This window comes from Euprymna scolopes, chromosome 30, assembly GCF_053919585.1.
Source record: "Euprymna scolopes isolate OS-2025 chromosome 30, ASM5391958v1, whole genome shotgun sequence".
In the NCBI taxonomy this organism is placed as follows: Eukaryota; Metazoa; Mollusca; class Cephalopoda; order Sepiida; family Sepiolidae; genus Euprymna; species Euprymna scolopes.
This window is the reverse complement of record NC_136511.1, coordinates 45,961,641-46,090,957: the sequence shown is the minus strand read 5'-3', so window position 1 is coordinate 46,090,957 and position 129,317 is coordinate 45,961,641. Positions and strand designations below refer to the sequence as shown.

Sequence of the window (129,317 nt, the reverse complement as noted above, 5' to 3'; positions counted from 1 at the left end):
ATAGGCCACTCAAGGATAAGGGTTAAAAAGTGTACAGCAGTTAAAAGGACAATATAGTAATCGATAGTAATGGAAGTTCGGTAAATTTGTTAACTTAAATGGAACAGCTCATCAGAAACTTGTTCACGTTGGACTTAAAGACAACCATATTATAGACAGCTGGAAAGCAGGAAAACGGAAGACAATTCCACAGGCGTGCAGTTCTAAGAAAGAAGCTTTGATCATGGAATCTACGTTTAGGTTTAGGCACAGATAAAGAGTGGGGGGAATTATTGATAGTGTTTTCAGCTAGACGAGTGTTTCTTGTGAAAGTTTGGCAAGGGGGGGGGCATAGATTGAAGCTCTGTCGAACACTTTCCATGAAAATAACGATAAAGCAGAGACAAACTCGCAACATCTCTTCTGTAAGATAGATGTTGCAGCGAAAATAAAAGGACATCTCCCACCAGGCCACAAAGTCTATTTTGAACCATATCAAGTCCGGACAAGTCTTTTCTAGCAGCTCCTGCCCATATGTGGCAACAGTATTCCATCCTTGGACGTATCAGGGCTTCTTTCTTAGAACTGCTCGCCTGTGGAACTTTTCCGTTTACCTGCTTTCCAGCTGACTACAATCTGATTGTCTTCAAGTTCAACGTGAACAAGTTCTTGATGAACCGTCCTCCTATGTAATCCAAGTTACAAAATTCCCACTAATGTTTACTACACTATAATCACAATGACTAATGTATACCTATTAACCCTTATCCTCGAGTGGCCTCTGGACCTTGATAAGTGGTGACCTCCATGTAAAAAAAATAAATAAAATAACGTTCATCAACAAGACGAAGACAAAAGCATATTACCCTGCGGTTGACGACAAAGGCTTACATAACAATACAAAGACATTTATTTCCAGCTGGTGATGGGAATGATGAGAATCTGATCATTTTTTTTACATTTTGTCTTCTCGAGACCCATTCACTTCCTGAAGGAGCTCAGGCTAACTCTCTCTCCTCTCTCAACTGCCAACTCTGACTGATTTCGAACCCTAACATAAGTGTATAGATTGATACTATATTTCTTTGTGATGTCAGAACATGGCCAAACATGTGAATAGGATTATTGCATATGCTTCCAACACAAAGAACATTCCTTAATTTCCATTGTCTTATTCTACCTGCTCTGACCTAACTTTGTTGTATAGTTATTTCTATTATGGACAAGTCACTACATTCCTGGAATCGCATCTAAATAGCAATATGTATTCATTTTAACTTTTCATCACAAAGTTCGATTCCAGCATTCTCCTTTAATAATAATTATATTTAACCGTAATTAATCCATTTCTCTAATTATCGGGAGCTGTTCCCTTCAATATACAACAACACTCCTCTCCGAATATTTTGTCTACAGATTTGAAACGATATATAGGGTATTTAGATCTCTGCAACATTTTCTTACATCATCTAACACATCCGCTGTTCGATATCACTACATCTGGAGGCTGTGACTTAGATATACTTGTGAAAATGATGCCTTTCTTCACAGCAAATATATTTTCAAATATTGTACTGATATATTTTCTCCAATTTAATCATCCTGAGGAAATGAAACGTTGATGAACATATAACTTGGTTTGTTCCTTTTTCATCTCTCCATCTCATTGGAATATTATTTCCTTTATTCTCATCATAGGCATGTGCGTGTATGTAAGCTGTGTTTTTGAGTAGAGCAATGTAGTAAAATGATATCTAGTATTTACTTGACGTGATTCAAAGCTATTTACTTGCAAATAAGTAAATAGAAAACTATATAAACATTAATAATTTTTTATATTGTGGACATTATTTTCGAGTGCAGGTCTAGAAGCTATGTGAGTACCAACTAATAAGCAAATAATTAAAAAAAAAAAAAAAAAAAAAGAAAAGAAAAACATCTTTTATGGTGAGGGAACAAAATAATTAACAAAGTTTCCCCTCCCTTCCTCACATTAAGAATGAGCTTCTAAATAACATTTAGAAACCCATCCTTAATATGAGCAGCCCAAGGCAGAAGGAACTTTCTTAATCGTTCAATACCTTTACATTTTTTTTTATTTGTTTTAAATAATCAAGTTAAAAAAAGTGCCACTAGCAATAAGCAGACTTATTTTTAGATTACAATATTTTAATATACACGGCTTAATCACATTAACGCACCAGTTCTTACTAATTCACTGAAGTTAAGTGGCGTTAAATCTGGTCAGTGCTAAAATGGGTGACCATTTGCAAATACCAGATGCTGTATGTGCTCTGAAACCTGGAGAGGGATATACACTGCCAGGTTATTCTTGCTCAGGACAGGAAATAATGCAGTGGTACCACAACATTGAAAAGGTCATCCATTGATGAAGTGTTTATTTATTTATTTTTTTTTTCAAGAAGAAAAAAAAATCAATGAAGAAAGAAAGAAACAAACAAAAGCTTGGTTGAATAATTTAATGTTTTCAGAATTAAATGCGTTTATGAAATATATACAGCAACATCAATCAAGACATAAATGCAACTCATTTAATGAAGATGTTACCTTTTTAATCAAACATGTATAACAGAAGAGTTGTATTTCAGACAAAATAAACCCATATTACTATTTTCATTTTAGTTTGTGTTCAGAATTCCTCCTATATTAAAAAACAAAAGTATAGAAAAATCTCTGTATGTACCCGTGATGAAACAAAAATATCAAATGCCAAATATCATGTAAATTTGATGAAGTGGTTTTATTTTTAAAGAAAGTGAAATTTTATGAGTGAATGGCTTTCTTGTCTGCAATGTTGAAAACAATTAAAAAATAACAAAAAGAAACAAAACGGTTTTCTTTGTTATTGTAGTGAAATTCGAAAATTGAAATGTTGAATTTCAAGTGAAACTAATGGTATCTACTGAATTGTCATGTCGCTGTAATGAAAATATTCCAAAATTATGAAAAACGATAATTATTAATGAAAATAGTTTTGGAAAAAAATTTCAAGTGTGTATATAAATTAACAGCATCAAATCAAGGGAAGTAACTGTCAGTAATGGTGGATGTCATGTAATCATCTATTTGTACAAAGTATTTTTTATGTCATAATGCAATAATATTTAACTAATTGGGACATGACTATTAATTAGATAACATTGCTTATTGTTGAAATTGATCTTTTTTTTTTTTTTTTAATGAAAACTCATTTTTTTGGTTGTCCAATTTCGCTACAATAACAAAGAACCAAAAACAAAAAAACAAAAAGGGAGATAACTCGATTTATGTTTTAATGCTTACAAATTTCCATTATTTGCTTAAAAATGGTTTCCTTTAAAAATGAAGCTAGTATATTTAATATTTCATCATGAATACATACATCATACAGATTTTTCTTTACTTTTGTTTTCTAAAATAGGGAGAATTCTAGACAAAAATCTTTTCTTTTGTAATTTCTGTAAGCATCAACTGTCAAATTGGAAAGAAAATAAAAATCTTCTATGCTTATCCAGTATTGCCCAGAAGTCTTTGCACTTTGAAATTTCCAGAGAATTTTTTTTTTTTTTTTTATCTTAACCACTGCAGATTGCCAAGTTAGAGACATATCGGCTAATAATCTCTATTGAAATTCATAAGATAAATCTGCGTACGCTTAATTTAATATGAACTGATTTAGAAAAAGAAAAAATCACAAGTAGAAAATGAAACAAATTTAAGAGAATTGGAATTGAATGGACGGAATAATGAAATGAGGAAGTCCGACATTGCAAAACTAGTAGAGCGGAGGTAAGAAGAAAACATAGATTGTTTCCAATAATTCTCGGTATGGCTAACCCACACTGGATTTTACAAGGAATAATGCACCTTCTTCATGTGATATCACCTTTTGTAATAGCACGAAGCTAGATACTACATTAGACTAAATTAATTCTTGTCCTAGAATCCAGTAAGATCAAGTGACCACATAAAAGATATACTATGACATATTTAATTGAGGAGAGGAAAATAATGATGATGATTATAGTGATGATGCGTAATACGAGTTAGCCGAAAATGGTGTCAGGCTAAAGTAGGTTTGGGATATAAAATACTTAATAATAAAATAAGGAATGTATCATTAGCATTATGTTAGGAGAACACAGAAAGTCTATGTTAATTGTAATTCTAAAGTTTTTTCACAAAAAGAAAAAAAAAAAAATTTTGTTTATGAATTTTTTAGATGAGGACTGATAATTCGTATTATTTGGACTACTATTCTCATCTTGAATATTATTTCCACAACATTTTGGCTGATGTAACAGATAAAAGTAAGATGTAAAATTTGGTAGTAAGTCACACTCTTCTGGAGGTTGAAGGTTCAATCTTAAGTGTGGGCGATACTCAGAATAAAATTGTGAATTACTCAGGACTTCTATTCACTCATGCTACCCATGTGGATTAAATAAAGGGTTCCATGAAATTTCATGCAGGTTCTTGAATTCGACAAGAGACACCTGAAGGTCAAAGGATACAGCGTCCAAAACATGCGAATAACACTCAAGATGAAAGAAAACGATCGTCTGAATCAAAAAAAAAAATAATAATCGTTTTAATTAAATTTAATGCGTTTTATAGAGACAAAGTATTTTTATCTTATCGAAGGTTGTGCAGAGCACAAGATGGTGAAGACAACAATCCTGAAGGCATATGTCTTTGGCGGAAGACATATAGGCAAAAATTAAAGAAATTAAAAGTACAGACATATGTTGAAGACTTGAGGCAACATGTGACATATTTTGATCAAGAGAATATAACAGTGCTGCTAGCGTTGGTAGCAACACATATGAAAATGAGCCAGTGTGCAATGTGACGTCACAGCAAAAGAAGAGAAGGAAAATAAAAATAAAAGAAAAAAAATGGACCACGTAGCAAGGACTGGAAAGATGAACGTTTGGCCCGTGGTGGCCAGAGACTTTTTAACTACATAACGGGGATCTGTCTGTGGGAGCAAGCAGGAGACACACCACCGGTAATTATATAGAAACCTTTGACAATCGCTAAGTGTGAAATGCTACCTCGATATCCCTGTCCATATGTCACTCATTTAATTAAAGTTAAGAATAATTAGCTAAGAGAACTTTAGTAAATCGTCTTCGGAGTCAATTCTTCCCCCAGATATAACATATAAGAAACTCTCATTGAATATCTCCTTCTGTTTTTTCTACATGAAAAGAAACTTTATTTATATAAACTAACCGGACTTTTAAAACGAGTGGCAATGCATTATTTTAGAAGAACCATGAATAAATGCGTTTCGTTTTAACTGAAAAGCTCAGCAAAATTTCTTTCCTATTTTCCTTTTGCGACTGGTCTCAACATTCAACGTGTACATCCATGTTAACATGTAACGACAATGCCACAAGAAATCAGAAGCGATTAAGGCCATTGATGGAAGAATTTAAGAGCGGCCGAAATGAGAAATTCATCATTCAACACATTCGGTTTAATGTCCATTTTTTCTTTTTTTTGATAAATGTTTATTCATCTTAAACAAGGCATATTATAACTGATATGTAAATGCGACTACTTAGATTAGGCATCAGATGTAAAGGCGAAGGAGGGGGGTATCATAAGTGAGGAGTTATGCAGCAAGATGCTTGTTCACATTACATTTACATTTCAATGCAATTGAGGAAACAAAGAGCAGAGAGAGAATTCCAAATTCAAGCAGTCTTGTTAAGCAATCCTCCACAGTGAGGTGGCGGGATTTTTCTTCTAGTCAAAAGGTATTTATGTTAAGGCGGTACAAATGCAGCAAGTTCATCCTGGCATGCGTTGGACGGCTTTTAGAAATTAACTTCGAAACTAATCTATTTGAGCTACATCTTTGTCTCTCCTTCTCTCAAGTCCATCCTAATCACTCCCCCTCCTCATGTTTTCTCTGTTAACTGACCCTGTTACCTCAACTGTCCTACATATACTAATCCAAGAACTCTCACTCATTCTTTCAATGTGACCATATCATCAAAATCTCCTGTTCTTCCTATACGATTCACATTTAATCTTCCTATGTGGTTATCCTATTTAAGTCTATCTTTATGTAGTTACCAATCACCATACCCAATACAGCCCTTTTATTTTCATTTGATATCTGCAACCAAAATTATAGGATATTGCTGAGTATTCTTTTTCATTTTCCTGTAAACTTTTAATTTCTTTCAAAAAATTTTTTCTGTACCGTTTTCAAAAATTGGGCTAACCAGCAAAAATAGATTTTTATTTATATATTTCTTTTGCTAACATTCTCTGAGGATAGGAGCCTATCTTTGAAACTCCATGGAATAAGGAATTTTTTCACACTTCTCATATTCCTTGTTTTGAATAAAACATTGTAAATTCAATGCAATCTCTACAGCTATGTACCTAGAAAACGGTGCTATTAAGCCTGACAGTGGCAGGAGACAAAAAAAGAGAAAGAAGCAACCATAGTAGAAGTTAGTGTCTCCATGAAAAGAAACTGGAATCTTAGTAAGATCTCTATCATTCCAATAATTATAGGAGCAACTGGACTTATGAGAAAGAATTTCAAAAACTACCTGGCAAATATACCTGGTGAACCAAGTGCAATAGAGATGCAAACAATTGCACTTAAAGGGATGGTCAGAATCTTAAAAACCTCTCTCGGTTGGAATATACAAGATAACAGGTGAATGTTTGGCAGCCATTGAGATGCCCCATCCCCAGCTCGAACAAACTGATAAGAAAATTGAAAAACAAAAAATATATATATATATATATATATATATATAGATATTAGTGATGGGACGATTCCAATATTTTCCCCCAATTCCAATTCTTTATAAATCTCTAAATATCTAACTATAAAATTGCCCTGATTACTGTGAAAACACATCTTAAATGCATAAATATAAACACTAGTTGGAAGGGAGGGGAGGGGGGTCATCTATAGCTTTTAGGTTTACTGGAAGTTTAAAATCAATAAATATTTATTATTTCATTATTACAACTAGCAGTGGAAGATTTTTTTAAATACAAAATTAAATAAAAGAGATAATGAAAGGAATCGTTTTGGGATTGGAAAATAGGCACAATTTTTTCTGATTCCGATGCCCCCAAAATTCTGATTAATCGTCCCAACACACACACACATTATATATATATATTAGTGTTGGGACGATTAATTACATCTGGTTGAGATTACTTTATAAATATTAACTCTTCAACATTTATAATATACTTTAGTTTTGCCACCTTGGATTATTTTGGTAAACTTAACTGTAATTCTTATTTCATTTATACATATATATATATATATATACAAACACACAGATATGTAATTGTAAGGCCATCCTGTGTTTGACATACTTCGAAGTGTAAAGTGCCAAAAACTTTTTTAAATAAAAGGGGTAAAATTTATTGATCAAAGGAAAAAATTAGTGAAAATTAAGAACTTTGTTAGGTCAATGATTAAAAAGGCACTGCTTAACTATAAAAACAATCATAAAACTTAAATTTTCTTAGGAAATAACACACAAACATTTGTGTAGCTTACTTGCCATAAAAAAATATTTTTTATAATACTACTGAGCTTTATGTATTCATTGTTTAATGTTAGAGTAAATACTGAAAAAATATTTAAAAAAAAAGGCAGGCTCCTTCAGTCTTGGACAGACTATGGATACCCACGAAGGGTTGCCTGCGCATGAAATTTTTGTGGTAGGAGGTGCACAATCTCCAAACACACCTCTCCTGAGATGACATTGTTAAATACCAGTGGCAAGTTAAGTACAGGACGACTGGAAACAAATGCCGAGATAAGCGGAGAGCACATACAGCACCTAGAATTCCCAAATCGTCACCCATCTGATACTAACCAGGCTCAATGTTGCTTAACTTCTGTGATCTGACGAGAACCGGTGTGTCAACGCGATTATGCTGTACAAAAATTATGACTATTTCATATATACATAATCTCTATATATAAAGGGCAAAATTCTGATAGACACGTTGGAACGTGACAAAACCAGTATCATTTTAAACCTCAATTTTTCAGCCAACAAATATAAAAAAATTGGCCCCAAAAAATTAATTCCTTCACCCTCAACTGACCAGTTTTCTATTAAGAGGGGTCGCTTTTTTCTACAATATTTTTGCAAGTCATTGTCTCCTTCTGATTGACTAGCCCTAATTTCAACGTTCGCGACTTCCGGTTTTTTTGAGTAGCGTTTGTTATGCTTTCATAATTGGCAAACAGTTCCAAAAAAAAAAAATGATCAGACGTTGAGTTACATCTGGTTCAAATTGTGCACAAGTACCAAAAATACACGTTAAATGTGCCAATATTTCCTGAAACGTAAAAATACATTTGTGGAGGATGATCTACGGATTTTAGTTTTAATATTAATTTAAAATCAATTTATTATTTTATCCTTACTACCAGCAGTAGAAGATTTTGTTTTAAACAAAATCAAATGAAGACAATTAAAAGAATCATTTTTGACATCAGAAAAAATTTTCTGATTTTGATACCCCAAAAGTTTTAATTTTTCCAATTCCCCGATCAATCATCCCAACACTAATATATATATATATATATATATATGTGTGTGTGTGTGTGTGTATATATATATCACCACATTTCATTTCCAGAGGAAATCATTATTGCTAGTTGCCAAGTTGATTTTATGAATTATACCTTCTTGTTTTTAAATGCCGCCTATCATATGTAGATATATTTTGTTTACAAATTTCTTGCATTATTAAAATGACAAAATTTCATTATTATACATATATATGAAAAAAAAAGAAAATGGTTCTGATGATATTTTCATTTTCTTGATTATCTGAATTTGTTAAACGAAATTCAATTATACCAAACCAAAACTGATTACTCCGGATGCTTGAAAAAAAAAAAAAAAAGGAAAAAAAATCTGAAAATATTTGTCATTTTCATATTTATAAAAAATCCCTCTCAAAATAAAAGGCACCGACATTTCTGTTAAATTTATGCTTCGAGAGAGAATAGAAACTAAGATAAAAAAAATAAGGGGTGCTTCTGCAGTATAATAAGATTTAAAAAAAAAAAAAAAAAAAAAATGCTTTTTAAGTACCAACACTAATATGTACTTATGTGTCATGTTGAAATTAGTAAAAATTTAAAAAATTACAAAAAATTATTGAATAGAAAAATAATTCCAAGTAAAAATAAAGGTTAACAAATTATAGAGATTTATCATATTTATTAATGTCGAAGAGTACTTCAAATCCAGGAGAAGTAACTGCAGTCTCTGATTTTTGAAATCTCCTTTACTTTCAATTAAAATTAGCCATTTCAAAATAGAAAATGCTGGATCACTGATATCCATATATTTTTCTTTTCTGTTGTAACAAGCCAAGCACGCAGGAGTTCTCCTCCACAAGTGAAAAAAAGCTTACTTTCACCATGACTAATATTTGAGCAAAATTTTTTAAAAATCCAAGGTACAGTTATTAAAAAACATGCAAATAAACGAATGGACGAACGATTTTGAGGCAATTTTACCCGTATAATGGCCCTTGAGGGGGGGGGGGATCATCCAGTGTTATTCCGGAAAATCTATTCTGGCAAAGTTTTACTTTTAGCATGACTAATGTTTGTGCAAAAATTTTTTTTTTTAAATCCAAGGCACGGTTATTGAGAAAAATACAAACTAATGAATGGGAGTGAATTACTAGGTCCAATTCCTTCTTTGTTGGGGGACCAAAAACAAAAATAGTTCTCACAGATATTCTACTCTATCATGTTTCATAATTTTTTGACTTTTTACTAATTTTGACATGTAAGTATGTAGAAGTGTTTTTACTTAAAATGCATTTTTTTTTTAATCCCATCATTCTGCATACGCACCAAATAAGTTCTTAGAGACTTTCGTCAGTTTTAATCAAAGATAAAACTTCTCCAACTAAATAGATACTCCCTGTCGCAAGAATTTGAACATGGGTTGCCTCCCTTAGTATTTCAGGTCGTGGACACAAAGAATTACAAACTTCTTGTTGTTCAACATTTTCAGATGGTCCGCTTTGACACCAAAAGATGGCGTCTTTGATGGATGGTAAGATTTCGATTATTTGAAGTTCATGAGAAGTTTTGCGGAATTCTGGAGGCGTAAGAATTTCGGAATCAATACTGCGCCATACTTCTTTAAACAATTTGCATCTTGATTCGGTGTCCTCTGAAAATAGAAACAAAAACCATTTTCTAGTTCACAGATATGATAAAAGAATCAAAGAATATATTAAAAAAAACAAAAAAACAAGGAGTAACACAAAAAACAAAAAAAACTAGGAGTAACATCTGATATTGCCTAGGAGTAAATGGGGGAGTCCTAGGAACTTCTACCTCTTACCCAGAAAACCATTTTCTATCCATCATCATATTCAGTTTAACGTCCATTTTACATGCTGGCATATGTTGGACAGCTTTAAAAAATTGACTTCCAAACTAATCTATCTCTGACCAGGTCTTTATCCCTCTTTCTTTCAAAACCATTTTTATCACTTCCTCCAGTGTTTTAATGGGTGTGAACTGAACCTACTACTGCAACTGTTCTACATCTACTAAACCCAAAACTCTCATTTATTTTTTCCAAATGTGACCATACTACCAAAGTTTACTCTTCTGCACATAGCTGTCGAGATACTTTCAGATTTAATCTTCCTTAAAGACTCATATTAGACATCCACTGTATCATTCTTCTATCATTTCTCTTCATGCAACACATGTCCTCAACCTTCACTGGCCAAGTTTCATTCATACATAATCACACTGCATACACACGCCTGATAAACAGTTCCCTTGATCGATAGTGGTAACGCTCTGCTAGTTAGTAATGACAAAAGTTCTCTGAACGTACACTCTTATGTTATTGGCTCCCGGAAAATACTGGTTAGCCTGCTGCATAGCCGATTGTCAGTGTTTAGGTTAAAAATATCTTGAATAACAGAAAGAATATTATGAATGTGAAATAAATATTTGAAAATAAAATTATTTATGTTAAAATAGTTCCCAAAAATGTTAACTTGGTGAAAAGAATGTTAACTATCATAAACAAGTGTACGTGAGAAATGTGGATCATCCAATTTGTGTCTTTTGTCATGTGGAGTTGATGACGTAACGAGGTAGTTTGGAAATACAAGTAATCAGTTGGAGTTAGTCAGAGAGTTTGGAGCTAGTGAGTTAGAATGAGAGGCCAGTTTTCAGCTGGGAGAGTGTTGTTCAGCTGTGGAAGCACTCGGCTAAAAAGACAGCAATATACAATTCCCGAAAAAGGAATGGCATGCAATCACAGAACAAAACTTCGCAACAAGAATAAATGTAAATGTCGAAAAATAATTTGGTCGCCCGAGTTGTTGTGGTAGATAATGGCTTACATTTTCAGAAGCGTGTCTGGAACATTATAACCAAAAAAGGTATGTCCTCCTTTTGTCTGGGCAAGCAGACAAAGATGTTATTAATCTTGTTTGTTGAAGGTGTCTATATCTGTTTATTATACATGTTAAAAACGTACACACACACATGCAGCAAACATTACATAGGCGACCACGGACACTAGAAATAACATATACACACACACACACACACACACATATATATATAACGTTATATAGTTGACTATATAAATGTAAACATTCTGATCCCCTCGGTTATATATACGAGGGGCGTGCAATAAGTAATACCCCTGATCCACTTCCCATAGCAGTAGAGCAACGAAACTTGGCACAGTTATTAGTCTTTCTCTACATAGGAACCACCCAGAGTTATGCATTTCTCCCATCGTTTGATGCAGCTCTGGAGACCGTTTTTGTAGAACACCCCAGATTGGTCCTCTAACCATGACGTGACTTCAGAAATCAAGGCTGCATCATCTGGGAAACACTTTCCTTTCAAAAACAACTTCATGGCTGGAAAGAGGGTGCAAGGTCAGGAGAGTAGGGAGGATGGGGAAGGATTTCATAACCACACGCCTGTGCTTCTGATTTGGCGACATGCGAATTGTGGACCAGAGCGTTGTCCTGCAGAAGGAGGGTACTTTTGCTGATCTTGCCCCGCCTCTTGATTTTGATAGCTTCCCTTAATTTCCTCAAAAGTGAAGCATAATAGGCTCCTGTAATTGTGGTACTCTTTGCCAGGAAATCTGTCATCACTACTCTGTCCTGGTCCCAGAAGACTGTGAGCATGACCTTGCTAGCGGAGGGCTGCACCCTTGCCTTCTTTGGAGGTGTTTCCACTGCATTGACTGGGCTTCGGTCTCTGGATGATGGTGATGGATCCAGGTTTCATTCTGTGTAATCAGTCTTTTGAAAAAATGTGTCTCATCTTCTTGGCACATCTCCAAAGTCATCCTCGAGCACTTGACGCGTTCTCGCTTCTGGAATGGTGTGAGCAACCTGGGAATCCATCTGGCAGACACCTTATGCATATGTAAATGGTCATGATTGATAGTTTCCACAGACCCTATACTAATCTTGACATCTTGGGCTATTTGGCAAATAGTAATGCGCCAATCTTCAAAAATGGTAGCCTCAACTTGACGGACAGATGTCTCATTAATGGCAGAAGGGATGGCGACCAGGTGTGGGAGCTGTTTCCAATGACTTCCGGCCATGTTTGAATTCACGATGCCAGCGTTTTACAAGGTCATATGATGGGGCATTATCACCATAAGTTTCTTTCATTTCATCAAAAGTCTCCTGTGGGGTTCGTCCTTTCAAATACAAAAACCGGATCACTGCTCGACATTCAAAAGGCTCCATTTCACACTTGACTCAGTTCAAACACCTGTAAAACAGAAACCACTATTAGTTCAGAGCTGTAATTTGCCACATAACCCGTAGAGATATAAATCATGACACATGCAAAATTTCAGCTAGATCAGACAACTGGAAGTGGGTCAGGGGCATTACTTATTTCACACCCCTCATATCTATTATATATATATATATACACACACCCTCATTATACACCAGCTTTGCAACAACACCATTCATTCACCATTAATGCAACAACACCATTAATTCTTGCAATCACACTAGCACCTTCTCCACTCTGTGCTCCAATGGTATCAGCAAGATAATCAACCTTTTCTACAACCTCATTAGCTTCGCCATACAAATATAGTTTCTCCACATCTGAGTTCTCATCCATCTTTATAGTCTTACACTTCTTTGCACACAAACTGGTTATCATCTATTCTTAGTTTTTAATTTCTATAATTTTCAAATCACACATAAAACATTTTTATGAATGTCTGATGCAAACATGATAGAATTGCACCCCTTTTTGATCAAAACTAAATGTGTTTATTCAAAAACCCTGGATAATGTAGTTTTGAATAATATATATATATATATATACTAGCATGGGTGCCCGGCATTGCCTGGGTGTTTGGAGGTGTATGTTGAGCAAAAAAAAAAAAAAAAAAAAGTCAATATTTTTAACTTTGATCCCTATTATGACCCTTTAACATTTATTGCTTTGGGCTCAAATCAAGTTATTAAGTTAGATTCATGTCCAAGGAACCTATATCTAAAATTTCAAGTTTTTAGACCCAAAATTGTCGGAGGAGTTTGGTAGAATTCTCTATGTATGTAACCGGATGTATAATGTAATGCATAGCGGTTGTTTACAGAACAAAAACAAAGGAAAGATAACTCTAATTACCTTAACAGCCAAATTTCTGGCCGAAAACCGATCAAAGATTTTCCCAAATCTCAGTACCCTATATATCAAATTTTGAGTCTGTAGACTAAAAATTGACAGAGTTATTGCATAGGGAAATGTACACAGACACGTTCACTTTTATAGATATGTAGATAGACCCTATAATTTTTTATACATCTATCTTCAAAAGGAGAAGTCTGTGAACAAACTGACAAGAACTTTAATCTCATTGACGTAGAATTGATTATTCCTATGGCACGTGCTCTGATGAAATTACCAACTAGCAGCTAAATTCCACCATTTCCTGTAGAGGTCTTTAGATACCAGATGTTCTACTCCGATAGCTTTTGTTTTACCTTGGACCACTTTCATTTGGAATTCCCTTCCTGCGCACCGGACAGTATCAACATGTAAATTAAATATTGCCACTGTTCTGGGGTTACTTTTATTAGGGGCTTGGTTTATAGTGGGCATCTGAAATAGGGAGTTGTGCTGCAAGATGTTTATTCACATTACATTTAAATAGGATAGGAAAAATATTATTTGCAAAGACAATTTTTTTTTTTTGTCTTGGAATCTATTATAGTAAAGGGGCAACATTTTGCTGCTATTCTGGTTTGTGGATTTGATACTAATCCAGTGAGTTTGTAAAAATAAAACATGGTGGTGTTAGTGATGATGATAATGATTTCCTGTAGCTGTTACATAATTATTCAAATGTATTTTACAAGAATGAATGAAATCAAAACTTACCAGAAGGATTTTTACTGAAAGGATTTGTTGTAAAAACTGCAATGTCAAATGCACAGTTCTGGAAAGAAAAAAAAAATTTTTTTAATTAAAAAAAATAAAGTCTTAGAAACTTGCAAGTTCATAAGTATATCAGTTTATAAACATTTAGAAAAGTTGACATTTTCTTTAACGAAAAAATAAATGAGAGGGAGCAAGTTGAATGTGAACCAAGGAGAAATGTATAAAATGTCAGCATTGGAATCTTAAACTTGATATGAAGCAAAAGGAGTGTTTGGTTGAATTGCGGCATTAGTGAAGAGGAGTTCTGTTAGTTTCGTCTTCAGGATTACAAAAGTATGAAATAACAATTTTTTGCAGTACTTGTAAGCATTTGGAACTTGTAAGTCAAGTGGAATTACAGGTAGGTTGAGCGATGATAACCAGTTTGTGTGCAAGAAGTGTAAGACAATAAAACGCAGATGAGAACAGAGATGTGAGGAATACATGTAAGTTGAAAGTAAACAAGAACTGCTAGGCCTTTTAATTCCCTTCCACGTTCTGGCTTCCCTGACTGTACTGACATGCAGAAGTTCAGGTGTAATGTAGACAGACATCTTGCTGTTCATCTCTCTACATAGTATTGTGAAAAATGTGGTGGTCACACGTTCTACAGAGGAAATGAATACACGGAATATCGCACGTTGAATCAACCAGACAATGTACATTTATTTACAGAAGGAATACATGGCTAACAAAGTTTATACCTTGGAGTAGATTTTGATAAATGTGTGTGTGCTTTGTGTGTGCGTCAAGTAGACGATTGCAGATGTGCGGTGCATGCGTGCTGGATAGGCGATACATGTGTGAGTTCTTGTATGCATCGTACAGCATTATCAGGACGCTGTGAAAGGTATGTTTGTTCGGTTTGAAGTTAGCAACAGAGAGAGAAAGAGAGAGAAGGAAGGAAGTGACGTATCCAGAAGTTATGTAACCGGATGTATTATGTAATGCATAGCGGTTGTTTAGAGAACAAAAACAAAGGAAAGATAACTCTTATTACCTTAACAGTTCAGTCTTATGTTTGTTGGCTCGGGAATTCAGTTCCCATAGTATCCCTGTAAATTATGTCTCAGATAACAGCCCCCTACGTCAAAATCGCAGTGTCTTATTTGAAGTGAAAATACAATTAAAAAAAAAAAAAATTGAGGGCTGAGATTAATGTTTGCTCTCTATAACTCGATTCCATTTGTCAACGAGCTTATAAATGCCTCACTTGGTAAAATGCTTTAGGTTTTGATGGGAAATATAAAACTAAATTATATTTCAACTTCCTCTCATGATGTTAAGCTAAATTTAACTGGTTTTGTAATCCTTAAAATAAGTTGATAATCCGAGGGAACTAGGTCAGGAGAATATGCAGAATGGGGCAAGATTTCCCAACCAAATTCTATGAGATCTTGAGGTCTAGTAGTGCTGTGTGAGGACGAGCATTATTATCATGGAAGATGACTTCCTTTGTCTTGACAAAAGAAGGTCATTTTCGGGTTAACATGGGTGAAAATATTGCAGAAAAATATAAATAATTTGAAAGAAAAAGTTATAAATCAATCATGGTGATATGTTTAAATAATAACAATATGCATAAAATAAATTACAATTGTTTAAAATGTCAATTCTACAAACTGACACAAACTTTTGCGCTGACCCGATACATATGATGCAAATATTGAGATTACACATGCATATAAATATACTCATCATACCCATTTTGGTCACAATGATTAAATTTCACTTATTAAAAAAACAAAATACAGAAAAAAATCTTTATGATGTAGTACTCATCACCAAAGAAAATGCCATATTTAAAAAAAATGACTTAAAAAAAAAAAAATTACTTTATCAATTTAATAAGAAAATCAAAGTTTTACAATTTTTAGCAATTAAAATGTTTAAATTATTTTCAAGTCAAACAAAATCTCAGGAGTTGATTTGAATTATCACTCTTGAATTTTAAAACAAAATGGCGGTTCCCAGACTCCATCTCACTTCTTCATAAAATTTGATTTTCTTAGTTAAAAAAAACTATTTGATCAATTTACATAAATTTTGGAATATGACATATGTGATGAGTATGTAGATTATAAAAAATTTTCTGCATTTTTTTTTAATAAGTGTAATTCTAAATAAGCACCAAATTTTTTAACACATAACTCAATCCCAGAACTAAATATATTTTAACATGTATTTTGTTACATTAAAATATATCAGAAAAAAAAAAGCCTTAAGAACACGAATGCTGATTAACTCAGATTTAGTAGTAGTAGTATAATAATAATAATAATAAAATAATAATAATAGATAATTTATGATTATCATTAGTAAAACTTTGGACATGAATATCTAAAAATATTTTTATCTCATCTCAAATGAAAATGTGCTAGAAAATGAGACACACAGATTGTCTAAATTTAAATATTAAAAAAAAAAAAAAAATTACCTTGAGTAACGAGAGAACAGGTTTCGGTTTCCTTGAACCAGTCAGAGTAAAAATAAGAATTCTTACAACTTTTTCATTGCTCCTGTAAACAAACAACAAAAAAAGACAGTGTGAAATATAATCACTACAATTTCACTCATCTCAAAGTTGTAATAGAAGAAATTACTCACACAAGTGACAGCACCTCTATTTGGTATGTCAGGTGTGGGATTGTGGAAAGAAAAACGCAAAGAACTTGTGTTTGTAGCTGGATTCTTTTTAAAACCGCTATACACATAGATACATAAAAAAAACTACTCACACAAATAGTAGCAGTAATTGTGGAATGAAAAAGAACTTGTTTGTAGCTGGATTTTTTTTTATATGTGGCATTAATTTGCATATGAGGGGAATAGCTGCTTTAAGAAGGATGAATTGGGGAGAACATATGTTTGAATGTCTGACAGCTGAAAGAAAACATCAAAGCTGAGATTTTTGTCATGAATTACGGTGTTAGTGAAAAGGAGCTCCATCAGTTTTCCTTTTGGGATTACAGAAACAAGTTGAATGTGGACCAAGGAGGAATGTATAAAATGTCAGCATTGGAATCTTAAACTTGATATGAAGCAAAAGGAGTGTTTGGTTGAATTGCGGCATTAGTGAAGAGGAGTTCTGTTAGTTTCGTCTTCAGGATTACAAAAGTATGAAATAACAATTTTTTGCAGTACTTGTAAGCATTTGGAACTTGTAAGTCAAGTGGAATTACAGGTAGGTTGAGCGATGATAACCAGTTTGTGTGCAAGAAGTGTAAGACAATAAAACGCAGATGAGAACAGAGATGTGAGGAAAACATGTAAGTTGTATTTGACTTTGGGGTACGTCATTTCTAATAAGGATTGATGTACCTCCAAAGGCTCTGAGTCCAGTATTGTGTATATGGTTACACTGATTGTAGTTTTTAATTTTTATATTGTCATCTGATTTCATAAAGGTTTGTTGGAGACAAACTACTACTGGGAGTAATTTATCGAGTAAAATAGTGAGCTCATTTAGTTTTGCCTTTAAACCCTGACAATTACACTGGATTATATTATTCGTCTTATTTCTATCCGGTATGATTTTATGTGTCATGTTTTGTATTTGAGTTTGTTATTTGGGTGTTTCGGATTTAGTTATCTTTTTTAGTTCTCATCTATCTCCATCTCTTTGGATGTAGGGGGAGGGTCGCTTGTTAGTGTCTGTGTCTCAGCTGAGAAATCTTGCTGAGGTTTCTTTTTATGTTTTGGTTTGAGGCTTTTTGATTTGCTCTTATGTGTCCTTCCTGGCTCCAGATCTCGATTAATTCAAATTTATTTTTGTTTTCAAATAATACTGTTTCTGTTTTTTGTTTATTTCGGTTTTTGGAAGCGGCTTTTGTGTATTGTGTTTTTAATGCCTGCTTTTGTCCTCGTTCATAACTTGGATCTTTCACGTTGGTCTATTTGTAGTTTTTGTTGATCGGATTCTATTTTGCTCTTTGGAACTTGTTTTTGGTTTTGGTCACTTAATTGAGTTTTCAAGGATACTAGTGTTTGTTTCTTGTTAGTTTCATTTTGTTTTGTTTTTAAAGTTTCAATTAGATTTTTGAGTTCAGAAACTAATTTATTGAGTAACTCTTGGTAGTTTATTTGGTTAGTTTGGCTTGAATTTTTTGTGATGTTTGCATAGGTGTTTACTTTTTGGTAGGAATCTACCATTTTCCTTGCTTCAGGGAAGGATATATTTTCTTTGTATTTTACTTCCACAATTTCTTTTTCCTTTTTGAAGGTTTTGCATGTTTTGGAGTATGCTGGATGGTTTACCAGGCAATTTGGGCATTTGGTTTCATTGGAAACTTTGTTTTCCATGTGGTTGGGTTCTTTTGGACCACATTTTCCACACGTTTTGTGCCCTCTGCAAAATTCTCTATGGCACCCATATTTTTGGCACTTAAAACATCTCAGAGGGGCTGGTATATATAGTTCCACTTTTTCAATTGTATATCCAATTTTGATTTCTTTTGGAATTTTAGGAGTATTAAATGTTAGTATATACGTTGTTGTACGTATGGATTGACCATTCCTTTTTATATTGATTCGGACATGATCAATTACTCCCCGTTTTCTTAGAGCATTTTTTATTTCTTCTGTTGCAGCTAAGGTTAGTTCATGGCTTCTTATGACGCCTTTTGAGGTGTTTAACCTTTCGTGGGCAAAAGTCTTGCATTTATAAATATGGAATTTTTCCATTCTTAAGAGGTATTTTGCATCTTTGTAATTGTCTACTGTAACAAATAGGTTGCGATTTTTCATTTTTTTTAACTGTTCTAGGATTTAGATTTTGAGTTAATACTTTTTCAATTAGAAATGGAGGCAGATCACTGACCTTTTTTCCTTCCAAGGTTTCAATAACTATGAATCTTGAGAAGTTTTCTTTATCAATATGTTCAAAATTGAATTCTTGCTCACCGTCTGAGCTGGTGACATCTGAAACGTCAAAGTGAGTTCCTTTGGTTTTTCTGTGTTTTTTAGCCGTCAGATCCATGTACAGTTGATTAGTTTTTCATCTTTCTTGCTCCTCAACCTCCTTGGAGCCCAAATGTGGAAGATGTTAGAGGGGAAACCCATTCGCCCTTTCATCCCAAGGATACAAAAAAGATATACTCAATTGGTGCCATCGCTTCTTGATTTCTCCTTTCGTCTCTTTTCCCAGTTTAAGAGAAACATTGGGTAGGGAACAGTTGTGTGGTTTTATCTCAGCAATTGATTGACCCTTGCCACCGCCTTCTAACACTTATTTGGTTTGCTTATGTTTGTAAGAGTAAGATATTGTATTATCTTCAGACTTCATTTTTTTTTTTGATGTTGTAATTAACATTTGCCAGTGTAAGTGTTAGGGCTTGGCATGACTAGCCGATTGATCAGATCGAGCCTCTCTGACATCCCGTCTAGTCGAGGTAAAGGCCGAAGTGGTGTGTTGCAGGGCCACAACTTTTTTTTTCTCCCTCCAGTCATGGACTGCTCAACCACCAGGACCCCGTCCCAAGACATTACAGGTTGCTACCTACGACCAACAGGTAGCCCCATTGAGGGACTTCTACTCTCTACAGGGGGAAGTCGGCATATTCTGATGCCCCACCGACAGGGTCTAGTGAAATCTGGTTTATTTCTTCAAATAAACATTCTTGGATTTTAGTTTGGTTGTTTTTATTATTTCCTTTCTTAATCATAAGTTTGGTTTGATGTTCTTGGGAGATTGTTGTTTTCATTCTCGACCTTGCAGAAAATAATTGAGTTTTGTAAAGGAAAAAGGTTGTAGATTTATTGTTTGGACTGTTTTAATTTAGGAAGCGAGTAAGAAAGTGTGTGGGTGTGGGAAGGGGGCCGTTGATTTTGTTTTGGCTTTTGCAGAACATGCCTTAGTTGTGCAAATAATTAAAAGCTACGGTATAACTGGAAATGTTTTCTCAATCATTAAATCATTTCTCTCCGATAGGCTCATAAGAGTAGTGGGAGATGGACAAAAATCGGAGGCCTGCAATATAAATGCTGGAGTCCCTCAGGAGTCAATCCTAGGCCCAACTCTCTTCCTGATCTACATCAATGACCTCCCTAAACACATACTTAAATCATTCGTTGACATCTATGCTGATGACACGACCATCTACGGCAACACATCAAAGGCTGTAAATGACAAAGTTCTCTCTGATTCTCTCTCCTCTGATCTCGAGCGCGTGGTTCAGTGGGGGAAGATGTGGCTGGTTACCTTTAATGCATCCAAAACCAAACTCCTATCCTTACATCATCAACGCTCTGATCCCCATCTGGCATCAATTGTGATGGATGGCTCTCGTCTGGGTGAGGCCCCGTGTTTTGACAAGCTTCTGGGTTTGACCTTTACTCCTGATCTGAAATGGAACAAGTACATCAAGTCTGTTGCCAAGGTCGCTGGAAAGATGGTGGGATCCTTCTACCGCTCCAGAAGATATCTCACTACTGATGCAATTCTCTATCTATATAAAAGCCAAGTATGTCCAAGGATGGAATACTGTTGCCATATCTGGGCAGGAGCTGCTAAAAACAGCCTATCCTGCCTTGACAGAGAACAAAATAGACTTCGTGGCTTAGTGGGGGATGCCCTTTTCTCTACCCTGCAACCTCTCTCCCACAGAAGAGATGTTGCGAGCCTATCCTTGTTTTATCGTTATTTCCATGGCAGGTGCTCGTCTGAGCTCCAATCTCTGGTCCCCCCTCGCCAATCTTTCACGAAAAACACCCGTCTAGCTGAATCCACTGTGAAAAATTTCCGCCACTCTATATCTGTGCCTAAATCAAAACGTGGATTCCATGAACAAAGCTTCTTTCTTAGAACTGCACGCCTGTGGAACTCTGTTCCGTCTGCCTGCTTCCCACCGGACTACAACTTGGATGTCTTCAAGTCCAATGTTAACAAATTCCTAATGAACCGCCCCCTTAAGTAAACACTTTATCAAATCTCCACACTAACGTAATGTACTTGCAATAACCCTTATCCCTGAGTGGCTTCCGGGCCTTGATAAGTGGTAATCACTGTGTTAAAAAAAAAAAAAAAAACACACAGAAAAACAGAAAGGTGTTAATATAGGTGCATTTGTGTCAGGGAGTTATCTTCCGACAGCCTGATCTGGTTGCACTAACGGGCAGAATAAAAAAATAGGAGGCATTACTAATGGAATGTCCTTCATATTTTGCTTGATTAACTCAGAGTAGAAAGAACTTTCATTGAAATTAGTTTATAACATTTTGATAGTTTTCAAGGTCATAATACATCCGTATGAAACATAATTATCGCTTTTTTAATGGTAAATGATTTTAGTAAAATGGCATAATGACCAGAAACATTGAATGCTCTGACGAACTACAAGCCCTTGTACCCCCTTGACATAAATACTCCCGACAAGCAGCTAAATCCCACCCCTTCACAGTAGAGATCCCTAGGTGTAAGAAAGCCCTCTACGCCAATAGTTTCTTCCCCAGAACTGCTAGACTTTGGAACTCCCTTCTGGGATTCTGCTTTTCCAACTGTATTTAGCAATCTGAGCAACACTCTCCATTCAATTATCCCCAGTTGCTGCAAACTCAAGATTGTCTATAAAATGTCGTAAACTGTGACAAAACTCATTCCCACTTCTAAAACTAACTCTAAATATACTGACCCCCAGCGTTAGGTTCTTTGTTCCAATTAATGCAACACTTTGATTAACAATCCTATTTTTGAATGCCTTTGTGTGCTTTAGTGAACCAGCTCCCCTTCCTATTGTCTTTCTACTAACTTCCTATGACCTTTGTTCTGTTGATCAACTTATTTTCCCTTTTTTGTTTTAGAGCTTTTCAACTTCAAAATGATAATAATCAACTTCAAAATTGACTTATTTTCACGTAAAAAATTAATCAACTTCAAATTGGAAAAACAACTTCAAAATATGAATTAATCAACTTAGTAAAATGGCACAATGACCAGGAACGTTAAGAATTTATTTAGCAATCAGCAGTATATTGCAAAAACCAGTTTCCTCTGTATTCTTATACGTCAGAAAATTTAGTTTAACGCACAAGCAATTGTGAGAAGTGATTTCTTTTATTGGAAATTGGAAATTTATTTTTCCTGTTCTGAATTTCTGAGATGAGGAATAATTGTTAGTTTTATTTGGATATACCAAACTAATGTTCCCACCTTAACGAGAATCTAAATACAAAACCTCAGAAGTACGTGGTTAACACTTTCTCACTTTTAAACATGGCAACTTATACACCTGAAGAAAGTCTGAGATTACATCAACTGAACTGTTGTGTATATTTTTCCTGTATTTTAATACACCAAAACTTAATGTTATCTTTTTTTGCTTTCCTTTGCTTTTGAAAATCACAAAAATTTGAAGCATAAAATCTTTTTCCGAAACTACTAGATTCAGCATTAAAATAACCCTAAATCTTTTGATATTCTGTAAAATAAAATAATCAAACCAAACAAATATATTTATTATAATTGGAATGTTTTCTTTTTTTATAAATACTTAAAAATGGAATATTTTTTAGCAAAACTCCCGCACCTCATCCCATGTTAAGAATGGGATTCTAAATAATGTTATTTAGAAAGCCATTCTTATCATGGTAAGAAGGGATGTTAAGTATTCTGTACTTTCACCCAACAATTTAAGAAAAAGAAAATGTGTTTTTGTCTAAAAATAAGAATAGTTAATAAAGCTCTTGGTTGGAACGTAATCTAGTGAGAATGGACTTTAGCAATTTACTGCTTTTTTTTTTTTTTTTTTTTTTTAAATCATGTTCACCCCTAACAAGTCAAATCACCACTTGGACATAAGAGGATACTATTTGGGATCATGCCAAGGGAAGATTGACAAGATGTTGGTTTACATTACATTTAAACTTTAGCATATCAGCACAGTCATAGAAGCAGGTAGCATGATGGGAATTTCAAAATCTAGCTGTTAGAGTAAAAAGCTTTCTGGCATTTAGAGACCTCAACAATGAAGGGGTGTGATTTTGTTGCTAACCGGGTTAGTTGGGGATATGTATGTCGAGGGAGGCACAAGTGCAACAAATTCATCAAAGCACATTTAATTAAAGTACTTGTAAAACAGACACAGATATACAACATTGCGGCGATGGGACAGGGGTTTGAGCTTAATTGACAAGGTGGGACCTATTAGATTGAAGACTCTTTTTTGGACTCTATGCAAGAGGGAGAGACTAGTGGTAAATGCACCAGCCCAGATGTAGCAACAATATTCTATGCATAGGCGAATGGTGACCCTGTAGAGGTACAAGGTACTCTCAGGTTTGAGTAGTCTTCTAGCACAATCTCAGTCGTTATTTTACCATGCCCATAAGCACTTATATTAAACAAGCAAGCTCATCAAAAGTTGCCCAGGAATGAACGATCTCTGTGTGCGGCAACATGTAAAACAAAAACGGCTACTTGTCCAGAATTCCCCATATTAAAAATACAGTTTTTTTTTAATTTGATATACACACCCCTGACAAAACGAAAATATCATATTCCAAAAATCATGTAAATTGATCAAGTATTTTTAATTAAACTTAAGTTTTACGAGTAACAGACAAGTGGCTGGCTTGTTTGTCATTTTGAAAACAATCTAGAAAAAAAATAAATAAATAAAAATAAAGCAAAGGGGGATAACTCTACAACAGAAAACATCTCTAGCTTTCCCTTTCCCTCTTATTGGACACTCAAAATGGTTCAAACTTGTCATGTCAACTTTGCACGCTCACTGGGAGAAATGTCTGGTTTGTGTCTAGAATTCCTCTTATATATATATCTTCCACTTCTCACGCCGTTTTTATCCATTTTTCCCTCCATCACATGACCCATAAGCATGTGATTTGGGTTTGGTATAAAAGCTCAGTCACTCTTCATGGCGTCTCTTTTTCAGATCCCAGCTGAAGGTAAGTTCATTACTGTTATTTTTACGTACAGCCACACAAAGCACAAACACGTGGGCACTTGCTTCTTTGATGACTATTACATAAAGTACTAAGTAAAATTTAGTTCTAAGTGAAACTCTTCTGGAGGTTGAAGGTTCAATCCTCAGTGCAGGCAATACTAAGAATATAATTGCAAATTACTTAAGACTTCTATCTGGTCATGGTTGGTGAAATGAAAGCATTAAATAAAGGGTTTTGTTTAAAATTCCGTTGCTGATTCCTGAGTTTGACAGAAAGAGGTCAGAGTTCAACAATACACCTAAAGAAGATCGGAGGTCACATCAGCCAAAACGTTGTGCGAATAACACTCAATATGAGAAGAGTAGTTTGAATAATCCAACGTATTGCTATAATAGCAGCAAAATGGTCAAACTTCTTATTTGCATATTCAAACGTAGAAATAAATAATTATATTACTCACGGAAGACTTCTTATTTCAGCCGTTGATTTCTTATCAAACCATTGACAACAAACCTGAAAGATAATAATGTGATAACGTCGTTTCGTTGAAATCACAACTCATCAAAAGTTGCATTTACTTTTTCACAATTTACAACAATGGCTGGAATTCTTAGGTTTAACTACTTTACTACATGAAAGAATGAAGAGTAACTGAATAGAAAACTTTAAAATAATTAATGGGTTTTCTTAATATGGGATACCCTTTCTATATTACATTTCTTTGTCTGTCTGTATGTTCCACTTTTTATCGGAAACTACTGGGCTAATCTGGCTGAAATTTTGTATGGGCTATAGAAAAATTAGCATAACTTTCAAAATATTTGTTCAAATTTCACAAAAATCAGGGAAATAAGGCACCTTGTTATGCTCTTCCAGTGTTATACCAAATTTCACTTCTCTGCCTTTCATAGTAATTTCAAAATTAAAAAAATATTGATCTGCAATAAAGCGATACACAGGGTTTATATATGGCAATTAAGCTACACAGAATTTTCTAAGTTAATGAACTAGAACTTGTTTGCTTTAAAGGACCAAAAAGTTTAATTTTTAATATTTGTTACCACAATGCTAATTTATTATTCACTAATTAGATGTCAAAACCTAAACATACTTCTTTTTTTTTTTTTTTTAAATGAATACATATTAGATACGTTTGAAGCCAAAACAACGCATTATTACAAAATAAACAAATATTTATTTAGTTTGAAATTTATATTGAAATTTATATTGAAATTTATATTGAAATTTATAAATATATTTCAAAGTAAAACTTCATCTTCAGTATGTTTTTAACCATGTTGTTGTTGGAGCATAGAATCAGTAGAAGTCCGTTTGTTGTTTTTGTTGTTTACGGTAGTCTTTTCAAAAACAACAAACAGACTTCTACTGATTCTATGCTCCAACAACAACATGGTTAAAAACATACTGAAGATGAAATTTTACTTTGAAATATATTTATAAATTTCAATATAAATTTCAATATAAATTTCAATATAAATTTCAATATAAATTTCAAACAAAATAAATATCTGTTTATTTTGTAATAATGCATTGTTGTTTTGGCTTCAAACGTATCTAATACGTATTTAATTAATTCAAACACAACCAGCGCTCCTATTCAAGGAACACAAACCCAAACATCTTTTTTTTATTGATAGAGTAGACAGGCCATGTTTGCAAAGTATAAAAAATTGTTTGAACAGCTGAAGAAATGGGCAAAAAAGTCATCCATTTTGTGTGATAAATCATTTAATCAATTTAAAAAAAAAAAAGAAAGAAAAAAAGTCAACCATTTTGTGTGATAAATCATTTAATCAATTTAAAAAAAAAAAGAAAGAAAAAAAGTCAACCATTTTGTGTGATAAATCATTTAATCAATTTAAAAAAAAATGTCATGGAAGTCAATTTAAGAATGAACTGTTTCTTTTCTATAAAATAAACAGATGTGCTCCTCTGACAGCAAATCCGCATCATGTACAAATATTCTTACTTACCCTCATACTTTCAACCGTATGAGCCCCATCAATATAGTAAGTCAGACCAGGGAATTTCACAGTCTGAGCTCGACCAAGCCATTTACAGGATTTTAAACCTAAAAAAAAAAAAAAAAAAAAAAAAAAAATGTTTTTGTATTTTGTTTATAAATTATCTTCTTTTTTTTTTTAACATAGGCATAACCACTTATCAAGGCCCACAGACCATTCGAGGATAAGAGTTAAGAATATACAGTAGTCAATTGGACAATTGTTAGTAATGGAAATTCGGTAAATTTGTTAACTTAAGTGGAATGGCTCATCAAGAACTTGTTTGCGTTGGACTTGAAGACAACCGTATTGTAGTCAGCTGGAAAATGGAAGACAATTCCACAGGTGTGCAGTTCTAAGAAAGAAGCTTTGTTCATGGAATCTACGTTTATGTTTAGGCACAGATAAAGAGTGGGGGGAATTATTGATGGTGTTTTCAGCTAGACAAGTGTTTCTTGTGAAAGTTTGGCGAGGGGGGGGCATAGATTGAAGCTCTGTCGAACACTTTCCATGAAAATAACGATAAAGCCGAGACAAACTCGCAACATCTCTTTTGTATATATAATTATAAAACTCTGTGGACCTTGCTTGCTTGCATCTTGTCTTCGACGATCAGACGATTCCATCTTTTAAAAAAGGGATGATATGTGAATAGTTTATATATATATATATATATATATAAACTAATTGTAGGATATTATGTATTGGATATGTTTTTTTACGATGTTTGAAATTTTGTTATTTTGATTTCAATAATTTTAGTTTTATACTTTCATAGACATATTTATTATGTAAATTCAAATAAAAAACTTATTTTTAAATTTTAATAAACATATTTCTTATAAAATATATAATTTCAAATAACTTTTAAAAAATTTTCTTATTAAAAGTGCAAATAAAAACTGTGCCATTTTTATCTGATTTTGTTAATTTTTATTGTATACTTTTCAATAGCGTGCTTTTTTTTTTTTTTTTTTTTAACTCATGTTCACCCCTTACAAAGCATATGATCACTTGGATGTAAGGGACTAATATTTGGGGCCATGTGCAAGAAAGATTAACAAGATATTTGTTCATGTTACATTTAAACGTCTGCATATCAGTACAGCCAGGGAAGCAGGCAGCAGGAAGGGAATTCCAAAGTCTAGCTGTTCGAGGGAAGAAACCATTAGAATAGAACACTTTCTGGCATTTAAGGACATCAACAGTGAAGGGGTGAGATCTTATTGCTAAGTAGGTTTGTCAGGGATATGTACGTTGAGGGGGCACAAGTGAAAAGAGTTCATCAGAACACATTCCATTAAAATATTTGCGAAACAGGCACAGTGATGCGACGATGAGACAGGGGTTGGAGCTTATTTGATAAAGTGGGACCAAATAGATTGACAATTCTTTTTTAGACTCTATCTAAGAGGGAGAGACTAGTGGTAGATGCACCAGTCCAGATGTGGCAACAATACTCCATGCATGGGCAAATGGTGGCCTTGTAGAGGTACAGGATACTCTCGGGTGTGAGTAGTCTTCTAGCTCGATAGAGAGAACCCACCTTGTTTTCTTATATTTCAATAAATCGCTTCACAATAGAAATACTGAATAAAAGTGAAAGAACTGATCTGCCTTGTCACTGTTTCCAGTAGCAGCTACGCCAGAAGTAAGGAAGTATGTTAGCTAACTATAACCAAAAATGTGGTAAAGATTTGCACCAAAAAAATTGTGGAAGATACCATGAAAAAAAATAAATAAATAAAAAAAAATTGTGGAAGATACCATGAAAAAAAAAAAAAAAAAATTGTGGAAGATACCATGAAAAAAAAAACAAAAAAAAATTGTGGAAGATACCATGAAAAAAAAAAAAAAAAATTGTGGAAGATACCATGAAAAAAAAAAAAAAAATTGTGGAAGATACCATGAAAAAAAAAAAAAATTTTTTAAAAATGCAATAAGAATAAATTCCAAATTGAGTTTAATATTGTTTTCTTTGTAGAATCGATTTCTTACTGTTACTTTTTTACTGTTTAGTTCAGTTAATTTTTGGAGTAATTTTGCGATTAGGGGGTTGTCCATCTTTTTATTTTTTTAATCACTTTTAGAGTAGATTGGGAGTCTGAAAGGATTATAAATTGAGTTTAAGTAACTTGCCTTGTGTCATGTCTTTTAAGAATGGGACATCACTGTCAATTGTTGGCGGACACACCGAGTAAGGTTGGATGGAACAATTTCCAAACCATTTCTTTTCATCGGCATCTGATAGAAGAATAAAAGAAAGACTTCAAACTTTGTCTTAAAAAAAATAAATAAATAAAAATAAACAGATGTCGAAAATATCATCAGCAGAAATTTAGGGTTATTTTAATAAATCCATTTTATTTAGCACACAAAGTAATATGGGTTTCATGATTGTTTAGCCACTAATTTTCTAAAAAAAAAAAAAAAAAAAACAAACTTGTGTGACTGCAATTTGTAACTGCACGTGGCCTTTCCTTCGACAAGCCGCTGACTCCATAGTTGTGTGCCGTGGATTACTACCTCCATCTCTTCATCGTTCTTGTTGGCCGTGTCATCATCTTTTGGTTCACACTGGCGACTGCTGATGGAACACACACGGGTCACAAAGTTGAAGTAAAATAAGTCATGGAACAAAGAAAGGAAAAACACAAACGCCAATGTTTCACATATTTTTTTACGGTTGGGCTTGTGAGTGTGTGTGTGTGTCTTCTTCTCCCCGTTCTATCGATGTTACGTTCATCTGTCAGTCGCAATTCATCTCTATTCCTGTTTCGCAGTCAACTCTAAAACCTGTCCAACCGTTATCACTATCAGCTCCCATCCGCTCCAAACGGCATCTAGTTGTCAACTGTCTTCTCTGTGTCGGTGTCTGAAGTCCCTCCACCCTAGCTACCAGAAGCTGCCCTTCCCTGTTTTATCTGTTCTGTGGGTTTCTATTGTCATTGTCTAACCTAAAAGGCTTGATTTAAAAATACCTACAGATTCATTGTTTGCTACTTCCTATTTCACTGTACATTTGTATGACGCTTCCTATCTATTGCCCCCCCCCCCCTCAGCACTTAATGACTCATGAGTCACCTTCATAGTATCACACCTGTATATTCGTGGCAATCCAGCAATATATTTTGAGGGTGCTGGCAATGGTCCTGTTGTCATAACTTGGATTGGTAGAGAGCATGAGTTGTACAGCAAATCTGTAGGTTTCTATTGTCATTGTCAAATCAAAAAGGCTCGATCTAAAAATACCTAAAGATTCATTGTTTGCTACTTCCCATCTCTTTGTTTATTGTCAGACACTTCCTATTCCTTTGTGTATTGCCTCCCCTCCCCCCTCTCAGCACTTAGTGACTCAGGTCCACTTTATAGTATCACACTTGTTCACGAGGGTGGAGGAGTGATTTGTTTTGCCTTTGGTAATGTTGTACAGTCTGTTCTCTCTGTAATGATTTATCTGTTTATCGCTGTTGTAACATTATTGTGTTGACTAGGGGTATACACTGCAACATATATTTTATAACAATAAAAAAAGAGTAAAAGGAAACAGAGAATGGAGTTAAAAAGGAAAATAAATTTATTGCAAACAAAAAGTAAATGTAACAAAAACTATTTTACAGTAAATAGAATGATCTAAGGAAGATTAAGGTTTTTGTCCTAGCAACACTATAAGTCAAAAGTACTTAAATAACATTCAAAGATATATTTTCTTTGGTCAATATGAAGATTCAGAAAAATCCATATTTACCCAGATTTTGTCTGTAGTGGTTTGTTTGAAGAATGGTTTATTAGGCTTGACGTTCAGTGTGCTTATTTACAACCAGATTTCATTCATTTCTCGTTAGTTAAGCAGAGTTATGATTTTTACAAAAAGGTCGGCCCAAATTCGCATCCCTTTCAATGTGGTGAATGAATCAATAACTGGTTTTACAAACGCATACTCTTCTATTTATAGTAATCGCTGGAGAATGTTCCAGAATCCAATAATATAGAAAACTTAGTTTTTGGAACCTTCTGGAACCAACGAAAAAAGAATACTTTTTTCAGTTATATTTTAAAAGTCTCCAGAAACGCTTAAAAGGATATTTTCATTTTCTAATATTAAAGTAATATTTTTTATGTTATCTTATATATTATTTTAATTTATATATTATTAATATTTATTTTGTATTATATTTTATATTTCATTTTATTATATGATATTTAAAATATTATTATTTTATTATAATATTTAATTATATTAATAAATATTTTTCATTGTATATTATATTTATTAATTATCATTTTTGATTAATTATATTATTTTGTGTAAGAAATTGTAATTTCTCCATATTTTAAGAGGAAAAGATGTCCTCATATGACACGGTCACATATGTATAATCATGTTTGTTGCACTTCAACAATGCTGCATGATGCTAATAAATATATACACTCTAGCTGGTTGTAGTCGTTTGACAATCAAACACAAAGAGGATTTCAATACAAAACTGTTTTTATTTAATAATTATTTTGCCTATCAATGGTCATTGGATGTATCAAGCATAGATGATGAAATGTGAGGTTGGAGTTGATGAGCTAATGATGCAACGCTCGTGCATCTATCTCTTTCTCTTTGCTCATCAGACCTCTTGCTTTATTGACAAATTCTTTCTTTGTTCCAGCAGAGGTTAACATATGTGTACAAGTTTGACCTGGTATTTTCTTTGTTTCATCAGAGGTCAATATGTGTGTCGAAATCCGACATGGTATTTTCTTTGTTCTCTTAACTTGGAATTTGTGTACACGATCTCCAAGTTCCTTTATCCAACAGTAACATTTATTTGTTGTATTTTTTTTTTATTTCCACCCTTTTTTGTTTTGTTGGCTATTTTAAAAAATCACTAAAAGAAACAGAGCAGAAAACCCTTTAGTATCTAGTAATCTCTATAGTGAAGGGAAGGGATTTTGTTAGTAAGTAGGAGGGTCGTCCGTTTTTTTTTTTTTAAGTGGGTGAGGGTATGGGTTTGTGAATTCAATGTAGTTTTTGTTTTCATATAAAGACTGTGAAAAGTCAAGTGGCATGTTAGCTAGGATTATTTTACCGTTTGTGACATGAGGTGTTGGCAATTTTTATAAAAGTCAAAAAAAAATATTTGGCAGACCTGAAGGATCTTGCCCCCTCCCCCTACTTTTTTTCAACGAATTATTATCGAATGGAAGTAGTAAAAAAAAATATATAGAAAAATGAAAAAAGTCAATATTTAAATATTTGTAGGGATGCTCAGTTTGTAATGTAATGTTCTAATAAATCAATCACCCACTTCAGAAACAATTTTTAGGCCAAATTTCATGAATTTATCCATTTTAAAAGTAGTTTAGCCTTTTTTTTAATTTCGCTTTTTAAAATAATCTCAAAAATGATTTCACTGCTTAAAAAAGGCTAAATTCGCAAAATTTGGCCCAAATACGTTGAATTGTTCTAAAAATGGATGATTGATTTACTAGAAAGTTGCATTAGAAACTGAGCAACCCCTACAAATATTGACTCATTTTCATTTTTTTTTTTTTTGGTAATCTGGTTAGTGTCCATTTGATAATAATCTGTTGAAAAAATTGAAAAAAATATGAAAATAGAAAAATAAGGGGGAAGTGGCCAAGATTCTTCTGGTCTGCTAAATTTTTTTTTTCTCAGTCAACTCCCCACCCTTGGCAAGACACAGCTCGTCATAGCCGACAAAAGTTTTCCCTTTTTTTTTTGTTTGACGGCATATCAACCCTTTGTGGGTTATTTAATGCTGAATCCAGTTATTTTGGGAATAGTATTCGATGTTGTATCCAGTTATTTTATATGAGATTTTTATTCTTCAATCTCCTTGTATTTTCAATCGTTAGTTCGTAGCTTCTGATTTGGTTGTTTTATAGTGGATTTTGTCATTTTTATTCTCTGCCTTGCAGAATACGATTGGGTTTTGCAATGGGAGGGGGAAAAGGGTTACAGTATTATTAAGTCCTGTATTATGAATGTAGTTATATTGTTGATAGTGTTTTATATTCAAATTGTCCTCATTCTTAAGGAAGGTTTCTTGGAGATAAATAACCAAAGGATTAAATTTGGTTTGCAACAATAAAATTTCATTGTAATTTGCCTTCAATCCACGGCAATTCCATTGGATTTTCTTGTAATTCATGATGATTTTTTTTTTGTTTGAGGAGTAACTTCAACTTCCATGTCTTCTAATTCCGTAAATCTATTTGTAGTAGTAGTGGCTTCTGTTTGTGGTAATTTTTTTATATTATTTTGTTTTTTTGTTAGATGTATTTTTTGTTTGTTTTTCAAGTGTGTTTTTGTCATCACAGGAAAGACATATTGGTGACCTGTGTGGTCTTTCTTTTAACTGATTTTGCTTTTCCTTAGTTTCGTCTTTTTCAGCATCTGCACGACGTACTGGTGATTTTTGTGGTCTTTCTTTTGATTGTTTTCTTGGATGTTTTGATTTTGGTTGAGAATTTGTTTTATTGGTAATATTAGACATATACAGAAAATTTTGGACAAATATGGTAAAATAGTCCCAAAAAGAACCCCTGGGGCACACCTAAGAGTTATCACGAAGTATAGACAAACAAAATTATATAGAAATCAGTTAGTTACAACTTTTTAGAAAGTTTTATAAAAATCCATGGCATCAATTTTTTTTTTTAATAAGCATAAAAGTGTAAATTGTAGCCATTTTACCTTGGAAGGCACCGGGGGGGGGGGGACCAGAGTTTTCCCGGAAAATCCATTCTGTTATTGTTTTACTCATATCATGTTTAATGTTTGTGGAAATTTTTTTTAAATTCCAAGGCATAGTTATTGAGAAAAGTGCGGACAGACTAATGGACAAGGGTGAATTTACAGGTCCAAAAAAAAAATACTACTTCAATGTCAAAATCTTGCCAACGATAAGTGTTAGATGGAATAGATTCTGGACCAGAAAACAGCAATTCTTCCTTCTTTGTCAAAAACACTACTCATGGAATGTGAGGACTAAAAAAAAAAATAAGAGAAGTGTGAGTTACGCGGCTGCTGAAAGTAAACCCAAGACCCACCCCCCTTAAGATTCACCAGCTACAATGACACGTTTACAAAACTGAATAAAAATTGTAATATGGAGCATCGTACGAAACAAAGAGTTCTTTCATATGTAAGTGCAAACACAATATGAGCATTTATTAGAATTATAGAAAAAAAAAAAATATACCTTTATCGTGATTGTAAAGCCAAATTTTTGAAAGCTGAAGAGCCAACGACATATTGTGTTGTTGAAAAGGTTCTAATGAACTCAATTCAAAATCTTGAGAAATTTCTCCATAATCTTGGAATTCAGGAACCACATATAATGGGCACTGTAAAAAATATAGTTAAACCATATAAAATTATTTTCTTGTACATTCATCTTTTTAGCATGCACTTATCTTTTAGCAAAGGGATCTTAATTATTAACACACTGCGTCATTCATTTCCAGTAAGATAATGTATTCCTAGCAACAATAAAAATAAATTTTGTGACTTATCATTAGGGCTATGACAAGAGAATATTCTTTTCATTGTTTTGACTCAAGTATATAACGCACACATTTAATCAATTGAGAACCACATTACTCCATCTAAAAACGCATAAGACATCGACTGATATATACTCGAGAATCAAAATAATGAAAAGAATATTCTCTTGTCATAGCCCTACTTATCATCATCGTTAAGTGGTTCCTGTCTGGTACAAGCATCGATGGCTATGACTCGCCATCAATGAATTCATTGTTGCTCATCATTTTTGATGTTGCTCAGGTATTCAGACTGTCAACGTATGTTTCTCACTGTTATTATCTGATTCTTATAGCAACAATCTTTCCTGTCAAACTAATCTGTTCTATTCCCCCTTTTCTGTAGACATGCCCCATTAATCTCATTTGTCTTTTTCGTACTGTTCTTATTAAAAACTTTTCTGTTTGTCATTTCTAATACCTCCTGTTTTTTTTTCTTTTCTGCCAGGATATCTTAAAAATTCTTTTCAGGTACCAAGTTTCAGTTGCCTCTAGTCTCTTCCTCATGCTGTGGATGATTGTCACAACCGTATAAAAGAGCAGACAATACATACGTTCAGAGTACTCTGAATTTGGTGTCTATTTTAATGTTTCTGTTGGTCATGATTGATGACAATCTCTTGAAGATGATTTATACAAGTGACAAAATTTATGATAAAAAATATATCAAACAAATATTACAGAAAATCAACTGTTCATTTAAAGTTCAATTGCATCCTATTCTAAATAATCTCTTTCATCTTCTAATTTGAAAAGGTATTCGTAAATGTTTCCGATGTATCCAGAAAAGTTGTTCTAAACATGTGTAACGTAGTAGTTACATGTTAACACTTTTGAACCCGATGTTGTATGCAGAGACAGTCACAAAGGAACAAAAAAAAAAAGAAAATGAATATCATCTTTGCTTTTTTTGTTCAGTTTTAACAGAAGGCATTTATTACTGGTACTTTCCAAACCATGCCTGCATTTTTTACAGTTTTACAGTAGACATGTGCTTTACAAAACTGTTATATTGAACAGGTTTAAAAAGTCTTTCACACCACCACGGGGCCACATATCCATCTTAATGCCAATATGTGCTTTTAAGTCGCTCGCTTTCTACATGGTCTCCTTTTTTTCCTTCTGTTCCTTTGCTGTGACGTCACCTTGCACACCAGCTTAGTCATTTGCATACATGTAGATATGCTGCTGCTGCTGCTGCTGCTACATTATGTGTCAACTGTTTCGTTATGCTTTTAAGTTAAATAAGATTATTTATGATAGCACGGCAACAAAGTAAATGTTTACATCAACTTTCTAACATGTTTAAAACTGAATTTTAATGAATTTCTGTAATTTTACTTTTTAAACCAATAAAGATTCCCACTACTACCCCCTCATGTTCGTTTGAGCAATTGCCTCCCTCCCTCCCAAATGATCCAAGCAATGCCAGGCCAGTCGGTGTGTCTGTCTGCCTGTACATCTATAAGACGAAAGAGAAAATAATACAAAAAGTATGTAGAAAATAAATAACTTTTAAATTCTTTTAAACTGATACTTACATCTATAATATAAATCTCCCCTATCTGTCTGTCTGTATGCCTAAAACTTTCGACAGAGGTGACGGATTTTCACAAGATTTGTACCGTTTTGAAGCTTGACCCTTCAAATGACGAATATAGAAAATTTGGCTAAAAACATTAATTCCTTCACCCTCAAATGGGCACCTTTCTACAAGGAGGGGTTGCTATTTTTGCCAATATTTTCGAAAGTCATCCCCTCTTATTGATTGACTAGCCTTAATTTAAACCTTCATCATTTCTGGCTTGGCGATGGACGCAACAGCAAAGACGTCACATTTTTTTTTTCATGTTCTTTTCTTCCTTTGTAGTATGGGTTCGAACCTGCCTGCCTGCTACCACTTTTTTTTTTTTTTTGTTCAACACACACTTCTAAACACCTGGGCAATGCCAGGCACCCAGGCTAGTTATTATATAAATCAGTGTCTATTTCTTGAAGGCTCTTTTTAAACCCAGTCAACGATGGGTACTTCTAGTTTTAAATAAAACAAAATATGAAAATTTTATATATATGTGTGTGTGTGTGTGTGTTTATTATAAGTGATTTTTTTTCACTGTGAAATTTCTGTTGAAAAAAAATAAAGAAAAATCTGTATGATGTACCTACCAATAACGGAAAGGTCGTACACCAAAACTCATAAATTAATCAAGTAGATTTATTTTTATAAAGAAAATTATTTGTAAGTGAATTTGAGTTTTTCTAATGATCCCGCCCTCCCTATATTAAGAATGGCTTGCGCTTCTTTGTTATAATAGCGAAATTCGAAATATTGCATTTCAAGTAAACGCAATGGTATCTACTTAATTGTAATGTCACAGTAATGAACATATCCAAAAATTTTGAAAAACGATAAGGTAGAAAATTAATTGAAACAGTTTTCGAAAACAATTAGTGAAAATTGAGGTTTGCTAAATTGGCCTAAAATTTTCAGTTTTCAGAAAATAATTAATTACACCCCTTTTTGACTTCTCTAATATATATATATATATATATTTTTTTTTTTGCAGAACTCATTTTTTGCTAATTGTCTTTGAAAACAATTTTCATTAATAATTAATTTTTTTACCTTATCGTTTTTTCGTAATATTTGGATATTTTCATTACTGTGACATGACAATATAGTTGATACTATTGGTTTCACTTGAAATTAAGTATTTTGATTTTCGAATTTCGCTATTATAATGAAGAAGCGCGGAATGACTTTCCAAAATCTCACAAAAGCTTTTATGGCTAAACTAGCGGGGGGTACCCGGCATTGCCCGGTTGTTTGGAGGTGTTTGTGGTAAATCAAAACTCATGGGGGGGGGGTAAAATAAAAAAAAAGTTTTGGTAGGTAAGTACGAGGATCGAACCCGAACCCTTGAGGCAACGTTGGAAATTAAAGTGTGAAAAAAAAAGGTGCGACGTTAACCATTGGGCCAACATAAAATACTAACAGAAACATGTTTGAATTTATTTAATTATTTAAAATTGGCAGGTGCACATTTTAATGACAATGAGGTCAACTTTGGTTGCGGGGTAGTATTTTATTTACTGCAGGAACACTTTTTTTTATTTTTATTTTCCCAAGATGTTGAGGGGGGGGGACCAGCTTCCCATAAAAAGGGGATTGTCCAAATTAAATAGCAATTGTCTGATATAAGGAAAATATTTCCATATTGATCAAATCTGATTGCTTTCAGACATTTTCTGGCAATCGCGACCGGAAAAATACCGCCAGAATTAGTGTCGCTTTTATTATACGAAAAAGCCTAATCGACATGCGGCGAGCGAAAAATGTTGAATATTTATTTTTTGAAAGTCAAGCAAATTAAATAGACAGGCGACCTCCGTTGTTAACTCGTAGATATTATGATTTATATGTGATATAAAAAGTTTTAAGAAGTTGTGAGCCGATAGAGCGCTTATCGGAAAAAAGCATACATACATACATACATACATTTTCGCTTTTATATTTATAGATTACAAGATGATTTTTTGATGCAATCTTGAAAACAGGCTGAAGAAACAAAAGAGATAACTCCAAATCAAGATTTTAGAAAAAAAAAAAAAAAAAAAAAAAAAAAAAGGAGGAAAACTCCAATTTACTTTAAAATGATTTTCTATATAAAAAAATAAAACTAGTTTATCAATTTATGTGACTTTTGGTGTAAAATATTTTCTTTTGTCACAGACATATATCTAATATATAAAAGGCTATATACCTGTCTGTCTGTCTCCACATTTTCAAACTATCTTCTCCAAAACTAAAAATCACAGAGTGGTACTAGGGGCCTGGAATGATTGGATTTTTTTTACCAGCCGTTCTTTAATGTTAAATTGTTTTTAAAGCGTCAAAAATGAAGAAATCCTTACACATTTTGTACATTCATTTTAGTTTACTTTTAATCGGTTCATATACGTGTCACGTTGGTACAGTGGTAATGTTACCAGCTTTGAATGCGACGGTTTCGGTTTTGATGACACCTAAATACTTTTTTTCTTTTACTTTTGAAATCACAACTCTATAATAATATATACAAAATCTGGACAAATGTAGATTATGCCTAAGCTGTAAAAAAAAAAAAAAAAAGGATGTTTCTAGGTGGATTTGCTTGTCTGGCTTTCTTGGGTCTGGGAGAGCCAGCATGTTTCCACTGGGAACTATCTCTTGGTCTCTGGGTCAGAGGAGTAGATCCAGCTTTCATTGCAGGTCACCAGACCACCAAGAACTGCGACATTTGAATTGATCAGCCTGACCATCTCCCTGCTGTCACAACAACGTCTTTCTTTCTGATCTTTTCTGAGCATCCTTGGGACAAACTTTGCAAATCTTCTGCATTTTTAGTTCCTCATGAATAATTGTGTACAGTTCCCAAACTGACATCAAACTGTACACTTATTGTCTTTATAGACACACAACGGTCTTTATCCATGAAATTCTTTATTTGGCCAATCAACTTTGGTGTTCTGACTTCCTTACTCTTTCCACACCTCTTATCATCCCTCACAGATTTCCTGTCTTCGTTGAATTTTTTATGCCACTCAAACTGATGCTCAATTCATGCAAGATCATCCAAAAACAGCCTGAAACATTCCATATGTTTCTGTGGCATTTTTTAAAGTTTAAAATAGAATTTTATTGCATATCATTCTTCGAAAGTGTCCTCACGTCTAGGTTGCCTTTTTGAAATTCACCAGCTGTGACAATCAGGCTTTAGTAAGCTGTATTCCAATTCCTGCTGTAGCTGTTCATTTGAACCTGAAATCATAAAATTTAGTCATCTCATAAGATGTATAGCAAGCAATAACATATTGAATTTTCAAGAGTCTATGATAGTTTTAAATGCCTGTACAAAAAATGTCTGGAAACTTTAAGGCACCTGGTAAGTATAATAGTTACTCTAAAGAAATAAGAATAAACAATAAAATTTTATTTTATAATAAAATGAAAAAGCGACCTACTCCAATTTCTTGTGCTCTTTCCATGAGAACTGACATGGCTTTAGGTGGTTGAGGTAGAGTTAATGCTGGGATTTTAGACTGAAACGAAAAATTAAAAAAATATACATATGAAAATAAAAAAGTGTGTGAAAATAACTGATGAAAAACTGATAATTCTAAAATGTTATTCAAACATTTCTGATCTGTAACAGCTTGATCCGGTAGATAGGCAGCGAAAAAAAAAATCTCATTAACCTTGCATTAGTCCCATGGGGTGTTTGGTTACCTGAATTTTGCTTACGTGCTCATAATTCCTAGTTAGCAACTTATTTCTTTTCCTCCCTCCCAGTACTCTCCTGACTCAGTGAGGGTAAACCATATTAAATTCAATTTTTCAACAATTAAACCATAATAGATTCAATTTTTCAACAATTAAACCTTAATAGATTCAATTTTTCAACAATTAAACCTTAATAGATTCAATTTTTCAACAATTAAACCTTAATAGATTCAATTTTTCAACAATTAAACCTTAATAGATTCAATTTTTCAACAATTAAACCTTAATAGATTCAATTTTTCAACAATTAAACCTTAATAGATTCAATTTTTCAACAATTAAACCTTAATAGATTCAATTTTTCAACAATTAAACCTTAATAGATTCAATTTTTCAACAATTAAACCTTAATAGATTCAATTTTTCAACAATTAAACCTTAATAAATACAATTTTTCAACAATTAAACCTTAATAAATACAATTTTTCAACAAGTAAAACCATTCAAGTGTTTGACAAATCATTAAGTTTCTGAACAATTAAAACATTTATGCATAAGTTTCATAAGATATTTTTAAATGTATACTGTCAATTATCTCCCATTTTCATTTGTGTATTATTCTAGTCACAAACAAGTTTGTTGTTTCTTTCTCTGACAAAGTAAACACACACACACACAAAAAAAAAAAAAAAAAAGATGTGGCTTACCTTGAAAATGCCCGCCTTCTGCCATGCGATGGAATCTAGCGTTGATCCTAAAATATTCTGATGATCTAAACCAAGGGATGTAATTCCACAGACGACAGGAAAACGAACGATGTTCGTACAATCGTACTGTCCTCCAATGCCCACTTCAAGAATGGTGACATCAACATTCTCTTTCAAAAAGACGTAGAAAGCCATCGTCGTTAGAAATTGGAAGTAAGATGGCATTTCCTTGCCTTTGCAGTTATCCTTTGAAAATAAGAAAAATAAGGAAACAATCTCAGCAAAATGTAGAATTGGTTCAAACAGTTACATAACACAATGGACACCCCCCCTCCCGCCTTAAAGTGTTAGGAATTGATTAAAAAAAAAAGAGAGGAAAAACTATAATAAAAAAGAGGAAGTAAATAATTAGCATATCAAAAGTATAAATAAAATAAGTAAGGTTAGTAGAAAGACAATGGGGGTGAGGGGGGGGACTGGTCCACCAAGAGACACAGAAAAGTCATTTTAACTAAGATTGTTAATTAAAGAACGGTGGTGACTGGGACAAAAGATCGGACATAAAGGTCAATATATATTTAGAGTTAATTTACAGACAGTTTAAGAGTGGAAGTGAGTTTTGAGACAGTTGATGATAGCTTACAGTCAGTCTTGAGTAGGAGACAGTGGACGACAGTTGGTGACTCGGAGGCCCCTTGAGAGAGATTCAATAGAGATTTTGGAGTTGAAGCCAGATGGGATTAGATCGGATCAAAAAGAAAATTACTGGGGACTGACATGACCAGACAGCTGGTGATGGACAACATTTGGGGGTTCCTTTTTCTATGTTATAAAATGATATCACAGACACTGACACACACACACACAGAGCTCAACCGAGTTACATCAAGAATTCTTCTTGCTTTATCATAGCACGACAACGATGGTAATCATCGGGTCGCATTTCAGCAAAAGGAAAATTGGTTCAACGTGTTACATAATTGTTGTGGGAACATACACATCCATATAACCTTACTAACCTTTTCTGTACGACTAACCCTTATGAAAGCCATTGTTTGAATGGAAATGTTTAAGTAACACCTAAGAGTCAGAGGTGACCCTACAACAGTTGACAAAATCATCCGAGTTTCAACTTTCCTGATGATACCTCATACTCCTCCTTTGTATGTCTTTACAGTTTGTCCCCCCCCCCCCCCGCAGACAGAACGGAGCAAGATGGCGGACTCACATTTATTTACAATGTAGTTCTTGTAAAGTTATTTTTTTTTTATTATTAATAAATAGTTTCATGCTCATATGAAGTGTTCTTGCTAATTCTCATAGTCAGCAACAAATAATATCATTCGTACAAACACAACAGAAGCACGCAGTCACACAAAAAATTAACATTTTACGCAGTTCTTTGCATTATTGTTGTATTCTGCAAAATCTTTCAAACTGCATCGGTTGCGCAGTACAGGTCAGACAAGGCAGTGTTGCGTTATATAGACCTCTTCGTTACGTTCTCAGATGGTTAGGTCAGTTTTGTAGCTTTATCTGGTCATAGCAACTTCTAATTGCCCCATTCCTGTTCTTAGACGAGTACGTGAAGTTATGGCAGGCAGGTAATGGATGAACTGTTGAACAGTCTAATAGTTTCTTCCAGAATTGGTCAACACTTTGTTGTGTTAGGCAAATGATACTTATTGAGGTACAAGACTACCCACTGTATGAGCATCGCCCTTATAGCAACCTACTATAAGTACTATACTGCAAGGAACATCATAATGAAATGGTCAAAATGCAAGATGAGGACTGCTGAGCTATGATCATCGATGTTTGCGATAGATTTAATGCATGAACAAGAAATAATGCTTCTGTTTGTTGGACTGTTTTTTTTTTGTTTTTTTGTTACATAGGAATTACCACTTATCAAGGCCCAGAGACCACTCGAGGATAAGGGTTAAGAGTGTACAGCAGTCAATTGGACAATATAGTAATCGTTAGTAATGGAAATTCGGTAAATTTGTTAACTTAAGTGGAATGGCTCATCAAGAACTTGTTTACGTTGGACTTGAAGAAAATCAGATTGTAGTCGGCTGGAAAGCAGGAAAACGGAAGACATTCCACAGGCGTGCACTTCTAAGAAAGAAGCTTTGTTCATGGAATCTACTGTATCAACAATATTTGCAAGGGCATCAGCATAACCTGATAATAATAATTTGATATTCATCGAATTGGCCCCCAAAAAAAGACATTGTTGTACTCTGCGATATAAAATCCTAAAGTTGAGAGGGCAGGGCAGTCGAGTTCTTGGTTCCAAATTGAACAGGTCGAAATAAGAATTTCATACGAACGTTGACAAGAATCTTTTTTAAAATTAAAACTTGATACATGAAAAAAAAAAAAAATAACGCTACTGCTTGTTGGATTATATCAACAATATTTGCAAAGCCATCAGCATAATTAGCGTCAGTCTCAGCAAGATACCCCCCCCTCCTGTTTCTTGCAGGTAACAATGTCAACCAATTCTCTTTCTCGTTTGTCAACTAGCACATGTAAGATGTAGTCGATAGAGATTATGAACAAATAGTTATGTTATCGCTTTTGAAGGACAGCAAATAATTCAGTCTTCCTGCATAATGGATTCTGTTGTGCAAGTCTTTGAAACGTGATCATACGAAAGTTTCACACTTTTTTACGCAGTCCTTTGCGTTTTTGTTGTACTCTGCAATATCTTTCAAGCTGCACTGGCAGACAAGACAATGTTGCATTGCATGGTCTTCGTCTCCATATTCACAGATGGTTGGGTCAGTTTTGTAACCCCATCTGGTCATAGCAACTTTTGATTGCCTCATTGCTGTTCTTAGGCAGTTGGGTGTTTTTCACTGGAACCATGATGCTTCCAAACCGGGAAAGAGGGCCTCAGAAGGGGAGATTCCCCTGTCAACAGAAATAGAGGGCCATTCTCCATCTGTCTGGCCTATAGCTGTAGTCTTATTTCTTCCTCTTCAAGCAAAGGTGTGCAAAATGCAGTGTCCATGTTGGAGGAGGGGCATACCACAATGTAACTCGGTGTTACAAGACAAGCCATCTCTCTGTGTTCCCCACCCCCTCACATATATGCATACAGTAACCTATCTATTTTTTCTCTAACTTTTCTCTTCTTTTTAAGAAACTAGCAAGCTGTCTGGCATTGCCTGGGCGTAAAATACACTTAAATATGATATTTTTAATTCATGTAGATTTTGTATTTATTATTATAGAGCCAATACTCTAGTATTATATTATGCCCAATATATAGTTGGCCGAAATGTTAAGATGATAATAGTCCGCAATAAAAGAAATTAATAAATGATACTCATCTCAATGATGAATTCCAATTCTATTGATTATTATTTTGTACCTAATATATAGTAGGGTTTTCAAAAGTAAAAAAAAAAAAAAATTACTTGAGTCATTAGCTAGAATCGAAACTGAAACATATAGCTCTCCAGCCTTATTAGTTACCCTCTGAACCACATCTATACGTATATAAAAAGTTAAAAAAAAAAAAAAATGTTGTTTAACCTATATATGTATATTTGCACATGCGCAGAATAGCATTTTAAGTCTACTTATGCCTGCCAAGTTACAATTTTTTTTTCAGTTTTAACTCCTTAGCAGATACTTTTACTGGCTAAAGAATAAATAGTATTTTTTCACAAGTCCAAATACCCTGTATATTAAGTTTCAAGTCTGTAGATCAAAAATTGACAGAAGTTTGGTAGAGACCGTTCCTCACAGACAAGACCACTTTAACATTTTTTTTTTTTACAATCAAGTGTTCCTGGGTTTGTGCCAGCTTTGCTTGTTTTGAGAAAGCCATCTCCACAGTAGATATAGCTCACAAGCGTGTGGTGCTTCACATAACAGAAGCAGAAAACAAGTCATTTAGCATATCAGTCCCAACTACATGTTTCCAAACAAACGAAATATAAAGCCTCTCTGCCCATCTTCTAAAAAAGTGTCCACATACCTTTGTAGCTTGTAACTGGTTATACACATACCAAAAATATTTGGTGAATTTATCTTTGGAGATTGGTGATCCATTGATCCGTATTCTCTCTGTGATATCCATCAGGTGAGGCGAACTGAAAGATAAAGCTTACACTTATTTCATGTGCCTAAAATCATGAAACTAAAATTTGGAGCTTGTTCATCTAAACAACATACAATTACTTTATACACAGAATATTATATTTCTCTTTGTCTGTATTTCACTTTTTCTCAGAAACTACCGAGTTGATCCGACCAAAATTTTGTATGGACCTTTCTTCTAATAAGATGCAGCAAACTAAGTATTATGGTATCCATTCGATGCATAGTTGGGTTTTTTTGGGTTTTTTTTTTACATAGGAGTCACCACTTATAAAAGCCCTGAGGCCACTCGAGGATAAGGGTTATTGACTGCACAGTTATCAATTGGATAATATCGTAGTTGTTATTAATGGAAATTTGGTAGATTGGATTACTAAAAGGGGCGATTCATCAAGAATTTGTTTATTTTGGACTTGAAGACAACCAAGTTGTAGTTAACTAAAAAACAGGCAAACAAAAGAGAGTTACACAGGTGTGCACTTCTAAGAAAGATTAAGAATAATTAGTATTTAATACAAAATTGAGCACAAGTATAACTATATTCAACCATCAATTTGGCATAAAGCACTCATTCTAAATTAACAGGCTATAAATTTTGTCAATTTTTAATGAGCAAAAAAATCTAACATATAATATTAATTGATAATGCATATAACTAGCAAGCCACCCAACATTGTCTGGTCATAAAATACGTTTAAATAGAATGTTTTCATTTATGCAGATTTCATATTTATTATTATAGAGTCAATTCTTTATTGTACCCAATATATAGTAATGATTTGACAAGAAAACAATATGACTTGGGTCCCATCAGCTGGACTCAAAACCAAACTATATAGCTTTCCAGCATTACCCTTTGAGACATGTCCATATACATATAAGTTAAAAAAAATTGTTTACCTTATAAATGTATATTTGTGCATGCATAGAAGAGCACTTTAAGTCGATTTATGCCTGCCAAGTGCCAATTGCTTTCAATTTTGACCCTTTACGTGTGTTGTGCCCCCCCTCTCGATGTACATATCCCTGATAAACCTATTTAGCAACAAAATCACACCTGTTCACTGTTGAGGTCCCTAAATGTCTTTTGATAACTGGACTTTACAAAACGTGCAGACCTGTGGGCATTTCTGAGACGAGTCATTTTGGTCATCACTACAATTTTTTTTTAAACACGAACCCAAGTTTGCCCAGCTGGCCAAACTTGGGTCTTTGTTTAGTAAATCGTTATTTTTTTGCATTTCCATACACCAAACATGAATATAAATATCACATGGGTCATAAGCTTCATTTCGGTACCTAACTTGCCTGGGTGAGTTGTCTGTAGGCTGAGATAAACCGTGTCACACACAGACAGACCGACAGTAGGAAAATTTATAATAAGATTTGCAATTCTGCAGAGAAATCAAGTATTATTGTAACGTCTCTAAAAAAAAAAAACAAAAAAACATTGTTATTTGTTTTAAACTTGAGTTGCGATATTGTTCTGAAGGAAGATTCTTTTGTTACACCAATGACAAAGACTACATGATTGACGCTGCAAACAGTGTTGGAATCAAGCACTGAATTCAGGCAAAGACCAAGTGAAGCAGTTGTTGCATGGTAGTCCATTTTTCTTTTTTTTTTAAATGGTATTTTTGTGAATTTTCAATAACTAGCTTGGATGCACCTGACCTTGCCGATCGTAAAATACGCTCAATATATTTTAATTCACGTAGATTTCAAATTTATTATTACAGAACCAATTCTCTATTATATATATATATATATATATATATATATATATATATATGTATATGTTAGTGATGGGACGATTCCAAAATCCCCCCTTCCCCCCGATTCCAATACAATTACGGATTCCATTCTAGATTCCTGGTTCCAATTCTTTGAAAGTTTATAAATATTTAATTAGAGACTTATTGTTATTTGTAAATTTTAAAATTATTACATAAGCCCTGATAATTTTTGTGTCTATTTTTCCTCAAATTGTAATTGATTAAAAATTACAAGACAACAAAAGATTTATTTTGATCTTAAAACGAAGCCAGATTATATCAGTTCATCGTTAGTGTACAACATGCTACATGCACCTTGAAAGTTTTCATAAACAGTTGAAAATAGTCAAGGATTGAAAGGTAAAATGAGAAAACGATGTAAGAACAACGCCCCCCCCCATTGTTACGAACGAATTTCTAAATAATCATATACTATTTAGAAAACCATTTTCAACATGGAGAGGGCATGGGATTTTTTAACTATTCAGTGCCTTCTCTCTATGAATGAAGTGAAAATTTTATTTTAATTATAAAAAATTGGTAGGTTATTAAATTGATTTGATTAGCTGTAAAAAAAAAAAACAAAAAAAAAACGAAAACAAGATGCAAAAAATAATATAATAATAATAATAATTGTAGATTAACACTCAGCTAAATCCCCATTCCAAAATGAAACGTTACTTCTACAAGTGATAACATGTGAAACCCTTAAAAAACTTGATGGAAAGAAAAGCAATCATTTTAGCATTGTAGTGGAAGGTCAGTTTCAAGTATAAATTTAACATAAAATAATCATCATTTCTGAACTATTCTAATTCTTTTTGGATGTCAACTAAATTATTTCTCCACTAACTTAAGTTTGATGTAGTGGAATGGGGACATAAATGGATGGTCACATTCAATGCTACCAAGTCTAAACTGGTTTCCTTCAATAATTACAAGAAACCTTCTCTGCCACCAATAGCAATGGCCAGTGACTCCCTGTCTGAGAGTACATCTTTCAAACTACTTGGCCTAACGTTCACAGGAAACATGAGTTGGAACAATTATATTGAAAACATTGCCAGGGCCGCTGCGAAAAAGGTAGGCTCTCTCTACCGTGCTAGAAAACTACTGACACCTGAAAGTATCCTGTACCTCTATAAGGCCACCATTCGCCCATGTATGGAGTATTGTTGTCACATTTGGGCTGGTGCATCTGCTACTAGTCTCTTGCTCCTAGACAAGGTTCAAAAGAGAGTTGCCAATCTGATAGGCCCTGAACTGGCATCTAAGCTTCAGCCTCTGTCCCATCGACGAAACATTGCATCCCTCTGCCTGTTCTACAAGTATTTTAATGGTGAATGCTCTGACGAACTGCAGACACTTGTGTCCCCACAACGTAGACACCCTCGACAAACCCGACAGGCAGCTAAATCCCACTCCCACACAGTAGAGATCCCTAGATGTAAAAGATCTTTCTACTTCAGTAGTTTCTTCCCCAGAATCGCTAGACTCTGGAATTCCATTCCAGGTCCCTGCTTCCCTAACTGTACTGACATGCAGAAGTTCAAGTGTAATGTGAACCGATATCTTGCTGCCCAAATCCCAACATAGTGCCCCAGTAGTTGTTGCCCCTGATAGTAGCCCCTACACCAAAGTGGCAATGTGCCTTCTTTAGGGTGAAAATGTAATAAAAAACATTTTAAAACCATGCATAATTGCTTAAAAAGGTAGACATCCCATTCAAATAAACGCACGTAATTTATCTCTAATAGAAAAAAAATATTTTGTTTTTGGTTAACTGCCCTAACACACTAAAATATTTCAGAAAAAGACACTTATTTTATGTTAAATTTATGTGAAACTGATCCTGCACTTTAAATTCCTAAGTAAATCGTTTTATGTTTATTATTTTATAATTATGAGTGTTTAACAGTGAGTGCATAGGTAATTTTTTTATTCAATTTTTAACAGTTATATGTAAAACGGTACACGTAAATACTTTATTCTTACGAAATTATCGATGTTTTTTTCTTCCGTTTTCATTTTTCACCAATCGCTATTATAACTTTTTGTTACGAAGAGAAAAATTTGATTCTCCATTTTTAGGCTATTGCATGTAAACAATCTGAAAAAACAGTTTCGCATATAAATTAAACGTAAAATGATCACCTCTTTCGAAGCAGACAGTATTTTAAAAACACGTAACAGATTTTGTTTGTTTTTAATTTTGGCCATGTTTATGTTCCTGGTCAAACTGTAGTATAAACTATGTCATTGTCTAAAGTCATAAAAAACAAGACCTCTTCCTACTACTAACTATAAGTCCATGGGTTAATATGAAAAATGAAGCGATTACTTGTGGTTTTATGATTTTGCCAATTGGACTTGGGGGTCAGTGGTAAAAAATTTAGTTAACTGTTTTAAAACAATTAGAACAGCCCGGAAACAGGTGATCATTTTACGTTAAATTTATGAATTTAGGAAAATTGGGCTACAGAAAAAAGGCAACGGAAGAAAGAGCAACAGAAAAAGGGCCATTTTAGCCAGCTAGGAAAAAAGGACAATTATTACATAAATATCGATTGAAAATAAATTTCAGAACAGTTCTTGCAGGAGATATTGTTTTAAAAAGAGGGTCCCCAAACCTCCATCCCTCACCCCAATTAAAAAAAAAAAAAAAATTTTTAATATACTAATTGTTCTGTTTTGTGGTCTCGAACTTGGGAATTTTTTTGTTGAACTCGAGAATCTGCACAGAATTTCAGTCGGAGGTTACATCAATCGAAACGTTAACAAAGTGTAGTATCTGTTCGGATGCTACACTTCACCTATTCTCTCCTCGTTTAATGAAGCAGAAATCCTTCTAGACTGAGGCAATTTTAATTTTTGTTCTGACCCAGAGTGCCCCTTTTTGGAGCTGGATATTCCCCACATTAAAAAACGACCTTGTGTCTAAATTTACCCTCTAGGGGAAGCAAGTAACTAGGAACACTCAAATGAGAACAGTAGAACGAAACGTGTTCATAACTTATAAAAATCGATTTTATTAAGTTTTAAAGAACCCTTAACATTTTAAGATATTTTTTTAAATATAATTTTGGGGGAGGGGTAGCCGCTTTAAAAAAAAAACTCTTGATCAACAAGCGATTTTCAATCGATATTTATTCAATAATTGCCCTAAATTTACATGCACTACTAACTCTCCATCCTAAATTCTAAAATAATTGTGTTTTTAGTGGATTCACAAATATTGCCTCAAAATGTAGATTATCATTGGGGCGGGGGGGGGGCGGTACTTTAAATGTAGATATAATTTCTTTTTTTAATTTTATGCAAATGTTTTCCCTTTATGTATTTTATCCAAAACTTTGATAAATTTATTATGAGATATTCATGTATATTTTTAACAGAAAGCGGCTCCAAGAAAATAAAACTTGCCCATTTGTTTGAAATCTTACCTGTGAACTCTGAGAAGAGGCATCTAGATATTTGGCAAGTAGATGCGAAAAAATACTTGAATATTTGATCAGGCTTTAGCCGGCATCTGGCGCCATAGGAATTACTAAGCATAAATAAATGATATAGGTAAAATCAAAGAAAATTTGGTACTAAAAGTTTTTCACATGGAAGTATGAAAATTCACAAATTCATTTCAAACTCAATTCAAAGCTAAGCCTTTTCTCAACGATTTGTCCATTCCTTGTTATATTTGTCAATGCTGAGTGAGGGAGCAGACAAAACTCAACCAGACAAAAGTATAAACCCATAAAATAAATAAATTAATGATGAAAAAAGAAAACTTTTTATATTCTATCTTTATTTAATTAGCACTAATGCTTGATAGTATTTTTCTTGACAAAATATTTCTTTAATTTAAAACAATTATTTCGATACCTTGGAAATAAACTGCATTCTTCTAGATGTTACCTAGCGAATTTCAAGTTTTGTTTTGTTTATTTAAAAAAAATACATCTTATTTCGATGTTATTATGATCTATCGAGTTTAGTTTTACTAATAGTTTCAAAACAATAAAGATTTATCATCAATGGAAAATTAAGTTTAAAAAATATAAAAAGAATCGATTTTGGAATCAGAAATTAGGTACAAATTTTTCCGATTCCGATACGCTCAAAAGTTCTGATTTTACCGATTCCCGATTCCAATTAATTGTCCCAACACTAATTTGTAATATATATATATATATATATATATACATACACACACACACAAAAGAATAACAGTATAGTTACATTCCAAAATTCAAATATTCATTTTCCATGCAAAAACAGCTCCTCCAGCATATTTCAATTTCGGTACATTTTTTACAGATCCGTTTTGTTATGTAGAAACAAACAGTTTTCATGTCAATAGTTTCTTTTTGTGCATATACTCTTCAGAAAAATCAAAAATTCTTTGCTTAGGTAGAAAAAAATGCATGACAATATAATTCTGCAAAAAGAAAAAAAAGTTCCTAGAAGACTCAACATCGTGTCTGTTCCAGTAAATTCATGATTTTGTTGGTATTCTTATTAAATTTGAAATTGTTTTAATGCAAAAAATAAAAATCTGTTTCATTCTAATGTCCTTTCAAAAACAGATAAAATGTCGCTTACCTGAAGAAACCAGTCTTATAACCACACTCCCTCAATATACTTTCCGTGTAGGCACATGTAGAACCTTTGCCTTTCGTACCAGCCACGTGAATGACAGAGAGTTGGTCAAGATCTTCCATCTAGAAATAAAAATTAAAAATGGATAATCTATAGGATTATAGGATAGCGTGCGTGTTATTTATTTTGTGTGTCACGCTTACATCCAAGCGACTGTCGTTTAATTGTAATCGACTTCCATTTCTTGTAATAAATAATTTTACCAAGAATTCTTCATAACTTTTGGTTTCAATTTTAGCTGATGGCACTTAAGTTATATATTTTTTCATAAGTTTTGATTTAATCTGATGCACCCACATCACATGGATATTTTTCTAAATTTTTGAAACTGCAACTTTATAAAATATAAAAATCAATAGAACATTAACTCTATAATAATATATACGACATCTGCAAGAATTAAAATATCATATTTAAGTGTATTTTACGACCGGGCTATGCCTGGCGTCTCTGCTAGCTTAGATAAATACTTTTACAATTTTAACAAAAAATCTACAATAATATCAGCACATCTCCATTTACACTGAACATCTACAGAATGCCGATATCAATATATTACATATGAATAAGCCCCCTGTGGAATTTCCACAGGTCCCTCTAGTAATCAAAGAATAGAATAGTTGAATGCTAATTACATTTAATAAAAAAATGCTATCATTATCACTGTGCTTAAAATATAATGAAACATCTTTATTATGTCTATTTTTTATTATGTTTATTTCTGAGATGAGGATTAATTTGTATTATTTGGACAACTATTCTCATCTCCCATGTTATTTTCACGTTTCGGTTGATGTAACCTCCGACCTTCTTCAGGTGCATCTTGGACATTCGAGGACAAAATAGAACAATATTCGTATTATTTGGATTATTCAAACAACTGTTCTCATCTTGATTGTTATTTGCACAATGTTTTGGTCATTGTAACCTCTGACCTTCAAGTGTATTTTGTCAAACTCAGGAATCTGTGCAGAATTTCGAATGGAACCACTTATTTAATCTTTGGGAGTAGCATTCTATCGTTCCATCAACCATGACCAGGTACAATTCCTAATAGTATATTTTAATCTCCCACACTGAAGATTGAACCTTCAAGCGCCAGAAGAATGTAATTTACAACTGAATTTTACCAAATATTTTATTATAGGAGCTTTAAACCTATTTTTGTTTTTAGATGTATATTTATATTATTTATCACTAGATATTACTATTTATCACTAGACATTACTATTTATCACTAGACATTACTATTTATCACTAGACATTACTATTTATCACTAGACATTACTATTTATCACTAGACATTACTATTTATCACTAGACATTACTATTTATCACTAAACATTACTATTTATCACTAAACATTACTATTTATCACTAGACATTATTATTTATCACTAGACATTACTATTTATCACTAGACATTACTATTTATCACTAGACATTACTATTTATCACTAGACATTACTATTTATCACTAGACATTACTATTTATCACTAGACATTACTATTTATCATTAGATATTACTATTTATCACTAGACATTACTATTTATCACTAGACATTATTATTTATCACTAGACATTATTATTTATCACTAGACATTACTATTTATCACTAGACATTACTATTTATCACTAGACATTACTATTTATCACTAGACATTACTATTTATCACTAGACATTACTATTTATCACTAAACATTACTATTTATCACTAGATATTACTATTTATCACTAGACATTACTATTTATCACTAGACATTACTATTTATCACTAGACATTACTATTTATCACTAGACATTACTATTTATCACTAGACATTACTATTTATCACTAGACATTATTATTTATCACTAGACATTATTATTTATCACTAGACATTATTATTTATCACTAGACATTACTATTTATCACTAGACATTACTATTTATCACTAGACATTATTATTTATCACTAGACATTACTATTTATCACTAGACATTACTATTTATCACTATACATTACTATTTATCACTAGACATTACTATTTATCACTAGACATTATTATTTATCACTAGACATTATTATTTATCACTAGACATTACTATTTATCACTAGACATTACTATTTATCACTAAACATTACTATTTATCACTAGACATTATTATTTATCACTAGACATTACTATTTATCACTAGATATTACTATTTATCACTAGACATTACTATTTATCACTAGACATTACTATTTATCACTAGACATTACTATTTATCACTAGACATTACTATTTATCACTAGACATTACTATTTATCACTAGACATTACTATTTATCACTAGACATTACTATTTATCATTATACATTACTATCACTATACATTATTATTTATCACTAGACATTATTATTTATCACTATACATTACTATTTATCACTATACATTACTATTTATCACTATACATTACTATTTATCACTATACATTACTATTTATCACTATACATTATTATTTATCACTATACATTACTATTTATTACTAGACATTATTATTTATCACTATACATTACTATTTATCACTAGACATTACTATTTATCACTAGACATTACTATTTATCACTAGACATTACTATTTATCACTAGACATTATTATTTATCACAAGACATTACTATTTATCACTAGACATTACTATTTATCACTAGACATTACTATTTATCACTAGACATTACTATTTATCACTAGACATTACTATTTATCACTAGACATTACTATTTATCACTAGACATTACTATTTATCACTAGACATTACTATTTATCACTAAACATTACTATTTATCACTATACATTACTATTTATCACTATACTATTTATCACTAGACATTACTATTTATCACTATACATTACTATTTATCACTATACATTACTATTTATCACTATACATTACTATTTATCACTATACATTATTATTTACCACTATACATTATTATTTATCACTATACATTACTATTTATCCCTAGACATTATTATTTATCACTAGACATTACTATTTATCACTAGACATTACTATTTATCACTAGACATTACTATTTATCACTATACATTACTATTTATCACTATACATTATTATTTATCACTATACATTACTATTTATCACTAGACATTACTATTTATCACTAGACATTATTATTTATCACTATACATTACTATTTATAACTAGACATTACTATTTATAACTAGACATTACTATTTATAACTAGACATTACTATTTATCACTAGACATATCTATTTATCTCTATACATTATTATTTATCACTAAACATTACTATTTATCACTAGACATTACTATTTATCACTAGACATTACTATTTATCACTAGACATTACTATTTATCATTAAACATTACTATTTATCACTAGACATTACTATTTATCACTAGACATTACTATTTATCACTAGACATTACTATTTATCACTAGACATTACTATTTATCACTAGACATTACTATTTATCACTAGACATTACTATTTATCTCTATACATTATTATTTGTCACTATACATTATTATTTGTCACTAGACATTACTATTTATCACTATACATTACTATTTATCACTATACATTATTATTTATCACTATACATTACTATTTATCACTATACATTACTATTTATCACTATACATTATTATTTATCACTAGACATTATTATTTATCACTAGACATTATTATTTATCACTATACATTACTATTTATCACTAGACATTACTATTTATCACTATACATTACTATTTATCACTATACATTACTATTTATCACTATACATTACTATTTATCACTATACATTACTATTTATCACTATACATTACTATTTATCACTATACATTATTATTTATCACTAGACATTACTATTTATCACTAGACATTACTATTTATCACTAGACATTACTATTTATCACTAGACATTACTATTTATCACTAGACATTACTATTTATCACTAGACATTACTATTTATCACTAGACATTATTATTTATCACTATACATTACTATTTATCACTAGACATTACTATTTATCACTAGACATTACTATTTATCACTAGAAATTATTATTTATCACTATACATTACTATTTATCACTATACATTACTATTTATCACTAGACATTACTATTTATCACTAGACATTACTATTTATCACTAGACATTACTATTTATCACTAGACATTACTATTTATCACTATACATTACTATTTATCACTAGACATTACTATTTATCACTATACATTACTATTTATCACTAGACATTACTATTTATCACTAGACATTATTATTTATCACTATACATTACTATTTATCACTATACATTACTATTTATCACTAGACATTACTATTTATCACTAGACATTACTATTTATCACTAGACATTATTATTTATCACTATACATTACTATTTATAACTAGACATTACTATTTATAACTAGACATTACTATTTATAACTAGACATTACTATTTATCACTAGACATTACTATTTATCACTAGACATTACTATTTATCACTAGACATATCTATTTATCTCTATACATTATTATTTATCACTAAACATTACTATTTATCACTAGACATTACTATTTATCACTAGACATTACTATTTATCATTAAACATTACTATTTATCACTAGACATTGCTATTTATCACTAGACATTACTATTTATCACTAGACATTACTATTTATCACTAGACATTACTATTTATCACTAGACATTACTATTTATCACTAGACATTACTATTTATCTCTATACATTATTATTTGTCACTATACATTATTATTTGTCACTAGACATTACTATTTATCACTATACATTACTATTTATCACTATACATTATTATTTATCACTATACATTACTATTTATCACTATACATTACTATTTATCACTATACATTATTATTTATCACTAGACATTATTATTTATCACTAGACATTATTATTTATCACTATACATTACTATTTATCACTAGACATTACTATTTATCACTATACATTACTATTTATCACTATACATTACTATTTATCACTATACATTACTATTTATCACTATACATTACTATTTATCACTATACATTATTATTTATCACTAGACATTACTATTTATCACTAGACATTACTATTTATCACTAGACATTACTATTTATCACTAGACATTACTATTTATCACTAGACATTACTATTTATCACTAGACATTACTATTTATCACTAGACATTATTATTTATCACTATACATTACTATTTATCACTAGACATTACTATTTATCACTAGACATTACTATTTATCACTAGACATTATTATTTATCACTATACATTACTATTTATCACTATACATTACTATTTATCACTAGACATTACTATTTATCACTAGACATTACTATTTATCACTAGACATTACTATTTATCACTAGACATTACTATTTATCACTATACATTACTATTTATCACTATACATTACTATTTATCACTAGACATTACTATTTATCACTATACATTACTATTTATCACTAGACATTACTATTTATCACTAGACATTATTATTTATCACTATACATTACTATTTATCACTATACATTACTATTTATCACTAGACATTACTATTTATCACTAGACATTACTATTTATCACTAGACATTACTATTTATCACTAGACATTACTATTTATCACTAGACATTATTATTTATCACTATACATTACTATTTATCACTAGACATTACTATTTATCACTAGACATTACTATTTATCACTAGACATTATTATTTATCACTATACATTACTATTTATCACTAGACATTACTATTTATCACTAGACATTACTATTTATCACTAGACATTACTATTTATCACTAGACATTACTATTTATCACTAGACATTACTATTTATCACTAGACATTACTATTTATCACTATACATTACTATTTATCACTATACATTACTATTTATCACTAGACATTACTATTTATCACTATACATTACTATTTATCACTAGACATTACTATTTATCACTAGACATTACTATTTATCACTAGACATTATTATTTATCACTATACATTACTATTTATCACTAGACATTACTATTTATCACTAGACATTACTATTTATCACTAGACATTATTATTTATCACTATACATTACTATTTATCACTAGACATTACTATTTATCACTAGACATTACTATTTATCACTAGACATTACTATTTATCACTAGACATTACTATTTATCACTAGACATTACTATTTATCACTAGACATTACTATTTATCACTATACATTACTATTTATCACTATACATTACTATTTATCACTATACATTACTATTTATCACTATACATTACTATTTATCACTATACATTACTATTTATCACTATACATTACTATTTATCACTGTACATTACTATTTATCACTATACATTACTATTTATCACTATACATTACTATTTATCACTAGACATTACTATTTATCACTATACATTACTATTTATCACTAGACATTACTATTTATCACTATACATTACTATTTATCACTAGACATTACTATTTATCACTAGAGCTATGACAACAGCATATTCATTTTATTATTTTGACTCTCGAGTGTGTATCTGTTGATATCTTATATACTTTTATATAGAGTGATGTGATTCCCGGTTGATTAATTGTGTCTGTGTCGGATATATACTAGAGTAAAAACAATAAAAAGAATATGCTGTTGTCATAGCCCTATTTATTACTATGCATTACTATACATTAATGTTTATTACTACAGGTAAGTATATATCTAACATAGTGCATATAAACCCATGTAAAATAATCATCATCAGCAGCAGAGGATGGTTAGCTTGCGAAGAGAGCAGCAGCAGCCAAAAAATGTGCATATGCAAATTAGGAAGTGTGTGCGAAAAGAAAAAGGAAAAAAAAAAAAAAAAGGAGAAAAAATGTGCCACGTGCTCGAGGCAGAAGCAAAAGTCAACAGTGAGTCAAAGTCGAAGGTGAGAAATGCGTGCCAGGCTTAAATGGACAGGGGCCAGCGAAAGAATTTTTAAGTGATGCCGAAAGTAATGACAAGAAAAACTTTTGTTGGGAAAAAATGCTGACCCAGATTTTTATTTGTTTCCAGTTTTTTTATTTTTATGAATTACTATTTTTCAGACCATTCTAATATTTTAATACAGTTAACCATATTTTTTTCTATAGAAAAATCCTGTGAGTTTTATTTTTAACAATTATGTGTGTTTTTAAGAAGGTCTTTGTAGAAAAAGGAGAGGGAGGCTTGTTACTCGGACTTCAAGTTAGTAGTAGGTCTAGGGGCAATTAAATGTGATCATCCTGAAAACTTTACAGAAAAAAATTATTTTAGAGTGGGGGGGGGGGGTTAGTTTCACATATACATTTAATGTAAAATAATATGCCATTTCTTTGCCATTCTAGCGTTTTAGAGCAGTTAATTTATTTTGCTATGAAAAATAAGTGTTGTGGGTCTTTTTGGGGGTGTGGAGTCTTTTTTTCTTTTAAACGATTACATGTGGCTTTAAGATGGTTTGTACGATAAGGACTTGCCACTCGGACTTAGAGTCAGTGGTAGAGTTATGGAAAGGTTTTTATTTATTATTTTTTTTTTTGCTGAACATACCTCAAACACCCGGGCAATGCTGAGCATCCAGGCTAGTTTTAGGATAAAATGGAAAATAATTCTTCTTTATATTTATTTTCATTTTTGTTTGGTGAATTTATCACTCACAACTTAATTTAAAAATCCGGTGCAGAACTTGGGATTTTTCATCAATTATAGTTTGGGCAAAAAGTTACATCCTTTTTTTTGAGTCGCAACTCTTATGTTTTAATGCTCTCCTGAAAATGCAAACAATTCTTCCTTCCAAAACTCACGATTATATGCAACTAGCCTGGGTGCCCGGGTGTTTGGAGGTGTGTGTTGAGCAAAAAAAAAAAAAAAAAGTGATAGTAGGTAGGCAGGCTCGAACATGTACCGCAAAGGAGGAAAAGAATGTGGAAAAAAAAAAAAAAAAAAAAAAAAAATGTGACATCTTTGCTGTTACACTCATTGTCAAACCGGAAGTGACATAAGTTTAAATTAAGGCTAGTCAATCAAAAAGATTGACTAGCCTTAATTGAAAATATCGGCAAAAAATGCAATCCCCTTCCTGTAGAAAAGTGCCCAGCTGGGAGTGAAAGAATTAATGTTTTTAGCCATTCTTCAATATTTGTCGTCCTAAGGGTTGATCTTCAAAACAATAGTGATCTCGTGAAAATCCACCGCCTCTATCGAAAGTTTTAGGCAGACATACATAGATACATTTAAACAGACAGGTGAGATTTATATTATAGACTAGTGGGGGTGCTCGGCATTGCCCGGGTGTGTGTGTGTGTGTGTGTGTGTGTAGGAAAAAAAAAAGTAAAAGAGGAAGAGAACGTGGAAAAAAAAAGTGTTAGTAGGCAGGTAGTCTCGAACCCGAAGACTTGAGGCGAAGGCGGAAAAGAAAGTGAAAGAAAACGTGATATGTTACTGCGACCCTAAGAAGGCAGAGGAAGTGAGAATCGTTGAAATTAAACGATTAAAAAATGAATGAGTTCATACAGGTGCACAAGTTTAACGAGGTCAAACATCACGTGATAGAGAAATGAAATTCTGGTTTCAAATGCTTTCTGCCTTATTTGTTTGTTTCCAAGATGTTTGGGATTCCCAAGATGTTTGGGAAAACTAGCTCCCCACAAATAGGGGAGTGTCCAAATGACCAGCAATTGTCTGATATGAAGGGTTTCCCCCTAGTAGTTGCTTCGATTCTGTTTCGCTTTTATACAGAGAAGCCGAACACACAAGAAGACAGAATAGCATGAATTTTATAACATAAAAGTCAAATAAATGATAGAGACGACCTTGTTTCATAAATTGGAGATATTATAATCTAGGGAGTATATAAAAAGTTGTAAGAATTAGTAGTACCCCCCCCCGAGCGCCCCCCTGCCCAGAAAAAAGGTTTTGCCAGACATACAAAAATAGCCCACACACAAACAGTTTTGTTTTTATATAATAGATGGTAGCACAGAACAGTCACCTGATACTTGTCACATAAACAATTCTTTTGTTATTCTTAACTAAATCTTATTTTCATAAGTTAAAATTCCTGTATATATATTCAGCTAACATTCCATTTTTCTCAAATTCCAATCGTCTATTAAACTATTTTGTTTCAATAACATTTTTTCTCTAATGAATATTTTATATTCAAAACACATATCTCTCTAATAGTAATAATATCTTCGTTAGGTGACTTGACGCCACCTGGGATTTTAATATCCAATACTGTCAACAAACATTAGACATATGAGTAGTGTGATGATACCATAGATGTGAAACCTAATCAGCAAGTGTTGAAGACATGCATTGCATGGCGAGAAATTATATGATAGAATGATACGATGGATGCATGATAGGTGGCTTAAAGGTAGGCTTAGATCTGGTGACTCCAGAGGAAGATTAAACCTGGACCAGAGCTCACTGTATAGTAATGTCAGGATACAATGAACTAGAAAGAAAAATGGACGCTGATTTCTAAGAATGCGTCCAACAAGTCTTGCAAATGATGTTTATGACAAGATTTCATGCGGACTGAAGAAATAACAACCTTTCAACTTGTCACGAAGCCGTTTGACTATTTCGAAATCATTCAATGGATTGTCAAGTGTTGGTTAAGTGCCAATTCTTGGAGATTTGAAATCTGTAATTTACCATGTGGATTGAACCGTTATTTGCAGTCAATTGATGGTTGGAGATAAAAATGTTCAAAAGATGAATTTTGTCGTTCAATAGGGAAAAACTTTCTGAGCAAAGTAAACATTTACGGACAATTATCTTTATAATTTATATTTGGTGTAAAGATTTCTTTCAATATTTACACAAAACTCAAACTCAGCAGCCATTTTCTTTCTTTTTTGTGTACTCGTAGCGACCAACTGACATTCAAAGACTGGAAGTCTTTGATTGGTGGTGTCTTCGGTACATTATCGGGATCCGTATCTCCAACCACATCCCAAACACCACAATCAACGCATGATGTAAGTTTCATAGACTTATCAGAAGGCTCTGATGGTTTGGGCACACCCATCATCGTTCACCAATTGATCAGATTCATAAAGCAATAGCACCAACACGACTACTGGCATGGCACAAGGAGAGTGGTGGTCAACTGAGGATGTGGCTTGCAATGTGAGGATGGAATCATAAATTGTCTCATAACAACAGTTTCTAAGGTTTTCCTTGTGCATAGGGAATAACCGAAAATCATAGGGAGCAAGGTCAGGACTACAGAAAGAGTCTTGATGCCCATCTTGGTCAAATAGTCTCTAACAAGGATGGAGTTGTGGACTGGTACATTTGTACATCTGCATCTCCAGTTCCTCATGAATAATTGTGTGAACAGTTCCCAAACTGACATCAAACTGTGCACTTATTGTCTCTATAGACACACGACGGTTCTTATCCATTAAATTCTTTATTTGATCAATCAACTCTTGACTTCCTTACTCTTCCCACACCTTTCATGATCCCTCACAGACTCCCTGCCTTCCTCGAATCTCTTATGCCACTCAAAAACTGATGCTCGATTCATACAAGATGGTCCAAAAGTAGTCTGAAGCATTACATATCTTTCTGTGTCATTTTTTTTTCCAAGTTTACAACAGAATTTTATTGCATATCGTTCTTCTAAACTGTCCTCATGTTCAGATTGCATTTTTGAAGTTCACCAGCTGTGACAATTAAGCTTTAGTAGAGTGTATTCCAATTCCTGCTGTAGCTGTTCATTTGAACCTGAAATCATAAAAATTGGTCAGTCATCTTACAAGATGTATAGCAATAACATACTGAATTTTCCAAAGTGTACAACATTTTTAAATCCCTGTACAAAAAAGTCTGAAAACTTATTGAAGGCACCTGAGGAGTCAGCAGACAAAGAGACTTAAATTGACTGCCTTGACTCTTGATGCGGAGAATTCACTTGGAGCCGGCTCAACCGACCCCGGATGAATGCCTTCAGTAGTGCAAAAATTTATTAACCTGTTTATTATTTATTTGTGGACTTCATAGTTGTTGCTTCATCACGTTTCAGCCAACTCATCCTCCAGCCTTCCTCAGGTGATTTACCCCGATGGTAAACTAAGCAGGCCAGAGATTTAGTTGGCCAAAACAGGGTGAGACATCAACAACTATGGATGACAATGGGGAAAGGAGTGGCTGGTTACTTTTAATGCATCTAAAACCAAGCTTCTCTCTTTACATCATCAACATTCTGATCCACATCTGGCATCAATTGAAATGAATGGCTCTCGTCTTCAGGAGGCCTCAAGTTTTGACAAGCTTCTAGGCTTGACCTTTACTCCTGATCTTAAATGGAACACGTACATCAAATCTGTTGCCAAGGCCGCTGGAAAAATGGTGGGATCTTTCTATCGATCCGGTAGATATCTCACTGCTGATGCTATTCTCTATCTATATAAGAGCCAGGTACGTCCAAGGATGGAGTACTGTTGCCACATCTGGGCAGGAGCTGCTAGAAAGGATTTGTCCTGCCTTGATAGAGGTCAAAATAGACTTCGTAGCCTCATAGGAGATGTCCTTTTCTCTTTCTTCCTTGCAACCTCTATCTCACAGAAGAGATGTTGCGAGTTTGTCTCTGATGTCTCATTATTTTCATGGAAGGTGTTCAACTAAGCTTCAATCTATGATCCCCCCTCGCCAAACTTTTACAAGAAACACTTGTCTAGCTGTACACACTATCAATAATTCCCCCCACTCTTTATCTGTGCCTAAACCTAAACATAGATTCCATGAACAAAGCTTCTTTCTTAGAACTGCACGCCTGTGGAATTGTCTTCCGTTTTCCTGCTTTCCGGCTGACTACAATATGGTTGTGTTCAAGTCTAACGTAAATAAGTTCTTGATGAGCCGTTCTATATAAGTTATCAAATTTACCAAATTTTCATTACTAATGATTACTATATTGTCCAATGTCTACTGTACACTCTTTAACCCTTATCCTTGAGTGGCCTCTTGGCCTTGATAAGTGGTGATGCCTATGTAAAAAAAAAAAAAAAAAAAAATTGACAATTATTGGAGATACAGTTACAAGACTCAGCATTCCTATCCTGTTGCAGTAAATCACCTGAAGAAGAAGTTGGCCGAAACGTGGTGAAACAACAACAATTATGAAGATGAGGATAACTGTCCGCAAATAAATAATAAATAAATAAATAATAAATAAATAAATAATAATAAATAAATAATAAATAGGTTAAGAAATAAATACACAAATTACTCATCTCAAAAGATTCCAATAAAAATAAAATACTATTATTATTTATCCATTGTTGTGCTACTTTAGTTTTTGATGATTGCAACATCATAGATGATTTTTATAAGTATTCGACTCAAGATAATAAAAATAAAAAAATCAGACCGTAAAGCTGTCCTTGGCATGTAAGATAAACTTCCTAAGACATTTGTGTATTCATATATGCAAACACATGTGCGTATGGTGTATATCTACGCAGTAGCTGGAGAGTAGGTTACGATTATTCACTTTTGTCATGAACGGCTTGAAATTGAAAAGTGATCAGGCAAGATTATCAACCACTTTGCTCTTCTCTTGGACAAGGACGTTAGAAGATGCAGACTAGCAAATATTTGAGAAACACTTGAACCAAATAAACAAGTTTTATCAGTTTATGAAAACACAAAAACAAAATTTTTAAATAATTCAATGGATTGCCAAGAGTCGGTTAATAGCCAATTCTTGGAGGTGTGAAATCTGTAATTTACCATATACATTAAACCGTTATTTGCAGTCAATTGATGGTAGGGGATGAAAATGTTCAAAAGATGCATTTCGTCGATCAATAAGATAAAGTCTTTTTTTTTTTTTTAATGAAGCAAACTTTGCTTACAAACAATTATCTTTATAATTTAGATGCAGAGTAAGGATTTCTTTCATTTTCAGTTTTTATATAAAACTCGAACTCAGCGGCCATTTTCTTTCTAGGCATTACCCATTGTATTCATCAAAATCTGTCTTTATTTTCTAAACAACCAAACACAATTGTTTATTTTAATAATTTACCTATAAACTTTCATAAATAAAAACCTCTCAAAACAACCCTGTCTTGAATTCTAGATGCGATCAAATCTCACCTTCAAACATTCCAATTGCTAACCTACTTTTGCATAACCTACTGATCATCATGGTAAATGTCATTACAATCCATGGATTTCGTAGTATTTAGATACTTTGGTCTACTGTTCTCATCTTGAGTATTTTTTTGCACAACGTTTTAGTTGATGTCATCTCCACCACCTTCAGGCGCATCATGGCTGATGGAACGAGAACATGCTACCTGCGTGGATTAAATAAAGGATTCCGTTTGAAATTCTGTTCTGATTCCTAAGTTCGACATGATACACCTATAATTGGCATAGGATTTATGAGAAATTGAAAACTTAATTACCTCCCTTGCAAACTCTCCAATTCAAATCGCTAGATTTTACAAATGCGTTTTTTCATGAATAATCATTTTTCTACCAACTCGTATTTTATAAATTTATTTTTTGAGACCTGACAATTACGTAGATACCATTTGTTCCACTTCAAATTCAATATATTTTTAAGTAATTCTGTTTCCAAGTTCAACAGAAAGATTACCGAGTTCGACAAGATACACCTGAAGAAGGTTGGAGGCTACATTGGCTTAAAAAGTTGTGAAAATAGCGCTCAAGATGAGAACAGTAGTCTGAAGAATCCAAAATAATCCTCATCTCAAAAATTCGGAAATGTGATCCATTGATTTGTTAATCTATTTATTATCGTCAATTTCTTTTTGTCCTTCTCCAATGTTTAATAATTGCAATATCAGAAATGAGTTTTATAAACATTCGACTCAAGATAAAAAAAAAAAACTTTAATAAATCAACCTGTAAAACTGTCCTTGACATCAGAGATAAACTTCCATAGACATTTGTGTATTCATATATGCAAACACATGTGCGTACGGTGTATATCTACGCAGTAGCTGGAGAGTGGGTCATGATATGCACTTTTGTCATGAACGGCTTGAATTGAAAAGTGATTGGGCAAGATTATTAACCACTTTGCTCTTCTACGTTAGAAGATGCAGACTAGCAAGCGTTTGAGAAACACTTAAACCAGATAATCAAGTTTTTATCAGTTTATGAAAACACGAAAACAAAAACAATGTGAGACAATATAAACAACAAATTAAATATTCTAAAAAGAGTAGTTTAGAATTGAGAAATATATGGTCCAATACAATACAATTGAAGCTACATGCAAAAAAAAAAAAAAAAAAAAAAAAAGGAAAACAGGAAAAAAAAAAAAAAAAAAGAGGAAAACAGGAAAAAGAAAAGAAAAAGGAAAACAGGAAAGGGAGAAAAAAGAAGGAAAACAGGAAAGGGAGAAAAAAAGGAAAACAGGAAAGAGAGAAAAAAAGAAGGAAAACAGGAAAGAGAGAAAAAAAGAAGGAAAACAGGAAAGAGAGAAAAAAAGAAGGAAAACAGGAAAGGGAGAGAAAAAAGAAAAAGGAAAACAGGAAAAGGAGAAAAAAAAAGAAAAAGGAAAACAGGAAAAGGAGAAAAAAAAGAAAAGGGAAAACAGGGAAAAAAAGAAAAAGAAAAAAAGGAAAACAGGAAAAAAAAGGAAAACAGGAAAAAAAAAGGAAAACAGGAAAAAAAAAAAGGAAAACAGGAAAAAAAGAAAAAGGAAAACAGGAAACAAAAAGAAAAAGGAAAACAGGAAACAAAAAGAAAAAGGAAAACAGGAAACAAAAAGAAAAAGGAAAACAGGAAACAAAAAGGAAAACAGGAAAAAAAAAAGAAAAACAGGAAAAAAAGGAAAACAGGAGAAAAAAAGAAAAACAGGAAAAAAAAAGAAAAACAGGAAAAAAAAAAAAGGAAAACAGGAGAAAAAAAAAGAAAAACAAGAAAAAAAATGAAAAACGAAAACAGAGAAAAAAAAGGAAAAAAGAAAAAGGAAAAAAAAGAAAAAGAAATAAACAGGAAAAAAATGAAAACAGAAAAAGGAAAAAAAGAAAAAGGAAAACAGGAAAAAAAAAATGAAAACAGAAAAAAAAGAAAAACAGGAAAAAAAAGAAAAACAGGAAAAAAAAAGAAAAAGGAAAACAGGAAAGGGAGAAAAAAACTATAACAAAAACAAGGAAATAAGTTGATCAGCAAAACAATAGGTATAAGAAGTGGTTCACCAAGGTATGCAAAAGTGGTCGGAAATAGAATAGTTATGACATTTTATTCATTGTGGATGCTAGTAAATTAAGATGATGGATTGTATTGATACAAGTGTGGCTATTGATAACAGGGCTCATCACCAACATCATAGTCCCAAGCGATGTCATCATCTGTGATACTATGGCCACCTCTTTCAAAGTGTTAGGAAGTGAAAATAAAAAGGAAAAACCATACCAAAAAGAGGAGATAAGTTTATCAGCAGAACAACGGATATAGGAAGTGAGGTTAGTAAAAAGACAATGAAGACAAAGTTGCTCACCAAGGCACACAAAAGGCAGCTGAAACAGGATTGTTAATCAGGGTGTGCTGATAACTGGGACAAAAGACTGGACATAGAGGTCAATATATTTAGAGTTAATTTACAGACAGTTTTAAAAGTGGTAACGATTTTTGTTACAGTTTACGACATATAGGGATAATTTACAGACAGTCTTGAGTTTGTGACAGTTGAGGACAATTTTGAGTTTGGGACAGTCAATGGAAGGTTATGGCTTGAACCAGATTGGGAGATCTTTAAGAGACCAAGATGGAGAAACAAGTTGATCAACCGACTGACGAACATGGCCTCAATAGAAAACTAAGATGCGGATGTTAGAGCTTAGAGGGTTGTTTTCTGCGATGGTGTCACACACACACACACACACACATCTAGAACCCAAGTAATATTAACAGAATTTGTTGGAGTTTGTGTTTTCTGTGTTTGAGTCCTTTGTTTCTTTTATGCTATTTTTTTTTTACTTGTGAACCCGTACTTGCCTCCTCAGCAGTCGCCAATGTGAGACACACAACATGACCAGAACTGGAAGAAGATAAGATGAAACAGAAGAAGACCACAGAAACAGCGTTGGGATCGGGGATTGTTGTCAAGCAGAGAAGGGTGGGGGAGTCATGTGGTTTCACACCCGTACCCATGATAACACTTGATTTTTTATTTCTCTCTGTATGTATTGCACAAATTAAATTTGCATATTCACTAAAAAAAATTAACATACGTATATACTAGATTTTAATGTGAGATACTATATAATTATTTCCACAATTAGACAACGCTGCAGCCTACACAAACCATGACAGCCACAGACTGGAAGCTCTACACTCGAGTTTTGCCGTCCTTCATCAGTAGAACAATATACAATATGGTTTAATAGATGTAGAACAGTTGAAGTTGCAAGGTCAGTTCAATGGGGAAAATCAAGGGAGGAAGTGATAAAAATGGACTTGAGAGAAAGAGGGATAGATAAAGGCCTGGCCAGAGATAGGTTAGTTTGGTAATCGATTTCTTAAAACTAGCCAATGGATGCTCTCATGTAAAATGGATGTTAAACTGAATATGATGATGATGATGACAATGAATATAACGATGGTGATGAAGATGACGACGACGATGAATGTAATATATAAATCCTGGGAGTGGAGACAAAAAAAACAGTTGAGAACTTTACCCATTTTAGATACTTACGGTCATTCCAATTCTTCTGGAATATTCTCTGGCATATTCCAGCTTGTTGACAGGATGCTTCACTGCGGTTGCCCGTGAAGTTGCATTTGAGATAAGTCCATTGAGTGCTCGCATTACATCCTACCAAAACAAATAGACACTTGAAGATATTGGGGAAAAAAATAAAACAAAAACATAAAAAAACAAATAAGAAAAAAAAACAACAACTTATGTTTATTTTTATTTATAATTTCTATCTCTACTATTATATAAAAGTCACTTTGAGTTTGTGTGTGTCTGTGTGAGTTCCTTCTTTCCGAAACGACTGAGTCTATCTTGAAATTTTCACACAAAGTTAATTCATGTGTTGAGTAGTGTCTTAGATATGTTTTATACAGAAAGTCATCCAATAAGTATCTAAAATCCAAAAAATTCGATCTTAAAAATAGCTTTTCTCTCTTATAGATGAAAAAAGAAGAATTTTTACAGGGGAATATTTTACGTTACAATGAAAAAGGGAGATAATGAAATTTCCACAAATCATTTCTTCTTAAACAGATTTCTTATCTGGAGATATAGCTTCGTGGTAGAGCATTCAACTATAGATCGAGTGATCCCCTGTTCAAGTCCGGATGTATCTCACCATTTTATTTTATTTTTTTTTATTAATGAGTTTAATTTACTATAAAAGAAGAGGTACCATTTAAAATCGCCGCAAATCATTTCTTCGTTTGCATATTTTAAAACTAAACATTAATCAAAAGTGACTTTTCCAGGGCATTCATCACCAAGCTCAAATATCAGCTGACATGATATTGTAAGCAAACACAGACAATGACATTATCATTATTTTTTTTTTTTTTTTTTAGAATTAGTCCACCGGGCAAATTATTCCTCGTAATATATAATAATCAATAGAGGATTGATTCTATAATAATACATACACAATCTGCATAAATTAAAATATCATGTTTAAGCATATTGTATGACCAGGCAACGCCAAGTTGCTAGCTAGTTGCTAAATAATAGTCGGAGGATATAGATATATTTGGACCCAAAGAGAGCTGACCTATTTTATTTTTTCTAAGCTCTGAAAAAACTTAAAATGTTAACAGAGTATAATTATGTTTAATGAAGATACTTAAAATGTTTTTGCAAGCAGCAAGTTGTGTGTGTGACCTTTAACGGATTATTTACATTTTTGTGATTTCTTTAGAGCAATTTTTTCTTTTTAATTTGTCACAACTTATGAAGGCCAATAAACACTCAAGGATAAGGGTCAACGATATGGATGAATTGTCAGTTGATGATAGGGATGTCCAAATTTTTGTGCAAAAATCACCAACATGTTATGCATTATCAGCCACGTCATCATTTTGCGTTTATCGTATAATTGTGCATCTGGAATGGAAGCCGCTAGTCGCTTTAATTGAATCAGGGGAAACAGGATTTTTTTTGTTATGCTTTATGTTAATTCTATGAATTCGAAAACTGTATATTTTTTTAAAAGTAAGCACTAAAATCAAGTTGACCCCTCTAGAAATAAAAATCTTTTAATAATTAAAATAATTCCAAGTTGTAGTTGAATTTGCTACTTTATAATTGCCAACAGTCATTTTAGATAATATATGAAAATATTTTAAAAAAATGGAAAATATTTAAAAAAAAAAAAATGGAAAACCTCACCCAAATATCTATGTTTATAATTTAAAGTACGGTTGTTGTTGGTAGCTAACCCTCAACTTCCTCATGTTAAGAATGGCTTTTGGAATAGACACCACTAACCATAGAAAAATGCTTGTCTCTGCCAAATGAAGTGAGATTTTTGTAATCAGCATAGGCAAAAACCTATAAAAGTCATCATGTTAAAGAAAACTGTGGAGGAGGAGCTAATGTAAAAATTTATCCCACAAAACAAAAAAACTAAAAAAAAAACAAAGTTATTTTCTTCTGTATAGAGCAACGTTAATCAGTTAATATTTTTTCTTTTTCCGCACGATTGTAATCTTGAGAGCGATGAGAATAAGTTAATGTTTAATTTTGTTGTTTTTTTTAGCGATGGCAATCGGTTAATATGCTAAATTTAGTTTGTGTTTTAGCACGATTTCCTTCCATAGAGAGTAATGCCATATAGTATAATTTTGGGGCATTCATTTATTAACTGTAGAAGTGGATTCTGGAATATGTGAATAGTCAGGTATCAACCAATCAAAATGAGCGAAATTTGAGAAGAGAGAATTTATTATTTTTGAATCAGGAAATGGAAAGATTAGTTATGTGTATGTATGTAATAACCAATTCATAGCGGTGAAAACACAATATTGTACGTAAATATAGAATTTGACCCGGTCTCAACTGGTAGCAGTGGGAGCACTAAATATTGAAAGAAAAAAATAGGAACTTCTTCCTCTGTAGATGTGGCGATTGTGATAGTGTTGCTCATCGGATCACGAGTGAATGTGGCAGAAATGGTGATAGTAAACTACATAAGATGGTGGCTATAAGGATGCATTGAATTTGTATGTGGCATCTGTTGTTGTAAACCTACGGTACTACGGGGAATTTCTGCAGGAAATATTATTGAGTAAAAAAGTTGATTTTTTTTAAACTGAATAATATTATCTTATGTCCATTTTCTTTTTCTTTTTTACAACTTCAAGTAATGGATTTATATATATATATATATATATATATATATATATATAAGTAGCTATGTTTTTAACTATTTAAGCTCTTCAGCTTTATAAAATGTTGCAATTTTTATAGATCTAAATTTATTGGTCCTCCGACAAAAGGAGGGTGGACCTGTAAATTCACCTTTGTCCGTTCGTCTGTCTGCACTTTTCTCAATAACTATGCCTTGGAATTTTTTGAAATTTTCCACAAACATTAAACATAATATGAGTAAAACAATAACAGAATGGATTTCCCTGGAAAGTCGAGTTTGTGTTTTACATTTCTTTTTCTCTTTTCTGCCTACTCCCTTTTTATTTTAGTTTTTTTTTTTCACCTTCTTATTTGTTCCTCTCTGTGATTAAATAAATTGTTAACTATTCTGCATTTTCAAAAATAAATTGTTAACTATTCTGCATTTTCAAAAATAAATTGTTAACTATTCTGAACTTTCATCTAACAGTTTTTGCGGTGCCCAAGTTTACAATTACAAATTCACTCCCATCTTTGAAAAAAAAGGGTGCTTAATCATGCCGGCAACATTTCATTTGCAAAGGTTATTCCACGAGATCGATCAGCATATAATTAGACACAGTAGCCATAGATTTTTCAAATTCTTTTCTTTCTTTCTTTTTTTTTTTTTTTTTTGCTTGTGACCGAATCCTACATGCTGCATAAAAATCCGAAGTTTGTACCAATTTTTAACAATTATTTGCTCACAAACAGTAACCAAGCATTTTATTGCATTCTCCTACCTTTTCTTATACTATGAAGTGTGCCAAACAACCATACGCTTACTTTATTACAGAGATCAGTTTCACTTATTTGAATTCTGCATCTTTAATTATACATGGCCAAAATTGGCTTCCAATGCTGTATCCCACAAAACACAATTTCTGATGGTTGCTTTTTTTTTTTTTTTTTTTTTTTTGTTTACAATCTATATGCAAATATAATGGTAAGTGCTTGGCTGAACTCCAATTCATGGTTTACCCATGTAAAATATTCAGAGCAAAGACTCGTCTATCTACAACCACTGACGATCAAATTGCGGCTAGATATCCATGGCTTACATGTGTCTGTCTTTTGGCGATTGCTAGTACTTAGAACAGTAATAGTTTGTTTAAAGCAACTTTTTTTTTATGGATGGATGCTCTTCCAAACACAAACTCCTCAAAAGAGAGTAGTGAATATATGAATTTACCATCTCGTCATAGTTATTTGCTAACTGGGGCATTGTGCTTGTCTACTGCTAAGAATATGATCATCAGACAACCATGCTGTTCTCTAACCTGCTACTACATTTTCATTGGATGTCACATTAACTACTTTTACCCATGGGAATAACACAATTATCTATCGAGGTTTACTCCTCTAGATCAGCCGTGTACTATCTATGCCCATGCATATTAACAGGGTTACCTCTTGAAGAGTGTGACTCTTTGCCACGCATGGGCAGTCATTCACTATGGAGAGGCCGTTGCAAAGTGCAACAGCAAAATGTACTATTTTATGCATCAAATAGTGCTGGGTGCTAAGCATCACCAACTAATAATCTTTTTAACTCGAGTGGCTTTTGCGTCTTAATAAACAGTGATACATTAGTATGAAAAAAAAAAATGTTTTTGATATATCGCAAGCCTACCTTCACTGGACAATACCTTAACTTCAACTCCCATCACCCATACAGTATCAAACATGGAATCGCACACTGCCTACAACATCGAGCAGAGACAATAAGTAGCGACACCATTACATACCACCAAGAAATGGTCAGGTTGAAGAATACCCTTCGTCGTACCAACTACCCCGATAGCATACTATCCACCAGACGTGTTAAAAGTATAAGAGAAGAATGAAACCTAAAAACCACCAACGGTCTGCCTACCATACATACGAGGCATCTCCGAAAAGATTCAGAGAATATGTGCCCCCTACAACATCAGGACGGTATTCAAGAGTGAGTCAACACTCAGACGACACCTAGTACGAGTGAAGCCCCGCATGGAGGAGAACATGGCCAAGAACTGCATATACTCCATCCCATGCAGTTGCAGAAAGGTTTACAAGGGTGAAACATGCTGCCCCCTCAAAGTAAGGGTGGAAGAACACCGAAAAGCGGTAACTAAAGAGGAGACCGAAAAATCGGGTATAGCCAACCATGTCTGGATGGAGAGGGGGACCATCGCCCCCTATGGGATGAAGTAAAAATAATAAACAGAGAGACCCACTGGAAAGTGAGAAGACTTAAAGAAACAGCTCACATGCTCGGACATAACAACCTACTGAGCAAACAAAGCGCAGAGCTGAATGCAATTTGGACACCTCTAAGAGAGAAAACCTTAAATAACAACATAGGTTTAACATTAACAAAAACCAACTAAGAATTGTCCTAGTGACATATGGCCGAGTGGTCCTAGTGACATATGGCCGAGAGGTCCTAGACGTTGTATCAAAGTTTACAGTTACCCAAAGGTGCTAAGTTCAATCCTGAACGAAGGCAGTGAAAAGTAACATTCAAAACAGAGAATCAGCAACTATGTCCCAGAGCCTAGCTGGAGTCCGAACAGGGTACCCCCGTGATAATAATAAAGGGTTGGGTTCGAGACTCCTAACAAACGGTTCCCCAGTTTGATACAAAACACCTGATGAAGGCAAAACGGCCGAAACGTTGTGACTATAACAACCAAGATGAGGAAGTCAGTCCGACAATCTCAAATTTGATATGGATTATTCAAACAACTGTTCGAATCTCAAGTGTTATTCGCACAACGTTTCGGCTGATGTAACCTCTGATCATCAAATTCGGGAATCTTTCTGTCAAACTTGGGAATCTGCAGACGATTTCAAACGGAAGCTTTTATTTAATCCACGAAGGGTAAAATGCTTTCATTTCATCAATTATGATCAGGTAGAAATTTTAAGCAATTTACAATTGTATTCTTAATATTGTTTGTGCTAAGGTAAAATTCAGTTGCAAGTGACACTCTTCTGAAAGTCGAAGGTTCAATCCTCAGCCTGGGCGATACTCAGAATACAATCGCAAATTAATTAAAAACTTCTACTCAATCATGGCTGACAGAACGAGAGCGTGTTAACCCTGTGGATTAAAATAAAAGATTCTGTTAAAAAGTGTCCCGAGTTGAGAGAAAAATTCTTGAGTGTGAAAAGATATACCTGAAGAAGGTCGGAGGTTATATTAGCCAAAATGTTGCATGAATAACACTCAAGATGAGGGCATGAGTCTGTATGATTCAAATAATCCTCATCTCAAAATCATCTCAAAAATTCAAAAACAATATTTCTGACATGAAAAAAAAAAAAATTGTTCAGAATACATATATTTTTATTCCCATGAAAATGACATATTTTGTCAACAACTTTTCATGTCAGTCATCAAACATACAAGTCATGCAAGTATTTTTACAGCTTAATGCAACATGATGTGTGATAGTTTATGGAATTTTTTCCATTTACCAACTAAATTTTTTTCTCTCTTCTGAAAACTGGAATTTCAAATTGACAAATTGTAATTTTACAAAATCAAAAATGTCTCTTGAAATTATTTTGCATTATTATTTTTTTTTTTTTTTTTTGTTTTACACTTTTTCACCTAAAGCAAGACATATTGCTGATTGGAAAATAAGAGACTACTATTTATAATTGTGTCCGTCTGTCTCTCTCTCTATATATATTTACACACACACACACACACACACAACTTGTCAAAAACTATACAGGCAAGAAAATATTTATTTTTGGCAAGGAGGTGAGGAGAGGAATGAACATTGGTTCGCAATTTTTTTTATTTCAGAGATGGCAGCCATGATGAAGTGGATACTTTCTATTTTACCAATTTAAAAATTCAGCATTCTATTGCAATCACAAATACTTCTTTGTAGCTGGAACTAATAGTTTTCTTAATAACTACGCCTTGGAATTTTGTGAAATTTTCCACAAACATTAAACATGATATGAATAAAAAAGTAACTGAACGGTTGCCCCCCCCCCTCCTTAGAGGTGCCTTTCAAGTTAAAATGGCTAAAATTGACACTTTTGTACTTATTAAAAAAAAAAAAATTGATGCTTTGGATTTTTATAAAACTTTCTGAAAAGTTGTAACTAACTGATTTCTATATAATTTTGTTTGTCTACTTCGCAATAACTCTTGGGTATACCCCAGGGGCTCTTTTAGGGCAAATAAAACACTCAATTTTGGGACTATTTTACCATATTTGTCGAAAATTTTCTGTGTATGTCTATTTAGCAGTTTTGCATGGCGCTGAACTCAAATTTAAATATGTTAAGGCCTTGGGGACTTTGAGGGGGGGGGCTAAAATAATGGACAGTCATTTCTTTTTTTGCATTGTGCAGACCTAAAATTAACAATATGTTAAGGACTAAAACTGCACAGTTTGTTCATTTTCACCAGGATTTGACGTCCCCTGGGGACTTTTGGGGCTCAATGGGGAGGATGAGGGTAAATGTTGAACTTAGTCATTTTTTTTATGCCTCGTTCACTGTGCATTCACAGGGGACCATGCATGCTTCACTTGTTCATAATTATTTTTTTCTTTCATTCATTTAATGTGAAAGTGCGTGTGTGTAGTTGACCTCTTAAAATGATCGGTCATCCATCATCAGCATTATATCTTTTAGGAAATTTATCAGTGCTTATTCAGATTGGCACTTATAGCGATAAGCAAAAATAAAAAAAACTATTTGTCATGGAATAAAGATTCTATATCCCAAAAATCACAAAATTTGATCAAATAGTTATTTCTATTTTATGAAAAATAAATTTGCCATTTTTTTTTTTTTTTTTTACTGATAAGTGACAGATGAGGCCATGTTTTTCCCTCCCGTGAAAATAATAAGGGGAGGTAATCATTGATTATTTTGACAGTTTCTACATGTATTAGGGTTGTCTGCCCTTGCCCACTGATTTGTTGATGAGACTATTTTCATATTCATTGAAAGAGTAAAATTTGATTTTTATTGAAAAAATAAAAATAAAATAAAAAACTATTCGATCAAATTATGTGATTTTTGGAATTTTTTCATATTCATCCCATGACTGGTATGTAAATCATGCAGATATTTTTGTATTTTCATTAAATTTAAATGTCACCATAAGTGACAATTTATCCTATATATATATATATATATATATATATATATATATATATATATACACACACACACACAAGTGACCTTATTCATATGTGTGCAAAACATCTCTACCAAACTCCTCTCTAAATATTTGGTCTATAGATTTTGAACTTGATATATGAAGTATTTAGACCTCAAGAACACTTTCGATTTTGTTTTTAGCCTGTCAAAGAAGCTGCTAAGTGGTCAAAATTGAAAAAAAAAAAGCTGACCTTGGCAAAAATAAATCAACTAACTTTTGAGCATACAAATACATTTTAAGCTTGAAGTCGCTTAATTGTTAGCTTCTTTTTTTTTTTTTTTTTTATCTATTTGATGCTAGCTTAGACAGTAACAATGATGGCTGAAGTGCTAAATAATTACTAAGGCTGGAATGCTAAATGTTTTGGTTTTGATGGCACCGAAATCATTTTTTTTATAAACTTTGAAATCATTTCTATATATATTGGGTACAATATAATAATCAATAGAACATTTGCTCTATAATAATAAATATGAAATCTGCATGCATTGAAAGATCATATTTAAGCATTTTACAAATAGGTGACTTGTTAGCATGTTTATAAAATGGAACACAGATGAAGCACTTAATTTTTACATAATTACTTTATTTTTTTTTTGTATAGGATTTTTAGAGTTGAGTCTAAAAACATTGCAGTGTCTTTTCATGTTTGACTTGTCAGTTTTTTTTTATGCAACATTGGTACATGTCTTTAGCATTAAAATAAAGAGCTATTCTATTTCATTATTTCATCCGAACGAAATAATAAAAAAAAAATCTTAAGAAAAAGGAGGCGATTAAATTCGCCAATACAGACTTAATTCCATTTGTTTAGTTTACCTTTTTGTTGTTTTTTTTTAAATGATACAAAATCTGCTTTATGTTTAAATCATGTAAAAAGGAAAGAGACAAAAGAGAAAGGGAAAAATAGGAAAAAGGAAAAACCAAAAGAGAGAAAAAGGAAAAGGAGAAAAAAGAAAAAGGAAAAATGAGAAAGGAAAATAAGAGAAAAAGGGAAAATAAAAGAGAAAAGGGGAAAACAAAAGAGAAAAAGGGAAAATAAAAGAGAAAAAGGGAAAATAAAAGAGAAAAAGGGAAAATAAAAGAGAAAAAGGGAAAGAGAAAAGAAAAAGGAAAAAAGAAAAAGGGAAAACAGGAAAGAAAAGGAAAAAGGAAAAACAGGAAAGAAAAGGAAAAAGGAAAAACAGGAAAGAAAAGGAAAAAGGAAAAACAGGAAAGAAAAGGAAAAAGGAAAAACAGGAAAGAAAAGGAAAAAGGAAAAACAGGAAAGAAAAGGAAAAAGGAAAACAGGAAAGAAAAGGAAAAAGGAAAAACAGGAAAAAAAAGGAAAAAGGAAAAACAGGAAAGAAAAGGAAAAAGGAAAACAGGAAAGAAAAAAGGAAAACAGGAAAGAAAAAAGGAAAACAGGAAAGAAAAAAGGAAAACAGGAAAGAAAAAAAGGACAAAAGGAGAAAGGGAAAAACGGAAGATAAAAAGGAAAAGAGGTAAAAAGAAAGGAAAAAGAAAAAGGACAAAAAAAGAAAAGAGAAAAAAAAATAGAAAGGAAAAAGAAAAAAGGAAATAGAAAAAAGAAAAGAGAAAAGCAAAAAAGAAAGGAAAAAGAAAAGAGAAAAATAAAATAGTGGAAACAGTAAAGAAAAAAGGAAAAAAAGATAAACCGATACATTTTTTTTAGGTTTAAAGAAATTGATTTAAATATTTCAAAGTTTAATTATCTAAATGTTTTACTTATGTGAAGTTGAATACTTTTACCTTTTTTGCAGTGAAGTAATAAAATTTTTAAAAAATTAAAAAAATTCACCTTACTCCCCACAAATTTTACTGTATTTATTTGCTTCCCCACCAAAGCAAATTAGGCACAAGGCCGTGTTTAATGTGAGGTAAAAACCAGCTCCCCTAAAAGTAGGCAAAAAGGGGGCACTCTGGTTACTAAAAATAATAATTGTCCCAGTGTAGAGAGTTTTTGAAAAAATCCAACTCTCACGAAAAAAGGACACTCTTTTCCACTAGGAGCAAAGTGTAATATCTGTTTTGATACTATATTTCATCTTTCCTTTGGTCAGTAAAAGAGATATCCTATTAGACTGAGTCAATTGATTTTTTTTTTGTCCGAATCCAGAGTGCTCTTGTTTTGGAGGAAGCTGGATTTTTTCCACCTTAAAAACCAATTTTGTGTCTAACCGTCACCACTGTGGAAAGATAAATAAATAATACCACTTTGGATGGAGGGGTGGGGGGTGATTTTTTCCCTTTTTCTCTTTTTTCCTTTTCTCTTTTTCCTCTAGAAATTTATTGTAAATTTGAATGTTTCTGATGAAAAGTTATGCAAAAATGTCGGACAACGTACACTTGAGAAATGTATAACAATATTGTGTGATGAATTAATTTGTAGTTTAGTGGCACAAATTATTTGGCAGACATAAAACCACAAAAAAAAAAAAAAAAAAAAAAAAACTATAAAAAACACATTATTAGACCCAAAGGCTGATATAAATCAAGAAAAAGTTTCATTTTTATTATTTTTTTATTATTTTTTTTATTAGATTCAGGATTTTGATTCTATGAAACTTATTCAAAAAAAAAAAAAAAAAAAAAAGGCAAAATTTGGCCTTAAAAAGGCCAATCTGTCAAACCTTAAAAAAAAACAAATTTTTAAAAATATAGCGGCTACATTCTGTGGCATCAAATCTAATAAATAATGATAAAAAATAAAAATGAAACCTTTTCTGGTTTCATTTCAACCTTTGGGTTTAATAATGTGTTTTATATAAAAATAGTTTTTTTTTATGGTTTTATGTATGTCAAATAATTTATGCTGTTAAACTACAAATTGACCATGTGATGGTGATGATGATGCTGTTAAACTACAAATTGACCATGTGATGATGATGCTGTTAAACTACAAATTGACGATGATTAATGATGTGCACTTGGATGAATAAAGGGAAATTCTGTTGCAGTTGCGGGAGGTATTTTGTTTATACTCATGCACAGTATCGTTTTTTCTTTTTTTTTAACTTGTGGATCATTGCTTATCAAGGCTGGATAAAGGTCAAGTGTTGGGTCAAGGCTGAGACAATGCCATGATGATCAGCAATGGTGGAACTTGGGTGAGATTTAATTATATATAAGGACGGCTCAACAAGAATTTATTTACATTAGACTTGAAAGCTTGAAGTGTTCAATCACTACTGTTTACATTGCATCCTTTGTTTTGTGTTCACTGGCAACAGTTCATCTCAAATGTTACTGTTCGTTCTCGCTGCAACATATCCTCTACAACAGGTTCTCCTCACGAGACGTTTTCATTGGTTCGATCATGCTTTTCATTGTCATCTTGGTGATTTCATCCACAAAGTCATCAATCCAACCCCTTCTCATGGTTGGAAGAAAAAATGATGCAAAGGACAGCTAAAAACATAACTCATGATGGTGAAACAGGATGCTGAGCTGATCCTGAATCCCCACCTTTATCGAATTGCTGCTGGAACCGAGATAAGCTTATGTCTGCTTCTGTGGTGGACTGTCGCAGCTGATCAGTATTTATTCAGTTACGATTGAGTTGTGATTGTATTTATCTCCCTCACACAGTAGGAAGATATGACACAAGGGTCAGAAAGTGGGACTGAAGAGCAGTGTCCTAGAGGGAGAGCACCCTTGCCTATAAAAAATGCCTGGGCAGCTTTGTCATCATTCCCCATTAGAAGAGCCTTAGGCGATTAATAATAAGCTCCTTCAGAAAGTGGGACTGAAGAGCCAGTGTCCGAAAGGAAAAGCACCCTTGCCTATAAAAATGCCTGGGCAGCTTTATCATCATTCCCCAGTAGGAGAGCCTCAGGCGATTAACAATAAGTTCCTTCTCAAAGGGAGAAAGCAAAACCTTAAAGAGTGAACCTCCTAGACCTGTACAGGACCAAAGCTATATCTCAGCCAACAGGAAAAAAAAATTCTTTACAATGGACCAGACTCTAGTGGCTTTGATGGGGGGAGGGGTGAGGAGTGAAGACGTGACAGTGTAAACTCAAAATCTATATGTGCCAAGAAAGCTTGGCGCTAAAAACATGATTCAACAAACCTGTTCCAGAGTTGATCGTGGCATAATAGGGATGTATTATCCTATTTTTTTTTTTGTTTCAGTGAAAGCGACTAGCCAAGATGGAACTCCAGGATACAGCATCCATTTATCTACAAAAACCAGGCCACCACACAATTTTCACTATGTTCCAGTGTTTCCTTGAATAAAATTTGACGTATATCTAGCAGTGGAGATATAGTTTTTATTGTTTATGGAAGATGGCGACCCCCCCCCTTCCCTTCTTTTCTCCATTCAATTTCAGTCATATGCAGCCAGACTCTACCAAGTTACCTCCTTCATCCTGACTTCCTAACCAACCAACTATAACGTTGGCAATAAGCAAGTCGCATGTTGAATGTGAATGGTGAAAGGGATAATAAATTATTATAGTTGGTTGGTTAGGAAGTCAGAATGAATGAAATTTTGATTTTCGCTTTCAGATTAAACATGACATCAGGTCAAATTTGGTGGCCATTTTGTTTTGCTTTCGTTTATTCACATAATTTTGACACATTTCAAGCGTGGTTTTCTTAATTTTGCATGCATAATACTCAGTGGATTTTAAATGGAAATGATCCCTCATCTATTATATATAAAAGGCAAAATGCACACGAGAATTTTTGTATGTCCAAGAAAGGCTTTTTTTCGGGGAGTTCTCAGGGGGGGGGGTACTATAGCATAGAACTTCTTATACACCCTGTAGATCATAATATGTATGAATTGCGAACGTGCGACATGGTTAGATTTATTTACAGCGACTTTTACAAAATTATTGCCATTTTGGCTTCTCATGTGTTGATTCGTTTTTTTCGTATAAAAGCGTAACTGATGTGAAACTAATGAGCAATTCTCGGCTACGGGCCGGGAACAACGTCCAGAAATCGATGGACGTTTGGTCAATGTCGGTTTTCACCATCATATCAGACAATTGCCTTCATTTGGACACTCCCCTGATTAAAGGTGGAGCTGGTTTTCCCCAACACGTTGGGAAATAAAACCAGACAAAGTTGGGTACAAAAACAAACCCGAAAGAACTATCCCGCAGTAAAATGAATTAAATTCCGCATGCACCTGCCACTGTTCATTCACTGTGGCGTGATGTTTGGCCTCATTTAACACACACCTTTTGTCACATTATTTTTAATGATTTTATTTCACATATTCTCAGTTCTCTGCCATCATAGTGTGGTGGTAAGTCCTCAGCCTATTAATCTGAAGGCTTCGGGTTCGAGCCTACCAACCTACCAAAACTTTTTTTTTTTCTTTTATATCGCTAAACACCTGGGCAACGCTGGGTACCACCGCTAGTCTATATATATAAAAGCGAAAATATGTGTTTGTATGTATATATGTGTGTTTATATGTCTCGCAAAAACTTTCCACACAGGTCACGGATTTTCGCCAGATCGGAATCATTTTAAACTTCCAACCTTCGCCTGACAAATATCGAAAAATTGGCCAAAAACGTTAATTCTTCACCCTGAAATCAGCAGTTTTCTACAGGGGAGTGGGGTCAGCAAAAACCGTCGTCTCATGACGAGTTCGGTTCTACGCATGCGCAAATGACGTCGTAACCTGATTTAGTTTAAAGATTTAAAAAAGCGACAGAATTTCGGCAACGTTGTCTTAGCTCAATTGGTTAGAGCATGGCCTCATTATATAAAGGTTTTGGGTTCGAATTGTGGTGTAAGATGTCTTTTTTTTTTCGATTTTTTAAATTTTAATATTGAAGCAAGGTTATTTAAGCCATTTTTCACGTGTTTTCAGATTTTTTAACGTTCGTTTTTCTGTTTTTTTTTTACTTCGCTTATTCTTAAGTTTTCATTAACATCCCCAACCCCCACCGACCACACACACCCAAAAGCACCCGGGCAACACCGGGTACCACCAGGGTTATTTAAGCCATTTTTCACGTTTTTTTTTTGTTTTTATTTTTCAGATTTTTTAAAGTTTTAACGTTCTTTTTTGTTTTTGTTTTTCCGATTTTTACATTTAATACGTTTGCCTTACATTAGTTTCTTGTGTTTTTTTTTTGATTTTTTTAAGTTTTAACTTTTTTTTATATAATATTTAATTTTTAATAAATATTTAAAAATATTTACTTCGCTTATTCTTATGTTTTGATACCCCACCCCCACCGCCCGAGCACACACAACTACTCGGGCAATGCCGGGTACCCCCCGCTAGTCTATATATATATAAAAGCGAAAATGTATGTATGTATGTATGTATGTGTGTATGTTTGGATGTCTGCTAAAAACTTTCGACAGACGCGACGAAAATTCAAAAACTCGGTATCACATCGAAGCTCCATCCTTTGCTCGAAAAATATCGAAAAATTGGCCAAAAACGATAACTTTTTCACCCTGAAATCGACAATTTTCGAATGGGGTCAACAAAAACGATTCTCTCGTGACAATGACCGATTCTACGCATGCGTCAGAGGACGTCATGACCTGATTTACTTTAAATAGTTGAAAAACCAAACAAATTTCATGTACGTCGCGTTAGCTCAGTTGGTTAAGGCCTTGGTTCATTATCTAAACATTTTGGGTTTGAATCATGGTGTGAGATGTTTTTGTTTTTTTTTTCCGATTTTTTAAATTTAAATATTGAACCAGTGTTATTTAAGCCGTTTTTCACGTAACGTTCGTTTTTCTGCTTTTTTTTTTTTTTTTTACTTCGCTTATTCTTAGCAACACCCAAAAACACCCGGGTACCCACCGATTTTTTAAATTTTAATATCGAAACAGGCTTATTTAAGCCATTTTTCACGTGTTTGTCTTTCTGTTTTCATCGTTCATTTGCCTTACGTTAGTTTTTTTGTGTTTTTTTTTTATCGTTTGATCGCCGCATAGCGGGGAAAACAGAAACTGGCTTCCGCAACTTGACGTTGTCGCACTTGCTAATTTCGGTTTATAAACGTCAACTTAACACACTTAATCAATTCATCTGTTCCCGTGGTTGAGATGGTTAGGTCGTGGATTTTTTTTTTCCATTTCCTTTCCACCTCCGCGTCAAACGTTCGGGGTTCAAGCCTACCTTTATACTAAAACTATTTTTTCCTTTTACACCTCCAAACAACCGGCCAACGTTTTTTGTTTTTTTTAACAGGGTTGTTTTAATCTACCCTCCCCCCCTAACACACACCTCCAAACACCCGGGCAACGCCGGGTACCCCCGCTAGTTTATTATATAAATCTCATCTTTCTGGTTAAATATATGTATGTATGTCTGCCTAAAACTTTCAACAGAGGCTATGGCTTTTCACAAGATTGGTATCATTTTGAAGCTCGACGTATCGGATGACAAATATCGAAAAATTGGTCAAAAACATTCATTTCTTCACCCTTAACTGGGAAGTTTTCTACAAGGAAAGGTCGATTTTTTGCAGGCCATTGTATCAGTTGGATTGACTTTGCCTAATTTTAACGTTCCAAATTTCTAGACGTGTCATGGAGTAGGGGTAAGACATCAGATTTTCTTTCACTTTCTTTTCCGCCTTTGCGTCACGGGTTTGAGCTTGTTTGCCTACTACTACTTTTTTTTCACTCAACACACCTCCAAACACCCGGGCAACGCCTGGCACTCTGGCTAGTTTATTAAATATATAAAAAAAAGCAACAACATAAAATTCTTTTAATGTCTATACTAACTTTTTCTTGCATTTTTCTCTGACCGTGACCATTAACGTTTACAAAGAACGCCTCAAGTGATGGATGGGCAATATATCCTCCCTTCCTTCAAAATAAATAGGTAATGCTTGGGTGGATGACACCAATACGTAATTGTTTGAACTGTGATGTCTTCTTAGTACAAAAGCTTTGTTTCTCTTTATATCCTTCGGTGAATGTTAATTTTCAACAGAAAGTAGGGTGAAAAAAAAACAAAACATAACAATGGAAGACAATTTTACGTTTCATAACTTAATTATTTCCTTTATATTCGACAATAATAAGGAATCATGCTTTGTGAATTATACTTTTTGCATAATACCGCACGTGTCCAGCAGCAAAATTACTAAACAAACCAGTTTATTTTATGTCCTCCCCCCCCAAAAAAAATGAACAATAAAACTTTGTTATCACGAGTTAAACCAAAATAAAAATGTCAAAATGAAATAATTAAAAATAATGGATATTGCTCAAAATCCCTCCAATATTAAAAAAAGTAAGAAAAATCTGTAAGATGTACTCGTGACAGAAAGAAAATATCGTACACCAAAAATTATGTAAACTGATCAAGTAGTTTTTATTTGAAGAAAATTATTTTTGAGCAAATTTGAGTTTTTATAATATCCTCCTCATTATAAAAAAATGGCTTTCTAAAATCTCAAGTTCGAATTATTTTGAATTATTTCCCTTGTTTTTTCAGCCTGCTTTAAAATAAGACTGGGTGCTTGGGTGTTTGAAAGTGGTGTGTTGAGAAAAAAAAAAATGGTAGTAGCGTAGGGAGGGAATCAAAACAACAATAGGCAGCCAAGGTGAAGAGAGGTGTTTAAAAAAAAAAAGTGGTATTAGGCAGGCAGGCTCGAACTCATGACGTGAAGGTGGAAAAAAAAGTGAAAGAAAATCTGACATCTTAGCCGATGTCTCCATGACGCGACCGGAATTCAAAAGCGTTAAAATTAACCAAAGTCAATCCAACGGTAACGATGACTTGCTAAAATGTCGGCGAAAAAAAACGATACTATCTTGTACAAAACAGCCGAGTTTAGGATGAAGGAATTCATGTTTTTGGCCAAATTTTCAATATTTTTTGTCATCCGAGACGTCGAGCTTCAAAACAATACCGATCTCGTGAGGATCCATCACGTGCGTCAAAAGTTTTTGCGAGACATACACACATTTTGCGTCAATTATTCACATATGCTCTTTAAAAATTCTTTGCCATTTTTTTTTTTTTTTTTTACAAAGGAGTCACCACTTATCAAGGCCTGGAGGCCACTCAAGGATAAAGGTTAATGAGTGTACAGTGGTCAATGGGAACATGTAGCAATTGTTAGTAGTGGTAAATTGGATTACTACGGATTATAGTCGAGCAGTCCCTGAAGTGGAAATCATTGTTGTATGGCAACTTCATGGACTTCCTCAAGGCTTTCAACAGTATACACCGTGACCCTCGGTGGCAATTCCTCTGCCACTATGGGATCCCAGAAAAACTGACGAAAATTATCAAGGAGTAGTATGAGGGAATGGCTTGTCAGGTCATTAAAGTTTAACAATATTTTTTTTTTAATTATTTTTATGGGAATGTACAGAATAGTTACAAAACACCCTCCCCTCACCATGTTAAGACTGAGTTTCAAAATAATGATAAATAAAGTTCAGCACGGTAACTTCTCTGAATAAGGTTTTTTTTCTTTATATTTTTTTAGAGGAGGAGCAACATGGCAAGATTGCTATTATTCCATGTTTTTGCATCAGTTGTTTCATCACTCACAGAACTTATTAGCAAAGTTTACTCAGGTATATGCATCCTCAACGGCTAACGTGGAGAGCATTTCAAACTCTTAAAACGACATGGTATTCAGGTCATCAATTAACAACTGATTAATGAAATTTCAGTTTAAGAATAAACTTGCACTTCTCCATATTCTGCTCTTGATGATGACCATACTGTACAATAACTTAGAGAATTTTAAAATTCATTAGAATTATCGGGTATACCACCGCACAATTTACAGCTGAAAGCTGGGTTCCCAATTATGTTACTCCATGACTATGCAATGGAACAAGATTGCGTGTTGAACGCACACAACCTCATATGATACAAGTTGTCATATTAATCAAGGAAGAATTGACATTTATTCCCAGAATATCCATCATTCCGTCAAAATCTGCAATTCAATTTAAAAGGATTAGTTCCTAATTAGATTATGTTTTAGCATGACAATAAATAAGTCCCAAGGACAACGCTTGGCAGGTGTTGGTCTCAGCTTCATCTTGCTTTAGCTATGTACAGTTTTATGTAAGATGTTCACAGGTCGGCTCCCCACAATGTCTATATATATATTAGCATCAGAAGGAGCAACATCAAATATTGTCTATCCAAGAGATTTATACAAATACCAAAGCCAATGTGCCATTCCATAGACACATTCGCTTACAAAAGTCTTTTAACTTATGTCACTTTATATTTATACGTACTTATTGATGGAATATAAATTTGACTGAAATGAACAGACACCGTCAGGCATAAATGATCCAGCTTCTTATTGATCCATTTGTTTCAACCACTATTCCAGAATACAGTCTCAATAAATGACTTCTAATAATCTAATATATAAAACGCTCCATGTCTGTCTGTCTGTCTCCATATTTTCAAACTATCTCTTCCGAAATTAAAAGTCGCAGAGCGGCGTTAGGGGTCTCAAATGATTGGATTTTTTATGGACCGTTCATTTATGGGTCTTTAGCTACTTAAAATAGGTTTTAAGGGGTTAAAAATTGAAAAAAATCATTATACATTTGTACATTCATCTTTGTTTATCTTTTTAATTTTTAATCAGTTCATATGCGTGTCACTTTGGTACAGTGGTAACGTCACCAGCTTTGAATGCTACAGTTTTGCTTTCGGTTTTGATTCTAGCTGATGGCATCGAAATACTTTTTTTTACTTTTGAAATAACGACTATAATAATACATACAAAATCTGTATAAATTAAAATATCATATTTAAGTGTATTTTACGACCAGGCAAAGTTTCCCTCTCCCCACCTACTAGTTGTAATAATATCAGATTAATAATTATCTAATAAACACTAGTCATTAATGATAGTCGTCAGGCAGTTTAAAAATTTCTATTTCAGGCAAATTATTCCTCGTCATATAAAATAATCAATAGAGGATTGATTCTATAATAATACATACACAATCTGCATAAATTATCATGTTTAAGTGTACGACCAGGCAACGACAGGCTGCCAGCTAGTTACTTCATAAAATCAAAATCTAAAATATCCTATTTCAGTCACCTAAACTACAAAAAAATTTTACTGGTAAGAAGAGCTTTCTTTCTGAAATACATATGTTCCATTATGTCAGATAATCATATTTTCATTTTTTTTTCAGTAAAGAAAAAAAAAAAAAAAATTCAATTGCTAACGTTTATTCATTTTTCCTAGTAATGTTCTGAGTAATAAATACCTAACAAACCAACCATTTTTTTTTTTTCACTTTCAATTATTTCATAACATCCATGTTAAATTTTTTAGCAGTTTATCCACAGTCACTATTTTACGTGAATCACATATGATGGGGGGGGGGATTCTTTTATCGAATCTGTTTTAGCTTTCCAGCAGGCACCACTGGTACATAGATACTTAGCAATTCACAAAGAACATTTAAAAAGATTTTTCTTTACTTAATATTCTTTTAGATATCCTCGGGCAACGTCGAGAAACGGGTCCTGCTAGTTTAAAAATAAACACTACTTGATCAATTTACATAATTTTTCGAATATGATATTTTGGGTTTGTATTGTACATACAGATTCGAAAAAGTTGTCAAAAAACAAATATATAACAAATAAATGTTATCAAAAGCAAGATAAGTTACTTTTCTCCCTAACTGAATAATTTTCTAGTGTTTTTATTTAATGTAACATGTTTATTCAGCTCGAAAAACATACAGTGTTTACCGATGTATTGGAAAATTCAAAATGGCGTCCGAACAAGGTAAGTTTGGGAAAAGGAGTTATAAATAAAAAACTAGACAAAATACTGTTAGAAACTCGCTTAATATGTTACCGTAACATAAGCTGACACATTCGGTGGGTTTTTAACAGTATTTGGCATATTTTTTTTATTTTTAACTCCTTTTCCCAAACTTACCGTGTGAAAGAGAGAGTTGGGCGCCATTTTAAATTTTCCAATAAACACTATATTTTTCGAGCTGAATAAACATGTTACATTAAATAAAAACACTAAAAACATATCCAGTTAGGTAGAAAAGTAACTTACCTTGCCTTTGATAACATTTATTTGTTATATATTTGTTTTTTGACAACTTTTTCGAATCTATGTGTATAGTAAAACAAACCCGATATTTTCGTACGTTATAGAAACTTTTCTGCATTTTTACTTTTTAATACAGGGGGATTCTGGACAAGCACTGTACTTGTAGATAATTCACCCCCCCCCCAAAAAAAAAAACAAAAACAAAAAAGGTTTAATGGAAAAGGTTGCAATCATAGCTTTTTTGTCAGGTATTTTTAATGAAAACAATGAATAAAATAACTTGTCCAAAAGAGAAACTAAATTTGCAGTTTTATTTTATTTCCACGGGAATGGGACATTTTGGCGCTAATTGTGAAATTAAGCAATCCTGTTCTTAAAACAAAAGAAAAGGTTAATTCGGCACTTGTGCAGAAGACGGGCCGTGCTGAAGACATTCATTCTTAACATGAGAAAGTTATTTTTTTTGTTTTTTTTTTTAAATAACTATTTTGTACTTTCACCTAACAATTTAAGAAAACAAAAGATACCGTAAAAATTGAATTTAACTTTAAAACCCTATCTAAAAAATATCGCGGTCTGTATTCCGAACAAGTACAGTCAATTCTTATTTCAGTCCCCTAAATTATTTTTTATTTATTTATTTATTTATTTTTTTACATAGGCATCACCACAGTATTAAGGCCAAGAGGCCACGCAAGGATAAGGGTTAAAGAGTGTACAGTAGAAATTGGACAATATAGTAATCAGTAGTAATGAAAATTTGGTAAATTTGATAACTTATATGGAACGGCTCATCAAGAACTTATTTACGTTAGACTTGAACACAACCATATTGTAGTCAGCCGGAAAGCAGGAAAACGGAAGACAATTCCACAGGCGTGCAGTTGTTCTAAGAAAGAATCTCTGTTCATGTAATCTACGTTTAGGTTTAGGCACAGATAAAGAGTGGGGGGGGGGGAATTATTGATAGTGTTTACAGCTAGACGAGTGTTTCTTGTGAAAGTTTGGCGAGGGGGGACCATAGATTGAAGCTCAGTTGAACACTTTCCATGAAAATAACGATACATCAGAGACAAACTCGCAACATCTCTTCTGTGAGAAAGAGGTTGCAAGGAAGAGAAAAGGACATCTCCTACGAGGCTACGGAGTCTATTTTGAACTCTATCAAGGCAGGACAAGTCCTTTCTAGCAGCTCCTGCCCAGATGTGGCAACAGTATTCCATCCTTGGACGTACCTGGCTCTTATATAGATAGAGAATAGCATCAGCAGTGAGATATCTACCGGATCGATAGAAAGATCCCACCATTTTTCCAGCGCGGCAACTTATTTCTATGATTTAAACCATGTTAGAGCAAAGAAAACAAACACTAAGTTATAATAACAAATTTCATCGTATACGTGAAACGCTGTGAAATGAAAACATGACATGAGCTGACCAGGTAAAGGTACAACATAGTTAACATACGAGAATTAATAAACAATCAAATAAAAAAAAAATACATAGTTTAAATTTATATAAAACGCATTAAATTCGAATGGTTTAAGTTATTTTTATTTTCATACTTTTTTCCATAAAATATGGGTTCAAGTCTATAAACGGACCAAAAATTTAAATTCAGAAATAATCAAATAAAAAAAAAGGTATTTTTTTTTTTAGATTAAGTCCACCACACCACCACAATTTTCTTTTAAATGACAACTTTTATAGGTTTTCGACTATGCTGAATACGAAAATCGCATTGAAATTTAGCAGAAATAAGTAGTTATCGAGATATTAAATTCGAAATAAGAAAAACGATTTGTTTCATTTAATTATTTTTATTGTGCAATAATTTATATTAGTTTGAAATATGTTAAACTTTAACCCCCCACCCCCAATAAAAAAACACTGTTAAATGACCGTGTTGGTTAAAAAAAGAAAAGTCCACTAATATCGGCCCGCTGCTGCTACGAATTCGGAACAGAGGCATATGAACGAGAAAACGCGAAAGTAGTTCACGGAGACGTCTCCTGCAGGAGAACCTGTGTTTTCTCAACAACGATGACTACAGGTAATGGCAGTTTGTGTTTACTAGTTCTCAAACGTTAACTATTTTGTACGTTTACCAATCTTAAAATAGTTTCCACGCGTTAAAACTCGACAGGTTCCGTAGAATTTCATTCGAATGCGTTTTATATAAATTATGGGTACTTGTACAGTTTAATCATTTAAAAAATGAAAATATCGAAAAAAAAAAAATGTTTAAATTGTACGTATCTGTTATGGAATGAAGTTCTCCGAAAAAAAAAAAAAGTCACTTAATTTCATCAAGTAGTTTTTGTTTTACAGCGAAAAAACCATTTATAATACCAAGCAAAAGGTTCGATTTTTAGGAAGAAAGGCTAGAATTAAAGATGGGAAGGGAGTATCTCCCCGTGGCGTTTATAAACTCTAAACAAAAATTAAAAAAATAATAATAATACCTTATGATTTAGAAACTGTTTCTTAATACGGGGAGGGCGTTTTGTAAATATTCTATACTTTCACCTAACGATGTAAAACCGTTTAACTTGAAAATCATATTATAGTGTGTGTGTGTGTGTGTATATATATATATATATATATAACACGGTCCATAAACTGTGAAAGTCGCTTGGTAACACTTTATCTCAAGAAAGAATTGTCACTTTTTTTGTCAAATTATAGCTTTAAAAAAAAGGTCGGTTTTGTTATTGCAACCCTAACGTGAACTGGTCGATTTATTGCTATAAAAAAGGAGGGCATTTTTTAATAGACAATATCTACCCGAATAATTTTTTTTTGGTTTTTGACTCATTTTAAAGCGTTTATTTACTTTGAAACAAAAGAAGGGTGAAGTTTTGAGTTAAAAAGAAAAAAAAAGTTATATTTTATATATTAAAAAAATCGAAAATTAAACAAAATACCGGTAGAACATTAAATTTTCACACGATTGGTGGATCTCTATCAGTGTTTTGTTTAATTTTCGATTTTTAAATGATTATCGAGGCTCGATTGTGGCTATAACAAAACCAATCTTTGTTGTAAACTCAGACATGGTGTTACTTTTGTTTTAAAGTAGTGAATACACGCTTTAAAATAAGTCAAAACAGTAAACACGCAGTCACGCACACACACAACTTATCCAGGTAGGTAGAAAGAGTAACTTAGCTTGCCTTTGGTAACGTTTAATTGTCATATATTATTTATTTAACCGCCTTGTTTTGTTTTGTAGACTATTGTAAAAAAAATATTCTAAACAGGGCATGCCTCCTCAACAAGTATATTTTATTTTTCATTAAAATGTTCTTATCCGGTTGAATTTATAATATTTTGAGTTCTTTTTAGCGTTTTGTTCAAGTAAAAAGATCAAAGTTAAATAAAACTATATTACTCAAAGATACCGGTCAAATAATAGTTTTCATTTTAGATGGCCATCGTGTAATTAATAGCCATCATTTCGCGTCATTTTAATCACAAGACATTTAAAGATCCGTCTATTTCGCTAAAAAAATAAAATAAAAATAATTGTTGATCATTGAGATTAACGATTAAATAAACAAACAATTCATTTTGTTTTTTGAAAAAAAAAATAAATAAATAAATAATGCGCGATTTTATAATTACAGCTCCCAAACACCTGCTAAATACAAAAGGATTATTTAGACGTTAAATACGTAGTATTATTAATAACTCGTGGTATATATTTAATAAAATCAATAATACGAAAACATTATCTACCTGAAAGGACGCGTGTTGCGTGTTTTCTGGCGCACATTGTTGTTCGTGAAGTCGATTCATGGCCGCAGTCATAGATTAAATGAAAAAAATATTTGTTTTTTGTTTTTTCTAAAAAAAGAAAAGAAAAAAAAAAGGCTACTCCTTGCCGCAAGATAGAGAGTTGCCTTTAAATTTGTCCATTGATTGGCGTAACTTTTCAACCAGAAAATCACTGATAACAATACTGTTCATTTCCGCCAGTTTCTGATTTAAAATATTGAGACTTTTTAAGTGTTTTTTGTTGTTGTTGTTGTTGTTTTTTCTTTACTTACAAAAAAAGAAAAGAAATCAATTACGTCACCGGATAGTTTTTTATAAGACGCACGGCGTCACGCACATGCCGCAACAGAAGATTATGTCGCCTTTTAAGTAAACATAAAATTTTTAGAATAAATTATGATTTTAAAAATTGAAGAAAAAAACTTATTTTATTATTTATTTATTTATTTTTTACAGTTTTAATACATAAAAGTATTTCTTCCTTTTTTTTCTTGAAAAAGTTTAAAGCACCTGCAAAATATTTTAATATAGAGTTATCTCCCATTCGCGCACATGGGCGCATTTTTTCCCCATCTAACAACAAAATTTCTTACGTAACAAAGTTTTTGAATCGTTAAAATCTCAATGAGTAAGCCACGCAAAATACTTGTTTCGTTAAGTATACTTTCCCGACGTTGCCCAGGAGTCTTTCTGGTACTTATGAAGAATACAGACCATGTTTAAATAATAATGCAATTATTTAGAAACCCACTCTTAGCATGAGGGGAGAGCGTCTTGTAACTATTTTGTATTTTTAACAAATAATTTAACAAACAAAAGATACCACAAGGTGCTTATTTAGAATTCAAAATGGATCTTTGTGACTTTTTTCTTTTAATGCCGGTGGAATTCTAAAAAAAAAGAACTAACCACGAAAATTTAAATCTCACGAGCACAGCACGGCCCGTAATACCATTTTTTTTTTTTTTTTTTTACAATTTTGGCTATTTTTTCTAACTATTCTGCTATGTTTTATTTTTTATCGCTGTCATTAAATTTTTAATTAAATCATAGTATTATAAAACTATAATTAATTGCTTCCAAAGCGGGTATGTTTTACAATCCACATCAATAGGAAAAAGTGGTTAAGATTCAGATATATAACCAATAAAGGAGCTTCTACACTATCAGAACGAAATTTTGTAGTCGATAAATGGAGTTTTCAGAAAAAAAAAGTTTTCTAATGAAATTTTTGTCAAGTCTAATAAATTACAATGTCAGCTTCAAAATTATGCAGTCAAAATTACCTGAATATTACTGAATTATTAAAAAATAAACTTTAATCATGTTAGCAGGTGAAAAATTGCGGCCATCTTGTTTAAATCGAAACGGAAAACTACATCTCTTTTGAACTCTCTTGTGTCTTATATAAGCAAATACGATCATTTTCTTCGAATTCTATTTTCTATTTTCTTTAATAAATAATTCAGGTTTGTATTACTAGACACATAAATTCAAAAAAGTTATCGAATAACAAATATATAACAAATAAATGTTATCAAAGGCAAGATAGGTTACTTTTCTACTTAACTGGATAATTTTTTTGTGTTTTTATTTAATGTTACATGTCAGCTCGAAAAACAGTTTACCAATGTATTTAAAAATTACAAATGGCGCCGGACTCTCTGTTGAACACGATAAGTATGGGAAAATGAGTTAAAAATAAAAAAAACTATACAAAATACTGTTAAAAAAACCCACCAGATATATGTCATCCTATGTCATGGTAACATATATTGAGCGAGTTTTTGACAGCATTTTGTATAGTTTTTTATTTTTAACTCATTTTCCCAAACTTACTGTGTTCAACAGAGAGTCCGGCGCCATTTGTAATTTTCAAATACATCGGTAAATACTATATTTTTCGAGCTGAATAAACATGTTACATTAAATAAAAACACTAAAAAATTATCAAGTTAGGTATCTTGCCTTTGATAATATTTATTTGTTATATATTTGTTATTTGACAACTGAATACAAACACAATAATTTTCTACCTTATCGATTTTCGTAATTTTTGGATATAATCATCTTAAAAATACGAGGAATACGTAGATACCATTGTTTTCATGTGAAATTTAGTTTTACGGTTTCTGAAATTTCGTTTTGAAGTTCAGAAGGGGCCAAATAAATGTTATCAAACGCAAGATAAGTTACTCTTCTACCTACCTGTAAAAATTTTAAGTGGTTTTACTCACTTTAGAACGTTTATTCGGTTCAAAAAACATATAGTGCCGAGCGGGTTAGGTGAGAACAAGAAAAATGGCTGCGAATTGACACCTAAATATGTAAGGTTTTGATAATGACTTGAAAATAAAAAATACTGTTAGAAACTCACCCAATGTTACAGTAACATATATTGGGTAGATTTCTAACAGTATTTTTAATAATTTTATATTTTTAATAGTGTTGGGACGATTAATCGGAATCGGGAATCGGAAAAAAATCAAAAGATTTTGGGGTATCGGAATCGGAAAAAAATCAAAAGATTTTGGGGTATCGGAATCGGAAAAAAATCAAAAGATTTTGGGGTATCGGAATCGGAAAAAAATCAAAAGATTTTGGGGTATTGGAATCGGAAAAAAAATCAAAAGATTTTGGGGTATCCTGAATTGGAAAAATCGATGCCAATTTTCCAACGATTCTTTTAATTATCTTTTTTTTTTTGGTTTTGTTTAAATCAAAATCTCCCACTGCTTGCAATAATGATAAAATACTAAATATTTATTGATTTAAAATTACAAGTAAAGCTAAAATCGATAGATCATCCTCCAAAAGTGTATTTTTGACATTTAGGAAAATATCTGCTTATTTAACGTGTGTTTTTATGAAAATCAGGGGAAATAACAGCTCTATAGTTAAATATTTAAAGATTTAAAAGAATCAGAATCGGTAATTGTATCGGAATCAGAAAAAAATATTGGAATCGTCCCATCACTAATTTTTAAGTCATTATCGAAAGCTTCCTTCCTAACTAGAACCTTCCGCCATCTTGATTCAAATTCGTTCGTAAATGTTGAATTTTTTTTTTCAGATCAAATGAAGAGCATTAAAACTGCTTAAAAACACACAAAATGAGACAGGTAGGTATAAAAAGTTACTGTGATTGGCTACGGAAACATTTATTTATTGTATATTTATTTTTTCGTGTAGTCGTTTGTTGGCTTCTCTGCTAAATGCCCAAGAATTTTGTTCTAATGCTAGAGTGCTAAAAAACCATGTCAACCTTGAAAAAATGATTGCAATAAAAGCATATACCATTTTTAATGAATTAGCTTTAGGCTTTCATCTCCATCTCTACTTATGTATATGTATATGTTAGGCTTTCATCTCCATCTCTACTTATGTATAAAGGGCACTTTGTGTGCGAGTTTGTTCCCCATGAACTTTATGGGAGTGTTCTTAGATAGGTTTTATATCAGGATGCCTCCGATAATTACCGAAAATCAATAATAGAAAAAATTTGATTACAGAAGGAATAGCCCGATTTTGATCAAAGTTAACATTCTTATACAGCCTAACATCACAAGTGCATTTGAGAACTTTTATCACTGCACATGCAGAAAGACTCAGCGTATAAAATCAACAGTAGGTTCCTTGATAAGATAGGGCTGCATTCAAAATTGATGTTTCTGCTTAGAGCACAATTGAACATGATACTTGACTTTTACATTTTAAACTTTAATTCAAGCCATTATATAAGAATAATTTTATAAAAAAAAAATCAACAGTAAGTTCTGTACAGTATAATGTAGACCACAATGTATTGTGGACTAAGTCAATGTATGGAAGTATGTGAGGAAGTGTCCTCTCGGTACACCACAAGAGGTCCCCAACCAAAGCGGGCAATAAATCGATTTGATTGAGAATGGGCAATTTCACTGATTTCAATGAAAATAAAAATATTGGAACTGTGGAACATTCGTTGGTCCTCATTCAATCTCCGACAATGTTGGGTCTCCCTGCAAGTCTTTCAAATAAAAGTAACATTTCATTGAAAAGAAGATAATTTTAAATAGTTTTTTTTTTTTGTTGTTAACCAAAATTCAAAGGTATAAGAATTTTCGGTACTTGTGCACTTTTGCCACCACGCCATTTTTAAATAGTTTTTCAGGTTAAATTCAAGTTTCACGATATCTTCTTTTTTTCATTAAACTGTTAGATGGAAGAACAGATTAGTTATAAAACATCCTATTCTTTCCATGTTAGGAATGGCTTTCAAAATAACATTATTTCAGCACGGTGGCAAAAGTGCACAAGTATCGATTTTTCCCACACAAATCATGAAGGTATAAGATTTTTCTCACACAAATCGCGAAAGTATAAACATTTTTTCCACACAAATCGTGAAAGTATAAAAATTTTTTCCACACAAATCGTGAAAGTATAAAATTTTTTCCACACAAATCGTGAAGTGCCCCAGATGTGGATAAATGCCAATTTAAATGAATACGAAAGTTGAGCACAGTTCTCACATTATTGGTAAGGTCATAACGCCATTTCAATTTAAATTTATAAATACACAACAGCAGAATTCTATCTTTTTAATATACTAGCAGTCAGCTCGGCTTTGCTTGTGCCCTATGTACTGTTTATAACTTTATGTGTATATGTATATATTAAAAACTGTGTACATGTACGGTACTTCCTTTCTATATAATAGGCTTCGTAAACTACCACAGAGAAAAGTTGGTAAAGACCGCAGGTCAAATTTTTTTTTAACTTTGACCCCAATTTTAACCCTCTTAACATCTGTTTTGGGCTCAAATCAAGTTAAAATGTTTGACCCATGTCAAAGTAACCTACATATAAAATTTCAAGTGTTTAAACCAAAATTGGCGGAGGAGTTTGGTAGAGTTCTCAAAGGTCAAATCGTTGAACTTTGACCCATTAACAGCCAAATTTCTGGCCGAAAACCGATCAAAAGATTTTCCCAAATCTCAATACCCCTTATGTCAAATTTCGAGTCTGTAGACCGAAAATTGACAGAGTTATTGTGTAGGGAAATGTACACACACAGACAAACACATACACACTTTTATAGATATATAGATTGCTCATGCAGTATATGCAATCTAAGTTGGAAGGTTAACTAATTTGTATATTGTTTTTAAAAAGGACATCGATTAATTAACTATTCTTTGTTCTTTGGTTTTAGTCAATGCTTGTTTTGATTTTAATATAGCAAACAGTTTTGTTTAGAAAATACTGTTTTATTCCGTGGACAAATGTCTCGCATTTCTACTCAAATGTCCCTTTCTGACCTTTGAGATATAACTCAGCGGTAGAGCATTCAACTATAGATCGAATGATCCCTTGTTCCAGCCTGGGTGTACCTCACCATTTTATTTAAATTTTTTCTTATTAATGGGTTCAATTTACGATAAAAGAATAAGTACCATTTAAAATCGCTGCAAATCATTTCTTCATTTGCATATTTTAAAACTAAACATTAATCAGAAGTGACTTTTCCAAGTCATTCATCGTCAACCCCAAATATCAGCTGACGTGATATTGTAAACAAACACAGACAGAATCTGATGAACGACATTATCATTATTATTTAAAAAAAAATTTTTTTGCAAATTAATCTATCGGGTAAATTATTCCTATTATTATAATATATAATAATCAATAGAGGATTGATTCTATAATCATGTATATGCAATCTGCATAAATTAAAATATCATTTTTAAGCGTATTGTACGACCGGGTAATGCCGGGCGTCCAGATAGTGTTTTAATATATTTTTTAAAATGCTGATATGAAACACCTTCAATAAATATCACCAAGTGTGTGAAAATGTAAGGTTCTCCCAGAATTTTATTTAATTTTCGATTTTTGAGAGATTATCAAGAGTCTTTGTGTAATGCTTATGGTAGCCATGATTTCTTTTCACTCTGAATAGTGGGTGCACAGTTTCTTTTGATCCAAAAAATGCTTTAAAGTATGTTAAAAGACACACAAAAATTTATCCAAGTAGGTAGAAGAGTAACTAATCTTGCCTTTAGGTAATATTTATTTGTTATATATATATATATATATATATATATATATATATATATATATATATACCACCAATAGCAATGGCCAAGAACACATTGCCTGAAAGTACTTCTTTTAAACTCCTCGGCCTAACGTTTACAGGGAATATGAACTGGAATAGATACATTGAGAGCATTGCCAAGGCTGCTGCAAGGAAGGTTGGCTCCCTCTACCGTGCTAGAAAACTACTTACGCCTGCCAGTATCCTATACCTCTATAAGGCAACCATTCGCCCATGTATGGAGTACTGTTGTCACATCTGGGCTGGTGCATCTGCTGCTTGTCTCTCGCTCCTGGACAGGGTTCAAAAAAGAGTCGCCAACCTGATAGGTTCTGAACTGTCATCTAGGCTTCAACCTCTGTCCCATCGACGAGATGTTGTATCCCTCTGCCTGTTCTACAAATACTTTAATGGTGAATGCTCTGACGAACTGCAAACACTTGTACCTCCCCGATGTAACTACCCCCGACAAACTACTAAGTCTCATCCCTTTACAGTAGAGATCCCTAGGTGCAAGAAAGCCTTTTACTCCAATAGTTTCTTCCCCAGAACTGCGGGTCTTTGGAACTCCCTTCCAGGATTCTGCTTTCCCAACTGCAATGATATGCAGAAGTTCAAGTGTAATGTTAACAAACATCTTTCTACTCTTCTCCCCTCATAATGACCCCGCTAATTAATTCCCTAATAGTAGCCCCCTGCTTCAAAGTGGCACTGTGCCTTGTTTGGGGTGAAAATTGAATAAAAAAAAAAAAAATAAAAAAAAAATATATATATATATACACACACACATACATATATTTCATCCCCAGCTTGTTTTGTTGGCTAAAAAACTTTTTCCACTGTTCAGTAAGCACCGGTTGAATAACATATTCAAGATAAACTCGGCAATTTGGAATCCTAATTCATTGTTCTAAGGGAGCTAAATCTATTTTACTAAGAATTGTGAAAAAAAAATTTTTTTTTTAACTACTTCATTTAATGTAACAAATTTTTACCACATTAATAAAAAAAATATGTAAAACGTGACGATATTTTAATTTTTCATTAACAAAATATTTGAGTAATTGTAAGAAAAAAATTTTTTTTTCCCAACGACTTTTAGTAAAATAGAGTTATGCCCCCTAAAAACAATGAGTTAAGATTCTGAATTGCCATAAAATTAAATAGCAAAGTGAACTTAGTCATCCCATTGAAAAGATATTTAATCGACATTAATATGCAGAAATGTAGGTACTTCTCCAGAATTCCCCCTATATTAAAACACAAAAATAAAGAATATTCTGTATGGTGTACATATTTGTGATTGAAAGAAAATATTGTACACCGAAAAGCATATAAATTAATCAAGTAGTTTTATTTTTAAATAAGAAAATCAAATTTTGTAGCTAAGCAAAAAGCGACGATATCGTGACACTGTCACGGCCTCACATAACCTCTTTTGTAAGCAAAACACATTGGTTAGCAGAGACACACACAAGATTGACATTCCCAGGAATATGTCACTACCACATATGCTAAAAATAGCAATGGCTGTTTTCAAACAACAAAGAAAAAACAAAAACTTTAATTTTTCGCAAATTAAACAAAAACAAATTGAAAATAAATTTTTCACAAATCAAACAAAAACAAATTAAAACTAAATACAGTTAATAAACACCAAAGTTTTTTTAATACTTTTTGAATGGATTCAATTATTTATATGAAAGTGCATTTTTACCTAGATGCAAGTTGGGAATAAGATTCAAATCGATCGTGGGAAATTATTTCCACTATTTTATTTTGTCTCTTCTTTCTCTCTTTTCTTCTTCTTTCCCCCTCTCTATAGTTCATTCTTCCTCCTCCTCTTTTACGTCATGTGATTCTGATTGTGCGAGCCTCTGTTTGCGCACTAAAATCTTCCATGTGCAGCATTTATGAAAGAAAAAATATCAGTTACTGTTTCTACTCTGTGAAGAAAGGAGCAATGCTCACAGGTGTCTTACCGACAAGACAGGTTAAATATGTCTAAGTTAGCTGACATATTTTGTCAAGGTCTCAGGCAAGGAAAGAAGATCAGAAAGCTTTGTGAACAGTTTCTCTACCTTAACTAGACATTAAAATAGTTGGAATATGCGGCAAATTATGAAGACATTAGAAGGGCCTGACAATATTTTTCGGACACTTTGAAAATAGTACTTCAAGGTGGTTACTAGTGCCAAAAACTTTTGAGATTGTAAGTACGTAGTTGAGGAGTGAAAATCCACTACTAGTGTAATCATTTTTTTAGTTTGACTTTGATAATTTTATTTTTTTGTGATTTTTGCGAAAACTTGCGCGACACTATTTTCTGGACATGACAAAAAATTCTATTTTATTAAGAGCTATGTTCAAGTATATGTTACTGTATGCAAATTTTCTGCTTGTACACTTAGCTGTCATCATTAGAATCAATTATCTGTTCTATTCTACTGGCAAAACAATTAAGTTTAATGAGGTAAAATGCATTCAAAAGAAGTTGTTTGTTTGGCACGGAAGAAGCGGGAAAATGGCCTCAGCATCAGAAGGATCGTCATGGATTTGAAGCTGTTGAAATCAACGGTTGAATACATGCTGAAGACAAACTCCGAGTAGAAAAAGAAGAGAGGACGGAAAAGATCAATTGGTAAGAGGACTGAAAGGAGAATGAAGAGGACTGTGATACGGCTTTTGACATCTGGAGAAAAAGTTACAGCAAGAAAAGTGAAGGAGAAATGTGAATTGGCGGTAAACATCTGAATAGTACAAAGAACTCTGCATAGGATCGGTTTGAAGTATGCAAAGGCTACAAAAAAAATTACACTAACAAAGAAACAAGACTGAAGAATGCTAAAAGGTGGTTAACAAAGCATGTTGACTTTAAGAAGGTTATATTTACTGATGAGAAGTGTTTCAAGTTTGAAAGGCCCGATGGATGGTGTACTTGGTTGAGAAGGGGTGAGCCTGTTGTACTGAACAAATGACAGATGGGAGGAGGAGGAGTTATGGTCTGGGGTATGATCTTTGCTAATGGAAATATATGGTTGGAGTGACTGAAAGGATGACAAAACAGCGAAAACTACAAACAGGTTGCTGGACGAGAAAGCCCTACCAAGGATAAGAAGATAGTTTGGGGAATGATTTCGTTCTACAGCAAGACAATTGCAGCATCCATGTGTCAAAACCCATGCAAGAATGGATGGCTAAAGTGAATATGACTACTTTGGAATGGCCTGCAAAAAGCCCAGATCTAAACTTAATGAAAAATATTTGGGAAATGCTTGCATAACTTGTCTATGATGGACCTGAAATAACGAAAGAGGCTAAACTATGGGAACAAATACTAGATGCCAAAAAAACAAATAATAGAAAGACGTAGAGATGTTATTGTGCATGTTTGATCATTATGAAGATAGATTGATAAAAGTTATTGAGAAGAAAGGTGATATTACAGACTGTTAACAGTTTTTCAACGATGTCCGAAAAATAATGTTGCGTGTGTTTTGTAAAAAATGATGAAAATTAAATATTTTTCCTTACCTAATCGATTTCCTTCCATTTTTATTACAGGTATTGTCTTTATATGTTTATGCTTTTCTATTGAAGGAATTTCGCCACTCTATGGTGCTCGGAAAGTCGAATACTAGTGTCCAAAAAATATTGTTGGGCCTTTGCAATAATCCCAGGATAAAAAGGAAAACATTAGATTCATTGCTGTGGTTTCTAGTTATCTAAAACCCAGTTTCAGACTTTGACTCTGAAATATGAACGTTTATATCGCTTTTCCTATATGAGGGGAAGATTACAAAAGGATTATTCATCTTTTGGTCAGTGTTACTTTGTCTGGGATAATTTGAAAGTGTTGTGGTCACACACCAGAAAATACCATCTGCAAAGAACTTTGACTAAGGAAACAAACACAGTCTACTGGAAGAACGGATACCGCTTAAAACAAGGAAATGGTGATGATTGTTTCTAAAAAGGACTGAGTAAAAAAAAGGAACTAATACACTTTCTAAAAAGGATTTATATGAACTTTTAAGTGCCTTCAGTAAGTTAAACCTCCCCCCCCTCTCTTTTTCTTCCTCTCTATCCTTTTGAAATTGTTACGATACAAAGATTTCGCTTGTAAGCCAGATGGACAACTCTTGGCAGCCAGGAGATTACAGACGTTTTCTGATCAGGATTTTCACTTTAATAAAAATCATTTCTTTCAAATTGATTTTCTTTTTGTATATCCTTTTCTCTCTTGAATGTTTCTTTATCTTTATCTACATTGTAGGTATCAAGGCGCACAGAGTAGGGAATAACTATCCTACATTTGAAGATATTTGGAGAATTGTTCGGAAATATCTCAAATCGTAGAGTTCTGTAAAAATAATGAAACTTACCATTGGAAAGTGGGCAGCATTCCCAAGAAAACATTTTCTTCTAAGTTCTGAAGTTAAGAAACCTTCCACTCTGGAAAACTTCTATATCAAGTCTTTTAAGGTTGGTTATAAGTGTAACTTTTGCAGAAACAATAAACCACAAAAGTTATTGTTGTAAATCCTTTCCTGCTCTTGCAGATCAGCTGAGAAGGTGCCAGGAGATTGGGTTAATGCACGAGCCCATTTCATAAAGAAAATACCTGTTACTGTGATAACAAAGAATTTGGCATGCGTTGGCTGAGTAACAAAGGGAGGGCACTGCAAGGTGCTGTGCCAATTCTTTGTGGGCTCACAGACAGATTTTAATTCTTGTTGGCGTTTGAACAGCTCGTCACTACTTCCTGTAATCGAGATTACAATCATCTGGTGAAAGTGTGTCTTAACTGCTTAATCGATACTGGCAGTGAATGGTCTTATTTGTCTGGCGAAATGTTAAATAGATTTTCAAATCTTAATGTTCCCATGAGAGATTGTATGTTCTCGATCCAAACCATTTTTAGGGGAAAAAAATAAAGCACTTGAATGAAGGAAGTAAACTTTGGAATGAGATTTTTCAGATTCACGTCATTCTGTGCCATTTTTGGTGGACGCTAGCGTGGACTTTTCATTTCAGGTTGACGGATTGAATTATTTGATCGGGGATCTAATGAATCAAAATGTAAAATTGGCAGCTAATTTCTCTGAATTGAGAAATGATATGTTGCCAGTGTATGGTCTACTGGGTGTGGATGTGCTCAGATTTCTGGGACCTGTGAACCATAATAGTTTTAGAGAAGGCCATGTGTGAGAATTTCCCCAAGGAATTGCCCTATTTGGTGATATATTGGATTTTATATCTTCTCAAACCGTAAACAAAGCGGAAAAGTTGGGGTTAAATTATGCCCATGTCATTAATGAACATTCTGCTTGCGACCTCACGTATGTATACTTTGTACTGGATTTTACGTCCGTGTACAGAGATCCGTTGAGTTGTTTTGAGGAGTCTTCGATTGAAAGAACTGTAGAAAAACTGTAGTTTAGGAACTATCTGTATTGTTAAGGAATAAGTCAGTGATTTTGATAAATGTAAGGTAGAATCCTTCTGTTCCTCAACTTGTTTTGTGGATAACAGTTATTATGACAGTTTGCCTTGGAACGATGATAAATTGAAGTCGGTGTCTTCTATCATCCGGTGTCATTGTCAGTCTTGAATCATGTATCAAAGAAGGTGATTGAACAGGCTTTATGTGATGATTATTGTTGGGTCCTTCTTAGATCCGGAAAGGGAAGGAATAATTGAAAGAATTCTTGTTAGTCCTGATTTTGGCAACTACGTATGGATTCCTCATCGACCTGTTCTCAAACAAGATTTGCAATGTACCACCAAGATCAGACTGGTGTTCAATTGTTCTTCTAGAACCGATGGAAAGCCTTTGTTAAATGACTGTGCATATTCAAGTTGTTGCAATATTTTGGAACAAGAATGAGGTATGATCCCACACAGTCGGACGATTCTACTTATAAACGATGTTGCTAGGAACTGACGAATCGAATTAATTCACGTTCTGCTACCAACCAATCAGAAACCAGAATTGCTTCATAAATATTAAATCTTTTCTGGAGCAATTTCACATGTTTTTTTCGTCTTGACACGGTAAGAATATTTTGCTTTGTGGAACTGTCTACTGCAAACAAGTCACCTCTCAGGACTTGTATGGAACAACAAACCATCGGAAACTGTTCTGTCTACTGCAAACCAGTCACCTCTCAAGACTTGTTTAGAACAACGAACCATCTGAAATGTTTCTGAAACTAAACATGGCTTACACTTCTAGACAAGTGTTAATCTGTATGCTGATATGTTAAAATTACTTTTTTGGTTCCGGACAGACCAATACGTTTTATTGATCGATATCGGGAAAGCCTTTCTCATGATTTGATTAGATGATGAATGCAATAAAAATTGATTCTGCTTCTTTTTAAGGCTGGACAATGAGTTGATATGTTTTAGATACAATACTCTGATATTTGGGCTTTCATACAGAGTTATATAATTTGATATCATATGGAAAATATCCTTGTAGTCCTTGCAAGGAGATGCTACTTGGCAACTTCTACATGGACAATTTGATAAAAACACATAAATCTGCTAACATTCTGTTGCAGTTGTATTTGACTGCTGTTTCTGTCATGGGGGAGGGTTGAAGAATTGCTGTAGCAACAATGATATGCTTGCTGAGTGAATGTTGCAAGATGACAACTTTTCTTCTCATGGTACTAAGAAAGTGCTTGGCTAGCTATATAAGCCCTCTATAGAAAAAAATGTAAGTAATTTCTTGCATCTTCTAAAAAAGATATTTATCTCTGAATTCCTTTGTGTTTGATCTCCTTGGATTGACACTTTCTATTACTATTAAAGATAGAATCCTTCTTAGTAAATCGTGCAAGTTAAAAGTATCTTGGGACCAACCGGTTCCGGACCAAGTAAAGATAAGATACCCTGTAGCAGAAGACGAAGATTCGTGCACATTTCAAGTGACACCGGTTGTTCGACCTTGACATTGGCATTGGTTGTTTGTGAACACATCAAATAGCAGACATGGTCGAATGTTTGCGAGCAAGATTTTTTTAAAATATATTTACAAAACTTTAATATTTAAAAGAAAAAATGGTACTTCTGCAGTATTTTACCCACCGATTTCACAATCTTAGCCGAGCGTTGACGAACGCTTTCGGCGTTAACGCCGACGAAAGCCGAGAATTCGGAGCTACAGTGCAAGAACGCTAAAAGTATGTGAATAGCAACAACATTACAAGAAAAAGATATCACACACAACAAAATGGATAAAATTAATACAAAAAGTTTGGATAAAATAAATCACAAACACTTACCGTAAGTTTTTTTAAAGTAAAATAAATTTATTTTGTTGAATATTTTTTTTTTGGTTCATTTTGTTTTCCGATAGCTTTTTTTTTGGGGGGGGGGGGGAAGCAACAGTAATAAACACTTCAATGTTTTTTTTTGTTTGTTTTTAACAAAACGTTATTAAACAGTAACAACAATGTTTTTTTGTTTTTTTTCAGTAATGTTTGTAGGGGGGGGGGACAACAATTACTGTTTATCTTTAGTTCCGACTGGAAGATTTTCTACTGACTGTAGAGGCAAAGTAGGGAGCAAAGGGTTTTCAGAGGATGTGGAAAGAAGCTCCTTCCCAACCGGGTAGCCTTCCGCGATTTGATTTATTATGGAGACAAAAGGGTTGTGTCCAAATTTTTGTCTCCACATAAATTCGCATAAATATGTTTCCAACAGCTCCCGGTTGGTACCGCATTCTCGCTTGTTTCTCTGTTTGGCTTCTTTCCACATCCTCTCGACGTGATTTGTGGTCGCCTTCGTAATTGGATCCACGAAATGGAGACTATGGTTTACAGTTAGATGTGAAAACCCTTCCCTCCCTACTCTGTTATAGGCTCTCCAACAGTCAGACATGACCGTTGTCCCCGGCAAGATATATTTTTTAATTATTGGAAGGAGGGTTTCAGCGTTTCTATTAGGTACCGTTACCAAGAAACCCTCCTTCTCAGCGGGGTCATAGCCGCCGAAAACCCAGAGCGGTTCAACGAGTCTGCCGATGTTATGTTTGCGTCGGTTGAAGACAGACTCGTCTATCTCGACTGTGTGGCCTGGGCCTCCGATCTGCCTAGGATGCCTGCGTAAATAATCTAGGCAGATGTCCCGTAGGAAGTTCTTCCAGTCGGTTATAGTATGAGATGAGGATATCCCACATTCCCGGCGGACGTTCTTCTCTGTAGCCAACTCAAAGGCCCACAGATATATCAGTTTTAGTATCACTTTTATGGTCAGCTTGGAGGCCATGAAAAACGTCCCGTGTCGCAGCGAAATCCATTTTCGACAACGCGTATTCCTACACCTCCACGCAAAGCCGTCTTTTACTTGGTCCCTTTTTTTAAATTCACACTGTGTCTGGCATTTTGGACAGGCGACCGATGTAGGAATTAATTTTCTCTCCTGGCAAAACTCAACGACGGCTTCAGTGGAGTGCAAGGTTATTTCCAGCAGTCCTAGGTTCATATTTCTTCCTTTTTTTTTTATTATCACTAAATTAAATAGCTGAAATGAAAGGCTGTGTATTTTTACTTTGAACAATAAAATAACTGAAATGAAACGCTATGTGTGTAATTTCAATGAAAATTATTCGTCTGCTGCGCGTTCGTTTTAAGCGCCCTGATTGGCTGATAGAGTATCGTACCGCTCGCCATGTTCCGGCGTTTTCCGACGGATGTTGATCAACGCTCGGCTAAGATCGTGAAATCGGTGGGTAAAATACTGAAGGAGTACCGAAAAAATATATATTTACAAAACATGCTTTTTAATATCAAATATTTACAAAACTTTTAAGGATTTATAAAAAAGTTTTTTCTATTCACACAAAACTTTTTGATGTAAGTAACAAAACGAACGTATTTAAACAAAATATATTTAAATAAATGAGTGTCTTTCTGAGTGCTTTTATTTTTAATATATTCACAGAACTTTTTAATAAAACTAATAATAGTTATAATTATGATAAAAATAAAGAAATAACTAAAATAAATAAAAAGAATGAGCTATATTAATCACAAAACATTAAAAATTGATATTATAACTGAGAATTTCGGACGCTGATCTCCTCTATTAAAAAATACATATTTTTAAAAACTTTTAAATAAAATTATTTTAAACCAAACTTTTTAATAGCAGAAACAAATATAAAATGGCTGACTTATTCGGATTTTTGCGAATGTTTTGCGAGTTTTTTTCGACCAAGATTGATTTTTATGTACAGTGTATGTATGTGTGTTTTCTGTGTGCGTTTTTAATATGATTCAATATTTATTGAAAGTGCAATGTATGTCGGTGGTCAGTGAAGAAGAAATCCTTCTAGACCAAGGCAATTTTTATGCATAATAAAATCACAAGCATATGCAACAAGTATAAACAATCGAGATTTTAAAAATATTTTATTCACGTCTTTTTATAACTTTTATTTTTATAAAGATGAAATGTAGTATCACAAGATACAAATCTTTATAACTTTTATCTTTATTAAAAAAACAAAAAAACTTGCTATTTGCTTACTTCACAAGGGCAAATTAAATACAAGTAAGTTTTAGCATCTGAAATTCTCAGTTAATGTTTTGTAATTAATAAAAAGAATTCTTTTTATTTATTTATTTATTTTTACTATAATTATTGTTATTAGTTTTATTAAAAAAGTTCTGTGAATATATTAAAAAAAAAACGCACTCAGAAAGACACCCATTTATTTAAATATATTTTGTTTAAATACGTTTGTTTTGTTACTTACACAAAAAGTTTTGTGTAAATAGAAAGTTTTTTTTTAATCCTTAAAAGTTTTGTAAATATTTAATATTAAAAAAAAAAAATGTTTTGTAAATATATATTTTTTCTTTTAAATCTTAAAAAGTTTTCTAAATATATTTTTAAAAAGTCTTGCTCGCAAACATTCGACCACGTCTGCTATTTGACATGGTTACAAACAACCAACGCCAATGTCAAGGTCGAACAACCGGTGTCACTTGAAATGTGTGTAAATCTTCATCTTCTGCTATGGGGTATCTAATCTTTACTTAATCACCGGTTCCTCCTGATATTTTGGTTGACTGGAATAAGCTGTAGAAGGATCTAATCAATATTGATGATCTTCAGTTTGACCGATTCTCAGTAGATTCCAATTCTTCGGCCAATTTGATAGTTTTTTGTGATGCCTCGAATCTGGCCTATGGAATAGCAGTTTATTTATATCAGCATAATGAAGCCAGATTGATATTTGCTAAGGCAAGAGTGATATCTTCCGTTAAGAGGATTTTGCCCACCTTGGAGCTGTTAGCTGTGTATTTATGCATGAAGCATATTACTGTTTCGATGAAAATATTTCCTTTAAAAGTGCTCGATTCTGTGATCATCGCGGTAGATGCACAAGTGATCTTGTCTTCGGTTTTATCGAACTCTATCAACACAAAATGTCAGTTTGCTCATAATCATTTAAAGGACATAAAAACGATGGTCAAAAGTTTTTGTGATAAAGGTTTAACTGTGAAGTTTAAATATGAAAAGACGGGAGATAATCCTGCTGACCTTATCACAAGAGGTATATCCTTGAGCAAATTTAAAACGGTTTTCGAGCAATGATTGTTTGGGCCAGAATGGCTGAGGGGAGATAACCTGGACTAGCCTTATTATGATTTGAATTCTCTTAATTTTGCTGGTCGCATGTTGATTAACATGCTCACTGGTTGTGAATCTATTGTTCAAGGTAGCTCTATAACCGAAGTAGAGAAAGATTCTCTTTGTTGAATAAGCTTGGAGTTTTAACTGTAGTTTTCCGATTTATATCGAAGTAGAGGTGTTAATCTCGACTCTGGCCTTAAGGCAGGATTGTATTTGCTTAGAATGATGCAATGTCTGTTCCTTTCTGAGGAAAGGGATTATTTGTTAGGGTCTAACGGTGGTGAGACTCCTCCTTTGGTTTCCAAATTTAATTTGTTTTTGGGAGAAGAGGGATTGATTCACTCCTGAGGTTTAACTGATCAATCTACTTATTTTTCTGAGGACATCCTTCATCCTGTTCTGCTTCCCAAGTCTTGTCATGTTACCATTATCATTATAATGGATTCTCATGTCAAGTGTAAACACCTTGGAATTGTGCTACCCTTAGCAAACTCGGGATTTTGGATACCCAAAGATAGACAAGCTATTAAAATGGTAATATCTATTTGTGTCATTTTCAAAAAATACAAAACTCTTTCCTTTAAATATCCCAAGGTTACAAATTCACCTAAACATTGTGTTAATCTCGTTAAACCCTTCTTGCATACCAGAATTGATTTTACTGGTTATGAGGGTGACAAAGTAAAACAAAATGTGTATTTTAATTTTCACTTGTTTTAGCGTGGGAGTTATAAACTTGAAACTGTTGTATGATATGACCACTCAGTCTGTGGTTTTGGCATTTGTGAGATTTTTCAATGTCTATGGAGTTCCGTCCCACATTTATTCAGATAATGCACTGTCCTTTGTCATGGGTTGCGATTTTGTTAAACAAGTTTATTTGTCTGATGAATTTGCAGGGAAGTTTGTATACTCATCTAATTAAACACCGAACATTACCTTTGTATTTGGCTTGGTATGGTGCTGAATGGGTCATCAAAAATTGCTTTTTTAAGGTTATAGAGCATTAAGAAGTTGAATTATTTACAACTTTTAATTGTTCTGTCAGATATACAGGGATCTGTTAACAATCAACCTTTGACTTATCGTTGTTCTGATGATTCTGGTTTGGAAGTGATTACCTCAAATGCATTAGTGCGTCCTTTCTATAAGAATTCTGTGTTTTTGAATTTGGAAAATGATTGTTTCCAGGATCATCCTCCTAGCAGGGAGAATCTTATTGAGAGTTTGGAATGTAGGGATGAATTCCTGAATTGTTTTAAAAGGCTGTGATATGAGCAGCCTTTTAAACAATTCAGGAATTCATCCCTACATTCCAAACTCTCAATCTTTTGAGTTTAAAAGAAATGTCTCAGGATCTTTATCAGGCTGACTTTGAAAATACTATAATGTTGAGAGATGTCGTTTTAATAAAAAATCCCACAACAGCACATCCTTATTGGTCACTGGGAAGGGTGGTTGACCTAACCCCTGGATCGGATGGCATGGTTCGGTTTGTCTTGATTCGAAAGTGTGATGGCAGCACTCAGGAACATTATCTGAAGAATTTGTGTCCTATGGAACTCGATAACCCACTTGCATCAAGCTTCTTCTGACGTTGATGAGGTAGGTAATTCTTGCTGCTCGAAAGTTAGTCTGGATAAGGAAAATATTTGGTCTAGACCTGTAAGGTCTGTTAAATCGTTAAATGAACAAGTGAAGAATGCACAGTGAACGAAGCATAAAAAAAAATGACAAAGTTCATCATTTGCCACCCTCCCATTTAGCCCCAAAAGTCTCCAGAGGGCGTCAAATCCTGGTGAAAATGAACAAACGGTGCAGCTTTAGGCCTTAACATATGTAAGTTTTCCCGGAAAATCCGTTGTTACTTTTTTACTCATATCATGTTTAATGTTTGTGCAAAATTTCCAAAAATTCCAAGGCGTAGTTATTGAGAAAAGTGTGGACAGATGAATGGATGCATGGACAAGGGTGAATTTACAGGTCCACCCTCTTTTTGTTGGGAGACCAAAAAAATCCTGAATTTGTTTGGTATTAAATTTTTTTTTTTGTTTGACGTTTTTTTTTTCTTTTTTCTTTTCTTTTTGGAAGAGTGTGGAAAATTATTTCCACTATATTATTTTGTCCCATCTTTCTCTTTTCTTCTTCTTCCTTCTCCCTCTCTATGTTTCCACTGTTCCTCTTTTACATTGCGTGATTCTGTTCTGACAGGGCATCTTACCGACAAGACAGGTTAAATATGTCCAAGTTAGCTGACATATTTTGTCATGGTCTCGGGCAAGAAAAGAAGATTAAAAAGCTTCACGAACAGCTTTTCTGTCTTAATTAGACATTAGAATAATTGGAATATGTGGCAAATTACGAAGACATTAATAATCCCAGGATAAAAAGGAAAACACTGGATTCGTCGCTGTGGTTTCTAGTTATCTAAAACCCTGTTTCAGTCTTTGGCTCTGAAATATTAACTTTTATATCGCTTTTCCTCTATAAGGGGAAGATTATAAAAGATTGTTATTTTGGCCAGGATGATTTGTAAATGTTGAAAATACTACCTGCAAAGATCTTTGACTTAAGAAACAAACTAAGTCTAATGGAAGAACGGATACTGCTTAAAACAAGGAAATGGTGACGATTGTTTCTAAAAAGGACCTTGAGTAAAAAAGGAACTAATACACTTTCTAAAAAGGATTTACACAAACTTTGAAGTGCCTTCAGTAAGTTAACCTTGTCTCTCTCTCTTTTTTCCCCTTTTCTCTACCCTTTCAAAAATGTTACAATACAAGGATTTCGATTATAAGCCAGATGAATAACTCTTGATTGAGATTGTCGGACTGACTTCCTCATCTTGGTTGTTATCGTCACAACGTTTCGGCCGTTTTACCCTCCAGCCTTCATCAGGTGTTTTGTATCGAACTGGGGAGCCGTTTGTTAGGAGTCTCGAACCCAACCCTTTATTATTATTATGGGGGTACCATGTTCGGACTCCAGCTAGGCTCTGGGACATAGTTACTGATTCTCTGTTTTGAATGTTACTCTTCACTGCCTTCGTTCAAAACAGAGAATTAGCAATTATGTCCCAGAGCCTAGCTGGAGTCCGAACACGGTACCCCCGTAATAATAATAAAGGGTTGGGTTCGAGACTCCTAACAAACGGTTCCCCAGTTCGATACAAAACACCTGATGAAGGCCGGAGGGCAAAACGGCCGAAACGTTGTGACGATAACAACCAAGATGAGGAAGTCAGTCCGACAATCTGCCAATCAGTGCGGGGTACTTGTACAGTTTAATCAAGACATTAAAAAATGAAAATATCGAAAAAAGGTTATATTGTACGTATACGTTTTGAACTGAAGATCTCCGACAAAAAAGTTTCACTTAATTTGAACGAGTAGTTTTTTTTTTTGTTTTTTTTTATAGCGAAAAAACACGTTTTTATGAGAGCGCGTTGAAGACAGATATCTTGGATTTTTAAAAAAATTTTGTTTGAATTTTAGAAAGGCCACGGGGAGATAACTCCAGTTAAAGCGCCGACACTCCCTCCCCATCTTTAATACTAGCTTTTCTTCCTAAAAATCGAACCTTTTGCTCGGTATCATAACAAATTGTTTTTTCGCTGTAAAAAAAACTACTTGATGAAATTAAATCAATTTTTTTTCGGAGAACTTCAACTTCATTCCATAACGGATACGTACAATTTAAACATTTTTCGATATTTTATGTTTTAATGTCTTGGTTAAACTGTACAAGTACCTAGCGGGGTCGGGGTACCAAAAATACATAAGTACTAAAAACATATAGTGCGGGGGGGGGGGATTCTCATTCAGATCCACCATCGTTTTTTTCCAGAGGAAGTAATACCCGGGAGGACCGCAACCCCCCGGTCAGACTCTGAACAGAACTACACTCCAACTATGAGAAGCTGTTGTTCAAAATAAAAAAAAATTAAAAAATTAAAAAAAAAAAAAAATGTGGTTTTGCTTTTATTGTGCTTACTTTGAAAGATTTCGTAATGTCGAGTGGATTGGGTCTGTACGCAATCTTCATGCTGTGATGTTGTGCTGTCTTTGCGTTGTTGCGGAAAATCTGCTGAAGAAGCAAATAAAAATCAGTTTGGCTTAATATTCTTTTAAATTCTTCAAACCAGTAAACCAGTTCGCTTTGCATTTCAAAACACAAACGTTCGCAATTTCGGCTCCCGTTCGTCGTAAAAACGGGTCAACAGTCTTTGAAGAAGCATTTCCAGAATTTGCGATTAATAATACGTTTTTAAACATCATTTACAATTGTTCAGTTCTTTTTTTTTCTCTCTTATTCTCTAAGATAGTTGAAAACAAAACTGTTATAACACTTAAACTACAAAAACAAAAACGATTTCATATTTATAATAAGAAATCGCACGTGAACGACATTATAACATGTTGCCCTTTAGAAATCTAAGGGAGATAACTCACAATTTGTTTTGCAAAGGGAAATAATTCAGTAACTTATTTTCTTATACATAGTACTCACCACTTATCAAGGCCCGGAGGCCACTCGGGGATAAGGGCTATTGCGTGTATAGTAATCTATGGGATAATATCGTAGTAATCGTTAGTAATGGAGATTTGATAAAGTGTCTTACTTAAAGGGGCGGTTTATCAGGAATTTGTTAACGTTGGATTTGAAGACATCCAAGTTGTAGTCAGGGGGGAAACAGGCAAACGGAAGAGGGTTCCACAGGCGTGCACTTCTAAGAAAGAAGTTTTTTTTATGGAATGTACGCTTTGATTTAGGCACAGATGAAGAGTGGGGAAAATTATTGACAGTAGTTTCAGCTAGACGGGTGTTTTTTGTGAAAGATTGGCAAGGGTGGGGCAGGGATTGGAGCTCAGACGAGCACTTGCTATGGAAATAACGATAAAACAAAGACAGGCTCGCAAGGTCTCTTCTGTGGGAGAGAGGTTGCAGGGAAGAAAAAAGGGCATCGCCCACTAAGCTACAAAGTCTATTTTGTACTCTGTCAAGGCAGGATAGGCTGTTTTTAGCAGCTCCTGCCCAGATGTGGCAGCAGTATTCCATCCTTGGACGTACTTGGCTTTTATATAGATAGAGAATTGCATCAGCAGTGAGATATCTTCTGGAGCGGTAGAAGGATCCCACTATTTTTTCAGCGACCTTGGCAACAGATTTGATGTACATGTTCAGTTTCATATATATTATTCCTTAATTGGAATTCATTTTTTGAGATGAGCATTATATATTAATTTTATTTTTATTTCGGACTATTCGTCTCATCTTTATTAGTTGTTGTCTTTTAAATCTTTTTATTGGTTTGTTTGTTCACAACGTTTCGGCCAACTATTCCTCTGGCCTTCATCAGGTGGTAACCGCGACGGATAGGAACTTCGAATCTCCTAACTGCATTCTCAGCCATCACTGCCATCCGTAGTTGTTGTCGTCTCACCACATTTTGTTCGGTTTCAGATCAGGAGTAAAGGTCAATCCCAGAAGCTTGTCAAATTATGGAGCCTCCCCAAGACGAGAGCCATTCATTTCAATTGATGCCAGATGGGGATCAGAACGTTGATGATGTAAAGATAGAGGTTTTGTTTTAGATGCATTAAAAGTAACTTTCTTCCCCAATGTATCACATGCTTAAGATCAGAGGAGAGAGAATCAGAGAGAACTTGATCGTTTACAGCCTTTGATGTGCTGCCATAGATGGTAGTGTCATCAGCATAAATGTCTACAGATGATCTACGGATTTGGGTGATCATTGATGTAAATCAGAGAGTTGGAACCAGGATGGACCTCTGAGGGACTCCAGCATTAATACCGTGAGCTTCTGCCCATCAACCACTATTTTTATGAATCTATCAGAGAGAAATGATTTAATAATGGAAAAAACATAGCTGGAAATCTTATGAAGTAGACCTTTATGCCATACCCTATTAAAGGCCTTTGATATGTCAAGAGCAATTGCTTTAAAAAGGAAACCTCCATTGAGAGATTCGCTAATTCCATGAGATATAACCGTAAGCACATCTGCTGTAGATCTAGCAGAACAGAAACCATATTGTATATCACTAAGAAGGTTATTTTTGCTGAGGTGATTGACTACTCTGTTTAACACAGATGCCAGTAACTTACTCATGACGCACAGGACACTTATTGGTCTGTACTGAGAGAGAGATGACCGATCACCTGAATTCTTAAATACAAAGCATACTGATGAGATTTTCCAGGGTGTTGGGAAAGCAATTCTCCTTAAGACAACGTTTTAACAGCTTTGTAAGTATGGGAGCTAGTTCTGGTTGAAGCTTTTTCAGCACTATAATTGGAATGCTGTTAGGGCCAGTTGCTTTACTGGAATCAAGCAATATTGAGCACTTTTATATTACTATACCAAATATTGCAGTGTTGTTTTACATCTATTGATTCTGTTTAGAGCTCTACTAAAACCACTCAAATAAAATTAAAGATGCCTCCAGAACACTACGAAAACCACTTGTAACACCCTCCTCCATTCCTACAAATGCATATAGTTATCTTTCACTGATCGTCTCGTTTGGATATAATTCGTGAACCTAACTATATTTGTGTGAAATTTCATAAAAATCGGCCCAGCCGTTTCAGAGTCTATAGAGAACGAAAATACACTCACACACATACACACACGCCCACGCATGCTAACATGCACACTAATACACACACTAACAGACACACACACTAAAACACACACTAACACACACACATACACATTAACACACACAAACACACACAAATACACACTAACACACGCACTAACATACATATTAATATGCACTAACACACACTAACACACACACACTAACATTAATATAAACACACTAACACACACACACACACACACACACACACACACACACACACACACACACACACACACACACACAAAATGCCTTTTATAGAAAAGTAAAGATTATTCATCTACTGTCGATTTTATAAAATTATTTTTATATAATTATTTAGAATTAAAGTTTAAAATGCAAGAGTCACGTATCATGGTTCAATTGTGACCTAAACAGAAACATTAATTTCGAATGCGGCCCTATCTTTTCAAAGAACCTTCTGTTGATTTTTATATGCCGAGCCCTTCTGCTTGTGTGGATAAAACTTCTCAAATGCACTTGTAATGTTAGGCTTTATAACGTGCTTAACTTTGTTTAAAATCTGACTGTTCCATCTGTAATCAAATTTTTCGATTATCAATTAATGATTTTCGATACTTATAAAAGGCTTTCCAATACAGAACCTATCTAAGAGCTCACCTAAGCAAATAAAGCATATTTGTGTGAAATTTCATAAAAATCGGCACAGCCGTTTCAAAGCCTATAGAGAGCACACACACACACACACACACACACACACACACACACACACACACACACACACACACAGTGTCTTTTATGGCAACACCCTGTATACAAATTTTCCTTTCACTAGTCGTCTCGTTCGGATGTTATTCGAGAATCTACAAATGTTTCAGGATTTGTGAATTCAAGGTTTTCAGGTATCTTTAATAATTTTTTCTATTTTCACTTTTTAAAAAAAAATTTATTTCTCTAATATATTCCCATTGTGTCACAATATTTTGCTACGTGGATTGTTAACGAAGCTATACATTTGACCTTCTGAATGGTGTACAGTTGGGCAGAAATGACCAGTAGCAAGTAAAACTAATAAAGACCCTTACTGCTAAGAAGTGAGTTCTTGTTCAGTGGCAGAGAATAGAGAAACTGGTCCATGCCAGGCACTATTAGAAGGTGAGTGCCACAGCCATGTCTTTCTTTATAGTTTCCTGCTGGAAGAGGAGGGATGGTACAAAGGTGTTATAAACAACCACTACCTTTTAGAAAAAGGATTTTAGTTTTCAAGTTCTTTATATCTTCAAATATTTATGCATAGTGTTTGGTTTGATTCTTTTGTTTTATAGCATAAATGGAGAAAAAGAAAAAGAATGTTTGTAAAGCGTACTTCTTCTTTGTTCCTTTTTGTTGGTTTAGTAGCGGTCATAAAGGGGAGTGTTTGCTGGGTTCAATATCGAAAGGGGCTGATTTCTCTCCTGGCTGCACCTGTATGGTATCCTCTTGGTGTTTGTTTCCGTTCTCTCTCGTTTACAAAAATGCTGAGCTTTTATCTCTTTTGCTCCCACAGACATGTTGGTTTGTTGAATTTATTTTTATCGGGCTTCACTCAGATTGACTAATTAATTGGCAGATGAGTGCATTGAGTGTATGCATAGTGACGCGTTTACACACTTTGTCTGTGACAGCCGACAGGTAAACGCCTAGTTGGGAGTTTATGAATCCCCACAGGACATAACGATACAGGTTCAAATAGTTCTGACTATTTCTAATGACCTCTCCAGTGAAGTGAAGATGATTAAACATTTTTGGTTTGGTTGCTTTGCTTTGCAGCATCTCAACCCTTTTCAGGCTCTTTAATGCTGAATTCAATAATTTTGAAAAAGGATTTCATTTTTCAAGTTCTTTATATCTTCAAATATTTATGCATAGTGTTTGGTTTGATTCTTTTGTTTTATGGCGTATCAACACTTTTCACGTTATTTACTATCAAATCCAGTTATTTTAGAGAAAGGATTTTATTTTTCAAGTTCTTTATATCTTCAAATATTTACTCATAGATTCAAGTTGTTCTGACCATTTCTAAAGTGACAACGATTAGAAATTTTGGTTTGATTGTTTTGTTTTCCGGCATATCAACACTTTCCTTGTTATTTAAACTACACTATTATGAGTTAAGCACCACAGCCATGCCTTTCTTTATAGTTTTCTGCTGGAAGAGAACGGATGGTACAAAGGTGTAAATAAGTTATAAACGACCTCTATCCTTTAACAATCAGTAAAGATGGACATAACGATACAGGTTCAAATTGTTCTGAATATTTCTAAAGGGATGAATGTCCTCGTCCAAGGTCACCCAGATTTCTACTTTGTTAGCACACTTCTGTTCTGTGGCTCCTCTTGACACAAACTGCTAAAAAAAATACTCTTTCAAACTTGAATCAGTTAAAGCTGTGATCTAACTTCTTATGTCATGAACACTTGCATCTAGCTTGTTTAACCCTTGACCTTTATTTCCTGACTCGTTGGGAACAATGAACATACAGGGTGTTCCAAAAATCTTGGGCACATTTTGACATTTAACATCTCGAGAACTATTAAGGATATAAAAACGCATCTGGTACATTCAGAAAGCTTGTAATCTCAAGTTTTTCATGGAATTTTCAAAGATGTTCAATGTGAGCACCATTCGTCACACGACACACATGAAGTTGATAGTCCATTTCTTGCCAAACACGTCTCAGCATTGCGTTGTCAATCGTTGAAACAGGTTTTGATATTTGGGCCTTCAACTCGTCTACGTCTCTTTGAATGGGAGGCACATAGGCCAGTTCTTTCACAAATCCCCCCCCCACTAATGGGGTATGATCCCACACAGTCGGTCGATTCTATTTATAAACGATGCTGCTAAGAACTGACGAATCAAATAAATTCACTTTCTGCTACCAACCAATCAGAAACCAGAATTGCTTCATAAATATTAAACCTTTTCTGGAGCAATTTCACATGTTCTTTTCCCGGGTTTCGACACGGTAAGAATATTTTGTTCTGTGGAACTGTCTACAACAAACAAGTCACCTCCCAGGACTTGTGTGTAACAGCGAACCATCTGAAACTGTTCTGAAAGTCAAAATGGCTTACACTTCTAGATGTGTGTATGTGTGTATGTGTGTGTGTGTGTAATTTTGTCATGTATGCATATGATAATCTATCCCACTAGTGTGTTTTAAAATTTCATCGACGTCGACTTGGTTTCATATCTACAAAATGCAAAAAAACACATCGACATGATGCAAGTGTTACTTCAGCTCAATATCTACAAAGACAAAATACAGGGTATATGTATTATTATTCATCGGACTACTGTTCTCATCTTGAGTGTGATTTTCACCACGTTTCAGTCGATATAACCTCTGACCTTTTCCAGGTGTGTCTTGTCGAACTCGGGAATGTTTCTGTCGAACTCGGGAATTTGGATAGAATTTTGAGCGGAGCCCTTTATTTACTTCACGGGGGTAGCGTGCTCTTGTTACGTCAGCCATTTTTTAATGTGGAGAGTGAAGGGGAAATGGGGATCAACTCTCCGGGGATTAGGGAAGCTGGATAGTGGCAATTGGTACATTGACCAATAACTTATTGCTACAAGAGCAATGGTCTTATATGTGGGGTTGCCCCCACATACGGTCTTTAAGATTTATGCCCAGCCCCCGCAGGGGCCAGGCGAAACTGGCTCGATTGAGTTGGAATAAGGCGTGTTACGGAAACGGACACGTGCGATAGACTGTTGAAGATGATTAGAAAAAGCGTGGACGGAAAGGATAAAAAAAATTATTGAAACTGACTTTCAAGGGACATAAAATAAGAGACATATTTCAAGAGTGAGTTTGCAGAAGGAGTATTTAATGAGAAAATGCGTGCTTCTTGCTTTGGTTGCAGCCTTAGATGAGTTGGAGGGAAAATATCTTTATTTAATGTGATGTGCAAAAGAGATGTTGTACACGTGTATAAAAAAGAATTGAAGGTGCGAGTTTGTTTTTGTATTTGGTGGCGCCTTGTTGAGTTTGTGAGTAAGCAGGTGTATGTGTGTATGTGTGTGTAATTTGGTCATGTATGCATATAATAATTATCCCACTAGTGCGTTTTAAAGTTTCATCGGCGTTGACTTGGCTTCATATCTACAAAATACCAAAAACATATCAACATGATGCAAGTGTTACTTCAGCTCAATATCTACAAAGACAAAATACAGGGTGTTTCAAAATCTTTGGCACATTTTGACATTGAATATCTCGAGAACTATTGAGGATATAAAAATGTAATAGGAAATGTTGAAATACTGTTATCAAGACGATTTAATTGAAGATGATTTAAAGAAAAAAAACTGAAAATATAGTGAACTGGCTAAGAGACGCTGACATGACAGTAAATACAAAAAAGTGCGTAACCAACAGTAATGAAATATCATTTTTGGGTAACTCAATATCAAAGGAAGGGATCTCTCCCGATAAAGCACTAATAGAGAAAATTCTAAAAGTGGCTACACCAAAAAATAAAAAAAAATTGGAGTCTTTCTTGGGTTTGGTAAATTTTCATAGAAAATATGTACGAAAATATAATGAGTTGACAGAACCATTTGTGAAGTTAAGAAAAAAAATGCGAAGTTCATTTGGTTAGAACACCAACAGAAAGTCTTTGAAAACTTAAAACAGATTCTGGCAAAAAAGCCAATAGTACAAATTTTTGACCCTAAGAAGGACATAACTCTAACTACTGACGCTAGTGAGCATTCCGTATCCAGTATTCTGTCACAAGATGGTCATCCCATAATGTACTTATCGAGGAGATTAACAACGACTGAACACAATCATTCTAATATAATCAGGGAGGCACGAGCCATAGTGCGGACAACGGACAGAGCAAGACAGTTCTTGATGGGGAAAAAATTCCTGTTGAAAATGATCACAGACCACTGGAATTTATTTTCAACCCAAGAAAAGTACTACCGAAAGTTACAACGTCTAGAATATTACGTTGGGCGATCAGACTGATGGCATTCGACTTTGGCATTGAGTATGTTAAAGGGAATACGATACTGAATGTTGATGCCTTATCTAGATTGAGGTTTTATAGAGAGGATAAGGACAAAAACGACGAGGAATCTGAAGACACATTCCTGCACCTTGTAGATAAAATGGTGACTAAAACTACAAATGACCCAGTTGTAACGGACGCATCACGCGCATCACGTTGTAACGGGAACGATGTCCCGGGCCTGCGTCGTCTAGTGGTGGACCCCTCCAGCGTGACCAGACTCGTACTGGTCCCTGGAAAACATACCTCCGCTGCTCAAGGCACGTTAAACGTGCATGACCCCAAGTCTGTGTGGCGACATTGTCCTCTTCGGCCGTCACTCTGGTTTTGTGTCTGTGTCTTCGTCGTCTGGCATCAGGGCATACCTGAAATAAACTGCATCTTCACTTATGCCGGCAATCGAAAAACAAAGAAAAAACTCTGAGGTCATTTTCGTTTAAACCAAATAAAATAATTATTTGCAATCATTCTACATTTGTTTAAAGTCATGTTTTCGTTATCCGCGCTTCGTGATGCAGGTTGTATACGTGAGATTTCAGGTTAATTCTTTAGCTAAGAACAAGAACTTTTTAAGTTAGTCCTTACTGAGATTTCTGCCCCTGCCTCTCACCCCAGGCGGGGCGAGAGCCGATGTGTACGCTTCGCTCGCTGACCAAAGACTGCCAAAACCCTTCTAACTCTTTTTCGAGTAGGCGATCGTTGTTTATATCAAAAGCATCTTCCTTCCTTTTCTCCATTATCTTCTATTCCCTCCTCTTTCTTCTCTTGTGAATTTCTTTTTCTATCCCTCTATTTTCTTATACTTTTCCCTTTCTCTATTGTTTTATGAACATATCTGTCAAACTAGCTTGGTGGTCTCTGAGTTAAAGCACCACGGGTCCCCAACTCCGAGCAGACATTTTGGAACCCAATTCTCGAGACTGTCCGAATCAATTACGTTAGTTAAAACTCATTCTCACCAGATCCAACTAGAAAAATAATCTCTTTTTTTTTGCCATTAAAACAGATATGTCTCCCGAACATATCATAAACGCCTGTCTTAATCTTTGACACAGTATCAGCACGCCCCCCCCCCCGGCCATAAGCATTCTTATCTTCACCTAGCTGAACGGGACACCCGGCATCGTCCGGTGTCCCGTCACATCCGCCCTCCCCTTACACCTGTCAATTAGCCATAATTGGCATATACGCGACCTGCATCAGAAGCCGGATCCGAAACTAGTAATTCTACAGTCTAGGTCAATTAACAGCAACTAACAAAAATTGTCCATTCGGCATGCAAAAATGTTCCTGTATCAATGGTCAGGTTGGTATGCAAAAATGTTCCGCTCTCTAATGGTTCTGCTTATCCCGGTGTATGAGATTGTATACATGCATATATTTTTTTCGATTGTTAAACTCTCATTTTTTTTTTCTCAACTAGTCCTTTTAAGGTGACTAACCCATGTACATGCAAAACAGTTTCTCTTTTCTTTTCATTTTTTTTTCAATATTCGGTCCTTCTCTATGCCTTTATCTATGTGCATGCAACTGAGGAAAGATAACCATGCTCAGTTCACTATCAAAAGGGGGCTCATACACCCTTTAACTACTTGCTCATTTTCTCTCTCATACATCATAAAATAATCAGAAAAATATTTGCACTTTTGATATTTGTTTTTTTTTTCCATTCTTTTTTTTCTTTTTTTTTTTTTTGTTAATAATGGCTTAGGGATTGACTGTGCTGCATTCTGCAACCTTGGGTTTTGTCCATAGTTGCAGCCCATGCACCCTATCCAGCTTTTGGTGGAGGGCACTCATTGGTATCCATGCCCCGCCCAGGCGCGCTGCCGTCAGTGGTTTACGGTCACCTGATTTCTCCCTATACTTAACATTGGGGAGGTCTCTTCATTATTGACCCCCACTCACATTCTTATCCAGCTATCTGCAAATTAAAAAACACTCTCCAGATTCTCTTTTCTCACACCTCATTGAACAAATCCTATCCACATATCCATTTTTTCTTTTTTCGTCTTCTTTTTTTTCTTTTCTTCTGACACTCCCCTTCCTTTCCCAATCTAGTCCGTCCTCAACTAAACTGTTTCTTTTTTTTCTTTTTTTTTCCAGAATTTCCCAAATACAATACAATACAGAATTCCCAATACAATTAATTCTTTCTCCTACGAGATCAACAAAAGTTTTCAGGCACACCACCCAGATACACACACACACACGCACATTTCTAGTGCATCGATCCAACCGACGGCAACAAAATCTTTCATCTCAATTTCTTCTCCATGGTCCCAAATATAAAACAACATAGGCGTGCCAGCTGGGGAGGGTGCATATCGTTTCTCCTAAGTACCCCGGTGCAAGGAGACTAAGCTTCCTCCACAGCTAATACTTTTTCCAAACCATATTTACACAACGTTGCACTTTCCTGTACAGCTTTCATTAAGCTCTACGATACCCAAGCTTTTTTTTTTATTACCTTCACTTGTCCCATAGGCATTCTCTCACTCTGAACAAGGTACAGCATCTGCCCTAACGCCACACCCAACATGCACTATTCTCATCCAGTGAAGGAGAGATCCTCCCCGACCGAGGCAATCCTGCCCTTCAGTCCCATAATTTGTCCCAGCAGCGCCATTTTGGTCAGAGACCAAGTGCAACAACTGTTTCAACGCTACACTAACAATATTCAATCCCCGTCCCGTGAAGGAGAAATCCTTCTCGACTGAGCATTTCTAAATTTCTCTTTTCCAAAACAGAACAATATCAGCACCGTTAGTTTCTTTAAGATATTCTACTCGACAGTTTAAATGATTTAACACTACCATCAATTAGATTATTACTTCTCTCACTCTCACTGGTAACAACAAACGTTTCTAGGCATCCTGTGCTCACCCAGCCGTCAGCGAACAATAACTCCATGCCATGCCCCTTTGTGAAGCATTTTCTTTTCCGCCAGGCTCCTGGTCGGCTGGTATACTGCTTCGAATACCAGGGAGGGTACTCAGCCTCGCCCTCCAACGAGGCAGAAAAAAAAAAATAAAATTGACGGAGTAATTACCTTCTCCTAGTATAGCACACCTGACAATAATCACAGACAGGTCCTTTTTCGTGTCCCATCACTGGACTTACACCGTCTTATGCGACCAGTATATTTTCCAATAATCTCACAATATGTTTTCTCGTGTTACCATACCTGACAATCACAGGTCCCCTTTTTTTTTCATCACTCGACTTACGCCGTCCCACGCGACCAGCACACTTTCCAACAACCTCACAATATGTTTTCTTGTGCCACATCCTTTAATAATTTTGCAAACCGTGCAGCCGTGCACTGGGTTTACGTCTTCCAACCACCCGTTCCCTTCGGTATTAAGATGTCTTAAAGCCCATTTTTTATTTCGTAGGAGCAATGGAGTTCGCCGCCGAGCGACCAATAGAGACCCTTAAACACAGGACATCCCTCAATCATTAAGTTGTTTTTTTTTCTTCTTAACTACAATAATTATTATTATTATTATTATTTTCTTTCTTCCTCCCTTTTATTTCTTTATTTATTTATCTATCTAGGTAACCACACATATACACCCGTACACGCGTATACATACGCACACGCCTGCACATACCTACATACTTGGATCAAATCTACTTCTATTCGGCAGTTTAAACACTTAAAACTAAATTTCAATAATGGAATTAATTGGCAAGAAAGACAAGTTTCGTTTTTTTTTTTTTTTTTTATAATTTTTTTTTCTTTCTCTTTCTTTTCTTTAGTTTTAATAAAATTCTCCCACCCACCGTCTATTTAACGGTGTAAATGTCTCACAACTAATCGGTAAATCATTACTTCTTCTTTAAATTTCTTACGATTGCTACTATTCGTTACAAAATTAGAATGGCATCGGTGTACTGCCGGTTTCTTTCTCTCTCTCCCTCCTTCTCTCTCTCTCTCCCTCTCTCTCTCTCTCTCTCTCTCTCTCTCTCTCTCTCTTATATCAGTGACAACATATGCGCGACTGTTCTGAATGCCCCAATGCAACAACGTATCAACCCGTTTAAACAAATACATATTTCATTTTCACTTTTTCTTTGGGGGTGACAAAAAAAAAAAAATCAACAATTCTTTGTAATATTAAGAAAAAAAAATCTTTACAGAATACGTAACCAACGAAAAGCACCCTGACAACAGCGCCTTAAAAAAAAATCTGAGCGAAGCCAATAGGAACCAATAAAAATCTGCCCCTACCTTTCTCGTCTGCTTCCTTTCTTTCCATATCTCCACTTCCCTGTCTCGCTGCACATTTTTTTCTGCATTCTGACGGCTATTTATGCCCTCAAAGTTCAATTTCACTCTTTCTTTTCCCTCCGGTACGTTCAATGTCAGTCTTTCTTTTCTCTTCGATAAGTTTTCTTTTCAATCGTTCTTTTTCTCCTATTTTTTTCCTTTTTTTTTTTTCTAAACATTTTTCTGTGCTATTTTCCATTTCCTTTATATATTTTTTTTCAAGAGAACTGAGTTCCAAACGCTTCAAACTGTTTTCGTGGTAACTCGTTCGTGCACATCCCAGATGTGATCATCCTGGTCACGGCACCACGTTGTAACGGACGCGTCACGTGCATCACGTTGTAACGGGAACGATGTCCCGGGCCTGCGTCGTCTAGTGGTGGACCCCTCCAGCGTGACCAGACTCGTACTGGTCCCTGGAAAACATACCTCCGCTGCTCAAGGCACGTTAAACGTGCATGACCCCAAGTCCGTGTGGCGACATTGTCCTCTTCGGCCGTCACTCTGGTTTTGTGTCTGTGTCTTCGTCGTCTGGCATCAGGGCATACCTGAAATAAACTGCATCTTCACTTATGCCGGCAATCGAAAAACAAAGAAAAAACTCTGAGGTCATTTTCGTTTAAACCAAATAAAATAATTATTTGCAATCATTCTACATTTGTTTAAAGTCATGTTTTCGTTATCCGCGCTTCGTGATGCAGGTTGTATACGTGAGATTTCAGGTTAATTCTCTAGCTAAGAACAAGAACTTTTTAAGTTAGTCCTTACTGAGATTTCTGCCCCTGCCTCTCACCCCAGGCGGGGCGAGAGCCGATGTGTACGCTTCGCTCGCTGACCAAAGACTGCCAAAACCCTTCTAACTCTTTTTCGAGTAGGCGATCGTTGTTTATATCAAAAGCATCTTCCTTCCTTTTCTCCATTATCTTCTATTCCCTCCTCTTTCTTCTCTTGTGAATTTCTTTTTCTATCCCTCTATTTTCTTATACTTTTCCCTTTCTCTATTGTTTTATGAACATATCTGTCAAACTAGCTTGGTGGTCTCTGAGTTAAAGCACCACGGGTCCCCAACTCCGAGCAGACATTTTGGAACCCAATTCTCGAGACTGTCCGAATCAATTACGTTAGTTAAAACTCATTCTCACCAGATCCAACTAGAAAAATAATCTCTTTTTTTTTTGCCATTAAAACAGATATGTCTCCCGAACATATCATAAACGCCTGTCTTAATCTTTGACACAGTATCAGCACGCCCCCCCCCCCCGGCCATAAGCATTCTTATCTTCACCTAGCTGAACGGGACCCCCGGCATCGTCCGGTGTCCCCTCACACCAGTGTTAAACATAATAGTGTTGAGGATAAAAGAGAATTGCTGGGGAAATTGTTCAATGGCTGAAAGACCATTCAAAGAAATAAGACATAAACTGACTATAGAAAACGGGGTAATATGTAATGGAGACTTGGTAGTTCCCCCAGAAACACAGAGGAGACAGGTTATAAAAAGTGTACATGATGATGTACATTGTGGAGTAGCAGCTACGCAAAGAAGATTAAAATTGGAAGCATGATGGCCGGGGTACTAATGAGACGTAGAGGACTATGTAAAAAGATGTACAAAATGCACAGAACTCCGGAATTTCAAGCAAAAGAAAATACACGTGTGGCCCCAAGAAGCAGAACCATGGAGCAGAGTACACATGAATCATGCCTATGTCAATGAGGTAGGACTATTATTAATATTAGTAGATGCATATTCAGTAAAACAAATATTAAGAGTAATATTTTTGAGAAATAGGATACCAAGAACATTGGTGACAGATAACACGCCAGAATTTGCGGATGCTGATTTGCATGAATGGTTTAGAAAAATAGGATGCAGACCTTACAAGACCCCTCCCCATCACCTTCAAAGTAATGGGATAGCGGAAAGGATGGTTCAGATGGTAAAGAAGAGCATAAAAGCATGTGTGCTTTCTTACTAAGATTATTACTAAGTTATAGAACAATTCTGCATGCAGGCAGGTCAGAAAGTCCATCTACCTTAATGGGCAGACAATTAAGGTCCCCTTTGACTGTCATATGCTACAAATCAAAAGATGTGGTACAAAAAAGTAGAAATATGGAAGCCGAGACAGCAGAATTTATTATGCAGAAAGGACATAATACTGCAATATTAAATAAAGAAAATCGCAAGTGTTCTAGCTCATGCTGACCAAATAAGAGAGACGTTGCGAGCCTGTCTTTGTTTTATCGTTATTTCCATGGCAATTGCTCGTCTGAGCTCCAATCTCTGGTCCCCCCCTCGCCAATCTTTTACGAAAAACACCCATCTAGCTGAAGCCACTGTCAAAAGTTCCCCCCACTCTTTATCTGTGCCTAAATCAAAACGCGGATTCCATGAACAAAGCTTCTTTCTTAGAATTGCATGCCTGTGGAACTCTGTTCCGTCTGCCTGCTTCCCACCAGACTACAACTTGGATGTGTTCAAGTCCAACGTTAACACATTCCTAATGAACCGCCCCCTTAAGTAAACACTTCATCAAATCTCCACACTAACGTAATGTACTTGCAATAACCCTTATCCCTGAGTGGCTTCCGGGCCTTGATAAGTGGTGATCACTGTGTAAAAAAAAAAAAAATATCGTTTATTTAAATAAAAGATAATTTGAATTAAAATATTTTATTAAATAAAAGATAAATTTAATTAAAATATTTTATTTAAATAAAAGATAACTTTAATTAAAATATTTTATTAAAAAAAATATTTTTAATTAAAATATTTTATTGAATAAAGCATATTTTTAATTAAAATATTTTATTTAAATAAAAGATAATTTTAATTAAAATATTTTATTGAATAAAATATATTTTTAATTAAAATATTTTATAGAATAAAAGATAATTTTAATTAAAATAATTTATGAAATAAAAGATACTTTAATTTAAATATTTTATTAAATAAAAGATAGTTTTAATTAAAATATTTTATTAAATAAAAGATAATTTTAATTTAAACATTTTATTAAATAAAATATAATTTTAATTTAAATAATTTATGAAATAAAAGATATTTTAAATTAAATATTTTATTTAATAAAAGATAATTTTAATTTAAACATTTTATTTAATAAAAGATACTTTTAATTAAAATATTTTATTAAATAAAAGATAATTTTAATTTAAACATTTTATTAAATAAAAGATATTTTAATTTAAATATTTTATTAAATAAAAGATAATTTTAATTTCAATATTTTATTAAACAAAAGATAATTTTAATTAAAATATTTTATTTAATAAAAGATAATTTTAATCAAAATATTTTATTAAATAAAAGATATTTTAATTTAAATATTTTATTAAATAAAAGATAATTTTAATTTCAATATTTTATTAAACAAAAGATAATTTTAATTAAAATATTTTATTTAATAAAAGATAATTTTAATTAACATATTTTATTAAATAAAAGATATTTTAATTTAAATATTTTATTAAATAAAAGATAATTTTAATTAAAATAATTTATGAAATTAAAGATAGTTTAATTAAAATATTTTATTTAATAAAAGATAATTTTAATCAAAATATTTTATTTAATAAAAGATAATTTTAATTAAAACATTTTATTAAATAAAAGATAATTTTAATTAAAATATTTGATTAAATAAAAGATAATTTTAATTAAAATATTTTATAAAATAAAAGATTTTGATACTCGTTTAAACATGTCCTGGGATTATTAATCGGAATCGGGAATCAGAAAAAGTGGAGCTTTTAAGGTTATCAGAATTGGAATCTTTCAATTGTTTCGTTGTTTTTTTTTTTGTCTTTGTTTAAAACTTAATTTTCCATTACTGATACTAATGATAAAAATAATTATTATTTATAGATTTTAAACAACCAGTAAAACTAAAATCTATAGATCCTCTTCTCCACAAGTTTTTACGTTTCTGGAAATACTAGCAGTTGAGCCCATGTACTGTTCATAACTTGATGTGCGCGCGCGCGCGCACACACACACACACACACACACACACACACACACACACACACACACACACACACACACACACATTTTTTTTTTTTATTACATTTTCACCCCAAACAAGGCACATTGCCACTTTGGTGTAGGGGGCTACTATCAGGGGAAACATCTACTGGGGTACTATGTAGGGATTTGGGCAGCGAGATGTCGGTTCACGTTGCACTTGAACTTATGCATGTCATTACAGTTGGGGAAGCAGTGACCTGGAATGGAATTCCAAAGTCTAGCAGTTCTGGGGAAGAAACTACTGGAGTAGAAAGATCTTTTACATCTAGGGATCTCTACAGTGTGGGGGTGGGATTTTGCAGCTTGTCGGGTCTCTCAAAGGTGTTTACGTCGTGGGGGCACAAGTGCTTGCAGTTCATCAGAGCATTCACCATTATAATACTTGTAGAACAGGCAGAGGGATGCAACGTTTCGACGATGGGACAGAGGCTGAAGTTTAGATGCCAGTTTAAGGCCTATCAGATTTGCGATTCTCTTTTGAACCCTGTCAAGGAGCGAGAGACTAGTAGCCGATGCACCAGCCCAAATATGACAGCAATACTCCATACATGGGCGAATAGTAGCCTTGTAGAGGTGCAGGATACTTTCGGGTGTTAAAAGTTTTCTAGCACGATAGAGAGAGCCCACCTTCCTCGCAGCGGCCCTGGCAATGCTCTCGATGTAATTGTTCCACCTCATGTTTCCTGTGAACGTTAGGCCAAGGAGCTTGAGAAACGTACTCTCAGATAAAGAGTCGTTGGCCATTACTATAGGTGGTAGAGAAGGTTTCTTGTAATTATTGAATGAAACCAGTTTTGTCTTGGTGGCATTGAACGTGACCATCCATTTTTGTTCCCATTCCACTACTGATTGGAGGTCTTCCTCTAGTGTTTCTGCCATTACTTTAGATATATGTTCATTTGTTTTCCTGTCGTGCCTGCTATAGAGTGTGGTGTCATCAGCATATATACCCATCTCGGAGGCAATTTTGTCGGGGAGGTCATTTATGAATATCAGGAACAGCAGAGGTCCAAGGATAGATCCCTAGGGCACTCCCGCATTTATATCATATTGTTTAGATGTACGACTGTCGAGGACAACCTGGATTTTTCTCTTATCTAAGAAGGATTTAATTATGTTAAGTATTCTACCAGTGATACCGTATGATCTAATCTTCCTGAGGAGACCCTCATGCCATACCCTGTCAAAAGCCTTGGATATATCTAGAGCTACCGCTCTGCCCTCTCCCGCTTTGTCCAGTGAATGGTATATGCGTTCAGAGATTACAGTGAGGATGTCTGCCGTGGAACGGGCTTGTCTAAATCCATATTGTTGGTCGGTCAGAAGTTTAGCATCTGTAAGGTGCTGGACTAGAGCATGGTTAATTAAGGTCTCAAATATTTTGGCAAAAAGTGGGAGGAGGCTAATAGGGCGATAATTTAATGGGTCAGTTCTTTCGCCAGAATTCTTGAATACTGGTACCACAGAAGCAGTTTTCCAACAGCCCGGAAAGCAAGATTCATTAAGGCATTTGTTGTTGTAGAGTTTGGAGAGAACTGGAGCTACTTCGGCTGAGCACTTTTTTAATAGCACAGCTGGGATGAGGTCGGGTCCACATGCTTTTGAAGT

The 129,317-nt window shown here is 33.7% G+C and overlaps 2 protein-coding genes and 1 long non-coding RNA gene across 4 annotated transcripts; 1 reads left to right on the top strand and 2 right to left on the bottom strand.

Annotated features, from left to right (window-relative positions):
• Window positions 1–9,204: 9,204 nt before the first annotated feature.
• On the bottom strand, window positions 9,205–112,135 carry LOC145254789 (folylpolyglutamate synthase, mitochondrial-like). Of its 2 annotated transcripts, none has more exons than XM_080113576.1 (13): window positions 111,680–112,135; window positions 67,286–67,405; window positions 50,424–50,542; window positions 43,928–44,042; window positions 39,931–40,176; window positions 38,965–39,042; window positions 33,618–33,762; window positions 28,537–28,641; window positions 26,368–26,465; window positions 24,834–24,886; window positions 16,911–16,992; window positions 14,435–14,492; window positions 9,205–10,193 (listed from the first exon to the last, which is right to left on the bottom strand). In XM_080113576.1, the coding sequence occupies exons 1-13, from the start codon at window positions 111,848–111,850 to the stop codon at window positions 9,880–9,882; spliced, it is 1,704 nt and encodes a 567-aa protein (XP_079969702.1). In that variant the 5' UTR covers window positions 111,851–112,135; the 3' UTR covers window positions 9,205–9,879. The 2 variants fall into 2 exon arrangements, with proteins under 2 accessions (XP_079969702.1, XP_079969703.1); XM_080113577.1 differs by lacking the exon at window positions 111,680–112,135 and adding an exon at window positions 90,907–91,241 and having other exon boundaries at window positions 9,351–10,193.
• Window positions 89,095–100,760, top strand: LOC145254790 (uncharacterized). The gene is made up of 3 exons (XR_013863804.1): window positions 89,095–89,218; window positions 94,019–94,067; window positions 100,631–100,760. It is a non-coding gene; the product is annotated as an uncharacterized LOC145254790 (long non-coding RNA).
• On the bottom strand, window positions 104,288–105,836 carry LOC145254601 (uncharacterized). The gene has a single exon (XM_080113208.1). It carries the CDS (start codon window positions 105,524–105,526, stop codon window positions 104,546–104,548), a length of 981 nt encoding a protein of 326 aa, XP_079969334.1. The 5' UTR covers window positions 105,527–105,836; the 3' UTR covers window positions 104,288–104,545.
• Window positions 112,136–129,317: the final 17,182 nt, after the last annotated feature.

What these genes read in the sequence shown, in the direction of transcription:
- LOC145254601 (XM_080113208.1), bottom strand. Translation starts at nt 105,526, where the DNA reads ATGAACCTAGGACTGCTGGAAATAACCTTGCACTCCACTGAAGCCGTC.
- LOC145254789 (XM_080113576.1), bottom strand. Translation starts at nt 111,850, where the DNA reads ATGCAAAGCGAACTGGTTTACTGGTTTGAAGAATTTAAAAGAATATTA. An exon ending in CCAGAAGAATTGGAATGACC is followed by an intron (nt 50,543 to 67,285) that starts GTAAGTATCTAA and finishes TTTTATTTCTAG; the next exon opens with ATGGAAGATCTTGACCAACT. An exon ending in ATACGGTTGAAAGTATGAGG is followed by an intron (nt 24,887 to 26,367) that starts GTAAGTAAGAAT and finishes ATTATCTTTCAG; the next exon opens with GTTTGTTGTCAATGGTTTGA.